This window comes from Chionomys nivalis, chromosome 1 (genome assembly GCF_950005125.1).
Source record: "Chionomys nivalis chromosome 1, mChiNiv1.1, whole genome shotgun sequence".
Lineage (NCBI taxonomy): Eukaryota > Metazoa > Chordata > Mammalia > Rodentia > Cricetidae > Chionomys > Chionomys nivalis.
Genome location: NC_080086.1, coordinates 1,192,837 through 1,337,015, shown reverse-complemented (window position 1 = coordinate 1,337,015; position 144,179 = coordinate 1,192,837). Strand labels below are relative to the sequence as shown.

At 42.3% G+C, this 144,179-nt stretch overlaps 1 protein-coding gene, 1 non-coding gene and 1 pseudogene across 3 annotated transcripts; 1 reads left to right on the top strand and 2 right to left on the bottom strand.

Moving 5' to 3' along the window:
• Positions 1-11,565: 11,565 nt before the first annotated feature.
• Positions 11,566-11,647, bottom strand: LOC130889728 (small nucleolar RNA SNORD45). The gene has a single exon (XR_009058630.1). It is a non-coding gene; the product is annotated as a small nucleolar RNA SNORD45 (small nucleolar RNA).
• A 14,955-nt stretch (positions 11,648-26,602) lies between these two features.
• Positions 26,603-139,583, bottom strand: Dennd5b (DENN domain containing 5B). Of its 2 annotated transcripts, XM_057767643.1 has the most exons (21): positions 139,164-139,583; positions 114,170-114,279; positions 106,057-106,723; positions 91,809-91,996; positions 82,949-83,485; positions 80,125-80,362; positions 76,848-76,998; positions 74,296-74,389; positions 68,846-68,977; positions 67,643-67,795; positions 64,551-64,629; positions 54,415-54,496; positions 51,359-51,487; positions 49,174-49,295; positions 44,457-44,602; positions 41,770-41,888; positions 40,202-40,389; positions 35,203-35,285; positions 34,561-34,687; positions 33,435-33,609; positions 26,603-28,282 (listed from the first exon to the last, which is right to left on the bottom strand). In XM_057767643.1, the coding sequence occupies exons 1-21, from the start codon at positions 139,282-139,284 to the stop codon at positions 28,099-28,101; spliced, it is 3,825 nt and encodes a 1,274-aa protein (XP_057623626.1). In that variant the 5' UTR covers positions 139,285-139,583; the 3' UTR covers positions 26,603-28,098. The 2 variants fall into 2 exon arrangements, 1 of the variants encoding a protein (XP_057623626.1); XR_009057004.1 differs by lacking the exons at positions 26,603-28,282; positions 33,435-33,609; positions 34,561-34,687; ... (3 more) ...; positions 44,457-44,602; positions 54,415-54,496.
• LOC130870517 (nucleoporin SEH1-like) lies at positions 109,371-110,676 on the top strand (annotated as a pseudogene).
• Positions 139,584-144,179: the final 4,596 nt, after the last annotated feature.

Here is a 144,179-nt window from a genome sequence, read left to right as displayed (position 1 = left end):
TGAGCTCAGGAAGAGCAGGACCAGCAAGGATCCAACTGTAAGTGTTGCCTGCTCCCCAAGATGAATAAAAGACTCAAAACTTAGAGGCACTGCGACTTCATCTCATGTGTCAGGAATGATTGGCTGCCAGTCCCAGATTTTCCTAAACACGCATATCCTTTCCTGCGATCCTAAGGATAGTGTGCCATGCTCTCCAATGCATTCACAGCTCCTCAGTTCTCCAAACCACACTTCTTCCACTCCTTACCCCTGAATCATTCTCAAAAGTTCACAGGAGCCGGCTAGGGTGGTGTATGCTTTCATCCCAGTTCTTAGAAAGCTAAAGACCAGGCTTGGCTACATGAAATCCTGTCTCCAAAAACAAAAAGAAGGAAAGAAGACAGGGAGTGGGAAAAGGAAAAAACACTCTTGGATTCTCAGTTCTTCCTTGGAGGTATGTGAGACCCATGGCTAAAGCAGACCTAGGAAAGAGGAATTAATGCTGACGAGGAACCCTGAAAAACAAAACACAGGACCAGTTAATCAACTTGATCTCTTGAGGGCACACCTTCCCTGGGTGCTAAGCATCTAATCTTGATGCGCATTTCATTTATCACTACACAAAATGAGCTTGGGAGACAGCACAGCTCTCATGACTGCTGCGCGCAGAATCAGTCTTTTCACACTGGTCTTTAAGTATATAATGTGTGTCTGTGTGTTCATACACACAGAGATCACGGGACAAGCCACAGGAGCTGACTCTCCATCCCCTCTGTGGGCCCCAGTGATGGAATCCTATCAACAGGCTTGACAGTAAGTGTCTTTACCTACTGAGCAACCTCTTCTGCCCAGTGCTAGTAACTTTTCATTTTAAAATATCCTAGGCTTAATTCAGCTGCTTTGAAGCCAACATTTTGCCTATTTAGCATTTATGGACACCTTCCTGGGAAACGGCTGCCTCTTTTCAGCCTGTGGCTTATTACGAAGTACATTGAGATTGGTAGTATAATTTCACTGTGGAGGACACCTCCCCACCCAAGCACACTGGTTCGCTTGCTACGGACAGGCTCACCTTGGACTTCTGAACTGTTCTATTGGCATTCAAAGGACACAAAAGGGATTTCTTGTCTTTCTGTTCTTTTGTGTGTGTGATGCGGTGGAGGTGGTGTGGAGGGAGAATGGAAGGGACTGTCTCACACACTCAGTCTGGCCTCTGATTCCCTACGTGGGCCAGGCTGGCCTCGAATTCACAGAAATCCTCCTACCTCAACTCCCCTAGTCCTGGAATTACAGGCGAGCACCACAGCCACCGAGCTCACACCTCAGCTCTCATTCTCCTGTCTGTGGTGAGAAAGACAGGGTCACATGGCAACTCTTTTACACGTCATCCAAACACGAGACACAGAGGTAGGAAAAGCTCCGCTGACAAGGATACCAGCATGTTCCTAGTAACTACTGCAGGTAAACACAAGGATCCAGTGTGACCAAGGAGGGAACTAGAATGCTTTGTGTTGCTGGGACTTCCAAAACAAAGGCTGAGTTACAAGAAGCAAGGTTGACCTGGGAAAGAACCCTAAATGATGAATTCAGGACCCTCACACACAGCCACCTTTCCAAATTGCACAGGACTGTAATCCCAGCAGTCAGCAAGCAGATTCAGTTTGTCAGAAACTTGAGGCCTGATTTACACACATGGGTGGGTTCTGGGCCAACAAAGACAACATAGTACGACCCCATCTGAAATAAGCACTCCTTTCTTTTCTTCCTTCCTTCTTCCCTTTCCAGCCCCCTCTTTCTTACTACTGAGATGTACTCCCAGTCCTCATTTGACTTTTATTTTGACCCATAGGTTTATGAAGACACCTAGGCTGACTTTGAGCTTTCTCTTCTGACTCAGCCTCTGAAGTAGCTGGGATTACAAGTCTGCTCCACGGAGCCCAGCAAATTTTTACATTTCTTCTTCTAGCTTCTCTTTTTAGAGGTTCTTGGCTGACGGGTAGTCAAAGTATCTGAGATTACCTCAGAGACATCAGCTTCACGTGCCATGACACTCCATATGGAAAGATCCACCAGGAACTTTTCTTTTTTTTTTTTTTAATATTTATTTATTTATTATGGATACAATATTCTGTTTGCATATATGCCTGCTAGAAGAGGACACCAGACCTCATTACAGATGGTTGTGAGCCACCATGTGGTTGCTGGGAATCGAACTCAGGTCCTTTGGAAGAGCACACAATGCTCTTAACCACTGAGCCATCTCTCCAGCCCCCCAGGAACTTTTCTTGACATTTGGATTTCTGTTACCCAGAATCTGCCATGACACTGGATATGTGACCTTACAAACCCTGACCATCCTCCAGCTCAGCTTCTTCATTTCTTTTTTTTTTTAAATATTTATTTATTATGTATACAGTATTCTGTCTGTTTGTATGCCTGCTGACCAGACCTCATTACAGATGTTGTGAGCCACCATATGGTTGCTGGAAATTGAACTCAGGACCTTTGGAAGAACAGGCAGTGCTCTTAACCGCTGAGCCATTTCTCCAGCCCCAGCTTCTTCATTTCTATAAAGAGACAAGTATTATGTGAAAGGAGAATCTATTTTTAATAAAAAGATTTATTTATATATATTATATATATACATATATTTAAAGAAAGGGATAACAAAGCATACTTCACAGAATTACTGTGAAGATTAATGAGGCAATATCTGTGGCATTAAGATGCTTATTAAATATAACTCCCATACTTAAGGTTAATTATTTTTAGCTCTTATTAAATGATACTTGAGGGAAGATAAATTTTACTAGGTTGTTGAAATCACACCTGAACAACTGTGTGCAGAATACAGTTGTGTTGGGGCAAGAACGTTCTCACCAGTATAGTATAACTAAGACACTGGAAATGCTTCTTAAAGAACTAAAGTTGGTTATGGTAGAACATGCCTATGGTCTCCATACTCGGGAGGCTAAGGCAGGAGTATTGTTGTAACTGGGCTACGTAGCAAGACTTGAAAGTAAAAAGAAAAGAAAATGAGCTCCTCCTATGTTTTCTCAATACTTTCCTTCAGAATATTTACTACAGTCGGGCGGTGGTGGCGCACGCCCTTAGTCCCAGCACTTGGGAGGCAGAGGCACGCAGATTTCTCTGAGGCCAGCCTAGTTTCAGGACAGCTAGGGCTGTTGTACAGAGAAACCCTGACTTGAAAGATCAAATAGATATATGTATTTCCCCCATAAACGAAGCATTCAATGATTAGAAATCACATCTTTTGTTGTCATTTTATGCTACTCATCTTTTCTAAGGTAGCTGGGATACACCTGTGTTATTGATCTTAGCAATTCTGACAGGTAAGATGGAATCTCAAAGTAATTTTGATTTGCATCACCCTGATAGCTAAGGATGTTGAATATTTCTCTAAGTGTTTCTCAGTCCTTTGAGATTCCTCTATTGAGAATTCTCTGTTACACTTTTTGTTTGTTTGTTTGTTTGAGACAGGGATTAAAGGCATGTGTACCCCATTTTTAAACTGGGTTACTTCGTTTGTTGATATCTATTTTCTTGAGTTCTTTCAATATTTTGGATATTAGTTCTCTATCAGATGTGGAGTTGGTGAAAATCTTTCTTTTTTTGGCTCAAAAGATTTATTCTTTGCTGGGTGGTGGTGGCGCACACCTTTAATCCCAGCACTCGGGAGGCAGAGGCAGGCGGATCTCTGTGAGTTCGAGACCAACCTGGTCTACAAGAGCTAGTTCCAGGGCTGGAGAAATGGCTCAGTGGTTAAGAGCACTGACTGCTCTTTCAGAGGTCCTGAGTTCAATTCCCAGCACCCATATGGCAGCTCACAACTGTCTGAAGTTACAGTTGCAGGGGATCTGACACCTTCATACCAATGCACATAAAGTTAAATAAACCATAAAAATATTTAAAAAAAAAAAAAAAAAAAAAAAAAAAGAGCTAGTTCCAGGACAGGCTCCAAAACCACAGAGAAACCCTGTCTCGAAAAACCAAAAAAAAAAAAAAAAAAAGATTTATTCTTTATTTCTACATGTTTAACATAGACATTTGGAGAGCAAGATGCAAGTCGCGTGCATCATCTATAAAATATGAGTTCAATACATGTTTAAGTTAAATTAACTTCAGTTTGAGTCTGCTGCTACAATATCCAGCAGATGACAGAAAAAATATTTTTAGAGAAGATAACTGATTTTTTAAAGAAAATATAGATCAGAATTAAATACAAAATTATTCCATTTCACCCCAATTTCAAGGCTTTAACCTCTCAATATTATTTTATTTTTAAACTGTTTTGATTGAGCTATATATTTTTCTCTGCTCCCCTCACTCCCTTCCCCCTCCCTCTTCTACCTTCTTCCATGATCTCTACCCTCCTAATTTACTCAGGAGATCTTGTCTTTTTCTATTTCCCATGTAGATTAGATCCATGTATGTCTCTCTTAGGGTTCTCTTTGTTGTCTAGGTTCTTTGGAATGGTGAATTGTAGGCTGGTTTTTCTTTGTTTTATGTCTAAAACTCATTTTTGAGTGAGTGCATATTTGTCTTTCTGGGTCTGGGTTACCTCACTCAGTATGATATTTCCTAGATCCATCCATTTACCCACAGATTTAAAGATGTCATCATTTTTTTCGCTGTGTAGTACTCCATTGTGTAAATGTACCATATCTTCTTCATCCATTCTTTTTTTTTTTTTTTTTTTTTTTGCTTTTTCGAGACAGGGTTTCTCTGTGGTTTTTGGAGCCTGTTCTGGAACTAGCTCTTGTAGACCAGGCTGGTCTCGAACTCACAGAGATCCGCCTGCCTCTGCCTCCCAAGTGCTGGGATTAAAGACGTGTGCCACCACCGCCCGGCTTCTTCATCCATTCTTCAGTTGAGGAGTATTTACGTTGTTTCCAGGTTCTGGCTATGAGAAAAAAATGCTGCTAAGAACACAGTTGAGCATGAGTTGGTAAAAATCTTTCACATTTTGTAGATGGCAGCTTTGGAGTCTTTTGCCTTACAGAAGGTTATTGGATTCATGAGGCTCAATTTATTAATTGTCGATCTTAGTACCTGTGCTATCCGTGTTCTGTTCAGAGGGTTGGTTCCTGTGCCAATGCATTCCAGGCGATTCCCCACTTTCTTTTCTTTTTTTTCTTCTTCTTCTTTTTTTTTTTTTAATATTTATTTATTTATTAAGTATACAATATTCTGTCTGTATGCCTGAAGGCCAGAAGAGGGCGCCAGACCTCTTTACAGATGGTTGTGAGCCACCATGTGGTTGCTGGGAATTGAACTCAGGACCTTTGGAAGAGCAGGCAATGCTCTTAACCACTGAGCCATCTCTCCAGCCCCCCCACTTTCTTTTCTATCAGGTTCAGAGTTTCTGGTTTTATGTTGTCTTTGATCCAGTTGGACTTGAGTTTTGTGCAGGGTGATAAACATGGATCTATTTGCATTCTTCTATATGCAGACATCCAGTTAGACCAGCACCATTTGTTGAAGATGCTGTCTTTTTTTCCATCGTGTCTTTCTGGCTTCTTTATCAAAAATCAGGTATCCATTCCACAGGTGTGTGATTTATATCTGGATCTTTTATTTGATTCCATTGATCAGCGTGTCTAATTTTTTTTTTTAAAGATTTATTTATTTATTAAGCATACAATGTACTGCTGGCAAAGAAGGCACCAGGTCTCATTACAGATGGTTGTGAGCCACCATGTGGTTGCTGGGAATCGAACTCGGGACCTCTGGAAGAGTAGTCAGTGCTCTTACCCTCTGAGCCATCTCTCCAGCCCAGCGTGTCTAATTTTTTTTTTTTTTTTTTTTTTTTTTTTTTTTGTTTTTTGAGACAGGGTTTCTCTGTGGTTTTGGAGCCTGTCCTGGAACTAGCTCTTATAGACCAGGCTGGTCTCGAACTCACAGAGATCCGCCTGTCTCTGCCTCCCGAGTGCTGGGATTAAAGGCGTGCGCCACCACCGCCCGGCGCGTGTCTAACTTTTGTTTGTTTGTTTTCTTCTCTCTCTCTCTCTCCTCCCTCTCTCTCTCTCCAGGGTTTCTCCATAGCTTTGGAGCCTGTCCCAGCAAGCGTGTCTGTTTTTATGCCAATACCATATGGGTTTTATTACTATAGCTCTGTAATAAAGCTTGAAATCAGGGGTGGTGAGACCTCTGGAAGTTCTTTTATTGTTCAGGGTTGTTTTAGCTATCCTGGACTTTTCGTTTTTTCCATATGAAGTTAAGTATTGCCCTTTCAAAATCTGTAAAGAATTGTGTTTGGCTGGGCAGTTGTGGCATAAGCCTTTAATCCCAGAACTTGGGAGGCAGAGGCAGGCAGATCTCTGTGAGTTTGAGGTCAGCCTGGTCTACAGAGTTTCAGGACAGCTAGGACTATTACACAGAGAAACCTCGTCTCGAAAAACCCAGGGGGGCCGGGCGGTGGTGGTGCACGCCTTTAATCCCAGCACTCGGGAGGCAGAGGCAGGCGGATCTCTGTGAGTTTGAGACCAGCCTGGTCTACAAGAACTAGTTCCAGGACAGGCTCCAAAGCTACAGAGAAACCCTGTCTCGAAAAACCCAGGGGGACGCACTCGGGAGGCAGAGGCAGGCGGATCTCTGTGAATTCGAGGCCAGCCTGGTCTACAAGAGCCCAGGGGGAAAAAGAATAATCGTGTTGGAATTTTTTATGGGCATTGAAATGAATCAGTAGATTGCTCTTGGTAGAATGGCTGTTTTTACTATGTTAATCCTACCAATCCATGAGCATGGGAGCTCTTTCCATCTTCTGCTATCTTCTTCAACTTCTCTTTTTTGTGAATGAAGAAAGATGTAAAAAGGAAACCAAAGGACATGACTGGAGGCCAGGTCCCAGCTTTGATGTTAAATAGGCACAGCAGCCATTTCTCCTGAGTTTGAAACTTCAACACTTCAAACACTAGAAGTTTTTATTATACAAGTCTTTAACTTGCTTGGTTAAAGTTACCCCAATGTATTTCTATCATCTGTGGCTTTGTGAAGGGTGTTATTCCCCTGATTTCTTTCTCAGTCTGTCATTTGTATATAGGAAGGCAACTATTTTTTTTTGTTTGTTTTTAAAGTTGATCTTGTATCCAGCCACTTCATTGAAAGGTGTTTATCACTCTAGGAGTTCCCTGGTAGAATTTTGGGTGTCACTTATGTATACTATCATATCATCTTCAAAGAATGAAACTGACTTCTTCCTCTCCTATTTATTTACCCTTGACCACCTTCAGTTGTCTTAGAGCTCTGACTTGAACTTCAAGTACTATATAGAAGAGACATGGAAAGGGGAAATAGCCTTATTTTAGTGGAATTTCTTAAAGTTTCTCTCCATTTAATTTCATGTTGGTTATAGGCTTACTGTAAATGAGGCACGTTCCTGGTATCCCTACCATATCCAAGATTTTTATCATGAAAGAGTGTTGGATTTGTCAAAGGATGATCATGCAGTTTCTTTCAGTTTGTTTATATGGTGGATTACATTGAATTTCACGTTGAACCATCTCTGCATTTCTGGAATGGTGACTACTTGGTCATGGTGGATGATCCTTTTGATGTGTGCTTAGATGAGTATAAAGTGTCCTTCCCCATTTCTTTTGATTAATTTTGGTTTGAAATCTACTTTGTTAGACATTAGAATGGCTACGCCAGGTTGTTTCTTAGGTCTGCTTGCTTGGAAGATCTTTTCCCAATCCTTTCTCTGAGGTAGTGTTTATCTTTGATGTTGAAGTGTTTTTGTATGCAGCAGGATGGATCCTGTTTTCCCATCTATTCTGTTAGCCTGTGTCTTTTAATCAGGGAATGAAGTCTGTGGATATTGAGAGATATCAACAACCAATGGTTGTTAATTCTTTTGTTGTTGTTGTTGGTGGTGGTGTGTCTGTGTTTCCCTTCTTTTGGTTTTTCTGGTGTGATATTACTAATTGCCTGTGTAGTTAATCTCCTAGGGTTGGATTTTTTCTTCTAGCACCTTCTGTAGGACTGGATTTGTGGCTAGAAAATTGTTTAAATTTGAATTTATCATGGAATATCTTGTTTTCTCACTCTATGGTGACTGAAAGTTTTCTGGGCTGGGCATCTTTGGTCTCTTAGAGTCTGCAGGACATACGTCCAAACCCTTCTGGCTCTTAGAGTCTCTAGTAAGAAGTCTGGTGTAATTCTAGCAGTCTGCCTTTATAAGTTACTCGCTCTTTTCCCCTTGCGGCTTTTTAATCATAATTTTGTTGTTGCTGTTCTGTATGTTTATTGTTTTGATATTATGTGGTGAGGGGACTTTCTTTTCTTGTTCAATCTATTTGGTGTTCTGTATGCTTCTTGTACCTTTGCACTATAATACTATTTCATAATCTGAATTCCCACATATTAAAAGGAAGGCCTACTCAGCCTCATGCTTTTCAGCTTCCATCTAACTTCCATCATCCCAGGGTAACTTGGTTTCTGTACTGTCCACAGTATTGATGTTGGGAATCTGGGTTAACCATCTAGATTTCTTACTACTTACTGTAAATTGGCAGTTGACCTATAAATACATCTCTTATTTATTTATTTTGATTTTTCAAGACAGGGTTTCTCTGTGCAATCCTGGCTGTTCTGGGACTTGCTCTGTAGACCAGGCTGGCTTCGAACTCACAGAGACCCACCTGCTTTTGCCTCCTGAGTGCTGGGATTAAAGGCAGGCGCCACCACTGACCTTTTTTTTTTTTTTGTTTGTTTGGTTGGTTTTTGGTTTCTTTTAAGTGATTTTATTTATTTTATGTGCATTAGTCTTTTTCCTGCATGTATATCTTTTTTTTTTTTTTTTTTTTTTTTTTTTTTTTTTTTTGGTTTTTTGAGACAGGGTTTCTCTGTGGTTTTGGAGCCTGTCCTGGAACTAGCTCTTGTAGACCAGGCTGGTCTCAAACTCACAGAGATCCGCCTGCCTCTGCCTCCCAAGTGCTGGGATTAAAGGCGTGCGCGGCCACCGCCCGGCCCTGCATGTATATCTTTGTGAGGGTGTCAAATCCCCTGGGGCTGAAGTTACAGACAGTTGTGAGCTTCTGTGTCATGCTATAGATGGAGTCTAGAGTCTCATGTGTGCAAGACAAGCATTCTTCCAACTGAGCCACATTTCCGGTCCCTCAATGTGTTTGGATCTTTTTCTGATCATGCTGGGCAGCTAAAACACTGTCAGGTAATAAACGTGGCTGATTTGAAGAAAAACAAACACACACACACACACACACACACAAAAAAAAAACAAAAACAAAAAACGAGTCAATGATCTTCCTCACAAGTTCTAATCTGAATAACAAGCAGACACTAAAATGTGTTTAGCATAGAAAACAGGTTTGTTGACTTGAAAATGGAATAATGGCCGTAGGCCAGCTGAGTGTGGTCCAGGAGTCTGTCTTTCTGTTGACAATGACAGCAGAGATGATTTCATCACCGTTGTACTTTGTGTGGCTCTGGATCTGCCATGTCCACTTCCATCTGTGGCAGGACCAGACAGCAAAGGTGCCGAGGAGATCTCACTACAAATCGGGGAAATACTTCACCTCCTGAGATTCAGGGGCAGGTTCAGACACATCTGTTCTTCGCATTAGAGCAGCTGGTTTCAGTGAGGCTGAAAAACCAACAAAACAGGGAGAGTGCTCACCTAATGGGAACAAGGCTCAGGGTTTGATCATCTGTACCCAAACAAAAAGTATCAGAAAAATAATATAAAAAAACCAATAAAACGAAAGTCATAAAGTATGATGACACATGCCTTGTAGGCCAGTATTCACAGGCAAAGGCAGAAATGTGAAGCACACCAGGCTACATACTAAATTTGAGGCTAGCCTAGGCTACATAGCAAGACCCTGCCTCAGAAAACAAAACAAAACACAACCTGCAATACAACTACAAAAGTTCTTCCAAAAGCCACAGAGAAACCCTGTCTCGAAAAACCAAAAAAAAAAAAAAAAAAAAGTTCCTTAGTGACATTCAGGCTTTTCCCAGTATACAAAAAAAAAAAAAACAAACAAACAAACAAAAAAACTCAAAAAACAAAATGTGTCACCTTGTCAACTAGATAGCAGAATCTTTTAAAGGCTAGTGGTTTCACTCAGCAGTCAATACAAAAAATAATAAGATTGTTACGCTCCTTTTAAAATATCCAAGAATTTTCATACCTCGCAATGTCGTACCTGTGGTTTAATTTTGTTTCTGAACAATCATGGGACATTAGCTTCCCAGCCAAGCCAGAGAACGGAAGGTATATGTTGGTCAGGTCAGGTCATCATACGTGACAACACTGGAATTCGGGAGAATTCTCTCCTTCTAACCCATTCCCTTTTGTGAAAGTTCAGCCACGAATGTTTAGCACAGTTTACACGCACAACCTCAGTATCAGATATCCCAGGAATGCCAGGATGAACCAGGACACCTGGGTGCATAAGCACAGTAGGACTTCTTTTCTGTCCTTGTGCGGTCTCTAGAGCTGGGGAACCACTGCATTCCAGCCCAGCAGAACCCAGAGACAGACAGGCCAGGTCAGGTCAGGACTCCGATGCCCTAGGGCCCTTAGTGTGTGTGGCAGGGGTGGGGGTGGGGGCCCTGCTATGCAAGCTCCAGAAAGTGAAAGCGGCAAGAAAACACCCAGGTTCCACGCTCCAGTTTCGCTTTTACAGGAACCACACGGTCACGGAGCTGAGCGCTCCTGCACCACCCTGGAAGGCGGGTGCCCTCCCTCCCTCGATTCAGAAAGCGGGAGCGACCAAGGGCCTAAGCGAGCTCCTGTTCACTTTAAGTGGATCCGTGTGTCCCAGGCACGATTCTCCCTTTCACTACAGTGTCGCAATCTGGAGACTTGGGTATGGATTGGACACTGGTCGCTTATAGGAAAGGCTACGGCTAGAAACGAAAGATGAGGACATTTGGCGCTAGAGACTCAGGACGGTGGATCTGGTGTGGAGGCAGGCAGGGCTTCTGTGGCAGCACGGGATTATCCGTTACTGTGTAATTAGTTTACCAAACACACCAGGTTTAAGACACCAGGCTTGCTTGGTTGGGCACTGCCTGGCTGATCTTCCCTGAAGCAGCAGCCTTGCTGGGGGCTGGGATGCTCCTTAGAAGAGAAAGCACCCAGTCCGGGTCCACTCACAGTCTTGGCGATCCTTTTCCTGAGTGCTGCAGGCTCCACCGCTCACAGGTAAAGGCTGTGTAGAGCAAGGGAGAGCTACAAGGAAAAAGCTACAGTTTCCTGATACTGCTTGGTATACTGTTATTCAGACTTGCACCCGCAAACAGTGCCCTGGAAGGAAGGAGCGGGACCACCCAGAGGAATCACAGGGCCCCCAGGAGTCAGTTGGGAGGATGAAGGTTGTCTGGGGCGCATGACCCTGTTAACCAACCATGAAGATGGGGCAGGGACTAAGAATGGCTAGGTCAGTGAACACAGGCTTAACAGGCATAATTCAGTGGAGAGGTACCCACAGGTAGAGATGGAGCGGGCAGGTATGTAGATCTGAGACGTGCAGCGCTAGATCCTTTTTACAGAAGCACATGGAAGAACTGGCTTTTTTCTTTTTCTTTTTCAACCTTTTCAGGGTCTCAGCGTAATTCTAGAGCTAAAGTGTTATTACACATCAGCAAAATTCAGATAATACATGCCAACACATCGCTGACCAAGAACGGGCTTTTAAAATATTAACCTGGGGTAGGCATGGTGATGCAAGCCTGGAATCCTGGCAGTACTAGACAGACTGAGACAGAGGCAGGTGGATCTCTGTGAGTTTGAAGCCATCCTGGTCTACAAAGCGAGTTCTGGGACAGTTAGGGCTGTTGCATAGAGAAACTCTGTCTCAAAAACAAAACAAATCAAAAGATTATGCTGCTTTGGAGAGAATAGATCCAAGGGAGTAAAATAAAAGAGAAAGCCAGCTGGTTGTGCTGGCACTTGCCTTTAATCCCAGCACAAAACAACACCCCCCACTCCTCCAAAAAACAAACAAATGAAGACAAAACAGAGAGAAAGAGAGAGGGCACTGTTAAGTCCAGATGGCAGCATCCACAGAAACCAGCAAGGAGATTGAGTTCTTTTATTCAAGTTTGAACTCAGGACCCCTGATTGACTGACATTTGTCTAGGGGTGTCCTGGTGAAAAGGGGATGGGTGTGTGCTGGGTTTTGGAATGTTAGGTATTTTCTCTTGGGTGGTGCCTGGGTGGTCTTTCTTGGAACCAGTTATTGCCTTAGGGTGAACTGAAACTCGGGCCTCTGTTGAGCATGTTGTGGCTGGGTCCTACAAGTGCCAACTGTAATCACAAACCAAGCTAGTGAGAGAGAGGCAGAAAGGACTGGGGATCAAACTCAGGGCTGCATGTATGCTCAGCAGGCACTCCTACCAACTCCCAGCCCTGTTCGGACTGCGTCTGACTCCTCTGAGTCTTAAATGGGGTTATGGGTACAGCACCATGCCCAGAAGAGAGAATGAAAGGCTTTCTGGTTTGGGTAACTAGAAAAAGTCATTCTCTGAGATGAAGCCCAGAAGATGAGCGTAGTCAAAAGGAGTCCATGTTGAGAGAAATAGGAGAGATCTGGAGAGTTCCTCAGAGGAATGGGGAGAGAAGAGAAGGAGACCAGAGCATCAGAAGTATCAAGATGCCAATTGTGGGTGATAAATATACAAGGGAGGCAAGGTATGGTTGCACACACCTATAATCCCAGCGTTTAAGAGGCGCTGGAGACAAGCATATTTCTGAGTTCAAGACCAGCCTGGGCTACATCGAGGGACCCTGTCTTTAAAAGCAAAGCAAAGAAAAATACAACACACACATTAAATAATGAATAAATTTCTTTCTTTCTTTCTTTTCTTTTTTTTTTTTTTTTTTTTTTTTTTGGTTTTTCGAGACAGGGTTTCTCTGTGGCTTTGGAGCATGTTCTGGAACTAGCTCTTGTAGACCAGGCTGGCCTCCTCGAACTCACAGAGATTCGCCTGCCTCTGCCTCCTGAATGTTGGGATTAAAGGCGTGTGCCACCACTGCTGGCTTAAATTTCTTTCTAAAAAGGAATTCATCTTTAAAAACAGAATAAAGTCCTAAATCTTTCAGAGGGAACTCAGGAACCATGGTGACGCCAGAAGAGAACAGGACGGGTGTGTGGGACAGCACTATGCTCTCACGAAACCTAAAAGACAGGAGAATCAAAGCCCATGAAGAATGTAGAGAGAGAAGAGAAGGAACAGCTTAGGAACATAAAGCATTACTAAATACTTCAGAATGTAAAAGCATCATTTCCAATCGTCATTAAAACAATAAGCCAGGAATCAGGTGTGATGGCACATGCCTTTAACCCCAGCATCCAGGAGGCAACAGCAGGTATATCTCTGTGACTTCAAGGCCAGCAGTCAGCAGTACATCGACCCTCGCTCAAGAAAACCCAGAACTAAGTCAGGAGCTGGAGAAATGGCTCAGCAGCCAAGAGCATTTGTTCCCTTGCAGAAGGTCTCTGTTCACTTCCCCCACAAGGTAGTTCACAATTGACCACAACTTCCTGTCCAGGGCGTCCGGTGGTGCCTTCTTCTCAGCTCTTCAGGCACCAGACACGCACGTGATATACATACACTCTTGCACAGGATGAATGAAAATGAGGACATGGCCACTCCAAGATTCTTAGACGTGAGGGAGTGAGCAGCCAGAGGCATCTTGAAAAGTCTAGATTGAACAGGGCCAGCAGAACAGATCCAGACCATGAGAGGATAGAATGGGGGAGAGCAAGAGAGAAAAAGAAGAGAGGGGACCAGCAGAAAGAGTAGTGTAGGGGAAGCCCAGCCAATCACCTTGCTTGAAGGGCGGGGTCCCGAGGTTATTTTTTACTTATAAAGATTGTGGGCGTGCTCCCCGCGTTCCCTTCCAGATTGAGAGAATGTTTGAATTAAGCATTCAGTGGGTCTCCCAGAGCACAGTGGCTCGCTGCCCAGGTATTGACCCAGCTGCACGTTCAGGCGCGCGGACCGGCGGGTACTTTAAAAAAAAAGGGGTGGGGGGAATTAACTGGTTTGATGGGATGATTGGTATTTGTGAATTATTGTTTTTAGAAAATTGTATTGGTACTGATTCTTGTATATTGATATACTGAATATTGAATGTGAGTGCTTCTACCTCTATTGTATAAGAGTATGCTTATATTTACCATATTGCAGTGCACATTTCTACCTCTCATATTATTTATGTAATGACATTGTTTACATTTGATATGTAATGACATTGTTTACATTTGGAGATCATTGTCTTCATATATTGCACAGTTGTTTATTCTCTTAGTCTTCAAGTTAGATAGGTATTGAGAATTATATGTTTGTCATATTTATTTTTAGGATAATCAGGTTTTTTTAGATACATAGAGATTATATTTGGTATAGATAATATAATCTTCAACCTCTTCAAAGAGCTGTATAAAATGGCCTTTAATCTAACCTAGAATTCCGTGCCAATGAGACACAATCACTCCTGGCAACACCGCTCTACTCCTGAGAGAACGTTGAGCACCAAAGACACTCCACTGAGAGCTTGTCTTCTTGGCACGACTGGCCTTTGGGCAAAAGAAAAACCCATACCTCAACTACTGACAAAGATACAGAATATCCAAAAAAAAAAAAAAAGATACAGAATATCCATAAGTGGATGAAACAGGATTGTCTTATCTTGCCAAGACAGGGTAGGATAGTTCTAAGAAAGTTCCTTGCCTTTAATAGTGGTATGTCAGTTATGTTAGGCTTTAGCCAAAGTTGGTTGACCCAACATTGCAAACGAGACTTTGAGTGATTGCCCAGGTAGTTAGTTGTCTCTGCATTTGTTGCACATTTTGGAAATTTCTCGTTTGTTCTTCCTGGTTGCTTAAGTAATATTACTACCCTTCTCAGATCTTTGACGGAGTTGAAGATTAGATAATTGTAGTTACTCTCTACATTATTTAGACTCCTTGAGATAGAATGTTTAGCAAAACTTTTTTTTTTTTTTTTTGGTTTTTCGAGACAGGGTTTCTCCATAGCTTTTGGTTCTTGTCCTGGAACTAGCTTTTGTAGACCAGGCTGGTCTCAAACTCACAGAGATCCGCCTGCCTCTGCCTCCCAAGTGCTGGGATTAAAGGCGTGTGCCACCACCGCCCAGCTCAAAACTTTTGTTATATGTTTCTTGCTCAATATTGTTTGTTGTTTGTAATTTTATATTTATTATTTGTTCCTATTGTATATAGTTGTATTTGGTTTGGCTCTGTCTTATTTAGACAAAAGAGGGAGATGTAGGGGAAGCCCAGCCAATCACCTTGCTTGAAGGGCAGGGTCCCCTGAGGTTATTTTTTACTTATAAAGATTGTGGGCATGATCCCCACGTTCCCTTCTGTTTTCCTGTTCTCTGTGGAACCTCGGTTTTGTAAGTCTTCTCCTTATTAAAGCTGAATATTTAATATAATTTCTGTCTGCCGTTCATTTACGCCATAACAGAGAAGAACCAAGAGAGTGTTATGGTAAAAGTAAAACAGTGCCATTCCCCGAGTGGCTGCAGCAGGCAGCGGGCCACGAGGAGCTGCAGTGGTAAAATGCTGTGGTTCCCGAGTGGCCCACAAGGGCCAGTGGGTCCCAGGCTGGGAGCTGCTCCGCAGGTGGGAGACAGAGACACAGAGAAAGTGGGTATTTATTTAGTAGGTTATGGAGGGGAAAGGGAAAGAGGGGAATGGAGAATGGGAGAAGGGAGAAGAGCAGAGAGAGAGAGAGAGAGAGAGAGAGAATTGGTGGGGGAGAGGAGAGGAGCCATGGCAGCAGCTACCCCTTCTGGAGAGAGACAGAAAGGAAGGAACTCAGACTGGAAGCAGAAGGAAGATCTGCTTGCCTCAGCAGATGGGGGAGGGAGTGGGTGGGGCGTGTCTCTTAAAGGAACACAACAGACCATTACAGAGAGCACAAGGTCAAAATGGCTGGGTTATGTAGGAGACAAAAGCTAGGGGAAGACAAGTAAACAAGTAAAGCTTAGGGACTGGAGAGGTTTTGTTCTGGCCAGCGGACACGAACAGAACCAAATTCACCCTGGAGAGAAGAGGAAAGGTAGGGGCAGGGTGACAACTGCTTAGAGGACCCAGGACTCTGTAACATGCACTTGCTATGCTGGGAGAGCCTGGCAGCCATCATTCACTTTGATATGTTTTTTTTTTCTTTTTTTCTGGTTTTTCGGGATGAGAGAGGGTTTCTCTGTGTAACAATCCTGGCTATCCTGGAACTCACTCTGTTGACCAGGCTGGCCTCGAACTCACTGAGATCTGCCTGCCTCTACCTTCCAAGTGCTGAGATTATAGGTGTGGGCTACCACTTGAAATGTTAATAGGCACCTCTGTTAGACATTTGTCCAGGTTTCTTTGGTACCAAACACGAGCAAAACACTCATATACATAGAATAAATAAATCTAAAAAAATAAGATTGAAAATGAAAACCAAACCAGACCTGAAGCAAGCACGCATGCGTACACACACACACATATCTTGCTCAAAGATGTAAGATGGGGGCTAGAGAGATGGCTCAGCAGTTAAGAACACTAACTGTTCTTCCAGAGGTCCTGAGTTCAATTCCCAGCAACCACATGGTGGCTTGCAACCATCTATAATGAGATCTGGTGCCCTCTTCTGTCCTGCAGGCAGAACATGGTACACATAATAAAGAAATCTTCAGAAAACAAAACAAAGCAAGGAGAACTATATTGGAGACTAAAGGATCTGTGACATTTGTAAGTCAGTCATCCTCCACACAAGGTTTGTAAGAGTGCAGCAGGTAAGTGAAGGGCAGGGATTGTTACACCCACGTCTGAGTGCTCCTCTAACGCATGGCTTCTTCCACTGCTTCTATGCTCTTCTCTGACTTAAGTTTTTTTAAACCTTTGGATTATACTATAACCACATCATTTATTCCTTCCCTTGCTTGCATCCAAGCCTCCCATATATCCTTCCTTGCTCTTTTCAAATTTATGGTTTCTTTCTTCAATTTTGATTACACTCATATGTATAGACATGTGTTTCTAAATACATCATTCATAAACACACACACACACACGTTCAGGGCTGTATAGTTTTTCTCAATGGGGGACCAGGCTGTACAACTCTATATTTTGATTGGTTGTGGTTTTCTGTAATAGTCCCTGTTGCAAAGAAAAATTTCCTTGATGAGGGGTGAAGACTACACTTATCTGTGGGTATAAGGACTAATGTTTACATTGTAGTTAGGGATTATGCTGGTTTGAGGGGGGTGAAGACTACACTTATCTGTGGTATAAGGACTAATGTTTAGATTGTAGTTAGGGATTATGCTGGTTTAGTGCTTGTGGATTCTCCTCCGAGCCTCAAGACTTCACTAGATGTAGGCTTCCAGTACCAGGCATGTTTTTCCTCTTGTGCAGTGAGTCTTAAGTCCAATTAGAGAGCTGTTGGTTACTGCCAGGGTATATGCGCCACTACTGCACCCTTGGGGTATCATGCCATGCTGGTCATTTGTTGTAAGAGCGGAGGGCCACTTCCTGCCGCTGCACGGCTAGCTTTACCCGAAATAACAACACACAAATTGTATTCTTTTAAACACTGCCTGGCCCATTAGTTCCAGCCTCTTATTGGCTAATTCTCACATCTTGCTTTAACCCATATTTAATAATCTGTGTAGCACCACGAGGTGTGGCTTACCAGGAAAGATCTTAACCTGCGTCTGTGTCGGGTGAGAGAATCATGGCAACTCCCTGACTCGGCTTCTTTCTCCCAGCATTCTGTTCTGTCTACTCCGCCTACCTAAGATGCTGTCCTATCAAAGGGCCAAGGCAGTCTCTTTATTAACCAATGACATATGACCCTCCTCCATCAGTCATTGGTGTAGCTCATAGGTGGTACAGCTGGGTAGGAGTGTTGTTTGCTTCTCTCCTTTGGAAGCTTGCTTGATGCCCTCTGGTTCCACGAAAGCTAGACTTCAAGGAGGAGACTTTCAGATCAATTCAGGCGCAGGAACTTCTGGGTCCTGTGTTTGAAGTACATGGTATCTTCGCCAATAGGGACTTACTTTCTATTTCTAAGAAGCAACCAAGGGCAGTAGCAAAAAGCTGTATGTTTTGGGAGTCTCTTGGACAACCCTGATCAACAGCTCAAAAGGCCAGTCTTATCTGGTTTTTATTAATAGTCTTTGGCTCTTGGGGTGAGCACTGTTGGCCCAGATGAGCAAAGTTCTTTTAGAACATGTATATATACACAGAATTACATGTATTAAGCTTCTTAGATAGTTAATAGTATGATTCCTTATGATATTTTCAAATATCCTGTTATTTTGCATTCTACTTCCTTCTTCTGTATTTTCTTCCCTCTCCCTCTCGCAAGAGACTCCCCTTTTCCCATTTTCCCAATCAGATCACTTGTACTCTGCTATTTCCCTTTCTATAGCTTCCCAAATACCCTACCCCAGCATTGGGCCCTTTTCACTTTCCTAGTCTCTGCGGTTTCTCCTAGATACCCGGAGATTTGGAGCTAGGAGCTTCAGATGAAAAAGGACATTTGTCTTTCTGGGTCTGGAGTACCTCACAAAATAAATACATGTTTAAAATACTGCAAATATTAATTAATAGGGTTGGGGCTGTAACTCTGTGCAGAACATGTCACCAATGTTCATGGAGACCCTTGATCTCCAGCACTGCAAATTTAATAAACAAATCTAATAAACAAATAAGCCATCTCAAAATTACAAAAGATATTTTTAAGCTAGTTTAGGGTTGTCATTATTAATTTTCTGAATTGTACACATGTATGCTCTCACACACACACAAACATGTGCACTTCCTTGTAAAGGCATTTGAGATCTTTGTTATAGAAGAAATATGCCTCCTTGGTGAGAAGTCAGTCTTTACTAACACATTCCTGTACCACCAGGGCTGAGGCCCAAACAAGAGTTGGTGCTGAACAGAGGTTTTACTTACCTATCTATGCTATAGGCTCATACATTCCACAAACACTCATCCATAAATCTTTTTCAGGTGCCTGCTTCCAGGTTACACTTCAAACATTTAAAGATATAGGAAGCCAGCTGCAAGTCTAGTCTCTTGGGCAGATTGGGGATTTACACAGCGCAGATATTGCCGCAATTACTTCTTACGTATACCAGAGTTGTTCTTTTTAAATAGTTGTTATCTGGGGTCATCTGCCCACTTGATAGAATTATATTTTTATGTATCAGGAACTGTTTCCACTTCCCAGAACTAGATATTGCTGCAAACAATGAAGAGTTTAAGTATTTCTTAATAGTAGCCTTTCCGCCGAAGCAAATAATTCCAATCGGACCAAATCTGACCGAATAAAAGATGCCTATGTTTAATGGAGTGTTCCCAGGTGACCCTGGGAAAATGTGGAAAGGGGGAGAGAAAGAGAGAGAGGGGGGAAGACTATGCAAAACCTGGAGACCACGTGTGTTCATTCTCTGGGGGGCAGGTTAAATAGCCTGTGGGAGTGGTCCTGACCTTCCCTGGGGAGGGGTTACCATTTGGTGGGCTTTCTTGACCCTCCCTGGGTAGGGGTCACTGTTTGTCAGGCTTTAGACTAAGGCAACTCCCAGGGGAGGGGGCTTATGCCAGGAGCTGGGGTGAAGCCCCCAACCAACCTATCCAGACTTCTTGTATAAAGGGGTGTAGGGAGCTGAGGTGACGCTTTGGACCAAACAAACAGGTACAGTTCTAGGCACTAATATTCTATAATCAGTCAAATAATAAGATTTCAGAGAGAGATAATGACAAACTCTAGAGCCTTGGCTGGTATGAATAGCAGAGTTTTGATCTCTGTCAGAATAGTCCTGGAAACTAGACGTTCAGCCATGACAGGATAAAGCATGCAAGTAACTGGAGGAAGGAGAGAAGACGAGAGGTTGCTCACCCTCAAAAGTACTTGTTGCTTTTGTAAAGGAACCTAGTTTAGGTTCCCAGAATCCACACAGCCGCTCACAACCATCTGTAACTCCATTTCCAGGGGATCCAATGCCCTCTCCAATTTCTTCAGACGTCAAGTACATACTTGTACACATACAGGCAGAAAGACTATTCATACATGTAAAACATTTTTTTTTTTTTTTTTTTTGGTTTTTCGAGACAGGGTTTCACTGTGGTTTTGGAGCCTGTTCTGGAACTAGCTCTTGTAGACCAGGCTAGTCTCGAACTCACAGAGATCCGCCTGCCTCTGCCTCCTAAGTGCTGGGATTAAAGGCGTGTGCCACCACTGCCCGGCCACCAAGTAAAACATTTTTAAAGGAAAGTAAGTAATTAGGAACTAAATGTGACAACAACAAAGGATTAGAGCACTTGGGAGAGGGAAGCAGGAGGGTCTGGAGTTCAAGGTCATCTTCCAGAATGCCATAGCAAGTCTCTGGCAAAATGCAACTTTGAGTTCTGTCTTAATTTGTCTTCTTGTTGCTGGGATAAAATACTCTGGTTAAAAACAATTTAAAGGGGCTGGAGAGATGGCTCAGAGGTTAAGAGCACTGACTGCTGTTCCAGAGGTCCTGAGTTCAATTCCCAGCAACCACATGGTGGCTCACAACCATCTGTAGTGAGGTCTGGTGCCCTCTTCTGGCCTGCAGGCATACATGCAAAACAGAATATTGTATACATAATAAATAAATAAATATTAAAAAAAAACAATTTAAAGAATAAAAGGTTAATGCTGGATCACAGTTCAAGGATACAGCAGAAATCAGGGCTGGAAGCTTGAAACCGCAGCAGGGAGGGAAAGAAATGAATGCAGGCAGCTCTTCAGGTCCCTCCTTCATTTATACAGTTCAGGATCCTGGCTGTGGAATACCCAGAAGTCTATCTCTAGGTGGGTCTAGATGTTACCAAGTTGACAATAATACTAATTATCGCAAGTTTAATATAAAAACAAGCATGCATATTAAAAAGTAGACTGAGCTAAGTGTCCTCTATTCCCAGCATTCTGTGAATTCCAGGTCAGCCTGGCCTACACAGTAAATTCTAGTACAGTCGTGACTACACAGAGGGAAGACCTTATCTAAAAAGAAAACAAGATAAAACAAAAACAAATGAACAAAACAAACAAAAGCATATTTGTGGGGGCTAGAGAAATGGTCCAGTAGGTGAGGTGGTGGGCGGAGTTTGAACCCAGAGGCAGGAGTCGCGAAACAGTAGACCGTGAGGTGGGTCAGATGTAGGGATGACTGCACACAGGCCTGGCAACTGAGTTCAATTCCAAGATCCCAGAGGGGGCAAGAGAGAATAGTGATTGTATAAATGCACAGATAGATTCTGGCTTATATTTTTATTCCTCTGAAATTCTCAACTATGTTTTCTTGTTTATAGTAGTTAATCTTATGTACCAGCTTAAATAGGACAGGTTGCCCAGATAGTGGCTTAACATTATTTCATTATGGTAAACATTGTTTTTTTGTTTTTGTTTTGTTTTTTTTTTTTTTTGGTTTTTCAAGACAGGGTTTCTCTGTGGCTTTGGAGCCTGTCCTGGAACTAGCTCTTGTAGACCAGGCTGGTCTAGAACTCACAGAGATCCACCTGCCTCTGCCTCCCAAGTGCTGGGATTAAAGGCGTGCGCCACCACCGCCCGGCCATTGTTTTTTTTGTGACAGGCTCTTGCTATGTATGTATGTATGTATGTATGTATGTATGTATGTATCTATGTATGTTCTTGCTGGTCTAGAACTCACAGTGTAGCCAGGCACTCGGGAGGCAGAGGCAGGTGGATCTCTGTGAGTTAGAAGCCAGCCTGGTTTACAAGAGCTAATTTCAGGACAGGCACCAAAAGCTACAGAGAAACCCTGTCTTGAAAATCAAACAACAACAACAACAACAAAAACCAAAAAATAACCTTCACACTGTAGACCAGGCTGGTCTCAAACTCAGAGAGATCTGCCTCCTAAATGCTGGGATTAAAGGTGTGTATCACCATACCCTGTCACTTAAAGAAATAAGTTTAATATTCATTTTATTTATTCATTCACTTGAGACTTGGTCTCTCTGGCTGTCCTGGAACTCACTCTGTAGACTAGGGCCTCAGACTCAGAGCTCTGCCTGTCTCTGGGATTAAAGTGCGTGCCGTCACCACCAGCAAGACTAGTATTTAAAGTGTAAAGGCATAGCTCCGTGATAGGATGGTTATCTAGCATGTGCAAGGCCTTGGGTTTGATCCTATCATCCCATCCTCGCACCCAAAACACTGGATTTAGGTTGAGTAAAGCAGAGCGCCTACCACAACATGGGTAGCACTCATCTAATTAAAGCTGAAAGCCTTAATACAGCAATTCCACAAAGAACTGGGTTTTCTACATGGGGTAAAGCTGACCTCACTTTTTCCCCACCCTTACTAGATGTCTTAGTTAGGGTTTCTATTGTTGTGAAGAGACACACCATGACAACAATAACTTTCTTTTTTGTTGTTTTTTTCTAAGACAAAGTTTCTCTGTGTAACTGCCAGACTGTCCTGGAACCAGGCTGGCCTTGAACTCAGAGATCCCTTGCCTCCCAGGTCCTGGGATTAAAGACATGCACCATGCCTGGCTGACCATGGGAATGTGTGTAAAGGAAAACGTTAGACTCTGGCTTACAGTTACAGAGGTTTAGTCACGGTTGTATACAAGCAGAGATGGGGCTGGAGAGGTAGTTCAGTGTTGGAAGAGGACCACTTGTTGGTTCCTGGCTGCCTGGCTAGCTTAGACCTGAAATAATCACACAGAAACTTTATTAATTAAATCACTGCTTGGCCCATTTGCTCTAGTTTCTTACTTGTAACTCTCACATCTTAATTTAACCCATTTCTAGTAATCTGTGTATTGCCACGTGGCTGTGGCTTACCCACTAAAGTTTCAGCACATCTGTCTCTGGCGGAGGCTCCATGGCGTCTCTGACTCCGCCCTCCTTTCTCCCAGCACACAACTTAGCTTTCCCTGCCTAGTTCTGTTCTGCCCTTGCCAAAGGCTCAAAGCAGTTCTTTATTCATTAACCAATAAAAGCAACACATAGACAGAAGGACCTCCTGCACCAGTTCAGAGTTCGACATCTTGATCCACAGGCAACAAAAGTGAACTGTGTGTCCTACGCTGGGTGCAGCTTGAACACAGGAGACCCCAAAGCCCGCCCCCACAGTGACACACTTCCTCCAGTAAGACCACACCTCCTAACAGTGCCACTCCCTATAGGCTAAACATTCGAACACCAGTCTGTGGGAGCTATACCTATTCAAACCATCACACGGGACAATCATATGTTCAGCAGGTTTCTCCTGTCTTCCTTTTCTAGGTAATGATTTTAGTTTTATCTCTGCATTTTCAAGGGTCTTATCTTGTGAAACTTAGTAAATCCTCCAACAATGAAACAAAACAACAAAGTATCAACCCCACAGTTTTATTTGTAAAGAACAAAGCATGAAAAGTCATATTTAAATGTACTCCAAAACCTGAAAAATCCATGTCGGTTTGTTCGATATGTTAAAGTGCTTAATATCACAATACTCTTCAGACTTTCTATTATGTTCAGATGGGGGAGGGGGAGAGAATTCCAGTTGTGACATACAGAGTTAATAATACATAGGGAAACAATGTAATTTAAATGGAGAACTATTAAAAAAACAAACAAAAACACAGGGTACCTTTACATGTGGTTCAAGTGCAGCACATTTTTTTTTCTGTTTTATATCCTCATTTGACCTTAATATTCCTTTCCACATCAAAATGTGTTTAAAATATACACTGGATCCAACCCACAAGTACCTTCCTAAATAACTAAGGATATGACAGAACCCTTTCAGAGAGGGGGGAAGTTTATTTGGTGATTTCTTCCCAGTCTGATATAAATATGAATAGCTCAGTTTGTCTTTCTGAAGTCAGTTTTGACCCTATCCTTGAGAGAGGCATCAGATTTGGGGAGGTATGATCACTGTTGAATTTCCTGTTCTCTTTTGCTGGGGTGCTGAGCCCAGGGCTGGGTATGCTAAGCACACGTATCAGTGAGCTCCACTCTAGCCCAACCTTGGGTTCCTTTCCTCATACTGTAACAGCACACAACTTAAAAAAGCTTCAAATTTGGTTTGATCCAGCAGATTTGTATATGTATTTTAATAGAAATAAGGGACATCTGTCTCCAAGTTATGCTAAATGATAATGAAATCGTTATATTAGAAACAGATTTCTAAAAACACAAATGTTTGCCCAGTGTGGTGGTGCACACCTTTGATCCCAGTGCTTGGGAGGCAGAGGCAGGTGGACGTCTGTGAGTTCAAGGCCAGTCAGGTCTACCTAGTGAGTTCCAAGACAGGCTCCAAAGTCACACAGAGAAACCCTGTTTTGAAAAACAAACAAAAAACCTAACCAAATCAAACAAAAAAATTAATTAATTAAAAAATAATAATAAAATAAATCAAACCAACCAACCAGAGGCAAAAGACAGAGGCTTGGAAACAGATGAGCTCTATCAAAGCAAAGGAGAGCTTTGCTGTCAATCAATGAAGGTGTGCTAATGCTGAAACATGTAAGCCCAGAATGCTCTGTCAATACCATGAAAAGGGTCGACTAGCCTCTGTTGACCTCAGAGAAAATACAATTCCCTAAAAATCAAAAAAAAAAAAAAAAACCTATTGAAAAGACATCATTCCTAGATATTTTACGTTATGAGGAGCTCTGTTCCCAACGCCGCCAAATATTTTCCTGGGGATTGGATACTCTTGTCTACTGCCTCATATTCTGAAGTACTTTAGAGATATTAACATGCTACACAGGAATTATTATCTCAATCTATTTTTCTTTACATTTATTTATATGTGCTTACTGTCAGAAAAGTAGAAGCAATTTGGTATTATTCAGTGTTATAGAAGTTCATTAAAATAATTTCTTAAAAAGTCATGTTAAATAAATCCCACAGAGCTAGAAAAGGTACAGTAAGTATAAACATTTAAAATGAATTCTGCAAGTTTTAGGTTTCCTCTATCGTGTTCATTCCGAGTGGGAAACAAGGTCATGCTGGGAGGCTCCACTTTGCTTTTGGGCAGTCATGGGAAGGTGCTGAGGGTTCCCCGCCTCCTGGAGCACAGACAACTTCTCATATGTAATATGCAAACCCATAGAGGTGACATGAAGGTGCTTGAGATTAGAGGCTTTAGTATTGAAGAAAAATACTTGGACAGTAAACTTTTGAAGAACTCAAGATTTTGGCAATTTTATTTTTGCCTGCTGAGGATAGAGCCCCAGGTTTTGTACATGCTACTTAAACACTTTTACCACTGAACTACATCTCCAGGCATAGCAAATTTAATAAAAATTAATAAAAAGAAGCAGTTTTGATTTTCATTTACTTTGAGGTGATTCTAAAGTATAGTACTAGTTTAAAAAAACACACAGCAAGAAGGGTGCCTGTTGTATGGCCCTTACAAATGTGGGCATGGAGGGCTATGTTCTGAGAAATCTGCTTCTGTTGTGATATAAATATTTTCCATATTGACTCAGTTTGTTATAAACCACATGGTAAGTCTTATCATTTGCAAGAGGTAACCCCAAACTTAGTGGGAGCATTCTATCTATCACATCCTAAGGTCTTTATGGTGTTTCTACACATTGAATTTATTCCATAAGGCAAAGGGAAATTCAGAGGAATCGGCATATGGGTCAGTCAGGAAGCTCCCAAGAGGCCTAGCTGTGTGAGCAGGTGCCACACCTGGGAGAAGAAGTGGTTTTAACCAGTCACTTCACTAGTCCACCCAAATGACACCACAGGGAACAGAACTTTATAGGTATTTTTGTTTGTTTGTTTTTTGGTATTACTGTAAGTAACAGTTCTAAACACAGGTGGGAATGCAAGAGATGCAATGCCTAAGAGATTAAGGACAGTTTGTTAGGCAGGGCACTCGCTTGAATCCCCTCACTCAGGAGGCAGAGGCAGCTGGATCTCTGTGAGTTCCAGGTCAGCCTGATCTAAAGTGGAATTCCAAGGACAGCCAGGGCTACACAGGGATATTCTGTTTTACAAATGAAAAACAAAACAACAACAAAACCATTTAAGTATCAGTCCTTATTAAGTACTACAGGAATATTGCTTCATATCTGTACAGGTGAATGAAGATTCAACAGAAGAAATACGACTAGGTAAGAATGCTTTGAAGGTTGGTCTCATGCAGCCTGGTGTGGTAAAATCCCTGTGCTGTCAAGGGGGAAAGGGCAAGAATGTAATCTCTTTGATTCTGCTCCCACATACAAACCAAGAAGCCGGCCGGGCGGTGGTGGCGCACGCCTTTAATCCCAGCACTTGGGAGGCAGAGACAGGTGGATCTCTGTGAGTTCGAGACCAGCCTGGTCTACAAGAGCTAGTTCCAGGACAGGCTCCAAAACCACACAGAAACCCTGTCTCGAAAATCAAAACAAAACAAAACAAAAAAAACAAAAAGAACCAAGAAGCCGTACTGGATGACTCAATTGTAGCATACTAGCTTAGAATCTTCCTGGTGCTGTTTCAGGACGGTGGCCCTATGGGAAAAGGGAACAATAAAATTCTGAAATGGACCATTTATATATAGTAGGTTCGTGTCTCTAGAATACTTATTTTAGGTAAACAAATCTCTGGTTCACCCAGGCCATCTGGAGCCCCAAGCCCTCCCTCCCTTCCCTTCTCATTCCCAGGAGCTGCTCCTTGGCTGAGCGGTGTCTGATACAGGGAGTTAGGTCCCTCATCTATTAGCTTCTTCCTCTATAAATAAGGGACCTGCACTGTTGGCAGGAGCCCAGGACCCTCAGGCTGCACAAGGGTCCTCAGGGGCTGCAGCCCCGCTCTTCGGCTACAAAGGGGAATAGACCTTGAGCTCTGCTGAGGCAGTTTTGCTACTAACAGGGTATCAGTGCCTAATTAGAGGTCTCCGACTTAGCAGAAGATGAAGACTTATGTAATTGCTAACATATTTATTCAGCGGCAGGGCCTTAACTGCCCTGAGCCAACTGCTTTACATTTCCCTGGACACAGAAAGGTTCCACTCTTTCTCCTGGCTTCTGTTATTTGCATTATCATGGTCAACAAATACTTTCACAAAAGCATTCCAAATCACACAGAGACCTCCCCTTCTTCCACATTCCTTCCATTTCCTGAGGGGGGCGGGGCAGGCGGAGGGGATGGCTGGAACCTAACAAAGACAGGGCTGGTAGTTTAACTCTGGTTACAGACTTTAGATGGTCAAGTTAAAATACCGAGTCACCCTGGTTTTTGCAGTTATTATGACTAAACGGCTAATACTGAATTTCATTATCTCCATGGTGCTCTCACATAACAGTAATAAAAATTCCAAGAACGAAGCTACTTCAGGCTAATCTTTCCAAAGTAAAGTAAAGAAGCTATAATCCCACATTTAAACACTTCTCAGGACTTTCGTGTTTTCTTTCTGATGAGCCAAGCCCTTGGGACCTGACATTTGCTGTCTGTATGTGTGTGCCTATGTTCGGAGACAGAGTCTCACTTTGTAGTTCTGTCTGGCCTGCAACTCAGAAAGATCCACCTGCCTCTGCCTCCCCAGTGCTGGGATTAAAGTTGCCGGAGTGTGGTATTTAAAATACTTTAACATTTCCCCAAACTGGAGAAGTGACTCATAATTCAAACGTATCAAATGGTTTATAACCTAAAGGTAGATGAGGACTCATGTACAGTATTCACCACACACAGGACGGAACTCCAGGAAGGACAGCTGCTTCACAACGATGCATTATGGGTTCCTTTGTGGTACCTGGAGGGTTGCGCTACGACACGTTTACTGGCTTCTTCCTGACTAGCACCGCTCCCCCCGCCCCACACTCATTTTAATTCACAGGAATTTTCAATCTAAGAAAAGTATCTTATTAGAGTAATATAATTTCTTAAAGATAGCATATTTACACACATCTAACACATGAAAATACTCTGTTTTATACTAAATTTCAGGTTCAAATGAACTACAATACAGCACTTTGCCTCGTGTGCAGAGTGGAGACTGTTCAAACTGGGCTTCTACTGCACGGCACCGCCCAGGCAGTGCTCACTGTGGTCAGACCAGTCCAGAGGTCCCAGAGCTGGGGAGGGTTCAGGAGCCAGCGCAGGATGAAGAGTTTCTGTCAACCGGTTACACGTCTACTCCTTTGATTAGAGATCCTTCCAAGACTATGGTGAAGTCCTGAATAGTCTGTAGAATTCGGATAAGGGAGTTGACAGTCATGTGGTCTCGGAGAAGTGCGCTCTCCTCATACATCCGGGTGATGGCGGGACACTCCGCTAGCAATGGAATCCACTGTGGGAGCAGGTGATCCCTGCAGATCCAAACAGAAACAGCGTCTGAGCGCCCTTGCGTCTTTCCTTTTAATTATCATCCAATTGAAACAATAACACTACGATAAATTAAGAGTTCTCCTAGGGGCAGCTGTGATGACTACGCCTGAATAGTTCAAGCACTTGGGAAGCAGATGCAGGCAGATCTCTCTGAGTTTGAGGCCAGCCTAGTCTATATAATGAGTTACAGGCTAGCCACAGCTACATAGTGAAACCCTGTCTTAAAATAAAATAAAAGTTCCCCAAGGAATCTTCTCCTGGGAGGAGGCTGAAGTCTTGGGTGCAGTCAGAGGAAGAATTCACCCACAACAAATACAAATAAACAAACAAACAAAAAGGCAACTTGTCAGGTGACCTTGTAGGAGAGACTTGGCTCTAGACAATGATGGGTAGAATCACACTTTGTAATTATGATTTCTTATCTCTTATTCAATCCTTTTCCTTAAATCAGAGCCCTAAGATGGACTAGGAGAATTTATTTCTGTCTCTCTTCCTAATGTGGCTATATTGAATAAATAACCCTTTTTCTGCTTTTCACTATGTTTGTGTGCCTGTGTGGATTTGTGCCATGTGCATACAATGCCTATGGGCCTATGGAGGCCAGAAGTGGTGGCCACACCCTCTGGATCAGAGTTAGTGCTTATTTGTTGCTGGCTGTGGGTGCTGGGAACTGAACTTGGGTGTTCTGGACTTCCAGAGCTGAGTCATCTCCCAGACCCTGATTTCACTATTAATTTGGCTTTTACTTGGTTGAACCTGGCTTGTAGCACAAGCTGTGACCCACAGGTCAGGCAAGAACAAAAATCAATGTACACACATTAGTATTTTCAACTGGCAGGGAATGAGTTAGATGGTGACCAATCTGGCCAAATTCTGTGTTAATGTTAGCACACTTAGGAAATGAGTTTACATAAAAGGGAGTATCGGTACACACCCTGTTCCCCACCCTCCTGCCTCTCTAGGAATCAGAGTGCCTAGCTGCAGGCTTGTAATGAAAAAACTTCTCCAGTCTCAGAAAGACATAGGAATAGAACATACTTCCATCATCTGGGATGATTCCCCTCTTCAGAGACCCTGCCACGCCGTCTGCACATGCAAGGGCCTGACCTCTCATCCGTCCACCATGTAAATGTTAGGTCTCACTCCCTGCCCACGGCTCCTCCCAGCACTTCTCCCCCTGCCCTTCCCTAAACCTCTCCATCTCAGGGGCTTTGCTTCCCTCCCCCAGCCAGATCTCCTATAACTCAGCCACCTCTCTTGATCACAGGGTCCTCTCTTGCGCTCTCTTCCTATGGTCCAGTTTAGTCTGCTGGCCATGTTCAGCCTGAACTCTTCCCTCCCTCTGCCTGCTTTCTCCGACACCTACAGTAAAACTCTTCTCCACACTTTAGGAGTCATAGCATCATCCGTTCATTTCACTGTTGTTGCTTTTCCGAGACAGGGTTTCTCTGTGGCTTTGGGGCCTGTCCTGGAACTAGCTCTTGTAGACCAGGCTGGTCTTGAACTCACAGAAATCCACCTGCCTCTGCCTCCCGAGTGCTGGGATTAAAGGCGTGCACCACCACCACCTGGCTCCTTTTATTTCATTTCTTTGTTCACTTAATAACTTTGCCAATTAACTCAGTATCCCCTGCTGGGATCCATCTCAGAGTCCCTCTCAAAACCTCCTGTATAAGTGCTGGCTGGGAAAGCTTTCTCTTAGCTCTCCTTATTTAGTTCATTCTAGCACCAAATTTACCCAGAGATTTGGGGTGGTGGTGAGAGAAATAATAAATGAGTTAAGGGCAGACATTCATGACTTCAAAGTTAAATAGTTTATCTCCTTTAATCCACCCCCCCCCCAGGATTTCTTTATGTAGCCCTGGCTGTCTTGGAACTCACAGGCTGGCCTTAAATTGACAGAGATCCCCCTGCCTCCTGAGTATGGGGATTAAAGATGTTCACCACCACCACCTGGTTTCTTTTAATGTTTTTTATATTACTACTATTATTATAAACATTTTTAGTGGTGCTAGGGGTAGAACCCCAGGGTCTTGTGCACTTTAGGCAAGCACTCTGGCACTGATTTTCATCTCAAGATTGTTTGCTTAAAAAATAAAATATAGGAGCTGGGCGGTGGTGGCGCACTTGGGAGGCAGAGGCAGGTGGATCTCTGTGAGTTTAAGGCCAGCCTGGTCTGCAAGAGCAAGTTCCAGAATAGGCTCCAAAACTACAGAGAAACCCTGTATCCAAAAAAAAAACAAAAAACAAAACAAAACAAAAAAAACCCGAAAAAACAAAAAACCAAATAAAATATCATGGCTCAGTAGGTAAAGGTGCTTGTTGCCAAGTCTGATTACTTGAGTTTGAAACTTGGTTATCATATGGATTCTCAAAAATTGTGCTCTGACCTCCATATAGATTCCTGACATATCCCCAACCCCACACCCCTGGACACACATACCCCCCCAAACAGAGAAATGAACAAATGTGGTGGAGCACGCCATTAAACCCAGCATCCGGAGGCAGAGGCAGGCAGATCTCTGAGTTAGAGGCCAGCCTGGCCTATAAAGCAAGTTCCAGGACAGTCAGGACTACACAGAGAAACCCTGTCTCAAACAAATAAAAAAAGAATTCCAGCACAATTAACAACCACTTAAAGCTTTTCTCTTTTTTCTAGCTGTAAACCTACAATATTCTACTATTCTAGGAATCTGGCCAGAAGCCCTATTTATAGGGAAAAGGCATATTCTAAACCCCTTATTGCACAGTAGTGGCTCTGGATTTTACCTTATCAGACTATAATTCCATCTAAGGCATCTCCAGAGCCACCTTATAATCTTAACTTTATCAAAAGACAGAAATGGGGGCAGGGGAGCAGTTTCTGAGACACTTTTTGAGATGTAACTTGAGACCCACTAAAATGCTAAAATATTATTTGAAGAGTTTCCTTGAGAAGCCTGGAGCCTGTACTCATCCTGGGCACACCTTAGTCCTTACTACACAGCTACGGTTCTCCCTTGAGGAGCCCAGACTGCACACTCAGGTGTTTCTTCAACTTCTTTACTTAGGTTTGTCTCTTTCTCCTAAGCCTTCGGTCTAAGATCTATATTAAGATATCTTGTTTTAAAAACAAACAAAACAAAACAAAAGAGCCGGGTGGCGGCGGCACACACCTTTAATCCCAGCACTCGGGCAGGCGGATCTCTGTGAGTTCAAGGCCAGCCTGGTCCTATAAGAGCTAGTTCCAGGACAGGCTCCAAAGCTACAGAGAAATCCTGTCTTGAAAAACAAAAAGACAAAACAAAACAAACAACAACAAAAACAAAACAAAGATATCTTGTTTTAAAAATGCTTTTTTTTTTGAAAAGAAATTATTTTAAGCAAAGGATGGTGGCAAATGCATTTAATCCCAGCACTCGGGAGGCAGAGGCAGGCAGATCCGTGAGTTCGAGGCCAAACTGGTCTACAAGAGCTAGTTCTAGGACAGCTAGGGCTGTTACACAGAGAAACCCTGTCTTGAAAAACAAAAAGCACTCTGTGAGTTCGAGGCCAGCCTGCTCTACAAGAGCTAGTTCCGGGACAGGCTCCAAAACCAGAGAATTTTTGTTTTTTGTTTTTTTTTTTTTTTTTTTTTGGTTTTTCGAGACAGGGTTTCTCTGTGGCTTTGGAGCCTGTCCTGGAACTAGCTCTTGTAGACCAGGCTGGTCTCAAACTCACAGAGATCCGCCTGCCTCTGCCTCCCAAGTGCTGGGATTAAAGGCGTGCGCCACCACCGCCCGGCCTGGAGAGATGGCTCAGTGGTTAAGAGCATTGCTTGCTCTTCCAAAGGTCCTGAGTTCAATTCCCAGCAACCATATGGTGGCTCACAACCATCTGTAAAAGAGGTCTGGCGCCCTATTCTGGCCTTCAGGCATACACACAGACAGAATATTGTATACATGATAAATAACTAAATATTAAAAAAAAAACAACAACAAAACCACAGAGAAACCCTGTCTTGAAAAAGCAAAAAAAAAAAAAAAAAAGACAAAAAGCAAAAAAGAAAACAAAAACAAAAAACCCCAAAAACAAAAGAACAAAACAAAAAGTATTTTAAGTTTTACTGACCTATCTATTTCCCACACCTCCCCCTTTCCACCCAGTGCTAGGGATGGAACCTATGTCCTTTTGCACACTGGTCAGGGTTCTACCACTAAGCTCCACCCCCAGTCCTTTTTCCGTATTTTGAGGCAGTGTCTCACTAATTCCCTAGTCTGCTCTTGAACTTGCTCTGTGGCCAAAGCAATGCCTAAACTTGTGGTTTGTCTGTCTTTGCCTCCTGAAGAGCTGGTATTAACAGACCAGTGCCATGAGGAATGACTACTTTGTTACTATGTGATTTTGGGATAGTTTGCTAATGTATTTGGGTCTCATCTATTTCCTATTTTCTCACTTAAAAACAGGCAGATGGGGGCTGGAGACATGGCTCAGTGTTCAATAATACCTGCTGCTTTTGCAGGGGCTCTAGGTTCAGCTTCCAGGACCCACATGGTGCTCACAACTGACTCCAGGGCTCTCCTGTTTTCTAAGGGCACCAACCACTTAGCCCACATACACATGCAGGCAAAAGAACATACATGTATTTAATTTTTGGCTTTTAGAGACAAGATTTCTCCCTGGCTGTCCTGGAATTCGATTTGCAGACAAGGCTAGCCTTGAACTCAAAGGTCTTCCCTTCTTTGTTTCCTGAGTGCTGGGATTAATGGTGTGAGCCACCACACCTGGCAAGGAAACCATTTACACACAAAATAAAAATACAGAAATCTTTTTAAGAAATGGGTATATCGCTGGGCGGTGGTGGCGCACGCCTTTAATCCCAGCACTCGGGAGGCAGAGGCAGGTGGATCTCTATGAGTTCGAGACCAGCCTGGTCTACTCTACAAGAGCTAGTTCCAGGACAGGCTCCAAAGCCACAGAGAAACCCTGTCTTGAAAAAAAAAAAATGGGTATATCAGTTGCTATTGTAACAAAAAGTTAATGAGAAAACAGTGGTCTCATAATAAAAGTTGGAAAGAAGAAACCGAAGAAAAATGGGCATAACCCGGTATAACTTTCCTAGACTCACGTTACCCACACAAGAGAAATAAGAAAAGCCTAACTCTGACTCTGTACCTTGTTCCAAGGCAAACTAGGATCTGGAATTTGCCGTCCTTCCCGATGCTCCTGGGTGCAGTATTTATAGCATTCACATAGTGGCAGAAGGTTTTGCAAGATGATTTCTGAATGAGTACATCATCTTCATTGTCTAAAATCTGGTCAGTAGTTTCAAAATAAGCCACTGCTTTCTCTGAGGAAGACAAGCAGAATCACACCACACTACAATAGTTATATACAGAAATGTCAACACTATATATGTAGTAAAAATCATCTGATTTATTCTGGAAACTCTACTGAGGCTTGCCATCATTGTCAGCCCTCCAATCCAAATCATGACTTTCACTGACTTCAGAATGAATTGCAAAGATCTGTGGTTTGCGACAGAATACTGATTCCGGTGCCAGGACCTAAAGGAGCCTGGTGGAGCACTGACTAAAGCAGAGAACAGAGATGCAGTATGCAGACATCAGAGCCAGGAGAAATAAAATAAATTCTAAGCTTTCCAGAAAGGGGGGAAACAAATCACTCTTAGGTGCCTTGTCAATTTTGCTTTCTTTGCTTAAAAGTTCTGAGTTCACGTAGACCTGCTTTACAAACACAATACGGCTCACTGAACCTTTAAAGAAACTGGGAGCTAAAATTCTTCATAACTAAAGAAGAAAAATCACAAAACTTAGGATGTTTTTAAAAAGATTTATCTTTATTTTACGTGTATGGGAGTTTTGCCTGCCTGTCTGTGTACCATGGGAATACAGTACCTTCAGAAGCCAGTAAAGGGCATTAGATCCTTGGAACCACAGTTAAGGTGAGTTGTACGCCATCATGTGAATGCTGGGAGCCAAACCCAGGTCCTCTGGAAGAGCAGCAAGTGCTCTTAACTGCTGAGTCATCTTTCCAGACCCCTCCTTTATTTTATTAAATATTTATTTTATGTGTGTATGGGCAACTTGTGGGAGTCAGTTCTCTCTTTACACCTTGTAGGGCCCTGGGATCAGACTCAATTCTTCTACTTGTTGAGCCCTCATTAGTCTAAAAACATACGAGTGTATACTGCTTTTTATTTACTTAAAATGTTAGCTTTTGGGGTTTTTTAAAGAAACATTTCAGTGACTTTATAATAGTGAACTTCTACTTAATTTACCTACGAAGTCCCAGATGAAGACATTCTTGTGAAAGATGCGGGCAGATTTGAACCCATGATGGAAAACTTGTTCCAGCGCAGCAACCAGGCCGTTTTCTCCACACAGCAGCACCGTGAGGCTTCCTCTCTGTAAACCATAAGGTTAACACAGTGACAAAACAAAACAGAAACAACAACACTAGAGCTGTACAGGTGGCTCAGAGGTAAAGAGCTGGCTGCTCTTTCAGGACTGGGGTTCAGGTCCCAGCACCCACATTACAGCTCACAACCACCCTTAACTATAGCTCCAGGGGAATCACTGTTTGTTTGTCTTTCCAGGAACCAGGCACGTATGTAGCACACAGACATACATGCAAGCAAAAAACTTACTTATACTTAAGAAATAAAGTAACCCCCACCCCACCCCACCCCAAACAATGACCACACTAGAGAAACAAGAGCTGAGTGAGGTAGCCAGGCGGGGGTGGTGCATGACTTTAATCCAGCACTCACGAGCAGAGACAGGCAGAGTGAGGCCAGTTGGTCTGTATAAAGAGAGCTACAGGACAGCCATGGCTACACAAAGAAACTGTCTCAAACAAAACAAAACAAACAAAAAGGTCTACCCATAGGAACAGAACAGTTTCACCGTCCCCATAATACCTCCTTCTCAGGTTTGTGGAAGTGCTTCACGATGTTGTTCACAGCTTCCCCAATCCCTTCCTGGATCTGTCCAGCATTGGGCTCTGCAAAACAATCAATATTGTTGACATTTAAAAAAAAGATTTATTTATTATGTATACAGTGATCTGTATACATATATATATGCATGCATGTATGTATATGTGTGTATGTATATATACGTCCTATTGTTTACATTCTTGTCAGAAATAAATAAACCAAAATACTATGGGAAGGTCAACTGTAAGTCTCTGTAGGAAAAACTTCATCTAAGCAAGCTAGCTTTTCCAGAGACTCAACGCAGTTTGCCAATGGACAAAATGGCCAAGTCCAAGGGTTTGCGATACACTTGAAAGGAATCCAAGAAATCCTCAAATCCCAGCCACACTACCCACAAACTATAACTCAAGTCAAGTTGGTGCGGGATAATTATATGTATTCTGTCAATTATGCTTTAAATAAACGCTGACTGGCCAATAGCCAGGCAGGAAAACCAGACAGGAATTAGAGGCGGGTCAATGAGAACAGGAAAATTCTGGGAAGGAGGAAGCCCATTACTCCCCAATCCTGCCCAGACACAAGGCAGAAGATAGGAAGATGTGACCTGCCCTGCTGAAAAAGGTATTGAGCCATGTGGCTAACACAGATAAGAATAATAGGCTAATATAAGCTATAAGAGTTAATAAGAAGCCTGAGCTAATGGGCCAATCAGTTTATCATTAATACAGACCTCTGTGTGATTTCTTTGGGGCTAAATGGCTGTGGGACCTGGTGGGAGGACAGAAACCAGGCAGGACAGAAACTCCACCAACATCAAGTGTCTAATTTTCTCTGGTCTTTCTCAATTGAAAATAATTTAAAAACAAAACAAAACAAAACTAACAAACACTCCTCCCTGAGAAAACAGAACAAGATATTCAATGCAATCGCCTGGCACCTATCGTGAAGCGCCAACAACTCTCTAGACGTGAGGGGTGGAGTGGGGAAGGCCCTTTCATCATTCATCATTACTCAGAGGTTCCCTGCCAAGAATCTTGTGGGTGTGTGCTAAGGCAGCCGAGGCTCTCAATGACCCGTGTGAAGTTCTGCTGCTGTGATTTAAGGGAAGAGGCCAGGTGATGCCCTGGCTAGAGGTTAGGTTTTCTTCTCTTCCTGACTGGTCACTTTCCTTGCTCCATTTTACCCATGAGCACTTGTTCATCTAAGCCTCTTTCTAGATAGTTTAGAAGGCTGCAGGAATGGGACCTGAATCACTGTGGTGGTTAGAATGACTTCCATAGGCTTATATATTTGAATGCTTGGTCCCAAGTTGGTGGAACTATTTAGGAAGGATTAGGAGGAGTGGCCTTGTATGTCACTGGTGGTGTGCTTCGAGGTTTCAAAAGCCCCCACCTCTGCCTCAAGACTGCAGTTCAAAGTACAAGCTTTCATGTACTGTTTCAGTGCCTCCCCCATCTGCCTGCCGCCATGCCTCCCGCCAGACTGTCATGGACCTACCCTCTGAAACGCTCAACCCAAATTAAATGCTTTCCTTTAGAATTTGCCTTGGTCATGTTTTAATCACAGCAACAGAAAAGTAACTAAGATAAAACAACCCTGCATACCACATACTAAAACTAATTCATTTATTTTTAGGGTCTTATGTAGCTCCAGCTGCTATCAAACTCACTATGAATTTGAGGATGTGGATGGCTTTGTACTTCTGATCCTCTTACTTTGACATTTTGAACAGTGGAATTATTAACGTGAGTCACCATGCCTGGTTTATGTGATGCTGAGAACTGAACCAAGCACTTCCTTCGTGCTAGACAAGCCCTCTCTCAACAGAGGCAGGACATTCATGTCGTGGTTTGGAGTAGAATGGCCTCCACAGCCTCATATATTTGAATGCTGAATGTCTGGTTCCCAGTGGCAGACCGTTTATGAAGGAGTAGGAGGTATGTCAATGAGGATGGGCTTTGAGGTTTCAAGGATTTATTTATTTACATGGATTTTTTTTTGTTTTTGTTTTTTGTTTTTTTTTTTTGAGACAGGGTTTCTCTGTGGTTTTGGAGCCTGTCCTGGAACTAGCTCTTGTAGACCAGGCTGGTCTCGAACTCACAGAGATCCGCCTGCTTCTGCCTCCCGAGTGCTGGGATTAAAGGCGTGCGCCACCACCGCCCGGCTATATGGATGTTTTGTCTGCACGTATAACATCTGCACACCAGAAGAGGGCATCAGATACCACAGGATTACAGTTATAACTGGTTGTGAGCCACCATGTGAGTGCTGGGAATTAAACTCTTAACCACTGAGCCATCTTTCCAGTCCCATGAGTTTTTCTTTCTGTCCTCATCTTGTCAATCAGATGTGAGCTCTAAGGTACTGCCCCAGCACCACTGCCAGACCGTTACCATAGTGACTGTGGACTAATCCTCTGACGTAGGCAAAGTCCCAATTAAATGCTTCTTTCTTTCTTTCTTTCTTTCTTTCTTTCTTTCTTTCTTTCTTTCTTTCTTTCTTTCTTTCTTTCTTTCCTTCCTTCCTTCCTTCCTTCCTTCCTTCCTTCCTTCCTTCCTCTTCCTTTCTTTCTTTGTCCTTTCCTTTCCCTTCCCTCCCCTCCCTTCGCTTCTGTCTCTTTTTTTGAGACAAAGCTTCTCTATGTAGCCTTGGCTATCCTGAACTTACTCTGCAGACCAGGCTGGCCTTGAACTCAGAGATCTACTGGCCTCTGCTCCTGAATGTGCCACCACTGCCTGGCTTAAATCTTGTTTAGGTCACGGTGTTTGGCCATAGTAATAGAGCAAGCAGTAACTAAGACAATCCTTGATTCCAAGAATAGTTTTAAAATAAAAAAAAAGGTAAGCAAATTTTATCTAGAGTCAGAAGTAGAAATAGGCAATAAGAGAAAAATGGGGCGCATGTGGGTTGGGTGTAGTAGTGTATACCGTTAATGGAAGGCAGAGGCAGAGTTAGGCAAATCTTTGTGAGTTCAAGGACAGCCCAGCTACGTAGTGAGTTCCAGACCACATAGCAATACAGAGTGAGATCCTGCCTAAAAAATAAAAAATAAAAACCAAAAAAAAAAAAAAAAAATCAAAAAACAAAAAAGTAGGGGCTGGAGAGATGGCTCAGTGGTTAAGAGCATTGCCTGCTTTTCCAAAGGTCCTGAGTTCAATTCCCAGCAACCACATGGTGGCTCACAACCATCTGTAAAGAGGTCTGGCGCCCTCTTCTGGCCTTCAGGCATACACACAGACAGAATATTGTATACATAATAAATAAATATTTAAAAAACAAAAAAAACCCCAAAAAGTGTGTGTGTGTGTGTGTATGCAGCTTGCAGCTCCAGGGGATTCACTGTCCTCTTCTGGCCTTCAAGGGCACCCCCACCCCACCCTAGCCCCACAAATAAAATAAATCTTAAAAGGGGAAAGGAAGCTGTTTAGTTCTACAGCACATGCTTAGCACACAAAGCCTTTCTTTCAGAGATCACGTGATATAATAGCTTCTTAGGCAAGGCGTGGTAGGCCACACCTTTAATCCCAGCATTTGGGACAAAAGCAGGTGCATCTCTGTAAACTCAAGGTCAGCCTGGTCTAAGTCAGTGCCAGGGGGTGAGAGGATGTGTGTCTGTGCATGCATGCACACACATGCGTGCTCTTGCACATGTGAAGGTATTGGGTGTCTTCCTTTAACAATCTCCACGTTATTTTTTTTTTTTTTTTTTGGTTTTTCGAGACAGGGTTTCTCTGTGGTTTTGGAGCCTGTCCTGGAACTAGCTCTTGTAGACCAGGCTGGTCCCGAACTCACAGAGATCCACCTGCCTCTGCCTCCCAAGTGCTGGGATTAAAGGCGTGCGCCACCACCGCCCGGCTCCACCTTATTTTTTGAGACAGGGTCTCTCACTGATCTCAGAGAGAGCTCACCTACTGGCTAGGCTGTGTTGTGTTAGGTATTAGATCCCTGGTTACAGGGTTCTTCTGCCGCCAATGCAATAAGCCAAATCACACAGAATTAATAAAACCAGATTTAATCAACAGGGCAATGCAAAGCAGAGCAGCCCTGGGTTACTCTCAGAAGGGCAGGAAAGGGACCATAGGGCAGATCTATGGGCTGGGCCTTAAATAGCCTATAGGCAGTCTTGAGCAGTTCTAGGGGAGCTGCTGCCAATGGCAGGCTTTTCCCAGGGGCGGGGTCTGGGATAGGAGGAGTGGGGCTGGAGGGAGCTTTTCCGTGAACTTTTCCGTGGGTGCTGGTGATCTGAACTCAGGTCCTCAGGCCTGTGAAATACTTGACTCACCGAGCCAGCTTCCCAAGACCATCTATCTTACTTGTCTACTTATTTACATTTTTTCTCCCCAAACAACTCCTTGAATCTTGCTTTTTAAAATTTATGGTTATCAGTTTAGTTATGTGTATGTATGTAGTTGGGGTCAGGTGTGTGCATACGAGTGCACTCTGCCTGCAGAGGCCAGAGGTGGTTGTGAGCTGCCTGATGTCTCTGGAAGAGCGGTATGCTCTCCACTGCGGGGCATCTCTCTGGTCCCCTATTTACCTTACATTTCTTTTTCTTTTTTTTTTTTTTTGGTTTTTCGAGACAGGGTTTCTCTGTGGTTTTGGAGCCTGTCCTGGAACTAGCTCTTGTAGACCAGGCTGGTCTCGAACTCACAGAGATCCGCCTGCCTCTGCCTCCCGAGTGCTGGGATTAAAGGCGTGCGCCACCACCGCCCGGCTTTACCTTACATTTCTGAGACAGGGTCTCTCACAGAACCTGGTGCTCATCAGTCTGGCTAGGCCGGCTGGTTAATGAGTTCTACACCTCCCAGCACTGGGAATCGAACTCAGATTCTTATGCTTGGGAAGAAAGCACTTCACCTTCCGAGTCACTCCCCAGCCCCTTGTTTTTAAAATTCCTCATCATAATTCATTAACACAACTGTCTTCTGGAAGATGGGCCACAGAAACCTACAACACCCGAGGCACACTAGAGACAACTCACTGGCAGGCTTCCCCGTTAGGGAAGTAATACTGAGTCTCCTGGTTGTCGTGGGAGACTTCTGCTGTGGTGGAGTCCGACACTGCTTTCCCAGGTCTTCATCTGAAGCCGATGTCATTAATTCTCCAATAAGAATTCTCTCCAAACTTCCATCATCAATGCCTTTCCCCAGCCACCGCCCACATGGGAATCTGATAGGGTAGGGGAAAAAAAATCTTTTGAATCTACTTTTGTTGTTGTTGTTGTGAATTTACTCCAGTCTCCAGAGATCCCATGAATCTCCATTTTTGTTTTCTTTTCATTTTGAGATAGGAGTCTTACTATGTTGCTAAGGCTATCCTGTCAGGCTGGCTCCTACCTCCAGACAATCTTCTGTTTTAGTTCCTAGAATACTGGGATTACAGGTGTTTCTGACATGACTGGCTTCTACTAGTTTTAATTAAACGTTTAAAAATGGCATTGTAAGTAGCACAAATAATAAAAACCCAGAGGCAGATACTGGGGTTCAAGCTGAAGATCAGAAAAGCAAAGCAGCAAGGCAGTGGTGGCGCACACCTTTAATCCCGGCACTTGGGAGGCAGAGGTTGGGGATCTCTGTGAGTTTGAGGCCAGCCTGGTCTACAAGAGCTAGCTCCAACAGAAACTCTGTCTTGAAAAACCAACCAAAAAACCAAACAACCAAACAAGCCCCCCACACCAACAACAACACAACAACAACAAATCAAAGCAGCCACACTACCAGAGTCCTCACCTCTACCAAGGCTCAGACAAACTGAGGTGATCCTGTCCTCAGCATGACTGCAGAGTGCAGTGTTCTCCACCAAACCTCAGACTGCAGACTGAGCCCTCAGCTCCTGTCTCCTCCCAGCCCGCTAGTGCTGGAATTAAAGGTGTGCACCACCACTGCCTGGCTTCTAAGGTAACCAGTGTGGCTGCTGGGATTAAAGGTGCGTACCACCACTGTCTGGCTGACTAGTGTGGCTAGCTTTGCACTCTTGATCTTCTGGCAAGCTTTATTTATTAAAACACAAATAAAATATTACTATAACTGTAGGTGAAGTCCATGATGCTAATATGAAGACACCAAGTCCTCTTAACCATCAAGCTGTTTCTGTAGCTTTCACAATCCTGGGGCTGGACTCACAGGCAGTTGTGAGCCACCTGAGATGGCTGCTGGGATCTGAACCTGGTTTACCTGCAAGAGTATCAAGTGCTCTTAACTGCTGGGCCATCTCTTCAGACCCAATCTTCATTTAAAAAGAATTTTTGGCAACAGTATTTATTATTGTTATTATTTTCTCTCTATGTAGCCTTGGCTGTTCTAGATCTCGTTTTGGAGACCAGGGGCCTCAAACTTATAGAACTCTGCCTGTCTCTTCCTCTTCGGTGCTGGGATTTAAGATGTACTCTACCACACCTGGCCAATTTTAGGTTCTATAAATAGAACAAAACACACCCCCCCCCAAAAAAAATTCAGGAGGTAGTGGCAATGCTTTAGGAAAATTTAAAACATTTAGCTACCTAAGAGCTCCGAGACAAAGATTCTGCTCCTCCTGAGTCCATTTACTCACCTGTATGTGTGTCCTGTGATTTCATTTCTGACCATGACGCAATCAACCAGCCATTTAGCTAACAGTCCGGAGTTATCGTGGCCAATCTGAGCGGTGGTGAGCTTCCCCAGGTTCTGGCACTGTAGAGACACGTCCACACATTATTCTGTACTCAATTCTTTTCTACTCCCTTTCAGCGTTGGCAGCGGACTTTGGCTCTATCTAACACTCACAGAGACCTACCCTGTACAATGTGCTAGGTTTAATACCACAGACAATCTCCGTGTATTCTTTGCTCCCGGGGGTCCTCATACAATGAGGCAGAGGTGGACACTGACTATGGGGTGAGGGCTTGAGGTGCTGGACTAGAAATGCAAACAACTGTTAGAAGAATACTGGATTTGCTTCTACTGGGGAAATCCAGAAACAGAATCACTGATAAAGATTCACGCCTTGCCTGAAGGGCGAAGGATTTCAGTAAGTAGGAAGGGGTCTTATTTAGATTGGCTTACAGCAAATAGCTCTTTTAAAGAAACCACTGATGTTTGTACATTTTTTAACAAGGAACTAGGTGTACAGTTCAGCGGTAGAGAGCTTGTCTAGCATGATCATCTCACCTACAAGGGATATTTTCTCCCAGTATGTGCCTGAAGCTGCCTAATAGCAAACCTACACATACTCTATTTCCCTATATGCACTGTGATGTGTCACAAATACCAGGTCTTTCCACGCTTTACGCTCTGGGTCCTTCTCTGCAACACTACTCTTAGGCTGTGGGGCCATTAATAAGTGAAGTAAAGGCTACATAAACACAAGCCACTGCCACACTAAATATTTAATCTGATAACCTAAATGCTCACTAACTGATGAATGTAAGGTTAGCACACACACACAGTCACAGTCATGCTAGACAAAGGCAGAATTCAAGGCTGACACGGGAACAGCATGTCACTGTGCTAATCATAACAGTGTACAATCAGAAAACTTCTAATGTGGACTGAGGTGTAGCTCAGTGTAGAATTCTTGCTGACCTTGTGTAAGGTCCTGGGTTTGTTCCTTTGTAACAAAAACCAAGAATGTGTAAACAACTCCCACACTCAAAATCTTTAATTTTTAAATTTAATTTAATTTTGTTTTAGAGACAGGGTTTTTGTGTACAGCTTGGGAGCCTGTCCTGGAACTCGCTCTGTAGCCCAGGCTGGCCTCGAACTCACAGAGATCCGCCTGCCTCTGCCTCCCAAGTGCTGGGATTAAAGGCGTGCGCCACCACCGCCGGCTCGCATCCATTTTTTTTTTTTAAATTCCTATTACCATTGCTTTGTTTTTTACTTGTCCACAAAGAGCAAGCAGGAACATTTATCCTACAGTTCATTCATGATTTCACTTTCTGCGGTTGTGGTACCTGGTGTTAATTGTGGTCCAGAAATATAGAAGCTGAGCACGGTGGTGTATTCCTGTAACCTTGGCACTTGAGAAACAGACACGGACACAGGAGGGTCAGAAGTTCAAGGCCATCCTCTGCTATGTAGCAGGTTTGAGGTTAGCCTGGGTAACATGAGTTCCTGTCTCAAAAAGCAAAATAATAAAAATAAAAAGCCAGGAATGGGGGCATATGCCTGGAGTCCCAGCGCTCAGGAGATGGAAGCAGAAGAATTAGGAGGCAGAGGCAGGCGGATCTCTGTGAGTTCGAGGCCAGCCTGGTCTACAAGAGCTAGTTCCAGGACAGGAACCAAAAGCTATGGAGAAACCCTGTTTCGAAAATCAAAAAAAAAAAAAAAAAAAAAAAAGACGCGAATTAAATTCTGACTGAAAAAAATCTGATAATGAAAGGATCACAGACGGACTACCCGCTGGACTGAATGAAACGTCAGAGCTGTAAGTTCTGAAAGCATTTGCCTTGTTTATCAATGGAAGGCGTCATGTGACCCAGCTGAGGGACATGCTAACAGTTTTTGTAAACCCTCAAGGTTTTAAACTTTTACATGCAAATAGATGTGAATCTACCACATACATAAAGCCAAATGGCCCGCTGGGCTATGAATTATGATTCCAAGTGAAAAGGGCTCTTCCTAACCCCAAAGAATGTGAGTGAACAGAAATTAATCAGTACTACTTCTTTGCTGAAGTGCAAACAGGTTATCTTAGTCCTCACATGTCAGGACCAACCTGAATACAGGCTCAAGCATATGGAAATACCTTACCAGTGATACTCAAAACTGCAACATGAAAAGTCATATTTACAGGGGCCAGGTGTTGGTGACACCGAGGCAGGCAGATCTCTGAGTTCAAGGCCGCCTGGTTCACAGAATGAGTTCCAGGAAAGCCAGAGCTGTTACCCAGAAAAACCCTGTCTTGAAAAGCAAAGCAAAACAAAACAATATTCTTCTATAAATGCCACTATGTGCTTCAAAAGCCATAAGCATGGACGTCAGTTCTCTGGTTCTGAAGAGAAACCAGGGAAAGCACTTATTTAATTACAGTTTAGGTACTGGGAATCAAGGAACAGCACCTGGTAAAGCCTACAACAAGTAGAAGAATAGGGATTAGCAATGAAACAAAAAGCAAACTAGTGTAAGCTGCTTCAGACAATTATAGGGACATAATAACAAAATGATCCTGTATGTTCACATATTCCTTTATTTCACAAAAAATGAAAAAAACCAAACCAGAGTTCTTCTGTAGAAGTAAAAAGGTATTGGCTAACCTACCTCAAAAGTCATCTCAAGTAGGTTTTTTGGAATCTGCATTACTCCGGTGTCTCCTAGCTCTCCCGAAACACAGATCCACGGGTTTGATGTAATGATCGCATTGCTCAACTTTTTAATTGGAATTATCACTGCTCTATAAGGAATCACTGAAAGAAAAACACGGAAGTGAATTTAGAAAAAGTCACAATTATCCAGAACTAGTTGCATTTAAGATATATTTTACCTTTTTATTGTTTTAATGTATATGAATGTTTTGCCTGCATGCATGTACGTACACCACATCCGTGACATTTGTGTCTAGTGCCCTCAGAGGTAAAGGAGAGAGTCGGATCCCCCAGAACTGAAATTATGGTACTAGAGTTGTGAATACCATGTGGGTGTTCAGCAAGAACAAGTGTTCTTAGCCACTGGGTCATCTCCCTAGTCCTTGATATTTGGTGTATTATGATCATTTTTTTAAAAACATATATATATATATATATAAAATTTTATTTATTTATTGTCTGCATGTTTGCCTGCAGGCCAAAAGAGGGCACCAGATCTCATAGATGGTTGTGAGCCAACATATGGTTGCTGGGAATTGAACTCAGGACCTCTGGAAGAACGGCCAGTGTTCTTAACCCCTGAGCCATCTCTCCAGCCCTTATGATCAGTTTTTATGATACACTCACGAAGGGCAGTGAGGTGGCTCAGTAATTAAAGGCACTTGCCGCCAAGCCTGACAGCCCGAGTTCACTCCTGGAATGCACATGGTGGACAGAGAGAACCAACCCCACAGAAAGACAGGATTAGGTTACTGAGGTGAGTCCTACGCAGGAGGAGTCTGGGAGAGCCAGATGTATCTTTTTAAAGACCTCACCACTAGATGTCACCATCCCGTCATAGACCTTGGCTAAATGTAAAGTACAGGAAAATTTGGAATTTAAAACAGAAACCATAGAGGAGGCTGCTGACTGGGGGCCACCCACAGGCTCATATGTAGTTTTCTCACACAGCCAAGGACCTGTGCGGGGAACAGTCCCACCCAGAGTAAGCAGGGCCCTCCTATATCAGTTTACAATCAAGGGGAAAAGAAAAATAAAATGAAAAACATCGCTCACATACATGCCTACAGAACAATATGATCTGGGTAATCCCTCAATTCAGACTCCCTTCTTAGGCTGGATGAAGCTGCCAGTTAAAGTGAAATAGGGCGCTCACCTCTTGGTGGACAAACCAGCCCAGCTCAGCAGCCCTCCAAGGTTTCCACTTTAAGAATTTACCTGTTTGCTGGGCGATGGTGGCGCACGCCTTTAATCCCAGCACTCAGGAGGCAGAGGCAGGCGGATCTCTGGGAGTTCGAGACCAGCCTGGTCTACAAGAGCTAGTTCCAGGACAGGCTCCAAAACCACAGAGAAACCCTGTCTCGAAACCACCCCCCCCCCCAAAAAAAAAAAAAAAAAAGAATTTACCTGTTTGGGTTTCTTGCCCTAATTTACCTCGGTGGCAGACTGTAACCTCTACCTGGAATAAGCTCTCTCTCCCCTAGTCTGCTTTTGGTCATGGCAGACTGTAACCTCTAACTGGAATAAGCTCTCTCTTCCTCTCGTCTGCTTTTTTATTTTTTATTTATTATTATTATGTATACAATATTCTGTGTGTATGCCTGCAGGCCAGAAGAGGGCACCAGACCTCATTACAGATGGTTGTGAGCCACCATGTGGTTGCTGGGAATTGAACTCAGGACCTTTGGAAGAGCAGGCAATGCTCTTAACCTCTGAGCCATCTCTCCAGCCCCACTAGTTTGCTTTTGGTCACGGCATTTGTAACAGCAGCAGAGAGGGCTAGGACCAGATTATCTCTTTACACATCCCAATGCCGCAGACAGAAGTTTCTCAGAAAAGGAGAAACCACACATAAGAATATCTTAAGAGGTTATTGCATCTTATTATAGCATGTGTGATGTGCCTACGTGAATGCTGGTACATGTGTTACAGCTCATGCGTATGTATAGGTTACAGGACAATTCTCAGAATTGGTTTCTTTCCATCTTTCTATGGGCTCCAGGGATTGAATTCAGGTCACTAGGATTGTATGGAAAGTGCCTTTTTCTGCTGAGATATCCTGCTAGTCCTTTTTTTGCTTTTTGCTTTGGGACTTGGTTTATATATCCCATTCTGGACTTGAAAATAGCTGAGGATGACCATGTTTTTAGTTGTCTTAAGTGACTTCTATTTTTCTTTTGAAATCTTTAAAAAAACATTTATGGGGGCTGGAGAGATGGCTCAGCGGTTAAGAGCACTGGCTGCTCTTCCAGAGGTCCTGAGTTCAATTCCCGGCAACCACATGATGGCTCACAATCATCTATAATGAGATCTGGTGCCCTCTTCTGGCGTGCGGGCATACATGGAGGCAGAATGTTGTATACATAATAAATAAATCTTTTAAAGAAAAAAAACATTTATGTGCTGGGTGGTGGTGGCGCAAGCCTTTAATCCCAGCACTCGGGAAGCAGAAGCAGGCAGATCTCTGTGAGTTCAAGACCAGCCTGATCTACAGAGCAAGTTCCAGGACAGGCTTCAAAGTTACAAAGAGAAACCCTGTGTGAAAAAAAAACCCAACAAAACAAAACAATTCCTCTCAGCCTCCACAAACCCGTGTGTGTGTGTGTGTGTGTGTGAGAGAGAGAGAGAGAGAGTGTGTGTGCGCGTGTGAGAGAGAGACAGAGAGTATGCGTGTGTGAGAGACAGAGAGTGTGTGTGCGCGTGAGAGAGACAGAGAGTGTGCGTGTGAGAGAGACAGAGTGTGCGTGTGCGTGAGAGACAGAGAGTGCGTGTGTGTGTGAGAGAGACAGAGAGAGTGTGCATGCGTGAGAGACAGAGAGTGTGCGTGTGTGTGTGTGAGAGACAGAGAGAGTGTGCGTGTGTGAGAGACAGAGTGTGCATGTGTGCACGTGCACACACGTGTGCACGCCTGTACGTGTCACCTTGGTGCACGTTTGGAGCTCAGAGGACAACCTTCTACCATGGGAACTAAACTCCGGTTGTCAGGCTTTGGGGCAAACACCCTTACCCACTGAGCTATCTTGATAGATCTCCCTTTTTTTGAGATAAAACTTTCCTGTGTAGACTAAATCAGCCTTGAAGTTTTCATCTTCTTGCCTCAGCAGGGATTACAGGAGCTACATGCCTGGTCTTTAGACAGGGTAGGCAAGTGCACTACAGCTGAGCTGGAGTCTTACTTTAGCGACTTAGATTCTTGTCCTCCCCAACTCCCTTTTTATTTATCTGCTTTTTCCAAAGACCAGAAATCAGAGCCCTAATAATTCCAGCCAGTGAAGTGCCAGTGATGTTTACTGAGATTTTGGAGAGATTATGCTTTTTTTTAAGCCACAGTTGTGGGGGGCAATGATTTTGTACCCTGTAAAGATTTGTCTCTTGTACTTGTTTAATAAAATGCTGATTGATCAGTAGCCAGTCAGGAAGTACAGGCAGGGCGACCAGGACAGGAGAATTCTGGGAAGAGGAAAGATTCAGTTTTCAGTTGTCACCCAGACGAAGAGGGCGCAGATGTGACTGCCTCACCGATAAAAGGTACCAAGCCACATGACAGCACAGACAAGAATCATGGGCTAATTTAAGATGTAAGAATTAGTTAATAAGAAGCCTGAGCTACTAGGCCAACAGGTTTATAATTAATGTAGACCTCTGTGTGTTTCTTTGGGACTGAATGGCTGAGGGACCGAGTGGGACAGAAACCTCTGCCAACACCACGGACTCCAGCTTTAGCATTTCTCTTTTGTCCTAGGTGACATTTTCTGTCACAGATTGGGTTTTGTGGGAAGCAGATGCTGAGCCAGAAATGAGCTCACATGGAGCCTGTGAAGAGGAAGTCAAGGCTGACAGTGAAATGTTGAGCTTTGCTTCACGAAGTCTCAACAAAGCCTCCCACTGGTACAGTGAGCTGTGAGCCGGTCCTCTGATTAGGATGCAGGTTGGACCTGGCAGGAAGTTAACAGCCCAGGGTAGTCGTCCATCCCCCCCTCCCCCAGACAGGGTTTCTTTGTGTAGCCCTGGCCCTGGAACTTGCTCTGGAGACCAGACCAGGCTGGCTTCGAATTCAGAGATCTGCCTGCCTCTACCTCCTTAGTGCTGGGATCAAAGGTTGTATCACCACTGCCTGGCTAGGGTAATTTTGTTTTTTCTTTTCTTTTTGTTTTTAGTGAGGCATTTGCATAGGCTGGCAGTAGAGGGCTAGGAGTCTCCTACATTCCTAAGTGGAAATTGAGGAGTCACCAGTGTTCTCCACATATTACCATAGGTCTCACTTTTGAAAATATAAATACTTTTATTTCTTCTTTCTTTCTTCATCTTTTTTTTTTTTGTTTTTTTTGTTTTTTGGAGACAGAGTTTCTCTGTAGCTTTGGTGCCAGACCTGGAACTAGCTCTTGTAGACCAGGCTGGCCTCGAACTCACAGAGATCAGCCTGCCTCTGCCTCCAGAGTGCCATCACCACCATCTGGCAAATACTTTTATTTCAAGTGTGACTTGAGAATTTCCCTACCCCTAAGTCAGGGTTTCTTTGTTTTTTGAGAAAGGGTCAGGATATATAGCCACACTCACTGGTTTTGAACTGGCAATTTTCTTGTTTCAACTTCTGAGTGTCCAGACTACAAGTATTTATCACATGCCTGCTCACCCGGAAACTGATCACGTAAAAGTCACTTCTCCATACTCACTGATCGTGGTGAACACACTGGTGAAGCAGAAATAGTCCACAGCATTGAGGGAGAGCAGGTGGTAGAGGAACTGCTCTCTTTCCTCCTCGCAGCGTAGAAAGGCGTACCGCTTATAAAGCTTCCTGAGAAGGTAAACACAGACACACATAGTGGTTACAATTTTCATTCTTAAAATCATGATGTAAAGTTAACACCTTCTGAGTCAGGGAGCGGGTTCTCTACCATCTGCCAACTCTCACGCCCTAATTAAATCCCTGAGACTCACACGGGGAAGGAGAGAACACAACATCCAGTAACATCCATCTGATTTCCACACATGCACTTGAGCTAAATAAAAACTAAAGATCAATCAAACAAAAAGTCCCCCTCAAGCACCAGGCTGGAGAGATAGTGTAGTGGTTAAGAGCACTGTCTGCTCTCCCAGAAGACATGGATTTGATTCCTAGCACAAACATGGCATTTCATACCTGTAAGTTCAGTCCCAGGGAACTGGCATTCTCTTATGACCTCCTGTGCACTCTACAATGTAGGGCACAGGCACACACACATAAAACAAACAAGCAAACGCTCACCTTACCAGGTGTGCTCTTACGTGCCGAGCCATCCCTTCAGCCCCCTCTACCTTATTTATTTGCTTCAGTCCCCCTTCCACTCCGAGACACACAACACCAGGCTGGGATTGCAGGCTTGTGCTGCCACATCTGTGTGGGTGCTAGGGACCTGAACGTGGGTCCTTATGCTTACCTGGCCGGGCCTTGGACTAACTGAATCACTTCCTTAGGCTCCACTTTAATTTAATCATGCAGCCCAGGCTGCCTCAAACTGGCTATATTGCTAAGGATTACCTTGAACTTCTGGTCCTCCTGTCTACAACTAGGATTAGAGGTATGTACCATCATATCCCATTTAATCAGTGCTAGGGACCAAACACATGACTTCATGTATGCTAGGCAAGCATTCTACCAAGTGAGTTACGGCTTAATCCCATATACTATGTTTTTTGTTTGTTTGTTTTGTTTTTTTTTAAACCAACCTACTCTTTGGACATTAAGATTTATTCTAAGCTTGGAGTGTAGCACTCATGAGGCTGAGATAGGCAGATCTCTGAGTTTGAGGTCTACCTGATCTAAGTAAGTTCCAGGACAGCCAAGGCTATGTTGTAAGACTCTATTTCAAACAAAACAAAACAACTCATTCTACAACACTCCAGGGCCACAGATGTGAGTGTAAGAGCACAAACAGTCCTGGTTGCCATGTATGGGTCCAATAGAAGAGCCACGGCAAGAACTCTAACTTCTCAGCGTTCAAGTAAATCCTAATGTTCTTATCATTTAAATGGATTTCTGGCTAGGCATGGTGGCTCATACCTTTAATCCCAGTACTCAGGAGCCAGAAGAGGGCACCATATCTCATTACAGATGGTTGCTGGGTATTGAATTTGGAGCCTCTGGAAGTGCCCTTAACCACTGAGCCATCTCTCCAACCCAGTATTTTCTTTCTTCTCTTCTCTCCTCCCTCTTTTTCTCCCTCTCTAAGATTTATTATGTGGTGTAGGAGGGTCTTCTGTCTATGTGTTACTTGGACTTTTGATAGGGCAGCCCTTAGATGGGCAGAGTAGACATAACAGAATGCTGAGAAGAAGGGAAGTGTGGCAGACACCATGATTCTCCTTCCTGAGACGGATGTTGGTTAGACTCATGCCGGTAAGCCACAGTCAAGTGGCAATACACATTAATGGATATGGGTTAAATCAAGATGTGAGAGTTAGCCAATAAGAGGCTAGAGATAATGGGTCAGGCAGTAATTTAATTAATACAATTTCCGTGTGGTTATTTCGGGGGCTAAGCTAGCCGGGCGGCGGGACACAGTCCGCCGTTCCTCATTACAACAATTATGTATACAGTATTCCGCCTGCATGTCTGCCTGCACATCAGAAGGCAGCAGACCCCATTAGAGATGGTTGTGAGCCACCATGTGGTTGTTGGGAATTGAACTCAGCCAGTGCTCTTAACCTCTGAGCTATATGGCAGCCCCACAAAGGTATTTTCTGAAACACACCTGTTATACAAGAATGTATGTGTTCATGAATCAGGATTCATGATGAAGGAGCTAATTTCTTAGCTTATTTAATTTCCTTTGTAAGCACACATCACAGAAACAAATGTCTTGAAAGGCAATGTCTTACTTGGTCAGTAGTTGGTTGGAGAGCAACTGCTTGAGATGCTGTGACAAAAGTTTCTTTTCTAGTGACAATCTTATCCATGCCCGGGCTCGGCCAACATCAGTCTTGATCTCACACATGTTTTGAACATGCCTAAAAATCAGTACCAACAAATAAGACTTTTTTTTTGCATTTAAATACATCTTGTTTTTAGACAACATATATGAAATGCCTTATTCTTAAAACAATGCATCTGATTCAAATAAATTACAGTCAAAACAAAAGTTCTGTGTAGCCCTGGCTGTCCTGGAACTCACTCTGTAGACCAGGCTGGCCCGTGAACTCACAGAGATCCACCTGCCTCTGCTTCCCGAGAGCTGGAACTAAAGGTGTGTGCTACCACCACCTCCCAGCTTAGTCCCCTTTGTCCTAAATCCTGGTGTTGCTTGGATGACATGCAATAGCCAGTCACAGTGAAGGTGACAGATCAAAGATAACTGATCAATTTGTTAGTATTTTTACATTTCTAAATTATCCTTAAAGAAAGTCACATATAGGATCACACTGTCTCTATTGACGTCCAGGAGAGCAACACTGCCATCTAGATTCATGTTTTCACAAATAAACAACTGGTAACTATTGAAATTAGCAAGGATGTGCTTAACTTGCTCTTCGGCCCCAGTCATAAAATCCTAGAAGAGATTTTTAAGAATAACTTTAAGATAGAAAAGAACTAAAAAATATTAACAATACTGGGCCCAGAAAAATTCTTTTATGTTTAGATGAAGAAATAGGTAATACACATCTTTGTTGTTGCTGTTTAATTTTTAAGAAAGAGTCTTACTATGTAGCCCCATCTGGCCTGGAACTCATCATGTAGACCAGGCTGGCCGCAAACTCATAGATCCATTTGCCTTAGTCTCCCGAGAGCTGGGGTTAAAGGCGTATTCCACCATGCCTGACTTGAACTCTGTAGACCAGGCTGGCCTCTCACTCTGCTTCCTAAGTGCTGGAATTAAAGACATGAACCACCAGCACTGTAACACACTTTTGAGGGCGGTCAAAGCCTCAGAGATTTCACCTGAATCTCAGATCTAGTTGTCCACCAGAACTGACACTGTACCTGGCATGGTGGTACATGCCTGCAATCCCAGCATTCAAGAGACAGAGGCAAGCAGGCTACTCAAGAAAATAAAAATAAAACAATAAAGTGTGCATTAGGAGGTGGACTGTATATATTTACACATGAGTGCAGGTGTCCAAAGAGACCACAGACAGTGTTAGAGGACCTGGACTGGAGTCACAGGCATTATAAGCTGCTTGGCTGGGTGCTGGGAAACAAACTCAGGTCCCCACAAGAACACTATAGGTCGGGGCTGAGAGCACTGACACCACAGAGGACCCAGGCTCAGTTCCCAGCATCCTCCCAGCAGAGAAAAGGAAGACCAGAAAAAGAAAACAAAAATAGATATAAAAAACAACTCGAGTGAAAAGTCTTTGCTCATGTGACTCATCACAAAACATACACACACACACACACACACACACACACTGGATTATGCTTATTGCTAAGTAAATGTAAAAGTTAGTAAGAAGCCTGAGCTATCAGCTGAGCATATATAAGTAATATAAGCTTCTGTTGGTAATTTGGGAAGCAGTTGTTGGATTCTTGGAACTGGCGGGAGGTAGAGAAACACACACACACACACGAGGTACATGTAATCCCTGTGTTTGGGAGGGGCTTTCTAGCTAGCCCACCCAGCCCAAATGTCAAACAGAGATCCCCTGTTTCTGCTTCCAAGTGTTGAATTCAAAGACACATGCTACCACAACAGTCTTTTTTCCTTTATTTTCTTTATTCTCCCAAGATTTATTTTTACGTGTATTGTTGTTTTGACTGTATGTATGTCTGTGTGAGGATACCATATCCCCTAGAACTGGAGTTATAGACAGCTGTGAGCTGTCATGTGGGTGCTGGGAATTGAACCCAGGTTAAAATCTAGAAGACTAACCAATGCTTTTAATCACTGAGCCATCTCCCTAGCCCCAGAACAAAAAGTCTTAAGTATCACGGTTATTTTATATTTTATGTACACACATTTTAAAAGCTCATATCTTAAATGTTGACTAAATATTGTGCTGAAAATGTTTATAAGAAAAAAGCCTAGCCATTTTCTTTTTTTTGGTTTTATTTTGCTTTTTTGAGACAGCTGTAACAGTCCTGGTTGTCCTGGAATTTGCTTTGTAGACCAGGCTGCCCTTGAACTCAGAGAGACCCACCGGCCTCTGCCTCCCAGGTGCTGGAATTAAAGGCATGCGCCAACCACTCCCTGGCAAGAAATGCTAATTTTAATATTTGTATTTCTAAAGCTGTATCTTGTTGGGTGATGGTGACGGTGACACACAACTTTAGACCCAACACTTGGAGGCAGAGACATGTGGGTCCCTGAGTTTGAGACCAGTCTGACCTACAGAGTGAGTTTTATGATAGTTAGGGTTACACAGAGAAACTATCTCAAAAAACAAACAAACAAAGATAAAAAGAAAAACTATCTTTCAGAGATCAATTTTTCTGCCAAGCCACCTACTGTTATTTTTTGGCCTATATCTATAGATAACATGCACTTAAAGAGAAGTTACAGTTCAGAGCTGTTTTAGAACACTCTTCCCCAACTGCGTCTCCCCTTTTATTCAATGTCAGAAGGAAACAACAAACAGTACAATAATAAAACAATTAAAACTGAGGCTGGAGAGATGGCTGTGCAGTTAAAGGCACTCGTTGCTCTTAACCCAGGTTGGTTCTCAGAGCCCACACACAACATCCCTGACGCTAGCTTGAGGAGATCTAGTGGCCTCCTCTGAACTCTATGGGCACCAGGCATGCATATAGTTTACATACATGTAAATGCAGGTCAAACACTAATACTCATAGAATAAAAATAAATAAACCACATCTATAATTAGGAAAATACTTTCTTCAGAATATGTAAACAAAAGGTATGGTTAAAATCACGTGAGCAATCTAGGTGAAAAGCTACGCTTTACAGTTATCACTGTCCATTAACATGTGTAACAAATACCTCATGTCTTGAATTAGAGAGACCCTGAGTGTTGGTAACATAACTCCTGAGTCAGATTTTCTTCTTTCTGGTCCAAGGGCAACTATGTAGAAAAATATTAGCAAAGTATTAGGAAAATAACAGTGAGCATTTATACTTTAACTTTTAATCTTTTTGAAGACAAGTCTTTCTCTGTTACCCTGGCTGGTCTTGAACTCACAGAGATCCACCTGGCTTTGCCTCCCAAGTGTTGGGATTGAAAGGATGTACCACCATGTTTGACCTATTGATACATTTTAAAAATAATTTTTAAAAAATGTATGAGATTGCTGGTCAATGGTGGTGTACACTTTTAATCCCAGCATGTGGGAGGCAGAGAAAGGAGAGTCTCTGTAGAGTTTGAGGCCAGCCTGGTCTACAGAGTGAGTTCCAGGACAGCCAATGCTACAGAGAAATCCTGCCTCAAAAAAAAAAAAAAAACAAAAAAAACCAAACAACAACAACAACAAAAAACTCACAAAACCAAATTCTGAGATTATAATCTAAATGTATCATTTCCCTCTTCCCTTTAACCTCCTAACGCACCCTCTGTTCTGTACGCCTTCGCTCTTTTAGGTTCACAGCCTTTTGTCATTGGATACGTGTATGTATATATACTTCTAAATACATAAATACAACCTGCTCAGTCTGTACGCTACTTGTATGCATGCATGTATATATTTTTTTAGGGATGGCCATTTAAAACAGCAAACATGTGTGTTCTTTTTTTTAAAATTATTTATTTATTATGCATACAATATTCTGTCTGTGTGTCTGTCTGCAGGCCAGAAGAGGGCACCAGACCCCATTACAGATGGTTGTGAGCCACCATGTGGTTGCTGGGAATTGAACTCAGGACCTCTGGAAGAGCAGGCAGTGTTCTTAACCACTGAGCCATCTCTCCAGCCCCCATGTGTGTTCTTTATAAACAAGCTGTAGCTATATTTGGAAACCCAAAACAGATATTTTATGCAGTACACCTAGTAAATAATGCAGTATTTGCAGGCTCTGGCTATGAGGTCAGCCACTTGGCTATTCATTCTCACAGTGCTGGATAGTTTACTCAGAAGCAAGGTTGAGAAGTTATTAAGTTATGTGAGCCTTCATCTCTGGACTTTTATGAGACACTGTCTCATGCACCCAAGGCTGTCCTCTGACCTTGAATGTTAGGGTTACACGTATGTGATTCTGGGGACTGAACCTAGGATATCCTCAGCCCAGGAAACATTTAATATTAAACACGGGAAGATCCTTTCTTTTCTTTTTTCTTTTTAGATAGGGTTTCTCTGTGTAACAGCCCTGACTATCCTGGAACTTGCTTTGTAAACCAGGCCTGCCTCTGCCTCCCAAGTGTTAGGTTCAAAAGTGTGTGCCACCATGGCCAGCTTTTAAAATTTTATTTATTTATTTAATACTACTGTTTTGGCTATTTAGGCTGGTAAATTCTTCCTTCAAAGTTCAAAATTCTAAATACCATAGCATGCAAAGTGAGTATTTAAACTGACTTCTAAAAGTATAAGGTAGATGAATGATTTTCTTTTCTTTCCTTCTTCTTTTTAATTTTGAGACATGGTCTCATGCTGTACTTGACTGTCTTGGAACTCACCATGTAGTCTAGGCTGGCTCAACTCACACAGATCTGTCTCCACTGGCCTCTCAAATGCTAAGATTAAAGGTGTGCACCCATCATACTTGGTGAGTAATTCTCTTATAAATTAAATGGTTAAATGCCACATTTATATCACTTTATTAAAACTTTAAAAACGTACACACACACACACACACACCATGTGCATGTTTGGCATGTGTTTAGTCCATAGAGGTCAGGAGAGGGTACCAAATCCCCAGGAACTAGAGATAAGGATGGTTGTAACCCATCATTTGGGTTCTGGAAATCAAACCCAGGTCCTCCAGAAAAGCAACGGTGTTCTTAAGCATTGGTCTCTCTCTCGAGTTCCACAGCTAACATTTATAAAGGAAGGAAAATGACTCTTACAGCAAGCATTGAGCACACAGCCACTGGCTATGAAGTGGGAACGGGTGTTCAGTCTCACTTTTGATGAGAAGCGATGGAATTTTATACCCTTTCTTCATTTCCATTTCTCTTCTGTAAATGGAAACTGAACTGAAGCACCACATTTAGCAAATACACCAATGAAACTTAAAATGTGGACTTTGCTTTACATTACAGCTACTTTTTCTCTGATTTTAGCTCCACTGATGTTGAGACGTCTGGATGCAATACTGGCATAGATGCCTGTCTCCTGCCCGGCCACCAAGGAAGACTCAGTCAGTTTTACTGTATTAGACCTTTCTGGTTTTGGTGCTTCATAGAAAGGCTGGACTCATATCTAGTAGACATAAATAATCACTGTGGGACTGACAAGCAGGCTCCAGAGGTGGTCAGAGTCTCTCTACATGTCCCTGGCTATCTTAGAACTCACTCTGTTGACCAGGCTGTCCTTGAACTCACAGAGATCCACCTGCTTCTTCCTTCTGAGGGCTTGGAATTAAATGGGTGTGTCACAACATCTGGCTTAGGGAAGGCAATTTTCAAACGTACTTTAAAGACTAATCTCTCTGATACTCAGGGAAGTAAGGCACACTGAAGAAATTGTCTTAGACACTTTCAGGGAATATATGTTTATCTTTCTATTAAGATCATCCTAGCTTAAGTGTGTTATTAAAGTGCATTATTCTTTGGAGGTAGAAAGTCAAATGGCTCAGAGAACGACTCTTCATTCTGACATTACAATACAGCCACACGAACAGTAAGAAATACGGTGGAAATGTATAATGGTAGAAACCAGTCCAGCCAGCATTTGGAAGGTGCAGGCAGAAGGATCAGGAGTTCAAGGACATCTTTAGCAACAAGAAATTCTGTCTCAACAAACAAAACTGAACAAAGTAGCAATCTCAAAACAAAATGCTGAGAAGTGGGAGAAGATTATGAAGCAGAAGAAAAGAGTTGAAACCATAATCAGCAAGTTGGCCAGGGGGAAACAACCGAGGAGCCAGAAAGCTCGTGAGACGCAATGAAAAGGAGGCCCAGAGGTATAGCTCAGTGAGGGAGTGCTTGTCTACTGTGTGTGAGGCCTGGGCACAATGCTCAGCAACAACACCAATAACAATACGTGTCCTACAGGTAAAGGGACTGTTAATTTGTCAGGAAATGTGCTTCCCAAAATTGTGTTTATGGCTCAGCCCCCAATACAGTGTTCACATTTGGGAGGTGACTGAATCATCTGGACTCTAGCCCATTCAGCAGATCAGGTCAGCGATGGGCAAACAGTCTGGTGGCAACGGAGAGTGGAAGATACGAGAAGACGGGGCCTACGCAGATCAAGCAGGTCATCGAGAGCATGCCTTGGAAAAGTGCGCTTTCTCCAGCTCCACCTCCATTCCCCGCAGCCCTCAAGTGGGCAATTTACTCTCATGCATTTTTAAGTCTAAAACTTACTTTTTAATGCTTCTTTATCATCTTTTTCCCCATTTACTGTCTGTTTATCACTAGACTGGAAGCAGCTTAATGGTTGAATATGATGTTCCTGAACCCTGTGGGGAATTTAACAGGCGTCCCTGCTTGGATGAGGGACTTCTCAATGGTCTATAAGAGTATTACTGCTCTTGCAAAGGACCCCAAATTTGGTCCCATCACTCATGTTGGGTAGACTGCAAGTATCTGTAGCTATACCTTCAGGAGACTCAATGCTGTCTTCTGGCCTCCAAAGACATTTACACACATACAATCATATAAATAAAAAATATATATTTAGGGGCTAGAGAAATGGCTCAGAGGTTAAGAGCACTAGTTGTTCTTCCAGAAGTCATGAGTTCAATTCCCAGCAATCACATGGTGGTTCACAACCATCTATAATGAGATCTGGTGCCCTCTTCTGGCATGCAGGCAAACATGCAGGTAGAACACTGCATACATAAAAAAATAAAATCTTTGAAAAAAAAAAAAAGGAGGCTTCAGGTCCCATTGGTGCATTCTCTCTCTGTATGGATAGATGTTTATGTATATATACATATCCATATATAAAAGTTATGATGGGCAAATGCTGGTGCCTGCCTTTAATCCCATTCCATGGGGAAGCAGAGGCTATCAGATCTCTGTACAGTTCAAGTCAGTCAGATCTATATAGGGAGTTCTAGGCCAGCCAGAGCCATACAGTGAGAATCTGTCTAAAAAAAAAAAGTTACATGGCTCTTACTAATCTTACTGAGAACATAAAATACTGTTCTCACATCGTTAGCCCTTCATCAATGTGGCAGTGCAGCAGAGACCGTAACTGCATGGACCTCTGATGCATTTTCATTTACCTTTCTTCACTTTAGAGTTTGCTGGAGGTTACTGAAGATATTTAGGACTCGATTTCTAACTGAACCACTCAACATTTGTCCAGTGAAAACCACAAAAACTACAAGTTCTGCCCAGCAGCAGCTGACTCTAACAGCTAAACATTTTCACACAACATTTTGGGCATAAGAGTTGAGCATGTCTATCTCATCTTAATTGAACTTGGCTTTTCACTCCATGAATAGCCCCTTCCTAGGAATCCATTCTTGCTTGAGACAGGGTCTTACACACACCCTAGGGACGGCCTCCCACTCCTGAGCCTCCTGCTCCCACCTTGAGGTTGGTTGGGATTATCACTATGGTCAGTTCCACCTTTTCTAACCAGGGTAAAACCCATGTACTGGCCTTCAAGCTACGGCCAAGTGAACTTTAGATAAGCTACCTTGTTTATATGGTTTTTCATTTTAATGGCTATAATTCGGTTGGATACAGGACACAGACCAATGACTTCTACTTTCTACACAGCAGAAACGGACGAAGAGATGGACTTCAGAGGTCTAAACTGTACTGGTATAAATACAGTTATGGCTGAGGCCATCAGGACACTGACAAGCTCTGGAGAGGGGTTTCAGGGCAATGTAATATCAAATCCATATTCTTACTTGTCTTATACATTTAAAAAATGAGGTTTTTTACAAGTAAACTCTGAGGGAGGGCTACCTTGGGTACAGACAGTGAAGGAAAAGGAACTGGGGACCCAAGGTGTCCCTTTACTTCCCTTCTTTCATTGGTTCCTTCTTTTTATTTTTTCAGTACTGGGGACTGGACTCAGGGTCTCACACTTGCTAGGTGAATATTCTCCCACTGAGCTATGTCCTCAACCTACAATATTTTATTTCTCAAGTTTGTGGGTTAGGTTATACATTTTTTTAAAAATCATGTGCGCGTGCACACACACACACACGCACACACACACACGCGCACGCACATACATGCATGTTCTATGGTCTCTAGATTGAGGTCAAAAGATAATTTTGTGGCCTTGATCCTCTCCTATCATACGAACTCAGGGGATCAGACCCAGGTTTTCAGGGTTGGCAGAGGAACATTTATTCACTGAGCCATCTTAGGAGTTCAGAAATTTTTACGGCTGGTTGTGGTGTGCATGCATTTGATTCCAGCATTCTGAGGCAGAGGAAGGGGGAATCTGTGAGGTCTGGTCTACACGGTGAGTTCCAGGCCAGCCAGAGTTACATGGTGAGATCATGTCTCAGAAAACTTTTTTTTAAAAAAAAACCTTTTATTTCTGAACTTTTTGAAAGAATGTGTTATTTAAAAAATGGTTCCTAAGTGGCTAACTCACTATAAAATCTTTCCCTACCCCCTTTCAGTTTTTTTTTTGGGGGGGGGGTGGATAAGGTCTAACCATGTGCCTCAGACTGGCTTAGAACTGACGATCTTCCTACTTCAGTCTGAGCACTGGATTCTACCACACCAGCCAAACCATTTTACTTCTATTAACTTCCTACTGTTAATTCTACCTTTTATGAAACAAATGGTTATCTTAAGGAGAATCAGGCTCTGGGCTGTGGATGACTCAGTGGCTGAAGCCTTGGGTTTGATTATCAGCACTGCTAAGAAAAAACAAACTCTTTGTGAAAAAATAATGCAATAGTTGTATTATTTGGCCTAAGGAATCATATATAATTCTGATTAGCATCTAGAAATTTAAGAATCTGACTCTTAGGTTGAGTGTGGTGACACATGCCTACAGTCTCAGCTACATGTAGAACTAATGTCTGAGGCCAGCCAGAGGATCTGTAAGACCCCCACCTCAGAGCATCTATGAGACCCCCCACCTCAGAGAGTAAAAAAACTAAGCAAAAGAACATGACTCTTAAATAGCTTGGGGATAAATATGTACTTTTCCTGAAAGTTTATTATGAATACAAGGTCCAGGATTTGATCCTGACATTATAAGACACAGAAGGCTCAGTGAGACAGAGCAGCAGATAAAGGCACCTGCCACCACACCAAGCAGCCAGAGTTAAATTCCCAGTTCCACAAAGTGGAAGAAGAGAACAGACTCTGGCAAGCTGTCATTTGGCTGCCACATACAAAATAATTAAGATTATTGCCAGGTGGTGGTGGCACATGCTTTTAGTCCTAGCACTCGAAAGGAAGAGGCTGGTGGATCTCTGAGTTCAAGGCTATCCTGGTCTACAGAATGAGCTTCAGGACAGCCAAAGCTACAGAGATAAACCCTGTCTCAAAAAAAAAAAAAAAGATATTAGTGATAATCACAAACCTTTTTTATAATATTATCAGTAACAACAACAGTATATTCCATATCACACTCTAATAATGGGAAAATATACCTGTATAGGCCTTCAGAATTAATTGTTTCTTTTATATCAACATGATTACTTTGAGTAGCTATCATTCTCTGTCTTATAAGAAAGCAGAAGATAGAGAGATGCCATGTAGCTGCCGAAGGAGAAAGATGCCAGCTGCAAGCCAAAACCTTACTGGTAAGGCCATAGTCTTGTGACAATACACAGATGAATAGAAATGGGTTAATTTATGATGTAAGAGTTAGCTAGAAATATGCCTAAGCTATTGGCCAAACAATGTTGTAATTAATAAAGTTTCTGTGTTATTATTCAGGTCTGGCTGGCTGAGAAACAAGTGGTCTCTGTCAACAAAATGGCGCCAACATGAGGCAACCACATCACATAAAACCTGAGGGCTCAGGAAGGAATTCTAGACACAAAAGGAAAGAGTTAAGCATGACTTCTTGGTAGCAGCATTTTCTCAGGTGGGTTCTGTTTGCTGGTGGTGAGCAAAAGTGTGGATTCTTTAAGAGCTGGCTTCCTGGTTTGCTAGCATGAAAAGCTCTGGCAAATGGGTTGGGCTGTAGAGAACTTAAATAGGGCTTGTGAGCAGCTACAAGTTGCTCAAGGCAACACAGACCCACTGAGTCCCTGGAGCTGGGGTGGAGAGCATGGCTGGCAGAGTTGGTGGTGAATGAACCTCTGCCATGTTGGGCTGGGCAGAGTAATAGATAGGGAGTTGGTTCTAGCCACGTCCACTTAGCATTTAGAAAAAAAAGCATTGCTGGTCAGAAAATGATTACTGATACACAATAAAAAAAGATAGATTAAGACAAAAATAAACCTCTAAATGGGTCACAACGTGTTTTTAAAAAAATGTATGTAGGCTTGAGAGAGAGAAGAAAAAGAGCATAGACAGTTATAAAAAGAAATTTTTGCTGGGCGGTGGTGGCACACGCCTTTAATCCCAGCACTCGGGAGGCAGAGGCAGGCAGATCTCCATGAGTTTGAGGCCAGCCTGGTCTACAAGAGCTAGTTTCAGGACAGGCTCCAAAGCTACAGAGAAACCCTATCTCGAAAAACCAGAAAAAAAGAATTCTTTAAAGAGACAGTACAGTCATAGATTAAAGGAGTAAAGAAAAATAAGCCATGTAAAGATGAAAAATACATAGAGAGTCTGGATTATGTATATTATTGTGCTTTTTTTTGAATTTTTTGACTGTGAATGAGCTAAGTACAGAAAGACATTTCACTGTATGGGCTGCTAAGATAAACCAACATATATATTTTAAATGTATCTTGACTTCAAACTTTTAGTCTAAGGATATGTTGCTCTGGAAAAGTGGTTCTGCTTTTGTTTCCACAGAAAATGAGACCCTGTGGATTCCTTCTAGGCTAATATGGTTTGATCAAACAGGAACCCCTGAATTAATGGCCTCGGTGGTCCAACATCCACAACAGCTTCAGGACTGTTGGCTGAGATAGACTAACCACACAGGATACCCCATGAAAGACCTGAGGAACAGCACCCTCAACCAGCAGGAAATAGTCTAAAAAACTATGCCCAAATTCCCAAAAATTGTTTAAAAATGATTGTTCTCATTTAAAGAGGGGTGACTGTCAGTGATTAATGATCACAGTCAATTTCTTTAAAAAATAAGGAGGATATGATATAGAGATGAATACTTTGCATTGGTATCGATCTTGGTATGTTGATACAAACTTAAGGTTGATGTTATACTGTGTATATGTATTTCTGCTTTTGTTTAGGGTATTGTGCTTGTGCAGCTCATTTAAAAGTATAATGTATAGTTAAGAAATACAGGTTAGGGCTGGAGAGATGGCTCAGTGGTTAAGAGCACTGCCTGCTCTTCCAAAGGTCCTGAGTTCAATTCCCAGCAACCATATGGTGGCCCACAACCATCTGTAATGAGATCTGATGCCCTCTTCTGGCCTGCAGGCATACATGCAGACAGAATATTGTATACATAATAAATAAATAAATATTTTAAAAAAAAAGAAATACAGGTTAATAGTCAGTCATCTATAATAGTCAAGCTTGTAGTCATGTTAGTTAGATTTTTCTGGATTTACAGAGAGAAATATATATTTCAGATGGATATGTATCCTCCAAACCTTTCAAAGACTAACAGAACATGACATTTAAATGTTTTAATAACTTAGGACTTTTCATGACAGTGAGACTCATCTGCTCCTGGCAGGACCAATCTACTTCAAGAGGATGATGGACATCAGAGAAGCTCCTTATGGAGTTTGTTAGTCATTTGGGCCAGAAACTGTTCTTTCCTGGACTGCTTGATGTTATGCTGTATAAATTGAACATGTAGGATCCACAGAAAAATGACTGCTGAACTTGCCTAAAGGTGAGACAGTCCTTCAGGGTTCCTGCTTCACGAAAGAACTGCCAGAAATTGTACAGTACACAGAAGAAAACATCTGATAGACTTTGCCATTACAATGCAAAACAGATCTTCAAATTTCCTGCTTCATGGGAAAGTCTGCCAGATACTATGGGCCTGTAGGCTGAAAATGGATGCTCCAAAGGTATGGAAGAACTTTAGGTGACTGTCCAGGCAGTGAAATGTCTCTGTCAATTCTAGAGTTTTGGAAGTTGTTTACAATGCACTTCCTGTTAACTTAGGTAATATTATAGCCTTCTGGGGTCTTTGATGGAGTTGAAGAATAGTTATAATTATAGTTTTCCTTAGTTATGATAAAAGATAAAGCAGATACTTTATAAATATTGTAACTGTAATTCTTGCTTGAAACCTGCTTTGTTGTATGTAATTTTACTATGTTAAAGTTAAAACCTTCCCTTTTATTTACACAAAAAAGGGGGGATGATGTGGGATTTCCTTCTGCATGCTATGAATATGTTTTATTACTATTGATTATTAAAGAAACAGTTTTAGCTAATGGCTTAGTACAATAAAGCCAGGTGGGAAATCCAAACAATATAGACAGAAAGTAGGCAGAGTCAGGGAGATGTCATGTAGCTGCTGAAGGAGAAAGATGTCAGCCAAACCTTTCCAGTAGGCCACAGTCTTGTGGTGACACACAAATTAATAGAAATGGATTAATTTAAGATGTAAGAGCTAGTTAGAAATACGTCTAAGATATTGGCCAAACAATACTGTAATTGAAAAAAAGAGAAAAAGAAAGCAGAAGACAGAAAAGTCAAGTAAGTTTCTGTAGATTCATATCTCATAATACTGCTTCTTCTATTTTATCCTTACTGACAACATGGGTAAATTTCAGATAGAGACAAACTCATCTAAAATGATTCTTCTCATTGTCTCCTACTGCCTGTTCTATCAAACCAATCTATCTCAAGCTAGGTGTGGTGGCCCATGCCTATAACCCCAGCACTTGGGAGGTGAAGAAAGGAGGATCAAGAGTACAAGGTTAGCCCAGTATACACGAGACTTAAAGCAATCTATCTTATCCCAACACCTTCTTACCTGGTGAATCTGTAAGGTGCTCTTGTTTCTCTTCTCTGTCCTGGAAATGAATTAAATGTGACCACAAGGCAGACTTCCCCTGAAAACACAAGACACATCAAATGCTCACTTGAAACAATCAAAAATAATCTATCATCAGGACCAGTGATATTATATTGGTCACTGAAAAGTCTGGCAACTCAGGATCATCCATTCTCAGCTATGTGAACCTCCCCAACTGCTACCCCCCCTCTGCTCCCCACTTTTGGTAATGCTGGAGACTGAAAGCAGGAAACTGCTTTACAGTCAAGCACTGTAACACCAAGCCATATTCTCAATCTTGTGTAACATTCTGAGCATCTCATTTCATGTGTTGTACAAGTCTTCCTTTGCTTTGCGGAGAATCCTGGCAATAGCCTGGCAGAGGGAAGCAGTCAAGAAGGCCAGGGCAGTGTTGAAGCACTCTGGACCTAGCTCATCTGTCGCTTAGTTGAATGTGATTAGGCCACAGTAAAAAAACATGGACATAAAAGACTAGTTGCATTTGTGTATCTTGGTATGAAATATCTTTAGATTTGTGGAGCAGCAATGAAGGATGAAAATTAGAGAGGAGAAATACAAAGAGCCTTTTAGAAAAAGCAACCTGAAACAAAAGCAGAGAGATCATTTAAATTTCTCCACCTTGAATCACTAGGTAACTTAAACTGATAAAGAACTATTCATTTTGGTTAGCATTTTTTTTTTTTTTTTTTTTGCGGTGGGAGGGATGGACAGACGGACAAGATATCTCTTACAGAGGTCCATCTGCCTCTGCCACCCCAGTAATGGTGGAACAGGGCCCCAGACCTTAATAGGCCCTTAGACCTTAGCACAACTGACTCCATGATGAAGTGGCATTTAGGCTGTAAAACTCAGCACATACACAAAGTCCATAGTTCTGGGAAAGTCTCTGAATGCACTAACCTTGCTTTCTGGCTTCTGTAGTTCTGCTTCTGGCTAACAGTTCTTGTTAACTGAAGTGTGTCCGCCCAGGACATGGTTTTTGTCTTAAAGGCTCACCCTGAAGGCTCAGTGCTACAGCCAGCATAGTCGCCATACGGCTAATAAACATTCCTGTTGGCTTAAGCCCATGTCTGAGCAGTCTTCTCTGGTGAATACCCCACAACAACGGGACTAAACACAATGCACCACCACACCTGGCTTGGTTAGCACATTTTTAAAAATCTGTACAAAAGCAGATACTTACTATAATCAACAAAGGGTATAATTTCTGTAACATATTTACAATTTTTTAAAACATAACTCTTTATTGAGTCTTTGGGAATCTCACATCATGCACCAATCCTGCTCACCTCCCAGTCCTTCAATATTCATCCCTCACCCTGCGGTATCCCTGCACAGAACCCACCCAAAAATGAACAAAAACAAAACAAAGCAGAAAAAAACACAAAAAACCCCACCTCACTCCTCCATCTTTCCAATACCTCTTTATTCATCCTAGTGGTATTAAGTGCTGTGGGGTGTCATGCGGTGTTACCTCTTTGTCCAGTCAGCCCCACCCACAAAATGCTCATTGCAGTGAGTCACTGGTCTGGTTCAAGGCCTCTGGCCACACCGCAGTCACTGGATCTTCATGGAAACTCCTGTCAGATACCCTGCTGTTGCCCCAACTAACTGAGATTCTGTGACTATTGTTCCACAAGACCCGTCCTTTTACAAACTCCAGCAGTTATAGATGGGGAAGGCCAATCCAAGGCCCAGAATGTGGGTCTGGATGGTAGCTAAGCTGGTAGTTGGGGCCACTGGAACCACCCCCTCAGGCAAGGGGCAGGGCCAGCCTTCCTAGGTCCATGCCATAGCAGCCAGCTCTCCCACATCTGTGGTGAAGGATAGGCCCTCTCTCCCCAGTGTGGGGGCCAGCTCTCCCATATCTGTGGTGAAGGATAGGCCCTCTCTCCTCAGTGTGGGGGCCAGCTCTCCCAACACATGTGCAATTTTATATCTTCCTGTGTATCACTAAAGATCCTCCAACCACCTCCTGATCATAGATTATCTTTCTTCCTTTTTTTTTTTTTTTTTTTTTTTTTGAGATAGTCTCACTGTTGAGGCTTAGCTGGCCTGGAACTCACTTTGTATGCCAGCTTACCTCTACCTGATGTGGGAGGGTCTTCTGTTTTGATTTCATTGGTTAATAAAGAAACGGCCTTGGCCATTTGATAGGCCAGCCCTTAGGTGGGTGGAGTAGACAGAACAGATTGCTGGGAGGAAGAGGGAAGTGAGGCAATCGCCATGCCTCTCCTCTCTGGGTCAGACTCGATGGAGCCAGCCACCAGGTCAGACATGCTGAATCTTTCCTGGTAAGTCACCACCCTCGTGGTTCTACACAGATTATCAGAAGTGGGTTAATCAGGATGTGAGAATTAGCCGATAAGAGGCTAGAATTAACGGGCCAGGCAGTGTTTAAAAGAATACAATTTGTGTGTTGTTATTTTGGGTATAAAGCTAGCCATGCGGGAGCCAGGCGGGACAAAAAGTAGGCCTGCCCACAGCTCCTTCTACATCTACCTTTCTCTGCCTCCCACGTGGCGAGATTGAGAGTGTATGCCACCACATCTAGTACGGATTGGTTTTTGTGTTTTTTTTCTGGAACTGAATAGCCTGTGATATGTATCTAGTTATCTTGTGAGATCTTTTTCTTGTCATACTTCTCATTCATGTATGGAAATTAGAGGATAACTTCCAGGAGGGTCTTTTGAGCACCTGCCACTTGGCAGCCTCATCCTTGCCTCCTTTTCTTTTTTTTTCTTCTTTCTTTCTTTCTTTTTTGAGACAAGGTCTCTGTGTAACCCTGACTGGCCTGGGGCTAGCACTGTAGAACTGCCTGCCTGCCTCTGCCTCCTGAGTGTTGGGATTAAGGGTGTGTACCACCACCATATGGCCTTCTTTCCTTCATTAGGACAGGGTCTCCCTCTGTAGACCAGGTTGCCCTCAACAGAGATCCACCTGCCCTGCTTCCCCAGTGCTGGGATTAAAGGTGTGTACCACACTGAACAGTACCTGACATGAATAAGCCTTTGACTGCCCAAGCCGCTATCACCTCTGGAGTTATTTACCTGCTTGACCTGTAAGCCATGGCTCCATATCCTCTCCAGTAGGTCACAGAGGCTGGCGATCAAGGTATTCTCTTCCAAGCCAGTGATGTTCGCTTCTCCATGGCCCAGCTCCACCGCTTCATGTCCCATCTTCTCTACCAACATGCGTTTTGTCTGAAAACATCATGGCTGGTCATAAATTACCATAGCAGTGAACAAGAAGGATGCTGCCTCAAAACGAGGTGGACGGTAAGAACTGACTCTATTGTTCTCTGATTTCCACGTGTGCCTAGGTGCACACGGACGCAGGCACGCACGCGCGCGCACACACACACACACACCATACTCAATACAATAGTTAAAGAGATGGGCTGGAGAGATAGCTCTGAGGTTAAGAGCACTGTCTGCAATTACAGAGGTCCTGAGTTCAACTCCCAGCAACCACATGGTGGCTCACAACCATCTGTGCCCTCTTCTGGCCTGCAGGCATACATGCAGGCTGAACACTGTATACATATAAATAAAAAAAAAATGAGAAAAACTATGCAAGGCTCCCATGTCATTGATGCTGTGGGCAACGGAGACTTCATGGAGGTTCACGATTTCAGTGAAGGTCATATCCAGGTGTACAAAAGGTTTCTTCTGAAGCTTGGAGAGGTGGCTCAGTGATTAAGAGCATTGGCTGTTCTTGCAGAGGACCTGGGTTTGATTCCCACACCCACACGGTAGCTCACAACCATCTGTAATGCCAGTCACAGAGGATCTGATGCCCTTTTTTGACCTTCATGGGTACTGCCCTCATGTAGCACACAGACTCATAAAAAATAAAACAATAAATTTTCTTTTCAGAGAAGCTCCAGGCAGAACTGGGGCTGACTCGGGTCGGACCCACACACGGCACAATATGAATGCACACCGGGTGGACTCAGGTCAGACCCACACATGGTATATGAAGCATACCGTGTGGACTCAGGTCAGACCCACACACGGCACAATATGAATGCACACCGTGTGGACTCAGGTCTGACCCACACATGGTATAACATGAATGCATGTACACCGTGTGGACTCAGGTCTGACCCACACATGGTATAATATGAAGCACACCGTGTGGACTCAGGTCAGACCCACACATGGTATAATATGAATGCACACCGTGTGGACTCAGGTCTGACCCACACATGGTATAATATGAAGCACACCGAGTGGCAGCAGTATACCTACCTTCATTCTACATTCTTTTAATAAGCCTTCTACGAATTTCCAGTTGGTTTGTGCGATCACAGCAGGTGAGAGATCTGACAACTTCGGTTGCCTCATGTTCTTTCCTAGGCTTCGCGCCTCTTGCATATATTTCTGAAAATCAGGAGTATTTTGAAATGTGTAAACATCATATATTCTTTTCTACTTAAAACTTACATGAACAAATACAACAAGCAAGATGTAAAAAAGGCCTTAAGTGTATGTGTATAACAGCAATTAAGATTTTAGTGCTCTTGATGGAAGGTGGAAGACATGTGTACTCCTCTTGAAACAGTTAACTCTTGTGAAAAGGAGAGTGAAAAAAACATTAAGTTGAAATTCATTCAAAACCAGGAGTTTCATTGAGTTTAGTCTTTTTAATGGGACCACCACAATTATAATTAGTTAGGATCAAGAAAAGACTCCAAAACAAAGACTTCACATCCCTTAATCATCTGGGGTACTATTCTCCAGCCAAATCCCCGGCTCTAATTAACTTTCAATAGTACTAGTATTGAATTGTAACTAGTTTTATGACCTCAATCATATTGATGAGCATCTAATGTTGATGCATCTCACTGTATGATGCACGCTATAGTTCACAAAAAAAGGCTGAAAAGCGTGACATGCTGCAAACATGGGGGCTCGTGTCTGTATAAAACCTTCCCTTGCCTTGTTCTAGCAGCCTGTATGCCCAGAGTCCTTTTCTGACTTTGTGGTTACACACACATAAACACAAAAACATCCATTCCAATATTCTTTTTTTTTTTTTTTGGTTTTTCGAGACAGGGTTTCTCTGTGGTTTTGGAGCCTGTCCTGGAACTAGCTCTTGTAGACCAGGCTGGTCTCGAATTTACAGAGATCCGCCTGCCTCTGCCTCCCAAGTGCTGGGATTAAAGGCATGCGCCACCACCACCCGGCTCCATTCCAATATTCTTGAACTTTGTTTAGTCAATTTCCATAAAAGTCAAAAACAGGGAAGGGGCTGCAGCTCAAAGCTTGCTCATCGTGCACAGAACTTGCAATCATCAATCCCGAGTACCACTTAAACCACGTTTGGTGGTGCACACCTATAGCCTGGGTACTCGAAAGGTGCCCGCTGGCAGGAGGAGTGGCAAGCTTAAGGCCAGGCTGGGTTTCTCAAGACCACATCTCAAAACAGCAACAATAAACAAGCAAGCAAACCAAACCATCCCCAGATACCTAGTTAGTGCAAAACTATAGTCTCTGTGTTTGTACGCGGCATCAAGATTACAAGGCAGAGTCTCTAAGAACTGCTCTAAATCATATAGTACAACTAGTGTTTTGTTGCTAGTGAACTGACACATTTACAGGAACAGATGTAAATCTATCCTTATTATCTTAAGGGGAGAACTGAATACTATAAAATGTGTAAAATCCTTTGCAGTCTTTGAATGTAAGAGAATTTGTTTCCCCTATGGAAGAAAATCAACCTGCTAAAGCTGCTGAAGGTTCTACTGAGGGAGGATCGAGTGATTTGCTTCTCTCAATATACATGACAAAAGGCAACATTAACAACATAACATGGCTCCTCAGTCTAATAATTGTAAAGAACCACTGAGACAACGAATGAATTCCCCGTGAGACAGGTTCTTCAGCACTTGCATGCACTTTCTGCTTTAATATTATTCAAAGGAAAAAAGGGAAAATTGAGAATGAGAAAACTATTATCAGTAGGGACATTAAATATAGCAATGGGCATAGAAACACCTTAAAGTTAATTTTCAAGTAACTAAATGTAGGAAATAAAAAGCAGTTTCAGAAAAATCAATCTGAGCTACAGGGCAGCATCTACATGAGAATTATATTTTCATTTTCTATTGTTACTTGGGGACAGAATTAAAAGCTAGATATAAAGATTAGTAAAAATACATTTTTAATGTTTAAAGAGCTTTCCCACCGGGGATACAGCTCAACTGTAGAGTGCTTGACTAGCACGAAAAGAACCCCCAGCACCGTATAAAGCCTGGTGTGCCGAGTTAGAGAAATAGTCCTGAGTGTGTGCTGATTTTGGGAAGCACTTAAGTTCGGCTTCCAGCACCTACACAGGTAGCTCAGGTAACTCCAGTTCCAGGAGTATGTGATGTCTCTGGCCTCCATAGGCCTGCACTCGAGTGCACATAGCCCCACAAACATGAACTTAATTTACAAATAAAAATAAAGGTCAGGTGTGGTAGTCCACATCTTTCATCCCAGCACAGGGAAGCCAAGGTATGATTTCTGTAAACTGGAGGTCAGCCTGGTCTACACAGGGAGCTTCAAGACAGCCAAGTGTACATAGTGAGACCCTGACTCATAAAATTACTACCGCCACAATAACAATAATAAATACTATTATTATGAAAAACAAACCAAAATGGGTATAGTGGTGCATGTCTTTAATCCCAGTACTTAGGAGGTGGGAAAGGAGAATCAGAAGTTCAAGATCATCCTTAAATACATGCCAGGTGAGGGCAGGCTAGGATACAGGAGTTCCTGTCTCAAAAACAAAAGCAGAGGTAATCGCTCTAGCAGAGGACCTGGGTTTGGTTCCTGGCCCCACTTCACAGTTGGTTCAGTTCACAACCAACTGTAAAGATTCAATGCCTTCTGAGAGTACTGTACTCATGTGGCATACACATACTCGGACAGATAGACAGACAAACACACATAAAGCAAAACAGAAAACAACACAAAACCACCTGGATGTGGTGGTGTACACCATTAATCCCAGGTCTTTGGAGGCAGAGGCATGCAGATCTGAGTTCCAGATCAGTCAGAGTTATACAGTTGATACTCTGTCTCAAAACAACAAAACAAGGACAACAAACCAAGAAAAACAAACCAAAAAATAAATAAATAAATAAATAAATACATAACTTAAAAGCAATAAGCCACTAGTAAATATATATGAAATTGCAATCTTGTTTAATAAACACTGAATTTGGAACTAAGTACCTCCTCCACAGTTTTCTTTCTTTCTTTTTTTCTTTAAATATTTTATTTATTATGTATACAATATTCTTTCTGCGTTATGCCTGAAGGCCAGAAGAGGGCACCAGACCTCATTACAGATGGTTGTGAGCCACCATGTGGTTGCTGGGAATTGAACTCAGGACTTTTGGAAGATCAGGCAATGCTCTTAACCTCTGAGCTATCTCTCCAGCCCCACAGTTTTCTAATAGAGATTCTAACCTTCTAATTGTAGCTAACTTACTGGAAGACAAGACTACTATAAATGGAAACTAGTAACATAAGAAGACAAAGTTGTAAGCCAGAGTCTTAGACCATTCGTACTCTCAAGTGAGCAGGGTTAGAGCAAACTGGTATGCATCAACAGTGGGGAAGATACCCGAGCCTGGACATTAGGAGTCCTGTGTTCAGCTCTGCTCCGTACGCCCATTTAACTGTGGGCAAACTTCTTGCTCATCAGCTAAAATGTCAAGTTAGACAAGAGAGTCTCACAGTCTATGATGAGTGAGGGAGCTTTCAGAAACACAAAATGTAGACCAGGAAAGTAAAATGGCGTGAAGACAAACATCTAGCACAGAAAAAGTGATACTATGTTGTAATATGAGCGGCGGGGCTGCTTCCCACCGCCACCCGGCTAGCTTTACCCGAAATAAAGAGTCTGCGAGACATTCTGCAGGACACAGCAGAAAATGACTGAACTGTCTTTGGAATTTCCTGCTTCATGAAAATGTGTCTGCTGGATACTATGGGCCTGTAGGCCGAAGATGGATGCCCCACGTTGGGCGCCAGGGGCCACTCTGTTGTAATATGAGCGGCGGGGCTGCTTCCCACCGCCACCCGGCTAGCTTTACCCGAAATAATTACACGAAAACTGTATTCTTTTAATCACTGCCTGGCCCATTAGCTCCAGCCTCTTATTGGCTAGCTCTTACATATTGATCTAACCCATTTCTAATATTCTGTGTAGTACCATGAGCTGGCTTACCAGGGAGATCTTAACCTGCGTCTGTCTGGAGTGGGAAAATCATGGCGACTCCCGACTAGGCTTCTTTCTCCCAGCATTCTGTCTGTTTACTCCACCCACCTAAGGGCTGGCCTATAAATGGACCTAGGCAGTTTCTTTATTAATTAACCAATAAAAGCAACAGATTAATACAAGACCCATCTCCATCAATACTAAGCTACTTCTGCACTTGTGGGGAAAAAAAGCTTAAAATAAGAAAGAATTTAAGCCAGGCAGTGGTGGCGCACGCCTTTAATCCCAGCACTTGAGAGGCAGAGGCAGGCGGATCTCTGTGAGTTCGAGACCAGCCTGGTCTACAAGAGCTAGTTCCAGGACAGGCTCCAAAACCACAGAGAAACCCTGTCTCGAAAAACCAAAAAAAAAAAAAAAAAAAAAAAGAAAGAATTTACATTCCTCTCCCACTTAGAAGAAAAGCAATTTGTTATTGAGGATATATACACACGTGCATGTGTGTGTGTGTGCATACACACACATATATACAAACACATCCCCAATGACTCAGGATTTGAATGTCAGTTTTACTGTCAATAGCATAGAATTACTTGTGCGAGCACATTCTAGCACAAACAGGCAGAAAACACAAGATGAAGCATAGAGCAAAACATGCTACATGCATTCTTGTGTGTGCGCCATTCCAGAAACACCCAAGACAGGATTCAGGAACATCTTGGGAAGCACTTTCAGGGCAAAAACATACCAGGCAGCACTCAGAGAAGGACTTTTTGGGAAGCCGTGCAGGAGGAGTTGGGCCCTGATCCCACTCCCAGAATGCCATGGAGTTCTGACAGACCAAAAGTTCCCCCGAAGGCTAAGATGATGGCGACGTTTCAACGACAGAAAAGTAGAAAAAGGAAAAGGAACAAGAAAAGAAAAAAGAAGCAAAATCTGCATGCATATGATAAGGTCACAGCACGGGAGAGGGCAGTGAAGGAAAAGCAATGGACAAGAAAGGCTTCAGTTTGGAATGATGTTTTCTGTTGTATTTCTACACATTTGAGTTTATGAAACAATGAACAAGATTTTTGTTTGCATTTTTTGATCATGAGATGAAACAATCATTTAAAGATAATTTGAATTTTATTTTCAATGAATACAAATAAAGCATATAGATCTATATCTAAAATCAGTTCTGGCACTTCTAAAAAAATGGTCAACAAGCCAAAGAGAAAGAATACATTAATACATCTTTACTTACTAACCTTAAATTATATTTGAAATGTAGATATATGTGTACCTCAATGTTGCTCCCTTCAGGAGACCTATTAACCAAAACTTTAGCCTAAACACAGCTTCTATTAGATTTAATACACAGAAATACAGCCCTATTTTAAATGAATAAAAGGAGAAAACTGGAAATAGGCTTTCTGTTACACTTCAGTATGAAAATAATATTTTAAAGTAAGATGACTGCACCCCGGGCAGGCAGACCACATACCTCCCTTAAGTCATTGTCTAGTCCAATGTGCTCAGAATGCTGGCGAAGGCGTTCTTTCCGGCGCTGTGCTGTGGCATTTCGGCTCACCCAGCGACTGGAAAATAAATACACCAAGACAATATAGACTAAGGAAACCAATCAAATAAAAAGACATGAAGAAATAATGGGCTGGGCAGTGATGACACACGCCTGTAATTCCAGCACGGGAGGCAGAGGCAGGAGGATCTGAGTTGGAGACCAGCCGGGTCTACAGTGAGTTCCTGGACAGCCAGAGCTACATAGAGAAATCCAGTCTCAAAAAACCAAAACCAACCAAAACAAAAACCCAAAACACCAACCTCCTTCAAAGAAACTACACAAAACCAAACCAAACAGCAACAAAACAAAACAACCATCCAGTAAGAATGAACCATTCTGCACAGAAGGCTGACAGCCGCTGTTTTGTTTTCCCTTTGGACAGTCCTGCTGTGCACTTTTGTCTGGCTTTGAAATCATGATCCTCCTGTCTTCTGTACAATCACCATGCTCAGTTCTTTCAATCAATTCTTTTCAAAATATGCTTAAAGTTATAATTTTAGATACCATTTAACTTACCCATTCAAAGCACTCAATCTAATGGGTTTTGGATATTCACAACCATCACCACAATTAACACTTTTTAAAAACTGAGCTTAGGAACTGGAGAGGGGTCAGCAATTAGGAGTCCTTGGTGCTTTTCCAGAGAACCTGAGTTTGGTTCCTGCACCTGTAACCAGTGTCCAAGGATCTGATGCCCTTTTTCAGCCCCCATGGGATCCACAGTCACATGACACACACTCACACAAACATTTAAAAGGGAGATACTAAGTGCTAGACACACATAACAAGTCAGACTTTTTTTTTTTTTTTTTTGCTTATTCGAGATGGGGTTTCCTCTGTAGTTTTTGGTGTCTGTCCCGGAACTAGCTCTTGTAGACCAGGCTGGCCTCGAACTCACAGAGATCCGCCTGCCTCTGCCTTCCGAGTGCTGGGATTAAAGGCATGTGCCACCACCGTCCGAATTTTTTTTAAAGATATGTGTAGCTCTGGCTGTCTTGGAACTATGTAGACTATACTAGTCTTGAACACAAGATCCCCTGCCTCCGTCTCTCCATGCTGGGATTAAAAGTGTGTACCACCACACCCAGCATCAAGTCGGATCTTAACTCAAGTTGATCCCTGATTATATCAGATAAATGCAGGTCTCCTTGATGTGTTCCAAGTAAATATAGGTAAATATTTTTAGCAAAAAGAATATTCTCAGGCAGGCGGATCTCTGTGAGTTCGAGACCAGCCTGGTCTACAGAGCTAGTTCCAGGACAGGCTCCAAAGCCACAGAGAAACCCTGTCTCGAAAAACCAAAAAGAATATTCTCAAAGTTCATAATTTATAACACTTTAATTGTAGTGTCCTAAAAGAATAAAATAAATTTATGACTTTCTACTTAAAAAGTAATTTTTATTTTAACTATGAACTTACATGTCTATGGGCAGGTATGTGCATGTGAGTGCAGGTGCCGTGCATGGCCTACGGCCCTCTGGAGCTACGAGCGGTTATGGACTGGTCTCCAAGCTGTGCTCTGCTGTCTCGGGCTCCCTGGTGCTAGGATTGCGGTTCTCGCCATCTCGCTTGCTATAAGTTATATCTCTTGTTTTTAATGCTTTTTATTCTCATGCTTGAAAATGTTTTTTATTGTTATATTCATTTCATTGTTAAATTATTTTTTCTTCCTGAAACAGTCTTTCTATGTAGCCCTTGAATTTGCCTCAGTTACCCAAATGCCAAGATTACAGGTATGTACCACCAAGCTGGATTCACTGTTAAATCTTTAACCAAGATAATCCTCATATATACTAATGGTACAACCAACACTTACCAAACAGATGAATGAGAACTATAATGTTCTATAATGAACGACAATGTACTCATTTATATCAACGCAATTCAAACAACTCTAGAACATTTACGAGTAAAAGAAAACAAGACGTGGAGCTGTAGCTCAGTTGGCAGAATTCTCACCCCACACAAAACGCCTTTAGATTGCTCTCCAGCATTAAATAAAACAGAGGCTGATCAACATCTGCAGTCCCAGTACTCTAGACACAGGCAGGGTAAACTCTGCATCACACCCTGTCCCTAAAAGGCGCAGGGACCATTGCAGAGGGAATGAGAAGACCGCAGAAGCCAGGGGCTGAGGAGAAAGGTTGTGAAACTGGTTTCCACCCAGGACAGGGCCATTTCACCAATGAACTCACATTGGCTGTGGCTGCCTCTGCCTGCAAGACAGTCAGAACTCCAGCATTCACCAAGTCCCACTTCTACCCAAAGAGCAGCTGCTGGAGGAAGGAGAGTCAGGTTTCCTCAGGGCACATGGTCCCTGCTAGGTCGCCCATGCTCCAGACGCTGGTCCTACCCTCTCTCATACTGCCAGCACTAATTAGACGCAGTGGTCTAAAATATAAATAAATAAATGTGGACATTAGCTGGGGAAGGACATGAGTGTGTGTGTGTCACTCAGGTAGACACACGCTTACTTGTTATTGGCCGGTCCTGCCGCCAAGACGTCGGACTGCAGCTTTGGGAAGAACCCTTGCTCATATTTGCCTTGGCCGATTTTCATATCAAGTAGATGTGGGTGAATTGCAGTGTGATCCATTTTCATCAGTCTTTGCTCAATTGACTGGGCTATAAATTAAATTTATCATAAATTAGAGGCATTTCATTCCTAAAACGCTGTATCATATATTCATGCACCTACAGAAAACTGAAATCATCCTGTTATTCAGAAACAGATTTTTACAAAGGCCATTGATAATCAGGAATATGACTTTAAAAAGATTAATTTTAAATAAATAATGAAAATATTATATATACATACACATGTCCACAGGGAACATATAGCAATGTAGCTTCTAGTAATTATACAGCTAGGGGATGCTGAACATTCAGAAATTATCATGCCTACTTTGTGAGGTCAGAGGTTGTGTCTACTCTTAAGACTTTCAAGGGTTTACGCCAATATTGATTTGTGGTGATTGGTGAGGAAAAAGAAAATCATATTACTATCTATTTTTTGGTTTTTTTTTACATAGAAATCACAAGGCTCTGAAGCTACAATATCAATAGTAGACAGTCTGGGCCTCAAAGGTTCACCTGCAAATCAAAATTCTTTTTGCTTAGAGGAAAAACAGTAGCAGAAGCACATAACCACAAAAACGCAGTGCCAGAAGCAACACCCTTCTCTATGTCTTTTCCTTTTGCTGGGGGGGGGGGGGAGGAAAGCAATTTTACTGATGAAAGAAATAATGGGGCCAGGCCTAGTGGTACAGGCCTGTAAGCCCAGCTAGTCAGGAAGCTGAGGAAGGAGAATTGTGAGTTCAAACCTTTCTTATGCAATTTATTGAGACTGTTTCAGAACAGAGTATAAAGTACCTGTGTGCTTCTCTGTTACGCCCAAGGCAAGGCCCTATCTTCAGTTCCCAGCACTGAAAACAACTGGCACGCACGCACGCACGCATGCCTGCACTTGCACCAAACCAACATCTGTGTCAGATGGGGGAGCCATAGACTACAGTCTCCCTTTACAGTTTCAAGTCTTTAACTTCCTGGGAACCTCATCTTATTTTCAGGCATACTAAGTCTATAATGGAACATTTTCAAAAGTGCTTCACACAATTTCATGATGAGAGTGTGATTCTCAGGCTCCAAGAGGCAGAGAGAAATCCATTTTAACTGCTAAGATTTTCCAGATACATGTTAAGTTAAGAAGCTGGTACTTGGGGGCTGGAGAGATGGCTCAGCAGTTAAGAGCGTTGCCTGCTCTTCCAAAGGTCCTGAGTTCAATTCCCAGCAACCACATGGTGGCTCACAACCATCTGTAATGAGGTCTGGTGCCCTCTTCTGGCCTGCAGATATACACACAGACAGAATATTGTATGCATAATAAATAAATAAATATTAAAAAAAAAAAAAAGAAAAAAAGAAAGAAGCTGGTACTTTATCCCGGTTTAAAAACTCTGTCAGGAAGAGAGGGATGAAATTCTCCCAACGAGGCACTCACATAACTATTAAAATCACTGGAGTCATAAAGCTCTGAACAAACAAGTCCATTCATCTATCAGTTTCTAGAAACACAGAGAGAGGTACTTGCCACTTCTTGAAGGGTCTCCAAGGAATTGCCCGTATACGTAGGAATACAACAGTGATGAAGACTGCATAAAAGTTATCATTTAATACTTCTTTCCTTAAAAATGCTAAAACCTGCCAGGCAGCGGTGGCTCATACTGTTAATCCCAGCACTTAAGGGGCAGAGGCAGGTGGATCTCTGTGAGTTCAAAGCCAGCCTGTTCTACAGAATGAGTTCCAGAACAGCCAGAGATACACAGAGGAAAACAAAAACAACAAACCCCTCCAAAGGCTAAAACAACTTTATTACTCCCACGACTGAGCTATTTAAATAAAGATGGAAAGAAAGGCACAAGCGAGCAACAGAAGCAGAACAAGGAAGCTACATTTCCGTTGTGTGCTTTCATCCACTAGAAAGTTCTGGTCTCAAATAAAAAGTGTCACTTTTTTCTTCGGAGACAGGGTTTCTTTGTGTAGCCCCGGCTGTCCTGGAACTAGGTCTGTGGACAGGCTACCCTTGAACTCGGAGAGAGCTCCCTGCCTCTACCCCCAAGTGTGGGGATTAAAGGTGTGCGCCACTACTGCCCAGCAAAAGTACTACTGTTTACTGAATGGTAAGAAATAAAAGGATATATATATAGCGCAAAGAATGGGCTGGGAACTAGGCATAAATATGCAAAACTACATGAATTGGTACATTTTACATTTTTGTTAATGAATAAAACCACTAATAAAATAAGGCTTTAGGTACTAGAAATCAGTCAGATCTGCACCCACTCATGGCTCCACCGAGAACCAGTTACAGAACCACAGCCAAATTCTTCAATCTCTCAGTTTCCTCGCTCACAGAATGATAAAAAAGCAACAACAAACAGCCGTGCGCACCCTGTCACGAAGATTGCATGTGAAGGCATATCAAGGCAAACACTGCCACATAGGAAACACGCAAATGTTGGCTATTATTTATTTAACAGCCACAACCAGACAAGTCCAGAAAAATTCATAATTCTTTCAGAGAAACTGGTGTTAGGGTTGGGGAAACCTTTAATTTGAATGAAAAAACCCAGAGATTTAATTTCAAGACATGAAACTATATAACTAACTGTACCACAAAGCAAACATGTACTGTTTTAGCTATGTAAACTAGACAGCATCTCAGATTTCCTTTTTGTTTTTATTTTAGACAAAATCTTGCCTTAAACTAACGGTCCTTCTATTTTGGCTTCCTGAGTGCTAGGATTCAGACATGTTCCACCATGCTTCGGGTTAACTATTTTAGTTAATAGCTAGAGACAAGAGGTGACGGGTAAAGAGGCAGCATGAAATAACAAAAATCTGCATTTTTTTGAATGTCCATAAAAATAGGGACTCACAGAAGTCTGAAGAAAAGTATAAAGGCTTCTTGATAACACTAGGACTAGTCAATGATGTCACAGAACGAAAATTAGCTTCAGGCGGGCGGTGGTGGTGCACTCCTTTAGTCCCAGCACTCGGGAGGCAGAGATAGGTCGATCTCTGAGTTTGAGACCAGCCTGACCTACAGAGCAAGTTCTAGGATAGCCAGAGTTACACAGAGAAACCCTGTCTTGATAAACAAAAACAAAATTAACTTTGTGCTGTATACCTCAACAGTCTATAAAGAGAAATGATCATGAATTAAAAAAAAAAAAGGCATGGCAAATATACCTGCTTCTTTTAAACTGCTGCATTTCTGATAGATAGAAGTCCGCAGGGTGGGTGTGGGTGCCCTTACGTTATACAACCTTATCTTCTCAATCCGAGAGTCAAAGACCCGAAGCAGAGGGTCCTTCTCTTCCCACTGAGACATGATTTTATTATCAATAAAGGTGGCGAACATCTGTGTTTCAATGAAGCGTGAAAGAAACGGCAGGTAAGGCTCAGGCTGGTCAGAGAGGAAGGACGCCTGTAGTGAGATAATTAGCAAATTATTAATGAGGTCACCTTAATGTTATATAAGATGAACATGAACAGTGTGCTACGGTTATTACTTCAAACTTATATAAAACTGATGTTTGACATTTAAAGTCTTACAGTTCTATTTGTTTTTCCTTTCCTCTAAATTTCTAGGTTTTTTGGTCACTTAGGACTTTAGCATTGATATTGGTATCCTAATGACCATTACGCACAAGAGAGGAATCATCAGTGAATAATGGCGGATAAGGTGCTATACAATGGACTGTCAATCATCCACTTCACCTACCGTTACAGCTGGTTCTTCCCAGGGAGTAATCTCTTCTGTTCCCTGTTCCTAGCCTAGAAATGAACCCCTAACCAAAAGGCTGCAAGATGAGTGAGTGACTATATATCAGATTATATACATATCAAAGTTATATATCAAATATGTATATATACACATATATGCATAATAATTTGCATATGTTTATGTAAGAACTTAAAAATAACAACATGGAATTTGTGCCTATGGGTAAAATTCTTTTGATCTTCAAGCAGATGTTTTTCTAACTCAAGATTAAACTCCTTTCATACCTATGTTAACACCATTGTCTGTGATTTAAAGAGAGAAAACACTGCCTTAAAAAAGAAAAAATATACAAGGAGATCTTCAAAATGATACAAGCTGTTCTTCCCTCTTACTGGCTTGCGTGATGCAATAGATTATAACTGGCTTCTATCTGAAGCGCTCACATTCTTTGTTCTCTTCAGTTCATGTATACCGTACGTAGGAATTCTAAGCTTGGTTACGATGAGCTGAAACTTGTAAGTGAACTCCTATTCCAGCCGCTGGGTTGGTTTTGTTTTTCATTCTTTCAGAGTCAGAGGAGAAAGGTAGTTCCAACATAAAGTTGCTATTTTTAGTATTCATCAAGTTTCTTCCTAGAATATTTAATTTTTCCATTTATTACTTCAGGGGATTTTTAATAAAAGCTTCTTTACAGAGCGCACTTTTCAATCAAAAGCTTGCATAGTTTAATGTACTTATATAAGTACACATAACCATATCCAGATAGACTCACAGCAGTCTCTACATTGGCTTTTGATGTTCAGATTCTTGTGTCCTATAACATTTAAAATCAACCAGAGTTGATTTTTCAAGACTACTCTGCCCTGCATATTTCCTTAGTAGAAAATAAGATGATTCTAGCTTTCTGGAATCCAACATGTAAATTCCATTTTCTTAGGGGTTATACGGAAAGAAATCCACTTCTAATATAAAACTACACAGAGAATAAAAAAGAACAAGGTATTAGGATATTAACTTAAATCAAAATCTAAATTGCCTCAAAGATAGATCATGAATGTGTAAGATTAGTTCTTAAAGTGGAGAAAAGTATAATAAAAACTAAGCAAAAATGGAAACAGGTCCTAGAGCAGAAATATATTTAAAAAGTGGTTTCTTGCCGGGCGTGGTGGTGCACGCCTTTAATCCCAGCACTTGGGAGGCAGAGGCAGGCAGATCTCTGTGAGTTCAAGACCAGCCTGGTCTACAAGAGCTAGTTCCAGGACAGGCTCCAAAACTACAGAGAAACCCTGTCTCGAAAAAAAACCAACCCCCCCCCCAAAAAGTGGTTTCTTAATATTAAAGAAGTTTAATCAGGCATAAAGTACACCAGCAAATTCTGATGCACATACTATATTATCCTCCACAAGAAAAAATATGATAACACCAGAAAATAATCTTTGATACTACACAAACATTTAATAAATACCTATTTATCAGATGCTCCAAAATTAAACACTTAGCATCTTGGAGTGTAATAGCTCCTTTGGGAAGGTTTTTATGACACATTCTAACAGAACTACACTTGTGCAGTAACAGCGTCCTGGTGACCTAAAGGACGCCACAGACATCTCTTGTGCTTTTGTCTGTTGGGAGAGACCTGGGGTGCATGAAGAGCACTGGAGGGGTAGAGCAAACCTTAGAGAGAAGCTTCAGAGGACAGCAAAAAGTTTCCTTCTCTAAAAACTTTGGAACATAATCCTAGACTAGCAGTCATGAAACCAAATTTATCCATTTGTTCTCTTTTAAGATACAAAAGACGTGAATAGGCTTATGAAACCTGTTAACCTTTAGATGAACAAGTTGAATGTTACATCACTGGGTGAAGGCTATCAAGAATTTCTTAGAAAAGGAATGGGCTTAAATTTTCTAGAGTTGGTCATGAAACAAGAGTAAATAAAACTCTTACAGGAGCAGAAGACTCATGAAAATCAAGATCAAATATATGTGATATAATAATTTAATATTCAATTCAAAAGCCAGTTTTATGAGCGGTCAATTTGCTCTTGAGACTGGTCTCGGGTTTCCCAGGCTGGCCTCAGACTTACTGCGTAGCAGAGGGTGGTCTTGCACTCCTGACCCTCCTGCTTCTACCTCCTAAGGATTTGCTTTCTTGTGAAACTACTTTATCTAGCATAAAAAACTTAGTGGGATGGAAGAAAGGAAACATCTGTGCTTAAAAAGTTAAATAAAAAGACTAGTAATGTAGGTCATTACAATCATAGAGAGGAAAACTATGGTTCTTTTTACTTTGTCGAAGTTCTGCATCTGTTCCCGGTTGGTCAGCCAGGACTCCATGTCCTGGGCGGTCTGAATCACAAATGCTTCATAATCTGCAAACATCTGTATAAAGCGGCTGGCAAAGACCTCTCGTACTTGTACGTTGAGTTGGTAGTCCCTCAATTCTGCCTCTTCGCACTGTAATTTCAAATCCTTTTCTTTTTCATTCAGAGAAGCTGAGAGGTCAATTTTTTCCACAGTCACACCAGTCCTATCAGCAAGAGCCTGGAGGCGGGCTATGGTTTCATTGCCCTTCATTAACTCGTACATGCTGATGCTGCTGGTGGGGACATTGCCATTCTTTCTGTCGTTAACCAGGTCTTTCAGAACCATGTTCTTCAGTTTGGTGGCACTCTCGCTACAATGGAGGCTGCCTTCAGGAGGAATCCCAAATTGGAGAAGAACTTCAGATAGCTCTTGGATAAAATCCACCTTATTGGGGAACTGTGGAAATTCTTCAGGCAATTCAATAAAATGGTTGTCAATATCCACGAAACACAAATTAGCCTGAAATAAAAAAAACAATCACAAATGTTTTGTGAAAATGTACAAGGCTGACTTATTAAAACTTAAATGACTTCAGAGGGCTCCAATATTGTAGATCCAAAGCCAAGTTATCTTGGGCTATATTTAGCCTTCTAAATAGCATTACTGTCCACCTGTGATTGGCCTAACATCTTTGTAAGTTAGAAATTTACCAATGAGACCCTTTAGCTCCCACCAACCTTGTGGAACTATTTTATCTGCATAAAATATTTAACGGCTTAGAACTGTCACAGAATATTTTTACAACGCACCTTCTGGTTGACTTATTAAAGAGCTGAATGGCCAGTACGTGGCCAGGAGAAGATAAGCAGATTTCTGAGGGGAGAGAGAGGAAAAGAAATCTAGGCAGGTGGATTCCTCCAGAGACTCTGAAGAAGTTGGAGAGACAGTACAGAACAGAGGCAACCAAGCCACATGGCAGAATGTAGATTTTAAAAGACAGGTTAACTTCTAAGAACTAGTTAGGAACAAGCCTAAGCTAAGGCTGAGCATGTCATTATTGGGGAGCTGGTGGTACGAAGACTTGTTAGAAAGAATGCCATCCAATACTTGAGGCCGTAGCAGAGCCTTCCCTGCTTTGCTGTAACCTAAATTTTCCAACGCATTTGAAAAATTCACAAAACTGTTATCACATTAGAACATGCTATTTAGTGTCATTTAAATCCTGGCTCTCAGGTAAAGATCACTCATATTTATCTCCAGAATAAACATCTCTTACTCCCTTTAAGGTGAGAACTGTGATTCTATGGTGACAACTTGAAAAAAATGTAATGTTCTAAAATATTCTCTTATAAACAGAAACAAAGTATACCATGCTTAAACAATTTACAAAATACCAGACCCCAGGCTAGTCTTGAATTTGCCATATAGATAAGGTGAACATGACACTGATTCCCAGCTCCTTCGGTTTCCTAAATTTTCAGGCAAACACCCACCAGGCCTGGCTCAAAAATTATTTCTTTACACTGCATTTTTTGGTGGGTATGCGTAGTGTGGAAATTGAGACTGGAGCCTTGGGCACCCTAAGAAAGTTCTCTTCAGCCGGGTGGTGGTGGCGCACGTCTTTAATCCCAGCCCTTGGGAGGCAGAGGCAGGCGGATCTCTGTGAGTTCGAGACCAGCCTGGTCTACAAAGCTAGTTCCAGGACAGGCTCCAAAACCACAGAGAAACCGTCTCGAAAAACCAAAAAAAAGAAAGAAAGTTCTCTTCAGTACTTTACACATTACTTTATGGTAATCTTTTCAAGGCTCAGAATTTTATCTGTGAGTGAGATGTCAGGGATCATGCCCAGGACCTTCATCATACTAGGCCTATGCCCCTACACGAAGTTACATAAGCCAGCATATAAGGTCAGAAGAGTCTTTTATTCGTTAATTTTTTTTTAGCACATAAAATAACATGTTTCATTATAACATTTTCTTTTTATTTTTAAAGATTCATTTACTATGCATACAGTGTTCTGTCTGCATGCATGTCTACACACCAGAAGAGGGCATCAGATCTCATTATAGATCACCATGTGGTTGCTGGAAATTGAACTCGACCTCTGGAAGAACAGCCAGCGCTCTTAACCTTTGAGCCATATCTCCAGCCCCTCATTATGACATTTTCTACATTTATACTTTGGTTATGCTGGCCTGTCATTTACTTTCATGCCTTAAATATATATATGTACGCATATTATTAAACCTAGATTCTCTATGAGACTTTGTCTTCCTCTCAGTTACCCTCTCAACCTTCCCATTAGGTCCTTCTACCATTTGTGTGTGTATGTATATATATGTGGGGGTATATGTATGCATATATATGTGTGTGTATGTATATCTATATGTGTGCATCTACAGGTGTGCATGTGTATATATGTATATGTGTGTATGTATATCTATATGTGTGTATCTACAGGTGTGCATGTGTATATATGTATATGTGCATATATGTATGGATATGTGTGTATCTATAGGTATGCGTGTATATATGGATATGTGTATATGTATGTGTGCAAATGTGTGTGTATGTATGTATGCAGCATGATTAATAAAAACCCAGAGACAGATATTGGGGTTTAACCTGAAGGTTAGAAAAGCAAAACAGCCACTGGCTCTTACCTCTACCTCAGTTCCAAATGGTGATCCTGCCTCCAGGAATGCTCAGTATGAGACTGTTTGGGAGCTGTCTCCTCCTGTCTTATATTCCTCTCTATGGCTGGGATAAAAGGTGTGCACCATTACCACCTGGATTCTATGACAAATTAGTGTGGCTACTGGGATTAAAGTGTGTGTCACCACTGTCTGGTCTGTAAGGATGACCAGTGTGGGTGATTTACTCTCCAATCTTCAGGCAAGCTTTATTTACCAAAATATAAATGAGCCGGGCAGTGGTGACTCACGCTTTTAATCTCAACACTCGGGAGGTAGGGGCAGGTGGATCTCTGTGAGTTCGAGGCCAGCCTGGTCTAGAAGAGCTAGTTCCAGAACAGCTGCAAAGCTACAGAGAAACCCTGTCTTTAAAAAAAAAAAAAAAAAAAAAAGGAACGAAATATCACTACATATACGTATGTATCTGTGTACCTATATGTGTATATGTATATATGTACATGTGTTGCAGGTACAGGTGTGTATGTATATATATGTATATGTATGTATGCATTAAAAGTCTAGATTTCACATAAAGAAAACACACAATATTTGTCTTTCTGAGCAGGTATATTTCTTTAACATGATCTCTAGTTCATCCATTTTCTAACAAATGGCATATCTTCCCTTTTTGTGGCTGAATAAATTTCCACTGTGTATGCAAGCCATATTGTTCTTTTTAGTACATCTGTTATACAGCTATACAGACTCCCTATCTTGGCTATCATGAATAGTGAATCAACAAACATGAATGTGTAGGAATCTCTGTAGAGCTCAGTCTTAAGATTCCTCTGGAAGAGCTCTTAACTGCTGAGCCATCTCTCCAGCTAACACAGTAAAGATGAACAAGAATGGTTGAAGATCAGGACAAGACTGTGTGATCAAGGCTTAGTGCTGCACTTTTCTTCCCTCCCCTCCCTCACCCCTCCCTAAAAGATAACGGCCACTAACATCTATCATTTTAAATCATGAGGTAAGGGAGTAGGTGGTTAGTTATAAGTCTAGGCAGCTATATTAGCTACATAATAACTAAAATGACTTTTCCTGAAAGTGACATTTTTATAACTATTTTTAGAAACTTTCTTGCTAGATTTAGTCATTTTATTTCAGAGTTTTCAGGGGAACATATTTAAGCACATTTAAGTCTCTTTGAAAAGACTACTTTACTCTTATTTATTTGCTTTGGTTTTTTGAGACAGTGCAATCCTAACTGTCCTAGAGTTCACTTTGCAGACCAGGCTGGCCTCAAACTCACAGAGATCTGTCTGCCTCTGCCTCCCAAGTGCAGGGATTAAAGGTGGGTTGATGTGGAATTCCACTCTGAATGCCATGAATATGTTTTATTACCATTGGTTATTAAAGAAGCTGTTTTGGTCAATGGCTTAGCAGAGCAAAGCCAGGGGAGAAATCTGAACAGAGATATATAAAGAGAGTAGGTAGAGTCAGAGAGATGCCATATAGCTACTGAAGTAGAAAGATGCCAGCCATCAGCCAGAACTTTACCGGTACAGCACAGTCTCGTGGTGATTCATAGATTAATAGAAATGGGTTAACTTAAGATGTAAGAGTTAGCCAGAAATATGCCTAAGGTATTGGCTAAACAGTATTGCAATTAATACAGCTTCTGTGTTGTATTCGGGTCTGGGCGATGAGGAAACAAGCCTATAGTGGGCACTACTACCACCTCCTTTATTTTTGGGTTTTTTGAGACAAGGTCTATTACATAATATTTGATCATATGATTAGTCCCGAGGTTGCATTATTTGCTGGAAAAAACTGTTTCTAGTTGTGGTGTGGCTCAGTTATAGCGTACACCTTTAATCTAAGGGCTTTCTGCTTGAATATTGTAAAAAGGATTAAATAAAGTCAACATAGGTCAAAAGGTGGAACAAGCAACCAATGGATAAGAAAAAACCATAGAGAGTAATAGAGAGGAGAATGGAGAGAGAGATGCACAGGAAGCAGAAGGGAGGGACATCCAGTTGGAGTTTTGTAGGAGAAAGCGTGGACATCAGCAGAGGAGGAAGGTCAGCTGGCGCTTTCTCTGCCTCTCTGAGATAGCAGGTTTTCACCCCAGCATCTTGCTCCCAAGTCTTTATTGGCAATATTTAACATTTGAGATTTTTTTTAAAAATGTGTCTCTCTCTGTGTAGCTCTGGCTGTCCTGGAACTCTCTATGTAAACCAGGCTGGCTTTGAACTCACAGACATCTACCTTCATCTGATTCCAAAGTGCTGGAATTAAAGGTGTGTAACACTACACCTAGCTTAAAATATTTTTATGTTCTCCTTCTTAAAATTATGTGAAGCTGGTTATTTCATTTCACTGTAAAATGCTTCCAGAGAGAAAAGAGACATGTTGTTAACTTTTTCTTTTAAAACACTTATACTCTTTTTGTCTCCCCTGAGACAGGGTTTTTCTGTGTAGCCCTAGCTGTCCTGGAACTCAAGAGATCTAGCAGTCTCTACCTCCCCAGTACTGGGATTAAAGGCATGCACCACCACATCTGGTCAATGATACTCTTTAATGTATGGTTTCTACACAGAAACACTGCTTACAATGTAGTGATATTTTGTTTGTGTTTTAACAAATAAAGCTTGCCTGAAGATCAGAGTACAGAGGGATCTCTGTTAGTTCAAGGCCACCCTAGCCTACACAAGATTGAATCTGTCTAAAAGAGAAACAGCTCACACAAAGGTGATCTCAGCATTTGGGATCCCACACTTTTAATCCCAGCACTAGGAAGGTGGAAAGGGCTGGACGGAGAGAGGAATATAAGGTGGGAGGAGACAAGAGCTCAGTGCAGTCTGAGGTCTGGTGGAGACAGCTGCAGCCTGAAGACAGTCCCCACATTCTGAGGATGCAGTCTGAGGACAGGATCACTTGCCCCTTCAGTCTGAGCAGTGGAAGAGGTAAAAGGTCTCTCTAGTGGCCGGCCGCACTTCTTCTCTGATCCCTCAGTTTTCAGCTCCTAAAATCTGACTCCGGGTTTTATTTATTAAGACCAATAAGACCACATGACTTTTACAGCTGATTCGTTATTTCATATTATCTCATAGATGAGTTTGTGTATTTATTAAACAATGTTGAGATCATGATTGGAAAAAACAACTAGAAAATCACAGACATCATTTTGAGAGCTTTTAGAAATTTTAACTGGCTTATCTTTAGGGTCAAATGATACAAGCAGACAGAGAAAAGTCTTCCAACTGTCTGTAGACTAAGTTGCATTAAAGTATATCAACAAGTATTCATAGAAATCAGAAAGAACTTATATATTTAAATAAATTTTCTTCTATCTTTGACAAACAATTTATAATATATAATCAAAAACCTAAAACATTAAGTCTTTAAAAAAACCAAAAAAATCCATCTGGCTAGTAGACTATTTCTTTTCCTTTGAAAATGTAGAGTCTTTAATTCTTGTCAGGCAGTGGTGGCGCACACCTTTAATCCCAGCACTCAGGGTGAATCTCTGAGTTTGAGGTCAGCCTGGTCTACAGAGTAATTTCCAGGGCAGCCAGGGCTATACAGAGAAACCATGTCTGGGGGTGGGGGGGGTGTCAGGAGCCATTTCAGGCTTCTCCTTTCTCACAGGGCCTTGAAGTAAAAACCTTGAGACAGAAAACTTAAAGTTAACTAAAACATTGTGTGCTAACCTTGGAGATTCAACCTTCAGAGGGCACCACAGAGTGTCTTCTTTGTTTGCTGCTAATCACTAACAGCAGGTATTCTAGCCACTGAAGGTGCAACTCCCCTTTCTGCCCCTCCTTTCCTTCTCCCCTTCCCCCTTCCCCAGTTCCCTCTGTCCAAGCTCCTCATTGAAGAGTATTTAAGACATAAAACATGCTTCAATAAACGGATGCCTTGACAAAGGAATACTGCTTGGCGTCCGTTTCTCTCTCTCGCCCGCCCATGTCTTTCAGATAGTGCCTCTTCAGACCCTGGAATAACTTAGGACCTGCTGGGTGGGTCAGGGGGGAAGAAAAGAATTTAATTATTTTGAACTGACAAGATACATTAACATAATTCGGAAGAAAGCAAGAAAATTCAGGGAACAGAGAAGACGACAGCAGTCCCCCACTCTCTCCACAGCAGACACGACAATATGCAGGGTTGATACGGCCTCAAGCAAGCTGTGGTGAACTGAATAGTTATGGCCCTCTTAGATTCATGCGTTTGACTACTTGGCCCATTCAGAGTGGCACTATTAGGAGGTGTGGCCTCGTTGAAGTAGGGTCACTGCAGAGGCTGGCTTTGAGGTCATAAATGCTCAAGCTGGGCCTTGTGACTCAGTTTTTACTTCTGCCTGTGGATTGTAGAACCTCAGCTCCTGTTCTTGCACCATGTCTCCCTGCATGCTGGCATGCTCTGCCGTGATGACAATGGACTAAACCTCTGAAACCGCAAGCCAGTCCCAATTACATGTTTTCAAGAGTTACAGTGGTCATGGTGTCTCTTCACAGCAATAGAATCCTAACTAAGACATCCCTTTGAATCACAAAGTTAATTTTGGCAAAGCAACACGAGATGACTGATTACAGGATTTCTTCCTTCTTTCCTTCCTTCCTTCTTTTTTTTTTATTTTTATTTTATTTTATTTTTTTATTTTTGGAGACAGGGTTTCTCCGTAGCTTTTGGTTCCTGTCCTGGAACTAGCTCTTGTAGACCAGGCTGGCCTGGAACTCACAGAGATCCGCCTGCCTTTGCCTCCCGAGTGCTGGGATTAAAGGCGTGCGCCACCACCGCCCGGCTCCTTCTTTCTTCCTTCCTTTTTTTGGGGGGGAGTTTTATTAAGACAGTATTCCTCTGTGTAGCCCTAGCTATCCTGGAACTTGCTCTATAGACCAGGCTGGCCTCAAACTCACAGAGTTTCATTTGCCTCTGACTCCTGAGTGCTTGGATTAAAAAGGTGTGCACCACCACTGCCTGGCTCTTGTATTCACTTCTTAAAATGAGAACAAGTTAAAGTGAAGCTCAGTTAAGAGGAATTTTATTAAGAAAGGTGATAATTAAATAGCTAATGATCACTATGTTTTAAAATAGGCCATATCATCTTCATTAATATTTCATTTCAAAGCTTTCCATTCCAATTTTGAATAGCATTAACAAGAGCAAAAATTTAAATTTGAAATGTTTTCAATTACTCTTGGTTATTTTATTCCTAAATATTTGAAAATACAATTCAGAGAAAGAATAGTACCAATAAGCTAGGGGTTAAATTTCTGTCTCACAGATCATGCCAACATTAAGAACGGCTAATCACGGGCCATAGCTGAAGATGGCAAGCAGTAACGTACCTGCTGTCTCCACTGTCCTGCTTGCTGAGACATATTACTTTCCATTCAATGGAGGTAAAAAATAAAATTTAACTCAGTTAAAAATAATTTTAAAGGAATACTAAGTCTGGACTATATACTGCTTACGGTGGCTATTCGTGGTTGTCAACGTGACAACGTCTGGAGCTAACAAACCCCAGAACGGAAGGGCACACCTGTGAGGTAGTTTTGCTTAATCTGAAGTGGGAAGATCCACTTACAATGCAGATCTCTCGAGGTGGGAGACCCACTACTAATCTGGGCCATGCCTTCTGCTGGAAGCTGACATAAGGACAGCGAAGAAGGAAGCATCTTTCTCAGACTGCTTGCTCTCATCCGCTAGCAAGTCTATTCCTTCACTGGCATCAAATATACATACATACACATATGATTAATATGTATATATGATGAATATATATATTCATTCTATAAATTCTATTACTTTAGAGTGGCCTAATACACTGCTTCAAAACAAAATTTATAGCATGAGGATGAAGAAAAAGTTAAAGTTCCAGGACAGGCTCCAAAACCACAGAGAAACCCTGTCTCGAAAAACCAAAAAAAAAAGAAAAGAAAAAGTTAAATTATTTTAGGATAAAATGGTAATATCACACTACTATTGAACCACCTTCAGAAATGTATAGTTGTGAAATTTGTCACCGTCCTCTTTGAAGTGTATTTAACTAGTAGTTGTGCTACATCGAGTATCAGAGAAACAGTTTACAGGCTAGGGCTCAGGCCCTAACCAACAGTACCGGGAAGATTCCGGTGTGACTACTGCACAAAGACAATGTTATGTAATAAAAGCATGACTGAAGTCAACAAACGCTTTACCTCTTGTGGAAGTTCTAATTTAGACCGGTCAGTTCCTTCTTTTGATTGAAGACCCATCAGGTAAGGGACAGGGGCATCGAGAAAATGCAGCAGAGAGGCAGGGAGGATGGGCACATAGACATGCTGCCACTGGAACGGGAAGAGGAGTGTGGTGATGCCTTCCGCCACAGTCATCAGGCGCTGGTAATCTGTACGGACGAGAGGAAGGAAAGGGAAACAAGGGCTGCAGCTAACAGAAAATATCAGAAAAAAAATTGTGTTAAAATACATATTTTTGTACTGGAGAGATAGTTCACTGGTTTAGAGTACTTACTGCTCTTAGAAGAGACCCGAGTTCAATGCCCAGCACCCATACGATGCCTAACGAAAATCAGCAACTCCCATTCCAGAGGATCTGACCCCCTCTTCTGACCTCTGAGGCTACCGAGCACACGGTGCACACAGACACATGCAAGCAAAATAGTCATACACAGGATCACGGAGGAAGTAGGCCAGTTCTAGCTCATCATAGGTAGCGAGTTAACTTATTTCACCTGAGTAGCTTGCACAAAGTCTGGGGGCAGGATCACAGCTCTTCCTGGAAGCTCTGGGACCTGAGTCATTTGCATCCTCTCCCGCCAGGCTCTTCCTTTACAGACCAGAAGTCAGAGAGATCAGCATTTCCAGAGCTGGGATCAAAGGCACGTGCCATTATGCACACACAGCCCTGAATTCTCTTAAAATGTGGAGGAATCAAAACCTAATAAATTGTTTTTGCTATCTAGCCTTCTGAAAAAGTGCAACATTGTTGCTATGAATCACTTTCATACACACACACAATCTCCAATTCAGAGGTTAATTTTTCTCTCCTTCTGTAGATGATCATGGCTACAACTTTGATAATCTGATTTTTTAAGATAATCTTATTATTTTAGTGCTTATTTTTTAAGTATAAAAAAAAAATCAGGAGAGCTGTGCAGGCGGCGGGCGGCTCTTGTATCTCTCGGTGACCTCCACTGAGGCCTGCCGTAGATGCTCTTGGGTTCTTCTGCCTAACCACCATGTTGCAGAGCGGGGAGGAGAACCTGCAGGGCTCCTGGGTAGAACTGCACTTCAGCAATGGGAACGCGAGCAGTGTTCCAGCCTCTGTCTCCATTTGTAATGGGGACATGGAAAAAATACTGCTGGGTGTTCAGCATGAATCTGGATGAAGTAGTTCCAAGAGCTTTCACTGTGCCAGCCCACCTCGCTCCCAGACACCACAAGATACCAACAGATCTGAAACAGCCACTCAGAGCTTTGGAGAGAAAAACAGCACTCTGTCTGAGGAAGACTCTATTGAGAGAAGAAGAGAGGTTGAAAGCATCTTGAAGAAAAACTCGGATTGGATATGGGATTGGTCAAGTGGGCCAGAAAATATCCCCCACCGTGTAGTCATTCCCGCCCCTTTCTTGTTTTTTTTTTGTTTTGTTTTTTTTTTTCTTTTTTTTTTTTTTGTTTTTCGAGACAGGGTTTCTCTGTGGTTTTGGAGCCAGTCCTGGAACTAGCTCTTGTAGACCACGCTGGTCTCGAACTCACAGAGATCCGCCTGCCTCTGCCTCCCGAGTGCTGGGATTAAAGGCGTGCGCCACCACCGCCTGGCCCCTTTCTTGCTTTGTAGGATGATTCCAGCCTCCTAGTCGGCCATCACTGACTTGGGCGGTCAGTTTTGTTGCAGGCACCTTCATCATTCTGCTGATTTTAAATCCCATTGTTTGTACTTAAACTTTTGTGTGCTTCTAAAAATCAGCTGTATTGTAAGCAAATCTGTCTACTTTAAAAGACTGGAAATGAAAATCTTTGCCAAATCCTTTGGAGATTACTGGATTTGCATATGGGTTAATCAGTTGCCAGTGCTTCTGTTAATCCAGGTATATTCCCAGTCTTCCTCTTTTCTACAGCATGTTTCTAAAGGCTGCCTCCTTGACATGCTGTATACATCCTGTTGTGTTTGTTTCACTGTCCCACACTTAACTCAGGTGAGTTAAAGTAAAAGAAACATTTTAACGGTCAAAAAACAAAAATCAGAGCTGAGTGATGGTGGCGCATGCCTTTAATCCCAGGACTCAAAAGGCAGAGGAAGATGAATCTCTGTGAGTTCAAGGCCAGCCTGGTCTACAGAGTGAGTTCTAGGCTTGTTACACAGAGAAACCCTGTCATTAAAAAACAAAACAAAACAAAACACAGACAAAACACAGTCACATTTTCTATATTTAACTCCCAACTACAGAATATCAAATCTAAGGAAAAAAAGAACTGCCATATAATTAAAGGATTTTTATTTCCAAGACAGGGTTTCTCTGTAGCTTTGGAAACTGTTCTGAAATGCACTCTGTAGACCAGGCTGGCCTTGAACTCAGAGAGATCCACCTGCCTCTGCCTGACGAGTGCTGGGATTAGAGGAGTGCACCACCATGCCCACCTCTGGTTATCTTTACATGAAATTATTTATCAAAACCAGCAATTGTCCATGATATTATGCATGCCCTCTTAAACAGTCTGCCTTAGATGTTTTGTACTTACACATGTTCAAAATTCCTACTTAAATCCTTGGAGGCAGACAGATATGTTTTAGAATTACATTTCTTTTTTAGACTTTGAAAGGCGATAACATGCTTAGATCATAATCTCTGACAGAGATGAAGCTTATAAACAACATTAATATTTTCAGAGCAAGCCATGTAAGTGTTTTATAGGGCAGAGAGAAAACATAAATAAATTTAATTTGGTTCTGATCTGGTTTTGCTGATAATAAATCAGTTACAAAAATAATCATTTTCGCCGGGCGGTGGTGGCGCACGCCTTTAATCCCAGCACTTGGGAGGCAGAAGCAGGCGGATCTCTGTGAGTTCGAGACCAGCCTGGTCTACAAGAGCTAGTTCTAGGACAGGGTCCAAAACCACAGAGAAACCCTGTCTCGAAAAAACAAAACAAAACAAAACAAAAAATCATTTTCAGAACTGTTTTAGATTTGGGAATTAAAGATAAGGGATTGTGGACTCATAAGAATTTCACAGAGGGCTGGAGAGATGGCTCAGCGGTTAAGAGCATTGCCTGCTCTTCCAAAGGTCCTGAGTTCAATTCCCAGCAACCACATGGTGGCTCACAACCATCTGTAAAGAGGTCTGGTGCCCTCTTCTGGCCTTCAGGCATACATGGAGGCAGAATATTGTATACATAATAAATAAATAAATATATATATAAAAAAAAAAGAATTTCACAGAATTCAGTGTACACAATTACATTAAAACCCGGGGAATACTTTGGTACTATCTTCTGCTAAAGGTTAAGAAAAATGGTCAGCTGTTACTTGGTTCATTTGACCAAGTACAAAAAGGATGTTTTCCACTTAAAATTTTTGTGCCATTCTATCATTAAAATGTTTTAAAGATTTATTTCTGTTATTTTTAAATTATGTGTATATGGGGGGGGGAGGCATATGCTCTTAGCAGATGCTGGAGAGATGGCTCAGAGGTGCTGGCAGAAGACCTAGACTCGATCCCTAGCATCCACATGGTAACTCACACCCATCCATGCTTCCGAGAGAGCCCACGACCTCCCTCTCCTTACATCCAAGGGCACCAGCACGCACGTGCCACACAGACATACATGCAGACAGAACGTTCATTCGCATTAAAGAAAATACTTACAAGAAAAAAATTTAAATTACAATTATGTATATAATTGGGGAGGGGGAGGCAGTCACAGGACAACTTGCCGGGAATTGGTTCTTTTCTACCACTACGGTGGTCCTGGGGTGGACTTTAGGTCATCAGGTTTAGCAGCAAACACCTTCACCCACTGAGTTATCTTACCAGACCACGTTTTCGGTCTGTACTTGAAACAACATTTTTAATAGATATTGTATTTTACAAATGTACTGGAGAATTATGCTGCACTGCCTGAACTGGATGCTGCTGGGGCTTCATCTGCACAATACTTTGCAGCTGAACCTGTAATGGAGGAACCCTCATTTTTATTGAACTTTATCATTTTTTAGAAGGATGCCTAGTTATTAACAGCTCAACTATACTTGAAATCCTCATTGCTTTATTACTTATTAAGAATAAAATTTAGGTGGAACTTACTTAACATGAACAGTCCCAAGACAAACACTAGTGGTCTGAAGGGTCGGGGTCAGTCACGAGTACAAAGAGTTGACCTAATTATTTGGTAGGTATGGATGGACACACACACAACCATTTGATATTCATAGAAGCAGGACTAGAAAAGTTGGTACTAGAGGGAAGAGATCAAAAACAATCAAATGGTTACTTACTGGTCTGCTAGTGATCAGGCAAGACGCCTGGGTGGGAACGGGAACAGAAAGCTGACCTGAAAATTCCTCGGGTTGGCTGAGTGGCCTTTAGGTTTAGACAGCCTGCACTGTCAAACTAACTTGACTTCTGCAGTACCGCCTCATTATGTCAGGTACCCCATGGCACTCTCTCCTCCCCCACAAATTCTGCCTGGGAAGTGGAGCATCTGTCCACAAAGCACATCACTAGTGATGAATAAAAGTTACAGACCAGACCAAATTTATTAGTAATTGCAGAGAAAATATGCACATTCTTCAGAAACTGTCGAACATCTTAGTGAAGAAATACTATCATGGTATATGTGATCTATAGTGCATATAAAGCTGTAACTGGGATTAAGAATGTAGGTTAGTGGCAGAGCATTTGCTTAGTATGCATCAGAGTGACCCTGGTTCCATCTCTGTGTGTGTGTGTGTGTGTGTGTGTGTATTTTGTGGATCATACAATAACATTGTTATTCTTTTGTGGTTGCTGAAGTCCTACAGAAAAGTATGGCTTGGGCTGGAGAGATGGCTCAGCTGCTAAGAGCACTGGCTGCTCTTCCAGAGGTTCTGAGTTCAATTCCCAGCAATCACGTAGGGGCTCATACCCATCTGTAATGAGATCTGGTGCCTGCTTCTGGAATCCAGGCAGAACAATGTACACATAATAAACAAACAAATAAATCTTAAAAGAAAAGCATGGCCTAGATGTGAATACCAGATCAGCCTGCAGAAACAGTAAGGTTGTCGTAGTTCTAAGACACCAGGGTCTAATGTCTCTCAGCTTCAAATTCACCCACTTATTATAGCTGGTTGGCCTCTAACCATTCTGACAATGGATACAATACTAAGCTTTGCCAGCAGAGGGCAGCGGAGACACGCTGTTTCCCGGTCCCAGCATGCAGCAGTATGGGTGTATGAAGACACCTGGTGGCACACCGCTATGCCACATGCCAGGAATGAGCAGTCGGTGGATTCCACTTTTTATGGTCCTCCAATACACTGCATCTTCAGACCTCATACTACAGAGACATCCAGAAAATCACCAGCCAGACAACATGGGCCTTGGACTTTGTCTTGTTAGGTCAGTGACCAAGGATCAGCTCCAGTACAGGAACATACAGACACGTAATCGACTGGCTTTCTGCATACCTCATGAGTACAGAGTTTTCAAGAGCTCTCCACTACAGCTTTGGTGTATGGGTTCCCACTTAAATGTCTGTGCTTCATCGAGTATCCTTTCAGAGTTTATCCCCTTACGGCTTATTTTCTAAAATAATTCATATTATATATTCCTCTGCCTAAACTACTTTATGGTTTCTATCTCCTGGTTGAACCTAAACTGAAAGGCAAAGGAATTTGAACAAACTAAATTCCTAGAAAATTGGCTGGTTTACTTGTGATTGGAGAAATAAATATTCAGTCTCCTGGAAAATACACTTTCTTCAAGTAATAATAGTTAGTACTGTGGGTTATTTTCTTGTTTTGTTTATAGAAAAAACACCATGGGAAGTAAAAATAAATGGCACATTTTATTCTCTTCTCCTGGACCTTGTGTTCATTTTTCCTTCACTAACATTTTCTCAATTGTAAATTTCTATGTCTAATCTTTTTAGTTTTGAATTCTCTACAAGACTGGTTGATGTCATACACTTTTTTTTTGCAATGAGATTACTTGGCAGAAATACATCATTCCTTTTAGCTGAATCAAGAAATAAAAAGCAGGAGCTGGTAATACAGTAGTGGCAGAATGGTTGTCTAGCACAAACAAGACCTCTGTGTTCAATCACCAACACAGCAAAAAGAAAATTAAAAAACAAAAAAATTTCTTTAAGCTTTTTTTTTTTTTTTTTTTGCATGTCTGCATGGGTATGTTTATACACCTGCATGCCGGAGGCTGATGTAATCTGTCTTCCTTAATCGCTTTCCACCTTGTTTTATGAGAGAGGGTCTCTCATCAGAATTCACCAGTTTGGCTGCACTGCCTGGCCACTGGCCTCAGAGACCTGTTTTCACTACTCCTTTCCTCAGCGCTGAAGCTGCAGGTGTGCACCACCGCAACACAGGGATTTCAACCCAGGTACTCATGCTTAGTTGGCAAGCAGTTCACTGACCGAGCCATCTTCCCACTCAGCATTGTCTTTGTCAGTTCCGTTTTAAAGACCTCAATCCCAACAGTGACACACTTCCTCCAACAAGGCCACACCTCCCAACCCTTTCAAATAGTGCCATGTGAACCTATGGGAGCCATTCTTATTCAAACAACCACAAGCAGATTTACTTACTTACTTATATATTTATTTTGGTGAGACAGGGTTTCTCTAGTTACCCTAGTTGTCTGTGAACTCACTTTATAGACCAGGCTGGCCTCAAACTCACACAGATCTACCAGCCTCTGCCCTTAAGTGCTAGGATTTCCTATTTCTTTTACAACATTAATTATTTACCTTGTTAAAATTATTGTAATTCTATTATAATTGTGTAGTGTTGTTTTATGTTTTAACAAAGCTTGCCTGAAAAGTGCAGAGCTAAGCCACTAGAGACCAGGGAGTTCAAGGCCACCCTGGACTACACAAGACTCAATCTGTCTAAAAGAGAAACAGCTCACACAAAGGTGATCCCAGCACTTGGGACCACAGGCCTTTAATCTTAGCACTAAGGAGGTGGAGACAGGAGTGACTGCTGGGCAGAGAGCAGAATATAAGGCAGGAGGACACAGGAGCTCAGTGCAGTCTGAGGTTTAGTGGAGACAATGGAGTCTGGGGATGCAGTCTGAGGACAGGGTCTCCCCTTCAGTCTGAGCACTGGTAGAAGTAAAGGAACTCTCCAGTGGCTGGGATCTGCTTCTCTGATCTTCAGCATTAACCACTATATCTGACTCTGGGTGTTTATTATTAATACCAATTAGAATCTGTGCTACATATTTCAAACCATGAACCCATAAAAAAGAAAATAAAGTCAGAGGTCCTTTGATTCTGGGTAGTCACATGGTCCCCATGGTCACAGGCTGTAATCAATCACCAAAGATAAAATTTCCAGTGGTCCCTCGGAAGTAGTTTATAGATGATTACAGAAATGCAAACCAATAATAAAATAACAAAATATAAACTCCCCTGGTTACTTAAGAGCTAAAATGAAATTAAAGGAGAAGGTTATGTCAGAACTTGATGCTGGAGCAAGCTGAGATTCCAGCTGGTCTGAGCTTGACCACCAGGCTCAAAGCCCCCTCCAAGGGGTGAATCATATGAAAACAACAGGGCACTTCTAAGCCCTTAGGTCAGCAAAAAGGCAGTTCACTCAGGAGAAGAACACAACCAAGGAGCTGCAGAGAACACACTGTGAAGTTCCTCATCGAGGAACATCGGTGTCCTAAAGAACCTTCATCATGGTGTCTAATTTGGGGCAGTATCTTTGTTTCTTACCTTTTTTGAGACTAGAGTTTTAGCCTGTATGTTATGAACTTGCAGAGACCCTCACGTCTTTGCCTCTGAAGTGTTGGGAACACAAGTATGTGTCACCAAAATTGACCTTTTTATCTTTAAATGTTTCAGAATAAACTGATGTAGCAGTCACACTGCACTGTGAGACAAAGACATCCACTGAGCTCACACAGGGCTGACATGCTCGTTTAATGGCCCTGTGAGTACTAACTGGCCTTGTGATAACCGGGATACTGTCCACTGATGAAGCCAGTAACTTAGCCAAACGCTGTTGTTTTTGAAGGTTTATCTGATGTGGTCTCTTCATGTAGCCTCACTGTTATAAAACAATCTGAGCTTTAGTGAGTTTACTTATGTTACAATGCTAATAAAACATTATAAGGATATAAAGATCACGGGCAGTGAGCCAGCAGAGGGTGGAAGTTCTGGCTGAGTTTTAACTGTCAATTTGACATGATCTAGAATCACCTTCAAGAGCATCTTAATAAGGAAAGGTTTTGGATTAGTTAAACCTGCGGATACAACTGTGGGGCTCGTCTTTATTGTTAACTGATATAGGAGGACCCAAGCCACTGTGGGCAGCATTCCTTAGGCACAGATCTTGAACTGTAAAAGGACGAAGAAATCTAACTGAACACTGGTAAGAGAGCAAGTGGTATCACCCATGGCCACTCCTCTCCTCACTCAACTATCGATGTGTAGCGACACAGTAGCTTCCCTGCTAAGATGGACGATAGCCTGGAATTATAAGTCAAATAAGCCCTTTCTCCCCTAAATGTGTCACAGCAACAGAAATGAAACTAGAACACCAACACCACACAAGCCTGAAGATCTGAGTTTGACTTAGAGCCCATGCAAAAAGCCAGATGTGCGCATCTCAGTGCTCTGCAGGGAACAAAGGGAGACAAGAGAACCACTTAGAAACCCACAGGACGGCTAGCAGAAACCAGAGAGACCTTTCTGAAACAGGTGGAGGAGAGAACTGACTTGTGAATAGTTTTCCTCTCTATTTTAAAAAATATTTACTTTGCTCTATTTACTAGCAGATCAGAGGGTCAACTTTCAGGAATTAGTCCACCTTTTCCACTGTAGGTTCTAAGGACTGACCTCAGCTCATCAGGACCATCCCACTGACCCTAATACATACACACTACATGCACACTCTAAATAAATAAATAGTTAGAAAGAACAGAAATGAAAGAGGAGCCAAAGTTAGCACTGTCCTCGATCTTGGCCAGAGAAGCTCTTTTCAGCAGTCAGTGCAGAAACAGTACTAAGAATAAGTGACCACTGGGTGGTCGGCCATAAATGAGACATCTATATAAACTTTCACGAGGCTCACTCATGGAAGAAAGCGAGGAAAAGAACATAAAAGCCAGAGGATGGTGAAGAAGTCTGTGAGATGCTGTCTTCTAGACAGGGCACGGCCACAACTCATGAACTCACTGCGGCTACGTTACCTGAACAGCATCAGTCAACATTCCAGCACGAAGCATTAACTGAACTCACTGGGTTACAGACAGAAAGAGAACACGGAGATGAGACAAGGGGAGGGGAAGGAGAGAGAACCTATAAATACTAGAAGAGAACCTGTTTAGGAGTCTTGTAGGGAGAGAAAAGATTGGGGAGTAGATACGGTCAAGATAAGACTGGACTGGGAACTGGAGAGATGACCCAGGGGTTAAGAGCACTCACTTCTCTTGAGCACCTGGGTTTGATTCCCAGCACTCACATGGAGGTTCACAAGTGTCTCTAATTCCAGTTCCAGGGAATCTGATGCTCTCTTCCGGCTTCCATGGGCACCAGTTATGCACAGGGTGCGCAGATACACATGTAGGTAAAAAAACTTGTCACATAAAGTAATAATAAAGATAATGGAACTGGAGAGATGACTCAGAGGTTAAGAGCACTGGCTGCTCTTCCAAAGGACCCGAGTTCAGTTCCAGCACCCACGTGGCAGCTCACAATTGCTGTAACTCTAGTTCCGTGGATCAATGCCCTCTTCTGGCCTTCATTAGCACTGGTGGTACACAGACATATATGCAGGCAAAACACTCATAAACTAAAATAAACAAATCTTAAAAAAATCAAGATATACTATACAGATGCATGAAATTATAAAGGAATAAATAAAACATAAAAAATAAATTAACAATGTTGAATAGAAGATGTTGATAAGATTTAAACAAGGACTCTGTTTCTTGAGACAGGGTTTCTCTGTGTAGTTCTGGCTGTACTGGACCTTTTTTTGTAGACTAGGCTGACCTTGAAGTCACAGAGATCTGCCTGATTCTACCTCTTGATTAAATCTGCCTCTAGGATTAAAGACCACTACCACTCCTGGCTCTTAAATGTGTCTTAACAGCACAGTGGAAGGCAGATTAACTAAAGTTATTTCAGTTATAATTTATATAACTTAATATAATTTTAGTTAAGATAATTTCATTAATAATAAACACGATAATTTTCCACTATTAAGGAGTCCAATCAAGATTCGTTCAATTTTCTTCTTCTTTTTTTGTCTTGGTTTAGAGAAATTTTAAGTGCTAAAGCCAAAGTTTTCAACAAGAAACATGAAGTATGGGCTGCAGAGACAGCTCCGTCACTGGTTACTCTTCTTGCACTTCCCGTGGATCCGCCTGTCGGTCTGTCAGCTGTGCATTCACTGTGCGGTCTTGTGGGTTCCAACAATAATAAATAAGTATTATTGGCTTGAATAAAATCTTCCTTACTGCTTTAAAAACAACAGAAATAGAGCTAGACATGGTAACATACGCTTGTAACCCCACTTGGGAGGTAGAGAAATGAGAATTAGGAGTTCAAGGTTATCCTCAGAGATACACAGTGAGCTCAAAGCCAGCCAGGGCCACAAGTGACTCTATCTCAAAAAAAAAAAAAAAAAAAAAAAAAGCCATTCAGTTCACTGAATGGTTCACACCTTTAATCCCAACACATGGGAGGCAGAGGCAGAATATGAGGCCAGCCTGGTCTACATAGTTCCAGGACAGTTAGGGCTGTTACATAGAGAAACCCTGTCTGGAAAAACAACAACAACAAAACAAACAAAAAGAGAAACAATTCTAACGACACTAAGGTAAATTTAACAAAAAAAAAAAGCACATGGAGATGTGCTCACTGGTAGAACACTTGCCTAACATGTTCAAGGCAACTTTTCACCCCCAACTCCCAAATCTAGCAATACTAAAATATTAGTTGGTTAAATTATATTGCTTTTTGCATCAAGGTCATGGAAACATAGCTTCTTTCTTCAAAATATTTGGTTTGTTTTTATGATTAATAAGGTATAACCAACAAGTGCAGTCTACTTTGGCATGACTGCAATATACAATGAAGACTTCCAACATTCTAAAAAAATCTCCAAGTAGCTTCTACTTTCCAACAACTAGTGACAGAGAAGAGTACTATGGGATGGCAGAGGAGCCCCGCAGAGGCGCGGGAACAGGAACAAGAGTTGGTGTAGGTGGCAGTAACTGCTTATCTCCTCTGTGAAGAACAAAGGAGTACGTAAGCAAGACCCAAAAGTGTTCCGGAGGCTTTAATTATTGATACGAAAAGTCAGACACTGGTGTTTAAATTCTCCATTTTTTTTTTTTTTTTTGGTTTTTCGAGACAAGGTTTCTCTGTGGTTTTGGAGCCTGTCCTGGAACTAGCTCTTGTAGACCAGGCTGGTCTCGAACTCAAGAGATCCGCCTGCCTCTGCCTCCCGAGTGCTGGGATTAAAAGCGTGCGCCACCACCGCCCGGCAATTCTCCATCTTTTATATTTCCACTGTTCTTTTGAAAAGAGGACCATGTCCGGCTTCATGTAACCTCCAGACACTCTTCTGATATGAGGTTCGAGGAAACAGTCTTGACTTCCTGGGTGCATTCTCTACTTAAAAATTCATACCCATTGAAAAAAGACTGTGATAGAATTACTCTCTAGATAACAGACTGAATCCGTCTAAATAAACTGTGGATTAAAATTTCTTTCTTTCTTTTTTTTTTTTAGTTTTTTCGAGACAGGGTTTCTCTGTGGTTTTGGAGCCTGTCCTGGAACTAGCTCTTGTAGACCAGGCTGGTCTCGAACTCACAGAGATCCGCCTGCCTCTGCCTCCCGAGTGCTGGGATTAAAGGCGTGCGCCACCACTGTCCGGCCATGTGGATTAAAATTTCAAGTCAGTTTAATGCATACTTTCATCACTGAGATCCATCTACTTAGAGTCATGGATTTCCATGGTAACTGTCTGGGTCTTAAGCACCTTTAAACCGTATGGCATATATTTATCAATATGTAAGGAATGAAGTGGCAAACATACTTAAAAACCCCTTACATTACAAAGAATCACAGAGGGTAAAAAAGGGCACCAGAGGGCAAATCAACATAAAGACTCCTTTTAAAATGTGTTTATTTTATTGTCTTTCTCTAAGGGGAGAGACATCATCAATGTTAAAAACCACCAAAATTGCAACTACACAAAGCTTTCGTTTCATATTTTACAACTATTTAGTATGGTACATTTCCATATAGTTGAAGAATGAGCAAGTAATTTAAAGGTAAAATATTGAGTCGTAGGGAGAGGTTATGTGTGGGCCCAGTACAGTTACCAACGTGGTTTAGTTGTCAGGAGAGGCGGAGAGGAGCCTACATTTGGCCTATCCCATTGCTTACTTGGGTACTTATCTCCCCTGGGCCTCAATTTCCCCCTCGATAAAAGGAGCAACACATACAGTCTAAACATTCTAGATCTTCTCATTTAACTTCCGCAATTAATCAGGTGTGGGTGGCAAAAACATCCAGGAGATATGGAGGACCAAGACTTCTGAAAATTAAGTCAGTGACCCACAGGGCTTATAGTTTAACAAGGGACAGAGCAGAGATCTTCTAAAACCAATACTGGTTAAACGTTTAAAAAGGTTATTTTCTTTTAGGTGTATGAGTGCTTTGCTCGAATGTGTACGTGTGCCTGATGTCCTTGGAGATCAAAAGGTCTTAGATCCCCTGACTGGAGTTACAGGCAGTTGTGAGCTGCAATGTGAGTGCTGGGAATCAACCCAGGTCAGCTGCAGGACCAGCAAGAGTCCAGCTCTTAACCACTGAGCCACTGCTCCACCATTTAAACATTTCTAATCCCCAAACCTTCGCTGAGAGCTGACATTGCACAACTCTCCATCGCCACCATCTCTTCAGGGAAAAGAGTAACAGGTAATGGTGAGCACTAAGAAAGAGGGCAAAAGGAACATAAAGGACTGAGATGAGCCATTGGAGCACTCCCTGATAACAAAGCACAACACTGAACACATTATCAAAAACTATTACGTAGGATAAACTGAGAAACCTCATGAAGTGCTGTCAACACACAAATAGTGTCAACACACACACAAGATGGGGAAGCATAAATATAGCCTGCTTGGCTCAGTTTCACTTATAATTTAAAATAGAAAAATAAAAAAAGAAAGTGAAAAAATAAACATGACAGCAGCAGTGGGAGCCTGTTCCACAGTTCTGCCAGCCTAAATACAAAGTAGCAAAATGCTAATCCAGATATCTGTGCCATGTTTTCCAAAGTCTCAACAGTGCACATGGCTAGTTTACAGTTTCCAACAATTCAGTACCTTTATGACATAACATCTCTGCTTCTGTAAATCATGTTCAGACGGAAACAGGTATCCTACTCTAGGCTCAGTATCAGTCATTCACTAGTCAGATACTAGTGAAACAAAATTCAACTTGTTAGTATCTTAACTAAATCTGGGTTGGGAGACACTGAATAAAAGATACAATAAAGATAATACCATCTGGGACTTGGAGGTTAAAAACACAATTACACTCAACTCTAGCAGATCTGTTGTTAGGTCTGGGGAGGCATATCTGTTTCCTACCTGCACATCTCTTTCTCACTCATAAAATGTTCCTACAGGCAAATGTCCAAAGTTATCTGCCTCAGGAAGTAGCAGAGTAAACATTATATTTATTACTTTCAAATGCCACCTGAACTTCCATGTAAAACTTTGTCAATTTGTAAATAAAGAAGCAGAGTCCAAACTGGGTGGCGGCGGAGCGCACGAAGGCAGTCAGGTGGATCTCTGTGAGTTCAAGGCCAGCCTGGTCTACAAGTGCTATTCAGGACAGTCAGGGCTGTTACACAGAGAAACTGTCTTGAAAAATAAAAAGAAAGTCCATTAGTCACTGAGAGTAACAGGTTTCAATGTATCTAATGATTATAAGTTGTAGGTAAAGAGTTGTTTTCATTTAAAAATATAAACAAATAAATACACCCAAATCGGTCAACACAACAATTTCGATTCCTTCCTGTTTATCTCTGCAGTCACTGTCAAACAGAAACAAAATAGTTTCTCATCTCACCCAAACCTATTCTTTTTATGCAAAATAGAAGAGACTTTAGGTCATTAATTGAATCCACAATGAAATAGGGTAGCACAGGGCATAAGTACTTGCTTTTAGAAAACAAAGTGCCAAGGACACCTACCTTGTGAGTAGAGAAGGATCTGCATCTCCAGAAGGACACAGGTAAACACTTGAACGAGGTTCTCTAATCCCAGGAGCTCGAAGGCCTCTCGGAGAGGGTAGTCAGAAAGAGGGAGTTCATTGGGCCCAGGCCTCTGGCAGATGACAGGCTCATAAACACCATAAAACTTCAGTGACCTCCCAGGAGGTGGAAGGGGTACCTCATAGAGAATATTATGGATGTAGCTCTCAAGGGGCAAGGGTGGTGGCTGCTGAGAGGTAACAGCCTTGTAAAGTTGGAGGAGGAATTTCTTGCAAGCTTGCATGAAAGGCAGAGGTGTGATCAAGCAAATACTTTTTGAAACATACAAGGTGTCTCTGTTGATGTCGTAAGAGTTGTATCGCTGGAGTTTCAAAAGAGAGGTTGCGTCTCCCTCATCAATACTGCTTGCCAGCGAGTCCATGCTGCAGGAGGAGGAAGCATACACACTGCCGTGCTGCTCGGCATTGTGCATCTGGTACAGCGTCTGCATCGCTGTGCAGATCTGCTTACTTGTGACTTCTTCATAAAAAGTGAGAACAAAGCCATAGGTGCGAGAACCGTCTTCGCGGGTGATGATGAACGAGTGGAACTGGGGCTCCTTATTGTCCGCTTGTGTTCTGAAAGACAGCCCTTTGGGCATGCACAGCTGTGGAGACAGGGGACCATCAGAGCACAGTACATGCATCACTTCAAAACAGAAAAAAGGAAATTATTTTCTTTTTAACAGGATATAAAGGGTTAGTCTAACCCAGATTTAAGTTTAGCGACAGCTTCAAATTAGAAACATAGTGTAAGTTCTTCACTTACACGTAGATAAAATATTCTCAAAAGAAACAGACGAGGGGCCGACTTGGCTCAGCAGCTAAGGTGCTATCTCCAACTGCAAGTCTCAGCCCCGGTTCAACTCCTGGGACACACACAGTAAAAAGAGAGAACTGACGTCTACAAGTTGCCCTTTGACCTCTACATGCGTGCACACACACAAACAAAAAATGTATTTTAAAAATAGATGTAAACCGGGCGGTGGTGGCGCACGCCTTTAATCCCAGCACTTGGGAGGCAGAGGCAGGTGGATCTCTGTGAGTTCGAGACCAGCCTGGTCTACAAGAGCTAGTTCCAGGACAGGCTCCAAAACCACAGAGAAACCCTGTCTCGAAAAACCAAAAAAAAAAAAAAAATAGATGTAAATGTACGTGGAAAAATATTCACGGTGTGGGTATTACACAAAGAGGGCTTTATTAAGAAGGAGAAGATGAGAGTCAGAGAGACTGCTCAGCAGGAAAAGTCAAGGTCGCTGTCAAGCTTGAGTTCTACCACCAGAGCCCACATGGTAGGGGGAGAAAGCTGTCTCCTGACTTCCACAGACAGACAGACAGATGATGCACACAAAACCTCACACTAAACATGTGTAAAATATCTTTTAAAATTTAAAAGAGAATGAGATCTTTGATTTGGATTCAATAACTCAGAAAAAAAAAAGCGCCCTGATCTTGAACAAGACTTGAAGACAGAACACGCTGGGATACTTTACAAACAATCTCTGAGACAGGGTCTGTACAATCCTGGCTGGCGTGGACTCCCAGTGTCGACCATGCAGTCCTGGAACTCAGACCCACCCACCTCTGCCTCCTGAGTGTGTGCCATCATGCCCAACTTTAAGTATTATTTTATAGTGATTATGACAGAGTTTCAGGGGGAAAAGGTAAAGGCTGTTTTGATTAGTGAAAAAGAAGTTAATAAAAATAAAAACAACAGTTATCCTATGCAGGACAGAAAATTAAGGCGACATTAGAAAAGAAAGGAGTCCCCATGCTCCAGAGTCTGAAGAATCTGTTAAGTGAAAAACAAGAAATCCAGCATATGGGGCTGGAGTGATGGCTCAGCATTTAAGAGCACTGGGGTACTCTAGAATTTGATTTCCATTACCCACACGATAGATTCCAACCATCTGCTCACTCCAGTTCCAGGCGATCCTAAGACCTCTTCTGGCCCCATTGGTACCAGGTGTACACATATACTACGCATTACGTGGACACAAACACCCGTGTACACAGAATCATTTAAAACATTATCTCCTCTGCGGTCCTGTGGCCTAGGGTGGTTTTCTTTCTCAAGCTGTAATCTACCCAAGTTTACCACAGCTCTCACTCTATGACCTCATTTTTAAGTTCTCTGGCAACTCTTTGAGCTACAACTTCATACGATACCAAAAAGAAATGTACATTTGTCTTTATTTTTACTTTGTGGGGGCACACAGAGTCTTACTATGTAGCTGTGGGTTGTCCTAGAATTCTGTTCTCTATGTAGACCAGGCTGGCCTCAAACTCACAGAGATCTGCTTGGTTCTGCTTTTGCCTGCTGAATGCTAGGATTAAAGGGTACATCATCACACCAGACACAGTGGCTATTTTAAAGATACTAAGTGTGATTCTCCCTTGAAAACTGGATCTATTTTACCCTTTCCCTGGGTATCTCTATGTAAAAAAAATCTCTTAATATATTCCAACTCTGCTCCATATAGGCCAATCATGAAACTTCTTCTAAGGACAAAGTCAAGGATTCTAGGTTTTTTTGTGAGTGGAAATCTCTGAAAAGATGTGTTTCTGGTTGAAGGGCCCTGCAGATGCTGACATGCTTTTGCTATTTTGAACAAATATGATGCTTTATCCTAGAAAAATAAACTTTGAAAATGAAACTTTTTTATTTACTAAAATGGAAGGGTAAAACAACATATTTTCAATTATTCATAACAGAGATTTTAAAAGACATAAATAAGGTTCATTTTGTGACAGATTATACTTCTCCTACAGAGTCAGATAACTATTTGAATCTCTGGACAACCAAATCTGTCACACTGACTCAACTCCACCACACAGTGTGAAACACACAGAGGCTTGGGGTGGCTTTGTTCTAACATGACTGAGTACGAATAAACAGTTAAATTTTGTTCAATCCCTATAATAAAGTTCAACAGCAGTGACAACTGATACACAATGATACAGATGACAAGGCTGAGAACGACAGCTCCACCTCGCTGGTCACACGTTCTGTAAGTTCTGAAGCAACAAATAAGAAAACAGGTGGGGGCTGGAGAGACGGCTCAGCGGTTAAGAGCACTGACTGCTCTTCCAGAGGACTGGGGTTCAGTTCCCAGCACCCACATGGCAGCTCACAACTGTCTGAAGATCCAGTTCCAGGGGATCTGACACCTTCACACCAGTGCACATAAAATAAAATAAACAATAAGAAATATTAAAAAAAAAAAGAAAAAGAAAACAGGTGGCGATGGGCACATGGCCCGCAGCATCGCAGTGGACCACAAGGACACCATTTACAATGTGTCTTTCACCTTCCACAGGTTCCAGATGGCATCTGCTCCAGCAACTGACCAGAATGTTGAGGCTTAACGGTACTTGACAAATGTACCGCAGGGAGAGGTGGTTCCCCCGTCTCAGGAAGGTCTGAGATAAAGTGAAAGTGGAGGTTGGCATTGCACTGCTGGATGGAAGACGCGCAGTGATCTGCATGGTGTGGGACACGGTGCATCCTGAATGTGGACCGGTTTCAGTTTCCTGTTCTTTTGACTGAACAGCTGTTGTGTGGGAAGAAATAGCAGGAGAATCAAGTGATAAACTGTGAGGACAGAGTCACTGGGTGAGGAGGACAACTCTAGCAGACAGCACAGCATCCATTACCAATGTGAAATCTGCTCCCACGCATATGGGTCTGACTTCAGCAACCTGTCCAGCAGATGGTGTGGTAAGAAGACGCGAGACACCAGATGTTGTGGATCTCGGCCAGCGTTCTCTGTAAACTGAGCCGTAGCTGCATTTCCTGGACCACTTCCAGCTACTGCACTCACCCCTCCACAACAGCTGTGGGAAGTGGTAGCACTAGTCCAGTCCAGGCAATGGCTGAGGTTCAGGAGTTTTCTTTTGTTTGTTTGGGTTTTATTTTAGTTTGGTTTTGGTTTTACAAGACTAGGTTTCTCTGCGTAACAGATCTGTCTGTCTTGAAACTAAATTTGTAGACCAAGCTGGCCTCAAACTCAGAGATGCACCTGCCTCTGCCTCCTGATTGCTAGGATTACAGGCGTGTGCCATCACCGCCCGGATCAGAGTTTTTACTACAGCTAAAACATCATGAATAATGCAAGCTGAAACTCTTATGACCATCACTGATCCTGTTCATGATATTGTACTTGCTCCAAATTTGGAAAGACCTTTCCACATTCTGGCAATAGCAACTAAAGATATAAGAATTTTCACATTAAAACTTGTGAGGAAAGAACTTACTTCTGGTAGTCCAACATAATTTAAATCCAGATTGTGGCTCAGTTTGGTGATCATAATTCTCATGTCTGGCAGGTAAGCTAGAATATAACAGGAACGGTACTAGCATCTTCAGGAGATGACAGCTGTGTAAGGTTGTGGAAAGCTAATTACATGGACAATTAGAAGTATTATGAAGGGTAACGGGAGCCCAGCAAAGGGGAGTCCTCAGCACCCGAGCTCAGGCCGGAGCACCTTTATTCACTGCGTGCTGCATGCATACAGGAATGGAAGGCAAACGCCTTTTCCCTTCCCTAGCACCACCTGAACTCGACCAAGACACATTAGCAGCTAAAAATACACTGAATATAATTCTTTGTACTAGTCAGTTTGTCGGCATTATAAATGGAGAGACTTTTTGTTGAGACACTATCAAAATAATTTTGTTTTTTTATTCTTTTGAGACAGGGTTTCTCTGTAGCTTTGGCACCTGTCCTGGAACTAGTTCTTGTAGACCAGGCTGGCCTCAAACTCACAGAGATCTGCCTGCTTCTGCCTCCCAAGTACTGGGATTAAAGGCACGGGCCACCACTGTCTGGCTGAGACAATATTACCAAAACAATTTTTTGTAAGTGTTCTTGAAACATGGGGTTAAAAACTAAAAAGATTGTTAATATCCTCATAAATAGTTGGGAGAAGGTAAAATACTTTATTCCTTTGGAAGAATTTAGGCATGTGTTCCATTTTCTAAAATAAGCTGATAGGTTTTTATAATTTTAATTTGAAACTGAATAAAAGTTTTTCATAAATTAAAACAACAAAAATCTGCCTGACTTGAAGCTGTCAGGATGCCGGCAGATCAGATGGAGACCTAGCTACGTGCCCAGCCTATTCTGACAAACCTACCCAATTTCTATGCCAATTATCTTGCTTGCTTACTTATTTACTGTTTGTAAAACATATCTTATGTGGTCAGGCTTGTTATGTGGCCAACAATGGTCTTGACTTACTGATCCTCCTAGCGCTACCTCCCCAGGGGCTAGAAGTAAAGGCTTGCTATCATGCCTGGCTCTCTGTATCTTTTTAAAAAGGATTTATTTATTTTTAATTTAAGTGCAAAAGTGTTTTGTTTTTATCTATGTATGCACACCATGTACCTGCTTGGTACCTCAGAAAGCCTAAAGAGAGTGCCAGGTTCCCTGGAACTGGAGTTACAGACAGTTGTAAGCTGCTACATTGGGTGCGGAAAGTAAACCCAGGTCTTCTGCAAGAGCAACAAGCGCTCTTAATTGCGGAGACATGTCTTTAGCTCCCTAAAGCTTCTCCTTTCATATCAAGTGGGCAGTACGGAAATGTAGTGACATGCAAAGACACAACTTTTAAAAAGGTCAAATTTGATTTTTTTTTTGTTTTCATGTTTTTTGTTGTTTTTAATTATTGGCTTTGTTTTCCTTTTGTTGATAGGGTCTCATGTATTCCAGTCTGGTCATGAACCTTCTATGTAGCCAGCCAAGAATGAACTTGAATTCCTTATTCTTTGGCCTCTATCTTCCAAGTGCTAAGGTTATGTCACTATGCAGGCTAAGACTTAAGTTTATTGACAGGCTTTCCTATCATCCGAATCAGAGAATCAAAGCTCACAATTTTTTTGAAAAGCGGCCAGCTATTCAGTTAAGGGTTTGTAGCTTTCTTGAGCACACATTCAAACATTTACAAGGAAAGCTTGCCAAAAGTTATATTCAAGTGAAGAAAGACTTCCTATGACACAGATAACAGATGTAAGAATTTTTCTTAAATGCTTTTCTACAAACTAAAAAGGCAAAATTTGTATTTCTAATTCTGGAAATCGTGAATTGGAAAATATGATGAATTACATAAATTACCAGGAACAAAGACATATCTCTCAGACAACCTGAGAGATAATCACAATTTTCTTACCATGGCTCTTATGTCTCTTGTTAACTAACAATATTGTTATTTACCAATAATATCCCCTTCAACTAACAATAAGATAACTAAAAATAAGATGTGTCTTGTAACCAAACACTGGACAATGCTGTCCATACCCTTCTTCTAGTATGAGCGACCAAGGGTCCTTAATTATCTCACCTTCTGGGCAGTTTGGCTAGAACTTTATTGAATTTATTTTTTCCATTTATTTATTTATTTGGTTGGGTGGTATTTTCAAAGAGTTCTATGTAGTCCTGGCTGGATTTTAACATATGAGTAGATGATAATGAACCCTACTGCCTTCTACTTCTCAAGTGCTAGAATTACATTTTTTGGTTTGAGTTTTAGCAATTCCCCTTTCCAAATTGTATAATTCTAACACTCCATATCCTTTTTATTAGAAAGACTTTTTTACAGAAGCTTTTCAGTTTCAGGAGGTCCCATTTATTAATTGTTTCTCTCACTGTGCTGCTAGGGTTATACTTAGGAAGTGGTTCCCTGTGCCAATGCATTCAAGTGTACTTCCCACTTTCTCTTCTATAAGGTTCAATGTGGTTGGCTTTATGTTGAGGTCTTTGATCCATTTGAACTTGGGTTTTGGGCATGGTGATAGATATGGGTCTAATTTCATCCTTCTACATGTTGATTTCAGTTATGCCAGCACCACTTGTTAAATATGCTTTCTTTTTTCCATTTGATATTTTTTTGCTTCTTTATCAAAGATCAAGTGTTCGAAGATGTGTGGATTAATATCCGGGTCTTCTACTCGGTTCCACTGGTCCTCCTGTCTGTTCTTATGCCAATACCAGGCTGTTTTCAGTACTGTAGCTCTGTAGTAGAGTTTGAAGTCAGGGATTGTGATGCCTCCAGAAGTTCTTTTATTGTTTTGACTATCCTGGGTTTTTTGTTTTTCCATGTGAAGTTGAGTACCATTCTTTTGAGGGTCTTTGAAGAATTTTGCTGGGATTTTGCTGGGCATTGCGTTGAATCTGTTTAAATGATGCATCTAAGTTCCTTTCCAGCCCAGGTATGGCGGTCACAACACCTGAGAGGCTGAGGCAGAAAGACTGCCAAAATCACAAGGTTGTCTGGGCTACAGTGAAATCCTGTCTACTGAAGAAAAAAAATATTGTTGGTACGATGCTCAGTGGGTGAAAAGATACTTATGACCAACCTGACAAGTGAGTTTGGTCACCAGGACGTACATGGCAGAAAGAGAAAACTGACTCTTCCTGGTTGTCTTCCATTTCCACAGGCATAACCGAGCCCACGGACACATACACAGTGTAAAAGTTCCTTTCCCTCTTCATGATGCCTGTGAAAAATGACAATACAAACCTACCACACATTATTCCTTGATATGTGGAAACACTGTGCTCCTTCCCTCAAGCAGAGTGGCTCATCCCTGTTTACCAAGCATCTATGTATTAATACAAACCCAAAACAGCTTAACAGTAGGAAATAAAATGGACTTGAGGTTCGGTATTCCTAACAAGTAATATACTGTGAGAACTGCTGTGGAAAACCTGAGAAAGTATCTTCTCTAAGACTCAGTTTCCCCATCTGTAAAAGACAGACAGTATTATATTTCTAGGGGTCTGTGCAGAGAAAGAGCATTTGATATTCTTTCAGAGGACCTGAACTGACCCTCTAGCTCCAGCAGGTCTGATGTCCTCATCTGGCCTCTGTGGACACTCATACACATGTAGCACACAAAAAGTAGACATGTACATTAAAAAATAAAATCTTAAAATTACTATTTTCACAGAATTTAAAGAATTGTATTGAATAATACAGACATTTACCATTTATATTCTATTAAGATAAAAGGAATGCTAAACAAATAGGAGAGAAAAAGAAAAAAACTATACCATGTTCACTGCATCTTGATCAAAAGGGTTCCATTCTATGCTCTGAGGATAATGGGCCAGAACTTTCGATTTGAACGTTCTTCTCAAAGGACTCTGGTCAAAATTTTCGCCTACAACAAATAATTAACAATCAATGAGTAACTGAAACTTAAACAAAATAATTTAAAAAATATTTGCTATATGTATAAAATTATTATTTTTTTCCGAGACAGAGCCCTGACTGTCCCAAAACTTGTTCTATAGAGCAGGATGGCCTCAGACTCAGAAATCTCCCTGTCTCTGTTAAGAACTGGGATTAAAGGTATGTGGTACCGTGCCTGGCTAATATACATGTATATTTTTTAAAACATTTACTGATTATACTTAACAACCTTATTTTAAAACTATTGTCAACTGAGGAACTATCAATAAAAAGTTCGCACTCAAGACGCAGAGGCAGGTAGATCTCTGTAAATTCTACATAGTGAAAATCCCAGGCTAGTCAAGGTTACATGGTAAGACTTTGTCTTAAAAACTCAAAAAAGAAATAGTAAAGAAAAATTTAAAAGTAAAAGACAAAGAAAAAGAAACCTGTACTTAAAAACTTTAGAATTTGAATTTTTTGTTTGTTTGTTTGTTTTTGAGACAATTTTTCTGTGTAGTTTTGGCTGTCCCGGAACTCACTTTGTAGACCAGGCTGGTCTTGAACTCACTGAGATCCAGCGGCCTTTGCTTACCCAGTGCTGAAATTAAAGGCGTGTGCCGCCACCACCTGGACTAGAATTTAAAATTTAAAATCTCAGCTATATTTAACTATAAAAATCAAAATATGAAAAGCATGGGATAAAACTGGACTCTCTGAACACGGCAGACAATGAGAGCTGACGAGAGGCCAAGGACAATTGCACGGGGTTTTGATCCTACTTCATGTTCTGGCTTTGTGGGAGCCTAGACAGTTTGGATGTTCACCTTCCTAGACCTGGATGGAGGGGGGAGGACCTTGGACTTTCCACAGGGCAGGGAACCCTGACTGCTCCTGGGACTGGAGAGGGAGGAGAAGAGGAGTGGGGGGAGGGGGAGGGAAATGGGAGGCGGGGAGGAGGCGGAAAATTTTTTTTCAATAAAAAATTAAATAAAAATCGAAATATGCTAATAACAGTGGTGCATGTAATCATTATACTCATTTCAACATAAGATGATAAAAATGTATACAGAAACACTTCACTGAAGAAATCTTGATTAAACCTGATTTAAACTGATGGTTATGATATTGAAGTTTTATACACAAACCCAATGCTGCAGTAGAGTAGGCGATTTTGTTTAAGTTGCCGCAAAAGGGTCTGACAGGGTTTTACATACAGGTTTTCAGTGACCAAATGAGCAAAACCAGAAACATCACTGTGGGCTGTCTAATGGGTAAAACACATTAAATACATTAACTTTTTAAAGAAATAAGTACTTCTATACCCAAGTTGTCACCTGCCAAATTTCTAGAAAGGTAACAGTAGAAAATATAACTCCATGGTAGATAGGGATGGCACACACCTTTAATCCCTGTACTTGAGAGGCAGAGGCGTGTTGACTCTCTAAATTCAAGGTCAGCCTGGTCTACAGAGTAAGTTCCAGGATTGCTAGGATTTCATAGAGAAACCCTGTCTTGAACCACCTCCCCCAGAAAAAAAAAAATCGGTGAGAATAATCAGACTTGTTTGTCATCTCCTTAAGACTGTTACCCCCAAATAGCTTAGTTTCATAAAATAGCTCAATTCAGATGGATCTTAAATACTCAATGTCAAAAAGTTAGTATCAAGGGATTGGAATACCTCAAAGGAATTTCACCATTTTCTATGTTTTCCTTTCTTTTCTTTTCTTTGGTCTTTTTGAGACTATTATCAGCTCTAGCTGTCCTGTATCTATCTGTCTCTGCCTCCTGAGTGCTGGGATTAAAGACCCGGACGCTTTCTACTTTTTAGTTCTAATTAAGTACAAACTACAATTTTAGAAAGATATAAATGTAATTTACCAGTATTTGCACAATTAAAAGAATCACAAAGCAGTCGGATTTAGAAGTGGGACTGACATCTTTTTAGACTTGACTCGGTTTCCACTTGGGATAAAAATAAGATACTAAAACAGCCTTGAGTTGTGTAAGTTTTAAAAACTCACATAAGGGAAATGTTACACACGAATACCTTGTTGGAAACAATATTAAATGTATAGGAACTTTTATGAATAAAGCACATAATTTAAATGTATTTACTGAAGACAAATAAAGTATGGCTTCTAATTGAAGACCTTAACAAATGGTAATTTTCTTTGGATTCTCCTTTATCTTTCTAGTATGTAGTTCCATACTCTAAGAGTTGAGAGCTTCTCCTTCCAGAAGAAAAACTGCTAAAGGAATGCCATACTAGGTGTGGTTTTTTTCAAGCCTATAATTCCAGTAGTTAGTTGAGAGGCAGAGGCATGAAGATCACTGTGAATCATAGGCCAACTTGGGCTACACAGTGAATTCCAGGCCAGCCTAGGCGACAGAGTTGAGTTCTTTCTCAATAAATAAACATACAGACAAATAAATGCTTTAAGAAATTTATCAATTTGTATGCCCTGCTCCTAGGTTACCTAATGAGCAAAAGTTGAGATAAACGTTACCCTGTCCATGAGTCACTGTGAATGAGGAACACAGGATTCAGGATTCAAAATTGTTGACTTCTGGGTAAATGATGTTCTTAAGATACTAGATGTTTGTGTGAACAGTAAGATATTTTATATCTTCTTGGTTTAAAAAACAGTAGATTTCACGTTACTTTAGGTCTTTAAATAATAAATAAGCAAATAGACAAGAAAACGGTACTTTGGTTCTAAAAATCTATGCTACTCAGCTTGAGCACGCCAGTACACACTTTAATTCCAGCACTTGGGAGGCAGAGGCAGGCATATCTCTGTGAGCGAGGCCAGCCTGGTGTACAGAGTGAGCTCCAGGATAGTCAGGACAAAATAGGCAGTCCTTGTATCAAAAAACAATCAGTCAAATGTCTGTTTTTATCCATAACTATAAGCAAACTGTAAAATACCACAGAAACAGAACATAACCCAGGATATAACTACTTGTAATATTTACCTTTTAATGAATTTCTGCCTGTGCAAGGTTAAAATTAACATCTTCATCTAGACATCAAGTTATAAATGGGGCAGAAGATAAATAAATGAAGTCATAACAGCTTCTTTCTTTCTTTCTTCTTTTTGTTTCTGAGTCAGGGTTTCTCTGTGTAACAGCCCTGACTCTCATAGATCTCAGGCCTGGATGGCCTGAAACTCAGAGATCTGCCTGCTTCTGCCTCCCAAGCACTGGGATTGAAGGCATGTGCCACCACACCCAGCAGCCAATAGTGTTATTTTTAATATAATTGTTCTGTTGCCTGTGGAACCACCATCCTTCTCAAGGCACAACCAATTTATTCCCATAAAGAATTTCACAAAGGGGGCTGGAGAGATGGCTCAGTGGTTAAGAGCATTGCCTGCTCTTCCAAAGGTCCTGAGTTCAATTCCCGGCAACCACATGGTGGCTCACAACCATCTGTAATGGAGACTGGTGCCCTCTTCTGGCCTGCAGGCATATACACAGACAGAATATTGTATACACAATAAATAAATAAATATTAAAAAAAAGAATTTCACAAAGACACAAAACACATAAACAGTAACATGTATCCTCTACAAACACCACCTTCACCACAACCACCGACCTCCACCGCCACCTCTACCACCTTCACCACGACCACCACCTCCACCTCTACCACCACCCACCTCCACCACCACCACCTCCACCTCCAGCACCACCTCCAGCACCACCTCCACCACCACCTCTACCACCACCACCTCCAGCACCACCACCTCCACCTCCACCACCACCTCCACCTCCTCCACCACCACCTCCACCTCCACCACCACCACCTCCACCACCTCCACCTCCACCACCACCACCACCTCCACCACCACCACCTCCACCACCACCACCACCACCACCACCTCCACCACCACCACCTCCACCACCTCCACCACCACCTCCAGCACCACCACTGTTACCTGCACCATTAGTAAGATCTCTACTACTACCTCCGTAACACCTCCACCACTCTTAACTCTGTCACCACCACAACTATTAGCACCACCAGCACCAGTTTCTCTTAATAGTGTGTGAAAAAAAATAGCAACAAGAAAGATCACTGCTGTACGTACAGCTGTCTTGGCAAATAATATTTTGAAAGAAATTAGGATAGAATCCGGCATCACTGGTAAGGATTCAGAAATCAGTAAATGCAGTTATTCTATTCTTACTAACATCAGTGGGAGAAAAAAAGAGCTCTAGAATTACATTAGGACCTGGGAGCTGGAGAACAACCTACTCTTTTCATTCTGAATGCATATTTTGTATGACACTAGTTTAGGATTTATAAGCAGAAAAAAAGTGATTAGGTTTGAGATTTTTAGAGTCACATAAAATAGAAATCACATATTAACACCCTTAAATTAAAATTCACCTTTTAACTATAGTCCTGAAACAAATAAGGAGTGTAAATTTCTTCAAGTATTTATATACTTGTAAGGACCCTATGTTACATTTTTATCATTGCCAAAACATAGCTACAATGTAAGTATCTTTGCTATAACTATATACAGGCCTAATTTTAAATAATATTGTAAAGTAATCTAATAAATTTAAGCTTTAATTAAGCCTCTCTTCCTAAGGAAATAGAAACTACATGCCAAGGCAGCTTAGACTAGTAAATATATTTTTTCAAGGCTTGAAGTGAGGTCTTTATGAAAATTAAGATGCAGATGAGAGAACAAAATACAAATATCACCTATAATTTTGTCTAAGAAATTTAAGAAACATTCACAATAGGACATGGGGTAAATTAAAATTAATGATTTCTAATACCCCATTCATTTTTAAACTATTTTTACCTGAAGTCGTATTTGTAGTTTCTTGGCTCTTGCCATGACGATCTGCTTCTAGCCATTGGTACAAAACTACATAATGTAACAGAAACAAAAATCTTTATGAACAAAGCAAAGAACAAAAATGATATTGAAGAATGGAAAATGAGAATACAAAATTAAACAAAATCAATTAAATTTGAGACATTCAAGTCAAGCACACAGTTTAACACTAGTGATATGTAGCTTACAAGCAAAAACCATGTAATTTTAACATAACAAATACCAGTCAGACATTTGTAACACTTATCTGTATAGGTGAAAAGCACATACATCTTAAGACTAATTTCAAGAGAAATATTAAAACAAAGCTAACAAAGTGTGATGGCAAAATGAATTGGAATGGGTGTGGTCCAAAAATTAGTATCTCAAAATGCTAACAAGGATGCTGAAAGACAAGAACGCTCAACCACAGCCAGTGGGAAAGGCAGTTTAATACTTGCTTATAAAGCCGGGCGGTGGTGGCACACGCCTTTAATCCCAGCACTTGGGAGGCAGAGGCAGGCGGATCTCTGGGAGTTCGAGGCCAGCCTGGTCTACAAGAGCTAGTTCCAGGACAGGCTCCAAAACCACAGAGAAACCCTGTCGGGAAAACAAAACAAAACAAAAAAAAAACAACAAAAAAACTTGCTTATAAGATCAAACATGCTTTTGACATACAACTCCGTAAATCTAGTCTCATGAGTAAACATCACATTCAAGAGGGTTCATATCTGGTAAATACTCACCAAAACTATCAAAGAAACCAGAAACAACAAAGCCTCAGAAACTATCATAGCCAAGAGGAGCTTAGGGAAATGTGACAATTAAATGCCAAATAGAACAAGGATCCTTTAAGAGAAAAAGAACATTGGGCCAAAACTAAGAAAATCCAAATAGGGGTTTCATCCCTCAACTCAGTCTTGTATGAAGGAGTTAGAAGCCCGGGTCTTCAAGTGTGGCTATGAAATCTCCAGAAACCCGAAGACAGAGTTCCACTCCACTAAGGGTCCATCTTACACCTTACGTCAGACCCAGAACTGAGTAAGAGACACATACATGTAGAGTATCTTGATGTGGGAGTGATCTCTTTCTAATCTGTTGCTTTCATTGGTTAATTAATAAAGAAACTGCCTAGGCCCATTTGATAGGCCAACCCTTAGGTAGGCGGAGTAAACAGAACAGAATGCTGAGAGAAAGAAGCCGAGTCAGGGAGTCTCCATGATTCTCCCACTCCAGACAGACGCAGGTTAAGATCTTTTCTGGTAAGCCAGCTCGTGGTACTACACAGAATATTAGAAATGGGTTAGATCAATATGTAAGAGCTAGCCAATAAGAGGTTAAAACTAATGGGCCAAGCAGTGTTTAAAAGAATACAGTTTCTGGGGCTGGAGAGATGGCTCAGTGGTTAAGAGCATTGCCTGCTCTTCCAAAGGTCCTGAGTTCAATTCCCAGCAACCACATGGTGGCTCACAACCATCTGTAAAGAGGTCTGGTGCCCTCTTCTGGCCTTCAGGCATACACACAGACAGAATATTGTATAATAAATAAATAAATAAATAAATAAATAAATAAATAAATAAATAAATAAAAGAATACAGTTTCCGTGTAATTATTTCAGGTAAAGCCATGCAGGCGGCTGGGTGCCAGGGACGCAGCCCCGCCGCTATTATTACAACAGTATCTAAAATGCCATCTCTGAGTTTAAGTATCATTCAAACATCACTTTTACTAGAATTATTAGCAAGCACGTCTTTTACATGACTTTTAACTAAGCCTTTAGGACTATATATTATCTTCCCAATCCAAAGAGACTTAAAGATCGCCTGAATTAAGTATTCAGCCAACCTTTCAACCCCATTAGATTCATTACCAGATAACTGTAGTAACTTCACCGCGTCACAACTGACTAGTATGGCCGAGCTGCTCTTCCCCGTTCACTCCCACTCATGCCATGCTAATTTCACCTCACCTTGGTAAACAAAATATGATCTCCATGTGACACACCCTAGACTCAACAACTGCAGTTGGACCACATGCAAACTGATGATTATTCTTTATCCTGGCATAAAGCCTGGCTCTAGAATTGTCAAGGGACTAATCAGCATTAAACCAGTGCCAGGAAGGTTGCTGAGAGCAGCTTTGGAGCAAGGCTCAGTAACAGGGTTGAGAGAGCCGCGTGGAGTCACACCTGATGGCTATGTGTACAGAGCTGCGCGGAGTCGCACCTAATGATCTGCCCTCCGCGATCCCGAAAGCGAGTGCTCTCTGTGATAATCAACTCCTAACATCAACTAGGCCTGACCTATGCTATTATCACGCAATGATTGTCAGCTGCTTGCATATGCGTGGACCTATGGGGAGTGCCCACCTGGCAATCCGGGGTTGGTAGCCCATGCCTACTTAAGGGCTGGGAGAGGTTTGCCCTGGGAGAGGAAAAGAGAGAGGAAGAGAGAGTGAGAGATTTTACAATTGTCAAAAGGTCCTGAATAAACTGCTTAGCAAGAAGAGCTCCAGTGTGGTGTTGCATCCTTCTTGCTGGCCGAGGGGGACCGCGACACAGGGTTATTAGGGAAACAGATTAAGAAAAAGCTGGCTAGCCGGGCGGTGGTGGCGCACGCCTTTAATCCCAGCACTCGGGAGGCAGAGGCAGGCGAATCTCTGTGAGTTCGAGACCAGCCTGGTCTACAGAGCTAGTTCCAGGACAGGCTCCAAAGCCACAGAGAAACCCTGTCTCGAAAAACCAAAAAAAAAAAAAAAAAAAAAAAAAAAAAAAAAGAAAAAGCTGGCTAAAATTTATGTGAAAAACTTTGTTCATGACACTTCCATGGAAGTAACTTAGAAGGAGACATAGTAGGAGAAAACAGATAAACCAAATGTACAGATAAGCCAAATGTATTGCACTTCTTTCTGAATATGAGGACTAGTCAGGATGTGTCACTAACTTCAGAAGGTAGCAAATGTGAAAGAAATATTAATAAATCTACATGCATAGCTATGGAGCTGCTATCTGAAGTTAAAAACAGTGCATGGCCTTTCCTGGTGATCCTTTCAGTTCAAACAACACAGCTTTTCTATAGGATGACTTTGAAGTACCAGAAACAGAGGACATACTAAATAAGATGTGAGCAGACAAACAGGCAGTTCTGTCCACAGCGTATGTGAAAGAACCCATGCAAGGTATGACACCTAGGAGACTGAGGCCAGACTGGGATCACACACACACACACACACACACACACACAAATGACAAAATTCCTCAAAACCAAACTATCAAATAAGAGTTCAGCCTATACTTTCCAGTATATCACAATCACTTTATATTTTCTTTTTTTTTTTTTGGTTTTTCGAGACAGGGTTTCTCTGTGGCTTTGGAGCCTGTCCTGGAACTAGCTCTTGTAGACCAGGCTGGTCCCGAACTCACAGAGATTCACCTGCCTCTGCCTCCCAAGTGCTGGGATTAAAGGCGTGCGCCACCACCGCCCGGCTCACTTTATATTTTCAATGAGAATAAAATAATCTTTCAATGCTTACCTTAATATATGCAATTAGCAACTTCTAGGTCATTAACATTCCCTAAAATACAACCAGATCTATTGACTTTTATGTTTGCTCATATAATTTCCCATTAAATGACTGGAAAGTTAGTAACAACAGATTTGCATGTACAAATTGAGGTTGTTTTTTAAAAAACCTTTACTGGGATATATCTTAATATTTACCCTTTTAAAATAAATGATTCAGGGATTCTTTAGGATTTTCTTTAAGTTTTAATAATCTATTTTTATTTATGTGCACTGGTGTTCTGCCTGAATGTATGTCTGTGTGAGGGTATTGGATCCCCTGGAGCTGCAGTTGCTGACAATTGTGTGTAGCACGAATTCTAATTGTTCTTAATAATAAAAACCCAGAGTCAGATACAGGGGTTAATGCTGAAGATCAGAGAAGCAGAACAGCCAGCCACCAGCTCTTACCTCTACTTCAGACCAAAAGGGCATCCTGCCAGTACGAATCCTCAGACTGCTGCTGTTTTTATAAAACTTTAGACCGCCTCTCAGACTGGATCCTCAGACTGAATTCTCCCACCTAACATTCCTCTCTCCGTCCAGCCATATCACTCCTGTCTCCACCTCCCCAGTGCTGGGATTAAAGGCGTGGGACCCCAAGTGCTGAGATCACCTGTGTGTGAGCTCTGTTTCTCTTTTAGACAGAGTCAATCTCTTGTTGCCCAAGGTGGCCTTGAACACCCAATCCGACTGCCTCTGTCTCCCGAGTCCTGAGATTAAAGGTGTGCGCCACCACTGCCTGACCTCTATGACTAATGGCTTAGCTCTGCACTCTGATCTTCAGGCAAGCTTTATTTGTTAGATTACAAGCAAAATATTACTACAAATTATGGTGGTTTTACTGTGCATATTAAGTTTTTTGCTCTTATAGAAACATAATGGATCTGGGCCTGGTATTTTTTTTTTTTTTGAATTGAGTCTTCTGTTCCTCTGAAATATTAGCACCTTAAAGCTGAATCTTTTTCAAAATTTTTTTCATTTTATATGTGAGTGGTTAGCCCAATACATGTCTTCTGTTCCTCTGAAATCTTAGCACCCTAAAGCTGAATCTTTTTCAAAAATTTTTTCATTTTATATGTGAGTGTTTAGCTCACATACATGTATGTGTACCACACGCATGTGCACCGCACATATGTGCATCACATGGTGCCCACAGAAGTCACAAGAGGGTATCTAATCCACCTGGAACTAGAGACAAGATGGCTGTGAACCATCAGGTAGGTGCTGGCAGTTTAACTCAGGTCTTTTGAAGAACAATAAGTGCTCTTAATTGATGAAATCTGCCCAGTTCTAAAGCTGAATCACCTTTAACCTAGAGATCTAAGATGATATTCAGACATGTCTTTTTGCTGGTTTGTTTGACACAAGGTCTCATGTACCACAGGCTGGCCTTAAAATTCCTCTGTAGCTGAGGATGACCTTGAACTTCAGGACCCTTTATCCACCACCTCCCAAATGCTCGAACTACAGGGGTACATCATAACATCTGGTATAAGATTTAGCAATTGTTACATCCCAGACATACAATATTAAGATGTGTTAAATTCCGGAGTCTATTTCTGCACTATACTGAACCAGCTACTGCTCCGGTGCCATGCCTTCCTATCTGATGTCACGCTCCCTGCCATGATGATCATGGACTCTAACCCTCTGAAACCACAAGCCCAATTAAATGCTGTATAAGTTGCTCTGGTCATGGTGTTGTAACACAACAGAAATGTGGCTAAGACAAGTTGCTTTATTAGGTATTTTGGCAGAGCAACGAAACAAGTAACGAATATACCATCCTATTCTACCAGTTAGTGAATTTACTTTATTCTCTGTTTATAAGAAAAGAGAAAGACATCTATGGTTAAAAAAACATTATCAAGTCTTCATAGTAAGGGGTAAAAGAAGACCTCTGGGGCTAAGCTACACTTGGGCATTTGTGAACTGAGGAGGCCTCTCAATCTATCCTCTGAAGATACTTTTAACTAAACCGTATTAAAGGAGGCAGAAGCAGGAAGATCAGTTTTTGGTTTTGGCTACAAAGCCCATTCAAGGCCAGGCTGTGCTACCCAGGACTCTATCTTAAAATAACAGGCAGGGCAGTAAGATGGTCCAGTGTGCGAAGACACTTGCATTACATGCCTGGAGACCTGGGTTCCATCCCCAGAACTTAGATAAACGTGGAAGGGGAGAAGTGACTCCCAAAAGTTGTCCTCTGACCAGCACATTAGCACCATGGCATGTACAAACGTGACCTCCCCACTCTGTAATAATAATAAATAATATAAAATTTTAAAAGCCTGAAGGTAGCTATATTGACATAATAAACTATAGTGATTACCTTGGTCATTGCTTCCTAGTCTCAAAAACTATGCTATTTACTTTGCTCCATGGCTTAGTTTGCCAAAAAGAAATTAGATATCCAAATTTTTCCTCAAGTGTCTACGTTTTATCGATTATATCCAAAGCAGCATGGAAAGAAAAGAAGGCCAACCTACTGTAAATCCACAGCAGTCTCTGGAAGATGAGACCATGTAAGAACCTAATGGAAACAAGGCAGGGACTGTGGGAGCCCATGAATATTTCAGAAGAATAATGAAAAAGTATACCAGATGGGTTCACTCGCAGCTGACTAGCAGCTGAATTTCTGACCAAAGCCAAACGCTCTCCTTACATAATTTATCAGCACTTTCCAGTCCTCCCCGCTACTGTCCTGTTCTCTTTCTTTCTCCTTTTTATTTTTAAATTCCAACACTACCATCACTCTCAAGATCATCATAAACTATAAAAACAAACAAGCAACAACGACAACAACAAAAATCCACGCCTAATTGCTTTTTAAAACCTGAGAATCCAGGTGTCTTCACAAAGGCTACAGCAGACAAGAGCTAAGAAAGCCTAATTAGGTCAAGGGGGACACAGGGATCCTCCAGGAATGAACTGGTTTGATGCTCAGGATGGAACCCCACACTTCATTCATGCTAAGCACAAGTTCTATAGCATATACTTGTGAGTGCTAAGTTTTGGAGTAACCTGACAAGGTAATAGCAAACTAATAAAGCAACCACACTGACAAGTTTGCTTAAGCTTTTTTGCTTTTTGGTTTTTTTTTTCTTAAGAGAATGTCTTATGAGAGACAGAGAGACACAGACAGACAGAGAGAGAGAGAAAATGTCTTACTCTATAGCCCAGGCTGGCCTTGAACTCAGAGCAATCCATCATCCTCAGAGTACTTAATTATGGGCATACACCACCACATCCAGATGACAAGTTTATTTATAATACAGATGTTAAAAGAAAGAACATCCTAAGATTTTTAAATTAAAAAAATGGAATAGTCCGCATTCAGTAACTGGGTGATTTCCTAAAATCTACATGTTAACCTAACTTTAGAAACATTAAAAGCAGGGCTGGGGTCTACAGCAGGGGGCAGAGAAACTGCCTAGCATTGCACAAAGCCTCAGGTCCACTCCCGAGTACTGCATACAACTAGAATCCTTGATTGCCATAGAGTTCAAGGTCACCCTGCACTATATGAGACTCACTTTAAAAAAAGTTCAGTCTGTCCAGATGGATTCCTCTGTGATTCTGGAGGCAGGGAGGCCAGGCTATGCTGTTGCCTTTGCTTCAGCCCCAACTGCTATTGGCTCCGTCCTGCCACAGGCTCCAGCAATCTGACCTGGACAAGATCACTGTAGATGAACTGAAGCAAGTTGTTACCAGCACCAGCAGCAAGGCAGAGCTACCCTAGGGTACCTACCTCTCTAGCCTAGTCTCCTGACGGCCAGACCCTGCCAGCTACACAGACAACCTCGTGAGATGTGGAGGAGACTACTGTCACTCACTAAAAGTTAATGACAGATTTTAGAAATAAAAACTGTCTTTCTGAAAAAGAAAAGCTCAAATCTAGGAAGATACATTTAAGATTATAATATGTCACAGTACACAAAAATACCCATGGCAATATAAACAATAAACAAGAATGTGGTAACTACTTCTGAAGGAAATAAGTAAATGACTGGAGACAGATATGAGATTTGTTTTCCTCTGATTGAGACAAAGTCCCTGCTATGTAGGCCATGGTGACTTTGAAGTTACCGAGTAGCCCACATATGGGGGAAGAAAAAATTGACTTCAGAAAGTTATCTTTTGACCTCAACACTTGAACACAAGCACCCTGCACAACTGCACGCACACACTGTCCAACTTTAGGAACTTACTTTTGGATGTCTACACAAGAGTTCCAAGAACACTTTAAGTCCCAGTGAAGAACCTGAGGATACTTCAAACAACTACGATAATGAAAATATAGCTAGCGTTTTATGAGCAATTTTATCCCAGTGAACTCCATACTAAGCACTATTCCTGTATTACCAACCAAAAGCAAGTATTTAGTCAAGTTCGCCCAGACACTCTAGAGTAGTTCCAGACGACCTAGGCATTAGAAATGTCAATGCAAGCATCTGATCCATTTGAACTGGTGTTTGTCTTTAATCTGAGCATCAGGGAAACAGGTAAATAGGTTTCTGTGCGGTCAAGCTTGGGAAGCAGAAGCAGGTGGATCTCCGTGAGTCTGAGGCCAGTCTGGTCTACAGAGCGAGTTCCAGGACAGGCTCCAAACACAGAGAAACCCTGTCTCGAAAAAACATAAACAAAACCAGACTGACCTACTTCAAGTTTCAGGCCAGCTGGGACTACAGAGTAAGACTCGGTCTCAAAAAAACCAGACAAACAAAAAGTTTTTAATTAAAATATATATGCATGCAGGCAAAACCACATATACAAATAAAATAAATAAATCTTAAAAAATCAAATCCTACGTGTACCACTTGCTTTCAGATATGTGCATATATATACATATATGTGTGTATACACACACACACACACATACAGTTAACCAATACTATCAAGACAAATGTGGAGAAAATGATTCTAAATCTCACTTATATAAAGGAACAAAAAATATTAAGAGGGAAAAACTTAAAGTTGTTTATTACTACTATCATCACCATCATAAAACCAAAACCGACTTCAACACACACCACCTGAAACTACCTCCCTGCGTTCCTTCCTCATAGAAACCACCGTGTCTATATGGCCTAAACCCAAAACCTGTCATGAGGAGTTACTCTCAGAAAAAAAATGCAAATATTACCTCTCTAAATAGAAGCTAACCACTCTGCATTTGTTCATCTTCTCTTTCCCTTCCTGCCTCTCCCCCACCTCTCCAGTTTAGCAGTCTGGTCTCAAAGTCATTACATAGTCATCGTGACCCCTGGAGCTTCTCACCTCAGAGCCTCCGAGGGCTGGGACTAGTGAGGTCCAGCTCCCCCTCGTTTTTAATGTATTTTTTTCTTTTAGGAGCTTTGCTTCATTTACTCAAAATAAATAAGTAAACCAACAAATCCCAGAAGGCACTACTATACTAATGCAAACATATTCAGAACCAGGTGTGATGGGGCACATACTTAGTCCTAGGATTCTGAAGGCAGAGGCAGGTAAATCTCTATGGGTTTGAGACTAGTCTGGTCTGTAGTGGGAACTGTGGGCTGTGTTCCTGCCACCCCAGCTCCTGGTCGCCCAGCGGGACTTATCCCTACATTGGTCAACATGAGTTCCAGGCTAACCAGGGCTCCAGAGTGAGATCCTGCCTAAAAAAAAAAACAAAAAACAAAACAACCCTGCAGAGCTGGAGAGGTGGCTCAGAGGTTGTGAGCACTAGCTGCTCTTCCAGAGGATCCAGGTTGGAGTCCCAGCACACATATGACAGGTCACTGTCGTCTCTAACTCCCTGTCGTCTCTAACTCCAGTTCCAGGATCAGGCATGCAAGTGCTATGCAGACATACACGCAGGCAAAATACCCATACACATTAAATAGATAAAATAAATTTTAAAAAGTCTATTAATTTTCAGTAAACTGACAGATTTACTGAAAATGATAAACGTCTACTTTTGTCTAAGTTTACTATGACAAATGAACCTTTTTAAATTCTCAATTATTTTTGAGTGTCTTTAAATTAAATTTCTAGGGCCGGGCTGTGGTGGCGCACGCCTTTAATCCCAGCACTTGGGAGGCAGAGGCAGGCGGATCTCTGTGAGTTCGAGACCAGCCTGGTCTACAAGAGCTAGTTCCAGGACAGGCTCCAAAACCACAGAGAAACCCTGTCTCAAAAAAAAAAAAAATCAAAAATAAATAAATAAATAAATTAAATTTCTAGACTGGCATACAAAACTGGGAGGTTTGTCTTCTCATCTGAAACTCATACTGTGTTTTAGTAGGAAAGTCATTCACAGAAGGGATCAAAAATCAGAGCGTCCTTATATAGACAGCATGGTCTGAGAATTTTAAAATCACCAAGGCAGACATTCTCTCCATTCTAGGGCTAGTGCCCAGCACGGATCACGAAATGTTTCTACAACCCTCTTGAGAGTTAGGAGGGTCTGCTGCTATTGTTGGGTGATCCAGCCTTCAAACACTGTCTAACAGGCAACCTGTAAGGAAGGGACAGCCAAGTGTGAAGCTTCTCATAACATCTACACACGGGGTTCTGGACAACAAATGGATCTCGACACTTCCTACAGACATACATCAAGAGTTTATCTTCGGCCCGGCGGTGGTGGCGCACGCCTTTAATCCCAGCACTTGGGAGGCAGAGGCAGGCGGGTCTCTGTGAGTTCGAGACCAGCCTGGTCTACAAGAGCTAGTTCCAGGACAGGCTCCAAAAACCACAGAGAAACCCTGTCTCGAAAAACCAAAAAAAAAAAAAAAGAGTTTATCTTCTCACTGAATTGCCTCTTCTGCTCACTAAGCTTTTCTGTCTTCCCATTTATCATTAGTGTTTTCCTTTCTCCTCTCCATTAAAGAAAAAAAAACTAGAGTAGATTATTTTAGTGTTAAATTCCTGAGAGTCAGTTATTCTTTCTTTCCCCACTGTATTTTAATACGATGGTATGGAGGAAATCTGAAGAGTAAACAGCTCAGAGAATTCCATTTTACTTCCCTCTTATTCTTTGAACCAACAACTATACATTGAGATCTTCACAAATGCCACGTGACAAATTAAACAGTAATAATTTGGACAGAATATTTTACTGATGCAACTAGAAATTATTATAATTAAATGAACTATGCCAATTTAAAAAAGACAAAAATCATGTTTTTTCTCATTTATCATTCCTAGATTTTTATATAGATACATAAATCAAAATATTTATCTCACATGAAAATAGAAGTAAGGGCCGGGTGTGGTGGTACGCGTCTTTAACTCCGACACTTGAGAGAACAGGTCTGTCTGGTCTATGTAGCAAGTTCCAGGATAGCCAGGACTACATAGAGAGGCCATATCTCAAAAATAAAAACAAAACCAAACTATGCCCCCCACCCCCCAAAAAAGAAAGAGTTGAGGGACAAAGGGACAGGACACAAAAGGGGGAGAGGGTAGAGGGATACTGGCAGGACTATGCTGGACAATATATAGTTATAAAAATAATTTTTTAAAAAATATTACTAAGGTTTCCTGATTGACGCTCAGCTCATTTAACAACAATAAAGCGGTCACTCTGGCTTCTAGCTAAAAACCGGAAATGAGGAGTTCTATTTTTATTTCACATTCTGTCTCTGAGGAATAACAGGTGGCAGCTATTTTCCTTAAAGCACTCTTATACCCTCTCCAAGTTTAAACTTGAGGGTTATTACTGCTACAGGTGAAAATCCACAATTCTTCAAAAATAAAAAAGCACTTACTGCCCACTGTTATTTCAAATCAATTATTATTTATCCTTACTCATGGTGTAATAGTAAAGAGCCGTGAGAGCCAAAGCCAGCAGCCTCCCTGTAAACCTTCAGATGGTATTCAAAACAGACATTTCTCAGAAAACCCTATTAAAACTGCGGAAACATACTGGGTATGTAATCCCAGCACTTGAGAGGCAGGAAGATCCAGAGTTCAAAGCCATCTCCTCAGCGACTTTGTGGGTTTTGAGGCCAGCATGGGCTACAAGAGACCCTCTCCAACAACAACAACCAAAAGAGCAAGCAAATAATTGAAACAAAACATTCAGTTTTTAAATAAATCTGAGACAGGATGCAAAACAACAAAACACAGAGAATCCTCAAACTCTTACTGTGTTTTAATTTTTATATTTATTATATTTATTGACTTGGGAAAGGGGCACCTGTGGAGGTCAGAGGACAATGTTCAGGACTTGGTCCAATTCTCTCCTTCTATCATATGGGTCTTGGGATTGAACTCAGGTCATTAGGCCTGGAAGCAAGGGCTTTGCCTGTTGAGCTGAAACTCTTTTATTACTATTATTATTGCTGTGTGTCTCTGACATGTACCTGTGCAGGTCAGAGGACAACTCTGGAGTTGGTTCTCATCTTTCCTCTTTATGTGGGTCCAGGGGATGGGTGTTGGGTCCAGGGGATGGGTGTCAGGTTCAGGGGATGGGTGTCAGGTCCAGGGGATGGGAGTCAGGTCCAGGGGATGGGGGTCAGGTCCAGGGGATAGGGAGTCAGGTCCAGGGGATGGGAGTCAGGTTCAGAGGTTGGGGTCAGGTCCAGGGGATGGGAGTCAGGTCCAGGGGATGGGTGTCGGGTCCAGGGGATGGGGGTCGGGTCCAGGGGATGGGGGTCGGGTCCAGGGGATGGGTGTCGGGTCCAGGGGATGGGGGTCGGGTCCAGGGGATGGGGGTCGGGTCCAGGGGATGGGTGTCGGGTCCAGGGGATGGGGGTCGGGTCCAGGGGATAGATGTCGGGTCCAGGGGATGGGAGTCGGGTCCAAGGGATGGGTGTCAGGTCCAGGGGATGGGAGTCATGTCCAGGGGATGGGTGTCGGGTCTAGGGATGGGTGTCAGGTCCAGGGGATGGGTGTCAGGTCCAGAGGATGGGGGTCAGGTCATCAGGCATCAGTCCCAAACTCATGCTTGTCACTAATTTTCCCTTTCCCCCCAAAAGCAACTTATTAACAACAAGTAACAACTGATATCCTAGTACTAACAAGTTCATCTCTTTTTCTTTTTCTTTTCAATAACCGATAAAGACAACTTGATTGTTATAGAAAGCAGTGATCTTCTTTGACCATGATCAGTTGCTAGCCATGCACGATCCCCTTTCAATCCATGCTAAAATCCCACGCCTGCAGGGACACTAGGGGAATAAGCTCTGTAGAGTTGCTTCGGAGCACTGTGTCCCTGAAAGCTCTAACTTCTAGCTTCTCCCTAAATAAGTAATTTTATTTTATGAAACTTTCCAAGAATATTTTATTCAATGAAGGGAGTGGGCATATTTAAGTCATTCACAAACAAAATGTTACTATTAGAAATATGATAATTTGAACATTAAGGAAGAAACCTTTTTTTAAAAAAAAAATAAAACCCATCCACATGTAAATCTAAGTTGTTTTTTTCAATTTTAAAAACAGCTTTTTAAGGAAGCTAAGCTTTCCGTTGTGCAAGGAAACCTGAGCAGACTGAAGAGAAGCTCAAAGGCCCATAATGTCACCACAAAGCAGCAGGGTCAAAAGCCAAAGGTCAGGGAACAGGGGAGTGGAGTGCAAAGTGGTTCCCACACTTGACAGTAGACTATCTCATTATTTTAGGGGCATTAAAGGCTATTCAGTTGGATTTACAAAAACAATACAATCATTTATATTTTAGGTCTCAAGGCAGCTTTAATATTAAGACTTTATTATTAAGAAGGAAATTAAAATTACCTTTCACCTGTATACTAGTGTTCCTCAAATCAGGAAAAAGCTGTCATCTGATCTTTTCTAACGCGTTCCGTAAGGCACAAAAATACACTTAATGTGCATATACACATCAACAGACATGTCATTTCAAAGCTTCCATTCCCTAATGATTCAACAAGGTATGTCTAATTAATGGCTATATGTCCACACTCAGAAAATGTCATATTTTTACTCCTGTTTGAATGAGAATTAATTTCACGAGCAAACATAATTTTGTTAAACTTTCAGTAAACAGGATGAGCAATTGTAGAAGAGACCCTGTGTAGTCTTTGACCCAGTCTGTATTACATCTTTTGTCACTCTGGGGTTATAGGATGTGGGGAGGATCACAGAAACTGGGTAAACACTAAAAGGGTATGGACGGGAGACAACTAAAAAGTAATCAAAATTAAATGCGTAAGGAATCCAAGTGTTATTGGCTCTATTGTACAATTTCATTGTAGCCTTTGTTCTGAACACAAGAATTACATTTTTGCAATGCACAAGATGTCTCACCGCCAAACACCAATGAACATTGTCTCAAACAACTTCGCTCATAGTTAAGACTAGTGTATACGTGAATTAAGATGGCTTTACTGTACATGAAGTTGTCCGCTCTTATAGAAACATCATGGATCTGGCTCTAGTGGTGCAGGCCGGTTATTCATCTACTTGGGAGGCTGGGGCAGGAGGATCACAAATTCAAGGCCTAGCAGGGTTACCAAGTGAGTTCTAGCCCAGTCTGGTCAACTTGTGAGACCCTGGATGTCTGCCTTCTCTAATCATGTGATCTGTCCTTAAGTTCTTCCACCATTTTCATGCTAGTATATAATAATATGGCCTTTACCGTAGGATCGCCTGGATCTTGGACTCTCATCTTCCAAAACTGCGAGCTAAATAAACTTCCTACCTTACCAACATACCCAGTCCAAGGTATTTTTGTTACAGCAACAGAAAACCAATTAATACACTGCTTCCTGATCTCCAAATGTAGTTCTAATTGAAACAACGATACTGCCTTAACCCACCCACCTCCCACCTGCTGCCAATACTATTTCATCTCTTTGGGCATTTCCCCTCACTCTTCCCATCTGTGCCTGTTGGGTTACCCCCACCCCGTTCTCTCCCCAGGACTCAATCAAGTCTCCTCCTCTATTCCATTCACTCAACACATAAGTGGTTTCATGGTTTTAAATTTATATCTGGGCTTTTCCCCTGAGACTCCACTAATGTCTAACAGGCACTACCACCTTAACATGTCTGAAATGAAACTGAACTAAAACTTCAGTCTGATTCTCCATTAATCTTCTTTCCACAGAGAAACTCAAAATTGGGCAGGCCAAAATTCTTTCAGTTACAACTGAACATGTTCCTCATCTATGACTACTAAATTAATAGAACTTGATCATAGTAAGTGGTTGTGGCACATAGCTATAAACTCAAGAGGCAGGAGGACTGCCACAAGTTCAAGGTCATCCACGGCTAGATAGCAAAACTGCCTCAAAAGAAAAAAGTCAGACACAATCATCTAATTCGTTAATAACTCCTGATGGTACACATACACATATACACACACGCATGCACACGCATGTATGCACACACCACACACATACACACACACACTATCCGACTCATTACCACCAATTCCCCAGAGGACTTTCACATCAAATAATTAAACAGTACAATGGGCTTCTTGCTCCCACCGTTTCCCTCACATCTGTAACCTGGCAGCCACAGAGATCTTTTTATTTTTAGAAAATTTTGTTTACTGGGGCTGAAGAGATGGCTTTAGTGGTTAAAAGCATGGCTGTCTTCCAAAGGTCCCAGGTTCAACTCCCAGCACCCACATGGCAGCTCATAACCATCTATAAACTCAGTTCCAGGGGATCCAATGCCATCTTAGGTTTCCTTGGGTACCAGGCACACATGCAGGCAAAACAGGAATGCATATAAAATGATAACTTTATTTCTTTTTTTTCTTTTTTCTTTTTTTGGATTTTCGAGACAGGGTTTCCCTGTGGTTTTGGAGCCTGTCCTGGGACTAGCTCTTGTAGACCAGGCTGGTCTCAAACTCACAGAGATCCGCCTGCCTCTGCCTCCTGAGTGCTGGGATTAAAGGCGTGTGCCACCACCGCCCGGCGATAACTTTATTTCAAACAATTTTAAGTCTATTACATGTATTTATTTATGTGTGTGATGCATGTGCTCTTGGGCAGGCAAACACCTGTGGCAATCAGAAGGCGACTTGGGGGAGTCTGTCCTCTCCTACTAGGGGAGTCTCAGGGACAGAACTCCGATTGTCTGCCTTGTGTCAAGGACATTTCTAGCCGAGCTGTCTCATTGGCTGACAGTGATCCTCTCAGAAGGTATGTCAGATGATACAACCATTCTGTTAAAAATCTTTCAGCATCTTCCCAACTCAAAGCAAAGAGCAATATCTTTGAAGCCCTGCCATTTTTCTTTTAACCTGTCTCTGTGATCTTGCCCATTCTATTTACACTGGCATCCTAGCTATTACCTATTATTGTAGAATAATTCTTTAGTTATGTAAAGATGTGTTACATTTGTTTATGCTGTGGAATATTACTTCAACGATGTAAAGGTGTGTTACATTTGTTTATGCTGTGGAATATTACTTTAACGATGTAAAGGTGTGTTACATTTGTTTATGCTGTGGAATATTTAACTATGTAAAGGTGTGTTACATTTGTTTATGCTGTGGAATATTACTTTAACTATGTAAAGGTGTGTTACACGTTTATGCATTTATTTAATTGCGAAAAAATGTGTTGCTATTTCACCTTGTCTGCCTAAGGCACTTGACTGGTGTAAAAGAAAAAAAAAAGGCTGAACAGGTGGGCAATAGGTAGGCAGGAGAGGGAAAAGCGGGCTGACAGGCAGAGAGAATTAGAATAAGTAAAGGAGAATGTAAGAACAGAGAGGAGAGAGAAAAAGAGGGAAAGCCCAAGGTCAGAAACCAGGCATCTGTCAGCCAGATGAACACTGAAGGAAGCAGGAAAGACGTAATGCCCTTAGGCAAAAGGTAGATTAAGAGAAACAGGTTAATTTAAGTTAAAAGAGCAAGCCAGAAACGAGCCTAAGCTAAACCGAGCATTCATAACTAGTAAGTCTCAACGTCACAATTTGGGAGCTGGCTGGCAGCTCAAAGGAAAAATTCTGCTATAGTTACCCACATAAACCAGTCAATGTTCCACTTCAGGGTATCTTGCTGTTTGTTCTGCCTCTAATGCTCTTTCCCTAGACCAGGAGTTCTCAACTTCCCTAATGCTGCGACCCCTTAATACAGTTCCTCATGTTGTGGTGACCGTCAACCACAGAATTATTTTCACTGCTACTCCATAACTAATTTTGCTACTATTATGAATCATAATGTAAATATCTGATATGCAGATGGTCTTAGGTGACCCTGTGAAAGGGTCCTTTGACACCTGGGGGTTGCGATTCACGTGTTGAGAACCACTGCCCTAGAGAGTCCACTGCCCTAGAGTCCACACTGCTTGCTTTTCTGCCTCCTTCACGGCTGTGCTCCTGCCACTTTCTCCGGGAGGTCTTCTCCAACTGTCTTATTTAAAGCCAAAGGCTGAGCTATCCCAGAGATATAGCACACGTCCGCGCATTTCCAGGGCATAACTCTCACCAACAACATAAATTAACCGCAATTCTGATCCCATTTTCCTGTTCCATTTTTTCTCGTATGTCTTTATTAATTTGGACATAGAAATTGGACCTGTTGTGGAAAGCCTACAATCGCAGCTACTGGGGAGGCTGAGGCAGGAGGATCCCAAGTTCAAGGTCTTTCTGGGATACAATGCAGGTTTCAGGCCAGTGTGGGTAACTTAATGTAAAAAATGTTTTAAAAGCCGGGCGGTGGTGGCGCACGCCTTTAATCCCAGCACTCGGGAGGCAGAGGCAGGCGGATCTCTGTGAGTTCGAGGCCAGCCTGGTCTACAAGAGCTAGTTCCAGGACAGGCTCCAAAACCACAGAGAAACTCTGTCTCAAAAAAACAAAAAAAAAAATGTTTTAAAGAGGTGGGGAAGTAGTTCAGTGCCTGGTGAATGAGGCTCTATTTTCAATCTCCAATATTGAAGGGGGGGGAAAGGTAAGAAAAAAAAAGGATATGTCTTCACTGTTTGTTTATACTAGGATGTAGCTCCGATATGGAAGGGACTTTATTCTCTCTACAGATGTTCCCTGAGCTTCTTGACAATCTACACCAACCTTTTAAAAATACATTATTATCTGAGCTCTCCAAATATTGAGAACAGAAAAGTCAGTTACACATTACTGCAAAAAAGAAAACACAATTTGTATCCCAAAGAATATATAAGAGAGGCCAATGGGGTAGGTGTTAGACAGGCAAAGGCACCTGCTGCCAAATCTGATGGCATGAGTTCAATTCCTGGGTCCAACACAAGTGGGAGGAGAGAACCGAGTCTCAAGGTGTCCTCTGATCTCCTCTCATGCCACAGAAAACAAACATGTACCCATACACACATAAGATAAATAAATAGATATGATTTTTTTTAAATGCACATCAGAAGTTGGCTGGAGAAATGGCTCAGAGGTTAAGAGCACTTGCTCTTCCAGAGGACCTGAGTTCAGTTCCCAGAACTAAAAAAACATCAGGTGCCTCACAACCCCCTGTAACTACAGCTCCAGGTGATCTAATGTGCTCTTCTGGCCTCTGCTGGCACTTGCACTTTTGCACAGGTACAGATAAGTGTGCACATACACATATGTATATCTATCTTTAAAAAAAAAAAACAACGGGTTAACGCATTAAAGGGTTTGCAAGATGGCTCAGAAGGCAAGAGCATTTGCTGCACAAGCCTAGAGACCTGACTTTAATTGCTGGAACCCACATAAACATGAAAGAATTTGGTTTCATAAAGTTGTCCTCTGTCCTACACATGCATGTTGTGACACGTGTGCCATGACCCCCCAACACACACACACAAAACACAGGGCATACACACAAAGTAATAAACAAAAATGCACAAAATCTTTGTGTGTGTATGCCTCACATTTTGTCATTTCTACAGAGTTTGTAGCTGTCTCTTCCTTGGGTACTGCTTTTTCTCTAGTCCTATTTCTCCAACCTCCCCTGCACTTTGTTGTTTCTGAAAAGGGGTCTCTCCCTCTGTAGCCCCAGCTGGCCTCAAACTCACACCAATCCTCTTGCTTCAGCCTGGTAAGTACTGAGACTACAAGCATGCGGTACCATATCCGGCTGTGACAAAGAGTGATGAAGAGAGAAAATTTAAATTACACTAAAATAAAATGTTTTACGCCACCTGCATCACACTTGAAGAGTCCCAGGACACACTTTTTAAAAGGCGTTGTTTTGGCGTTAGTAGACAAAGAGAGGACATAGGCTTTTTTCTTTCATCAGTCACCTGGCATAGAAGGCCTCCAAGAAATCCCAGTTGTTTAGAGAAGGGATCTTAGAAAGAGAATTCTTTTACTAACCCAAGAGAAATCTTTCTCCAAAATCACTCTGCAGACACTTCCCCTCAACTTCATATCCCTTAGCAATGCCATTCATAACATGTACACGAAATCTTAGCTGAAGAAATAGTATGTTACATAATTACACACACGGGGAAAACCTGGTACTCTATCATCCTCTTTTCAGTAAATAAATAAAACTACGCTTAGTTTTTGCTGAAAACATTTTCTCGGAAGGTGACTTAATAAAAAGATTCTCAGCTAGGACGTGGGACTGTATTTTTAAAGACTGAACAGTTTTACTACCATTTATTATTTAGTACATTCTTCCCAATCCTCTCCTCAATGGAGAGAGAAAAATCTATACTGGTGCAATCAATGAGGGCCGCTATGTTCCAAAGCCGCTGTTCCGAAAGGCTATGACCTAAGTGTTTAGCACTGACACAGATAAAGTTCAGGTGGTAGGTGTCACGTGTCTCACCCTTTAAAAAAAAAAATCACGATTCAGATCCCACGGAGGAGAGTGAAAAATGCAATCTGTTATTTCTCCCGTTCTGCTCCCCACACTGCGCATCCTCCCCCCCCCCCCCACGCCTCCATCATCATTCAACGGCCCGGGTTCCCAGTGCCGGTTCCCCAGCTCAGTCCCGCACTGCGTCACCGAACCAGTCAAATGGGGGCCATGCTCCTACAGGGACACCTCGGTGATGACTCACGGTGCGCCCCTCTCGGGAAGGATTGTCCCACTACGTCAACTCAGGAACGGGGCGCGGGTGGGGGGAAGGGGGAAAATCAACAAAGCACGGGGCCGCATCCCGCGCCAGCGTCCAAAGGTCCTCGCCGGCGCGCCGTACCGGCGCTGCCAATTCCACCGGATTCCAAAGGGTGACTCGGCCGTCATCGCAGAACCGGGGGGAGGGGTGGCGCCGGCCGAGAGCGGTCGGTCGGGGCCGTGGCCGCTGGGCCTCCCGCCCGAGCGGACCTCGCCGTCGCCCCGGGGTTCCGACACAATTCAGCCTCCAGGGCCAAACTTGGCGAACCGCGGCACAGCCCGGTCGCGCGCGCCGCGAGCAGCGGAGGGGTCCGGCCCTCTGGCGGCCCGCGCCGGGTACGCGGATCCCAGCGCCCGCGGGCTCAGCCAGAGCGCGGAATTAACAACAATGTCATTACATCGCCCACGAGTGCCCGTCCAGCCCGAGTGCGGCTACGGCAGCCGCCGACTTTTTGTCTATGGAGCCCGCACCTCGCCTCCCTTGCGCCTCCGCAGCCAGCCCGGCCTTACCCGCCAGCTCGTCAGGCTCCAGTCCGCTGTCCGCATCGATCCCGCACAGCACAAAGTAGTGCGCGAAGCGACAGGCGGCCGGGGAGGACCCCGAGCCCGGCGCCGCGCCGCTACCGCTCATCCCGCCGCCGCCGCCTGTGCGGTCGTCGCCGCGGTTCGCGGAGGTGAACCGATGGGGAGCCGGGCTCGGCAGCGTCGCAGGCTTCGCTCGCCGAGGAGGCCACCGCTGCCGCTCGGACCCTAAGGCGACCCCGGCGCGCCCAGGGCCGCGTAGTCGCGGGTACCGGGAGAAGCGGCCTCGGGCTCGCGCGCCGGCAGGCGAGCGGGCGGGCGGGATTGCGCCGCGGCGGGGGAGGGGCGCGCAGGGGGAGTGTCAGCTCGGGAGGCCCGCGCCGCCGCGGCTGCGCCCGCCGGAGCACGGCGTCTGGCGCCCGCGGGTCAAGCGGAGCCGAGCTGCGCGGTGGGGCGCGCGCGCCGAGCTCGGAGGCGCGCGGTCCCGGGCGGGGGGAGGGGGGACGGGCGGGCGCGCACCTGCGAGTTCGGAGGGCTCGCGGGCGCGTCGGTCCCCGTCCGGGTGCGAGCCTGCTCGCCCGCCCGCGGTGCAGCCCCCTGTCGCGGCCGAGCGGAATCCTGTCTTCCCCCAGGGGATGTCGCCCAACCCAACCTGAACAATAACAGGGCTTTGGAGAAGGGAGGCTGCACGCTGAGGTCATTTCCCCACAACGTCTGAACCATTCTCTTAAATAGGCAGGCAGATGCCTAAAACATTTTAAGATTTTAGTCCCTGGCGGGGCGTGGTGACTCACGAATTGTAATCTCAGCATTCTTGAGGCTGAGGCAGGAGCGATCCGGTGTGGGAAACTGGGAGACCAGACAGACAGACAGACACACACACACACACGGGGGGGGGGCGGTCGGGGCCCCAGGAAGAGTAAATTAACAGCCTGGGTAATTGACCCTTAGCTACCCTTCAGTAAGTTCTTTTTTTTTTTTTTTTTTTTTTTTTTTTGGTTTTTTTTTTTGGTTTTTCGAGACAGGGTTTCTCTGTAGCTTTGGAGCCTGTCCTGGAACTCCCTTTGTAGACTAGGCTGGCCTCGAACTCACAGAGATCCACCTGCCTCTGCCTCCCGAGTGCTCGGATTAAAGGCGTGCGCCACCACCGCCCGGCTCCAGTAAGTTCTTGTAATGACTTCTCTTACCTTCTTAGCTGGCTTGTACTTGGGGTGGGGGGTAGTTAGTTTTGCTGCTTGGTTTATTACCTTTCCAGTATCTACAGAATCTTGTTCTCACTTTGCCTGCCATTTGTGAATGAAAGAATGAAGTTAATCTAGGTAGTAGGAAGTTGGTGCTACTGGGAAATTAGCAAAGTTTGATATCTGCAATGTTTGCACTTATTGCTTCTGTTAAAACAGGATATGCACAAAAATATTTTACTGTGTGCTCCTAATTTTGTTGGTGCTTTTTGTAGAATGTTTGTTAGAGTCTAAGCTAGTCGAACAAATACAACAGAAAATTTATTTTTTGTGCTAGGCAAGAAACAAACCATTGTTCATTTGAGCAGTAACTGGTTATGAGATTGTAAGCATTAATGACTTAATTTTTGTTTTTATTAGCATATATTATATATAACACCAAATTTAATTATGACATTTCCATACATGCACTTTGTTTTGTTTTGTTTTTCAAGACAGAGTTTCTCTGTTTAACAGCCCTGACTGTCCTGGAACTCTTTTTGTAGTCCAGGCAGGCCTCAAACTCACAGAGGTTTGTCCTCCTTTAATCCCAGAGAGTGCTGGGATTAATGGCATATGCTGCCACGGGCTGGCTTCATGAACATATTTTGAGCATACCCTTATTACCCCCTTTGTCTCCCCTCCCATTTCCTCTCATTTTCTGATTTCATGTCTTTAACTTTTTCGGTGAGCCAATGAGTTCCTTTTTGTAGTGATATTTTATTTGTATTTTAATAAACAAAGCTTGCCGGGCAGTGGTGGCGCACGCCTTTAATCCCAGCACTCGGGAGGCAGAGGCAGGCGGATCTCTGTGAGTTCGAGACCAGCCTGGTCTACAGAGCTAGTTCCAGGACAGGCCACAGAGAAACCCTGTCTCGAAAAACCAAAAATAAATAAATAAATAAATAAACAAAGCTTGCCTGAAGATCAGAGTGCAAAGCTAAGGCACTAGGGGCCAGGGAGTGGTTACACACACCTTTATTCCCAGGACTAAGGAAGACAGAGGCAGATGGATTTCTGTGAGTTCAAGGCTACCCTCAAGGCAAGATTGATCCAGAAACAGATCCAGGTGGTAGTGGCTCACACCTTTAATCCCAGCACTAGAGAGGTGGAGACAGGAGCAATATGGCTGGGCAGAGAGGAATATAAAAGAGAAGAGACAGGAACTCACTGGAGTGTGAAGTCTGAGGTTTGGGAGACAGAGAGCAGTGTAGGCAGTCTGAGGATCACCCCTTCGGTCTGAGCATTGGTAGAGGTAAAAGGTCTCTAGTGGCTGGCTCTCTGCTTCTCTGACCTTCAGCTTTAACCCCTATATCTGCCTCTGGGTTTTTATTATTCGTGCTACACTTTTTGTTTAAAGATTTTTTTTTAATGGCAATGTGTGTGTGTGTGTGTGTGTGTGTGAGTGAGAGAGAGAGAGAGAGAGAGAGAGAGAGAGAGAGAGAGAGAGAGAGCGCGCACGTGCAGAGGTCAGGATCAGTTTTCTCCTCTGGTGATGTGTGTCCTAGGGCTTCAGGTGGCCAGGCGGCCAGGCTTGGTGGCAAGTGTCTCCTTACCTGCTGATGCGCTTTCTGATCTGTGAATTTCATTACAGTTGCATAAGGAGAATGGGCACTTTGTCAGTAACTGCACCACTAAAGATTTCTCTCTTAAAGCCAGATGTGGTTGGGCACACAGATGTGGTTGGGCACACCTTTAATCCTAGCAATCAGGAGGCAAAGGCAGGTGAATCTCCCTGAATTTGATGCTAGCCTGGTCCACATGGTGAGTTCCGGGATACTGCCTTCCTTTCTGTTGGGGCCCCTTAGTGCAATTGCTGCCGGAATGGGAAACCTTCAGTGGAGTCAGACATCTCAGCTTTAACCTCTAATTAGTACAGAAACATGCCAACCTGTCACAGTTCCAATTTCCACAAGAAAATCTGGAGTGACATTTTCCTATGCCAAGATTTTGACTTTTAGGAAAATCTTATCATAACAAAGGCTATTTGGAAAACCAGTAACTGTATTCCTCATTATTTCAGTTTTTTATATTTCTATTACATTTCTATTTCTTTTGTGAGCTCTGTGGTGTGTGTGTGTGCATGCGTGTGTGTTTGTGTGTGCGCGTGTGTGCATGTGTGTGCGTGTGTGTGTGGAGGCATGCTTGAGGAGGCCAGAGGACAGTTTGTCAGTCATTTCTCTCTGTCTACCGTTGTAGGTCCTAGGGAATGAATGAAGTCGTCAGACTTGGCAGCAGGTGTCTTTACCTGATGAGCCATTTACCAGACCTATTATTGTAGTGGCATTTGAATTGTATTTTAATAAATAAAGACCGCCTGAAGATCTGAGAGTAAAACAGTCCCACTGGTCAGCCTTACAGACCAGGTTATGGTAACACACACCTTTAATCCCAGTAGCCACCCTAGTTGCCATAGAAATCGGGTGGTGCATGCCTTTAATCCCAGTGGTGCAAGCCCTTAATTCCAGCACTAGAGAGGATTATAAAATGGGAGGAAACAGCTCCCATACACAGTCTCCTGAGATTCCAGGAGGCAGGATCACCATTTCAGACTGAGATTGAAGTAAGAGCCAGTGCCTGGCTGTTTTGCTTTTTGGATCTTCAGGTTGAACCCCAATTTCTGACCCTGAACTTTTATTAATCGTACATCACATTATGCTTTTAGAAAAGGGGTCAATTTATGCCAATAACAGCTGATTTAAATTTTTGCTTAAATTATTTTCTACTTATATATTTCTATTCTCAAGTATCCTCAGCTGGAGAGATGTTAAAATGTTTGCCCTATATATAACTGACTCTATTAAAGAACTCATACAACTCAGAAATATGAAAACAAACCATTGCTACGCTGGAGATTGAGCACAGGGTCTTTACAGTGCTAAATACAGGTGTATACGTGGAGGTCAATGGACAATTTTCAAGAGTCAGTGCTCTCCTCTACGTGGGTTCTGGAGATTGAACTCGGGTCTTCAAGTTTGAAAGTGCCTCTCTCTATTCACTGAGCTATTTTTGCCTGCCAACCAATACAATTAAATTTGTGTTTCTATTTATTCATTTGTATGAGTGTATTTCTGCTTGTCTGTATGTATATCATGTGGGTGCAGTACCTTTTTTTTTTTTTTTTTTTTGCTTTTTCGAGACAGGGTTTCTCTGTGGTTTTGGAGCCTGTCCTGGAACTAGCTCTGTAGACCAGGCTGGTCTCGAACTCACAGAGATCCGCCTGCCTCTGCCTCCCAAGTGCTGGGATTAAAGGCGTGCGCCACCACCGCCCGGCAAATATTTATTTATTTATTATGTATACAATATTCTGTCTGCAGGCCAGAAGAGGGCACCAGACCTCTTTTACAGATGGTTGTGAGCCACCATGTGGTTGCTGGGAATTGAACTCAGGACCTTTGGAAGAGCAGGCAATGCTCTTAGCCACTGAGCCATCTCACCAGCCTGGGTGCAGTACCTTGAAGAAGGCATCAGATTCCCTGGAACTGGAACTACAGGGAGTTGTGAGGTGCCTGGTGTGGATGCAAAGAATCAAGCCAGGTCCTCTGCAAGAGCAACAAGTGCACACAACCACTGTGCTATCTTTGTATCTACAATACAATTTTTCTTTTGAGATGGGATCTCTCTATGTAGTCCTAGCTGTCCTGGAACTTGCTTTGCATACCATGCTGGCCTTGAACATAGAGATCTACCTGTTGGCAGGGGCTGCTTGCTCGTTTTCCTGGCCACCCAGACTTGAAATATTTACACAGAAACTGTATTAATTAAATCACTGAATTTCTTCTAT

What these genes read in the sequence shown, in the direction of transcription:
- Dennd5b (XM_057767643.1), bottom strand. Translation starts at nt 139,284, where the DNA reads ATGAGCGGTAGCGGCGCGGCGCCGGGCTCGGGGTCCTCCCCGGCCGCC. An exon ending in GGAGCCTGACGAGCTGGCGG is followed by an intron (nt 114,280 to 139,163) that starts GTAAGGCCGGGC and finishes TATTTGTTGTAG; the next exon opens with GCGAAAATTTTGACCAGAGT. An exon ending in CTAGTTTGCCTTGGAACAAG is followed by an intron (nt 28,283 to 33,434) that starts GTACAGAGTCAG and finishes TTGGATCTGCAG; the next exon opens with GGATCACCTGCTCCCACAGT.